Source organism: Carassius gibelio, chromosome A4, assembly GCF_023724105.1.
Source record: "Carassius gibelio isolate Cgi1373 ecotype wild population from Czech Republic chromosome A4, carGib1.2-hapl.c, whole genome shotgun sequence".
NCBI classification, from domain to species: Eukaryota; Metazoa; Chordata; class Actinopteri; order Cypriniformes; family Cyprinidae; genus Carassius; species Carassius gibelio.
Genome location: NC_068374.1, coordinates 29,307,277 through 29,451,455, shown reverse-complemented (window position 1 = coordinate 29,451,455; position 144,179 = coordinate 29,307,277). Strand labels below are relative to the sequence as shown.

Here is a 144,179-nt window from a genome sequence, read left to right as displayed (position 1 = left end):
GCAGGAGTAGTGGACACTGACACATCTGATAAGCCTGTCAAAACATAATAATATTCATGCAAATGACTGATTAAACACTCAACTATTATTAGCACTAAAATGTTCAAAAAATCTTGCTGTGACCTTCACAGTTGAGTGTAACAAGCTTCCTGCGCGAGCAGTCAGTGTTTTTATTCAGGGAGAGAGGACAGTCCCACAGGTGAATCTCATTCCCTCTGCACTCGACTTTGTTCATCCACACAACACCTTTACCAGCACCAAAGGTTGAATTCCCATCAGCCCTCAGTGCTGCTCCACAACCCAGCTGCCTGCAGACCACCTGAGCATCGCTGATGTCCCACTGATCATCACAGACTGAGCCCCACACAGCGTTATGATACACCTCCAGCCTCCCAGAGCACTGGCCGTCCCCTCAACTCAGTCTGAGAGGTACATGATCTAAAATACACACACACATCAACCACTGACCAGCTTCGTCACATTTACAACAAAACCACACTGAATCAAGATGGCTTTAAATGTATGATGTAACTTACTTGAACACGGTTTTTGGTGAGGAGATGGTGAGATTGAACATGTCAGAAGACTCCGAGGAGATTCCTGATTCTTATCCTCTGAGTTTAAAACAGGAAGAGAACTGAACATTACCACACAAGCGAAAGAACATAATTCAGTGAAACATATCAGTGTGAAAACATAAATTAAACCTCACAAATCAATGTATGCTCTTTTCATCAGCTAAGTTTAGCTTTTCTTAAACATTAGTTTATTCACAAAATATAAAAATTTTGTTTAAAGAAACATGACTACTGAGACCATTTACATCATTTAAATATCATCTCACTTGAGCAGGTGATTTTGGCCACTTCATCATTATCACAGTCATTCTGTCCCCAGGGTGAAGATGGACACTGCCACAGATATGAATCATGTGGTCGACATGTAACTTTATCCAGCCAGTTAGGAGCTGATTCCACTCTTGCTGTAGAAGCAGACAAAACACCAGATATTCCACATTTCAGCTCTTGACAGATCAGACTCGCTGTGTCTCCGTCCATCTGGTTCCAGCACACATTACCCCAGGATCCATTGTAGAAAACCTCCAAATTCCCTTCACAGCCCTCAGTTAACCTGATCTCCTTAAACTCTAGATGGAAATGTAAAGAAAATCTCATTTTAAAATATAAAATTTAGAAAAACCTGGGCATTATGAACATGTGAATGTTTTAAAATGTTATTTCTAAAACCTTTATATTATTTTTAAGTATAATTTAAAAAACACAGCTGTGTGTTTACCTGAGCACACGACTCCTACATCTTTCTTGTGTTGACAGTCATGTTTTACCCAGCCTGGAGAAGAGCAGCTCCACAGGGACGTCTCATTCCCCTCACACTCCACCTCATCCAGCCATATGGGTCCAGAACCAGGACCAAACCAGGCTGGTACCTGCTGGTTACTGAGGGCCACTCCACACTGCAGCTGTCTGCACACCACATGAGCATCTTTAATATCCCAGGAGTCATCACACACTGTCCCCCATGAGCCGCTGTGAAAAACCTCCAGCCTCCCTGCACAGTCTCCCCCAGAACCCACCAGCCTGATGGACCCCCGACCTGATATTCAGAGACAGAAAAACACATTATTGATCACAAACAACTGAAGAATCTGTCCAGATGTTGTTCTTCTCACTGATGCAGGTGATTGACAGCTGTTGTGTGGAGCTGCAGTTGAGAGTTTGTGGAGAGCTGCAGTTCCCCAGATGAGCTTCACTCCCAGAGCACTGGAAGCCTGTCACACACTCATGACTGTGTTCAGGACTGGATGAAGAGGAGCCGGAGAAGTTCAGCACAGAGCCACAGCCCAGCTGTCTGCAGACCACAGAGGATTCAGAGAGACTCCAGGAGTCCAGCAGAACTCTCCTCCAGACCTGATGGATGAAAACTTCCACCTCCCCCTCACACTGTCTCTCTCCAGACAACCGCACCAGACCATCATGAAGAGCCAGAGGGGAATCTGAGTGAAAGATCTGACATTTTACTAAAATACTGCAAATGTGTTAAAGACCACAGAGGAACAATTGGAAAATAAATATGCTTTACATCAATATTACATTTATATAAGTAAATTCAAAATTTAAATAACACAATCATTAATCTTCAGTCGGAAATGTATAGGGAATAAATATTGTATTTTGTATAAGATTAAGTCTTCCAGTAGCATAATGTTCACATCACAATCAAACACATCAGCCCAGATTTCATCACTTCCCTCTCCAAACCAGTCTGATCCCACAACAGACACAGCAATCCCACAATTCAGCTGTCTACAGAGGACACTGGCAGCTCTCATATTTATAATAAAACATTTAAAGCAATTATACCAACTGGCTTACCTACGCATTTGACTCCAGCATCTTCACCATGACCACAGTCACTAACACCCCATCCTTCTGATCTACAGTTCTTCAGTGTTGACTCTGATCCACTACAGGCCACTTCATCCATCCAGATCCGTCCTGATCCTTGTCCAAAACGAGCATTACGCAGAGCCTTTACAGCTGCTCCACAGTCCAACTCTCTACACACCACTGCAGCATCAGTCTCATCCCAGTTATCACCACACACTGTTCCCCACTGACCATTATGAAGAACCTCCACTCTTCCACTGCAGGGACTGTTACCACCAACCAACCTAACAGTCTCAAAATCTGTACATGAAAGAGAGAGAAAAAGATGTAACCACCTACAAGAAGAATATTGCAATGTTGAGAAACATAAGATATAAAAATTTTGTAAATACAAATATGTACTTCAAGATGGACGAGAGAATATTACAAATAATCCTCTCATTAAATTGTTAGCCTGTAAAAGCTCAAATGTAATCCACAGTTAATGAACTATTTATCTTAAGATAAAATTTGTAGATTGTACTTAGACATCTATTCAGTTTTAAGAGATATAAGGCCAACATAGATAAACTTCTCATTTAAACAAGTATAATTTCACCTCTTACTGTCTATTTTGTACTCACCAGATGTGGTTAGAGTGATTATAGTGAAGAGTAAAACGAGTGTCAGACATCCCTCCATCATCTTCTGCTCATCACACGTCTGTTTGACTGTCAGCACAAGTTTCTCCTGTGCTCCCTCAAACACACTGAAGAAACTGGCTCCTGTCAGCCCCCTAAAGAGAGAGAGAGACTCACAGCTGCCAATGACACTCACTGTTACCTTATTAGACACAACAGAGGAAATCATCAAACACAATCAGTGACAAATCAGAAAGCAGCATTTTTATTTTCTCCATATATATCAATAAAGTGTGAGCGCTGATGAGCGGGACTCCTCCTCCAGCGTGAGAGACACTTCACTGAGGACAGACTTGTGTCAGTCAGAAGTCAGTGTGGGGATAAAGTCACACTAAACTTAAAGCAGATTGATACAGAAACACTGCAGCTTATATTCAGCATCAAAACCTGAACCTGAACACAGCAGACACAAGCACTGATGACTGACTGCTCACTTACTGAAACTTTATTTTAAAATGATTTTTATATAAATGTATAAATTAGAATAAACTGCACATTTTAATGTTTTTTTTTTTAAAGAAATAAATGTGCACAATATTAGGTGGATTTTACGTCACTATTATGATGTTCTAATCTAAAGTACAATAAACAGTCTGTTAATACATTATAAAATGAACTGAACTGATTGTGTACAACAGCAGAAGGCTATTCAGACAAGATCTGTAAATAAACATTGTTTTCTGTTCTAAATACATAAATTTGGCATCAAATAAACTTAAGACATTTGTATGAGTGTTTAACCCTACAATGTGCAATACATCCAGCAGATGGCAGCATAACATTTCTTATTATAAAGAGCAGAGACAAGAGTCTTGTCCTTGTGTCACCACATGAGGGAGCTTCTCACTTTTTTCCAGACAGAATATGTTCATTTATTTATTCACAGCTACATTACTGTGGAGGGCCAGATTACTCAAAATTAAACAATTCAATAAATGTTGAAATATATAAATAAATTGTGGAATACATAATTAAATAATTAAATACATAAATGAATGCAGAGATGCAGAAATAAATATATACATATTTATTTATTCATTCATAAATAATCTTAATTTATTTATGTATATATTTATGTATTTATATTTAATTATATATTTATTTATTTATTTATTCATTCATTCATTCATTTATTTCCTACCTCCACATTTCTTTTTTATTTTTTATTTATTTTTTATTAATGCCAAGGTACCAAAGATACAAATACAGATAATATCAACATCACATGCAAAGAGGTGACATTACATGCAAAGCATCATTTAAACATCCTTAAAAAGCAGAGAGAAACCATGGCGCACACTGCGATTGACAACACTACAGAATTCAACCCAAAATTGCTGTGATGTACATCTGTTTCATTAGGGTCACCACAAAAACAACAGCTTGTATCGATGTCTGATTTAAATCTTATCAAAAACACTTTAGTTGGGTAAAATCTGTGTAATAATTTGAATGAGATCTCTCTAACCTTGTTTGTTATTATGTATTTCGAAGACAGATTCCATACTTTTTCCAATCAATATGATCGACTTCCTCCAATAAAACACAACATAAGGAGTTGTTACAAGCTCCTTTTGAAAAAGTGATCTAATCTTAAAGTTACCTGATGAAGAAGGTGACAGAAAGCATTTACCTACTGGGATTTCAAATGGGTCTAAAGAAATAGATAAAGTGCTGGATGATCTAACAGAGTCCCTTAAAAGCATAATAGCTCCTTCAGGAATAGCGTTCATGACAATGGAAAATTCTTTGGGAGTTACTGGAAAATGAAATTTACATAAAAATTATTCGCAACTTAAAAGAAGACCTTCTGAGTTAAATAACTGGGAAACAATCAGAATGTTTTTCTCAAACCAACTACTAAAAAACAAAGCTTTTCTCTTATATAAAATGTCTTGATTGTTCCAAATGAAGTACCGGTGAGGGGAGAAATTGTGCTTAAAGATTAATGAGCATGCAAGTAATGCCTGTTTGGGAAATTTAGATAAATTGTAAGGGATTCTAGCATTATTATAATTACAGATCAATAGGAAAGGGAGACCACCTAATTTGGAAAAATAGTAATTTGGGAAAAAATTCCAGATTGAGTTTGGGTTACACAAAAACTAATCTAATCCAATTAATTTTGAAAGTGTTGTTAATTAATTTTGAAAGATAAATCAAGGAAATTCAACCCACCATGCTCATACGTGTTCATTAATACAGACTTCTTAATATAATGGATTTTGTTTTTCCAAACAAAATTAAACAGGATTTTATCAACTGATTTACAAATTTTGTTGTCCACATATAGAGAGAGTGCAGAGTATGTAAGCCTGGAGATTCCCTCCACCTTAACAAGCAGTATTCTGCCTCTCAAGCTCAAGTCTCTCTGCAACCAGCAATCTTCTTTGGGCTTTTATTATAACCGGATCAAAATTCAATGTAAATCTTTTATCTTGATTTTTAGTTATCATAATGCCTAAATATCTAATCTCGGATTTAACTGGAATATTATAAATAGTGAGTGCTGTACAATCTTTAATAGACATTAATTAACATTTACTTATGTTTAGATTAAGACCTGAAGCTCCAGAGACCAGTTTTATATAATTAATGGCTATGGGGATTTGGGAAGCATCTCTCAAAAATAAGGTGGTGTCATCTGCTAATTGACTTATAAATATTTCTCGATCTGCTGCACGGAGACCCTGAATACCACTTTCACATACAAAAGTTGACAGTAGCTGCACACAAAGAAGAAATAAATAGGGAGAAAGGGGACAACCTTGTCCCACTCCTCTAGATAAACTAAACCTTGGTGAAGTGCCATTCTTTAATTTAATCAAAGCACTTCCATTATTGTAAAGGGTTTTAATTACTCTGCAAAACATGTCCCCAAAACCAAATTTACCTAATGAATTAATAATAAGTTGGTGCTCTAAAGAATCAAAAGCCTTATAGAAATCTAAGAAAAGAATGAAGCTGTCCTCCTGAATCAAGTCTGAATAATCTAATAAATCAAGAATCAACCTTATATTGTTAACAATGTGTCTTTTGTTCAAGAAACCAGATTGTGTCTTGGGAATTAAAGTAATTAAGCCTTGAGTGAGAGTCGGGGGGAGAGCCTCATTCTGTATGCTTTCTCAACCTGGTCTCACAGAATTCCGTGAAATGTCCACGGGTCCTTAACTCAAAATCCGTGAAGCCATCACGGAATTGCCCCAAATTCCGTGACCCGGCCACGGATATTTCTCCAACGCAAGTCAATGACACTGACCTCCCGTGGTCCACACACGGATACCCGTTTCAATGACGGAGGACAGAACTCGCTGAACGGACGTGCTTTCTCATTTGGAAACGCAACATTTGACGTATTTGTTTCTTTTCCAATATCAAATGCCATAATGACATTAACCAGACAGCTGTTGTAGTTATTGCATTGTCCTGTCATCATAAAAATTACGTTTGTTTCAGTTACAAAAGTCCCGTGATGGCACGGACCTCCACAACCTGACCTCACTCACTTGTTTAGGAACTTACAAGCTTTTCGTCGACACTGTTGCAATGGCATGTAATTAACTTGGCATTTTTTCTCGTCCTGTCATCATAAAATCCAGTTTGATGGCGTTTTACACACATTTTGGCTATAGTCAGAACTAAAATCTGTGATAGGAGCACGGAGTGAGTCTGTGCTGAGATCACGGATAACTCTAACGCAAGTCAATGGCACTCATCTTCCGTGGTCCGTACACGGAAACTCGTTTCAGTGATGGAGTACAGACCTCACTCAATGAACGTGCTATCTCATCTGGAAACGCAACAATTGAAGTATTTTTTTTTTTTCAACACCAAATACCATAACCAACCTGACTGTTATTGTAACTATTGCATTGTCCTGCCATCATACAAATTCACTTTGATTCTGTTAGCCTAACTAAAATCTGTGATACGAGCACGGAGTGAGTCTGTGCTGAGATCACGGATAACTCTAACGCAAGTCAATGACACTCATCTTCCGTGGTCCACACACGGAAACCCAGTCTCACGGCAGTTCGTGATTTTGTCACGTAATTTAATCTATTTATTCGCGGCAGGCACACGTTTATTTCCTTATTTTCATGATTGCAGCACTTTTTTTAAACTAATGCATTTCAACTGGAGGCATCTTTCGTGCATCAGCACAATATTTTCTGATTAATTATTATTATTATTATTATTTAATTTTTCACAGGACAACAGAAGAAACTCACTGAAACTTGAAAAAAAAAATCGGAGCTTAACTTACTGTACAAAACTGAGCAACATACTGTATTGCTGGTGACAAAAACACATTAAAACTTTTTTAGCTGTAAAATGCGCAATGGTTCTTTTTTTACTTTTCATTGATTTTTATTTTTTTCATAGGCCTAGATTTATTTATTTTTTATTACAGAATTCAATATCAAGTCCTTGACACATAACTGTAACACATTTTCACATTAAGAAACAATTTAGTTTAAATAAAAAGAACAATAAATATCTAAAAATAAATAAATTATTTATTAGCGATAGGCCTACAGATTTATTTTTTTTATTTATTTTTTATTTTTTTACTTTAGACTCTAAAGTTAAAAGTTTTTATTAAGGTTATTGTAAAGGCTTCTTAAAAATGCTGTCGCTGATGAGCCTCTGATCGCTGTCAGATTCTGTGATATGAATGTCCGCTAATGGGTTTAGAATGAGCCCCGCTCGGCCAGTGTTCTGGCTTACTGTAATATTTCACCTGTAATAAGACCGAAATAATATAATTAAAATAAAGAAATGAATGAATACATGATAACATCTAAATAAATGTTGATAGATTTAGCGTTATAGTTTTAAAAATATTAATAAACAGCAAATCAACACAGAAAGACCTAAATAATAATAATACATAATTAATAAACAGCGCCGCCCCTCCCACTACGCGCATCACGCGCTGTGCGTCAACCCCAAAGCGTCAAAAACTGAAGCGTGGTCAAGCGCCTCTAGCGTCACTGACATGAGATGTTTATCGCTTTGAAATGACGTTCAAGAAGTCTCATTCAGCACACATCGCGATACTTTCCATCAGTTTGCAAGAGCCGCAGGTTGGGTGAGTTATACAGTCTATGGTGAGTAGTAGTAAATATGCTCTTTTAATGCCTGTCCTAAAACGTATTCTGTCTTCTTTATTAATCAGATGAGCGCCTTATGTTTACTCTCTGTATTACATCGGTCATCCGAGGCTGTCTTTGAGTTTCATTGTGTTTAACTAAATGAACACAGCTGCTAACTGGTTAAACTCTATCGGTCACGTGACGTGACGTGACGTGCCACAGACCTGGGATCCGTTTTATATTCATTTCAGGTTCAAAGATGTAAGTTGTATTTGTAGTAAAATCATGGTAACCATGACACCTACAAAAGTAGGTAAAACCCAGTAAACAAGACATTTACCATGTTTTTTTTTTTGTTTTGTTTTTTTTTTACCACAGTAACTGTAGCTTTACTGTAGTATAGTAATAGCACATTAATCACCAAATTAACTATAGTTGTACCACTGTAATGGTAGTGTTTTAATGTGCTTTTATATGACTTATTTCACAGTAATCACATTTACTGTACCATGCTTGTAATACCTTTTTAATGTAAAAAAAAAAAAAAAAAAAAAAAAAAAAACATTTTTCCCATCTTGCAGTTCAATTCATATTTGTTTATATCTTAAATATTTTGCTCACAGATCACTATTAACATTCTGTATATAATTCTGTTTTATTTTCTTTCCCCTTGTATTAATTTTTTAGCTGAAAAGACGTAAAGTAAGCAGTCACCCCAGTGGTGTTTGTGGAGAGGTATTCCTTCAGAAATGGAGAAGACAGAAAGCTGCAGAGGCAGGTTGGTCTGTGATAGTTTGTCCCTTTTATCAAACATTCCTGTTGTTATCATTTGCACAGCATTTTGTTGTTTCTTAAACTGTTGTACGGTCCAAATACCCACACTTGCCATCTTTGCACATTTCCTTTATTTGGCCCAAGTGAGCATGAAGATCACAATGTGTGTCGATCTTAACATGACAAAGTTCATTTCAACTTTGCATTTTAAAAGAAACTTCTAAATGTCTTTTCAATAGTCCCTAATAATACATTTTAATGTGCTTTTCTAGAACCCAAAGCGCTAAAATTAGCGCCCTATTAACCCTATTAAAGATGACAATTTATTTTGTGGTGCTTCTAATTAAGTGATAAAAAGAAGTTACAAATGATGTACAAAATAAATATACTTTTCTGTGCACCAAGAAAACATGCAACACTTTGTTTTACTACTAAATTATTCTCAATTTCTAATTATTATTATAAATATTTCACAAACATTGGAAAGTTGCGTGACCTCTTGTTAAACCCCTGCAAAAAGTCTCACATTAATTCCAAAACATGATGCATGATGGGAAACACTAAGCGTTGTATAGCGCTCCGGAGCAGTATTGGAGAGGTTTAGTGTGTGTTAAGGACACCGTGCTTTGGCATTATTAAGACCGGGGACAGTCTCATAGTCACGTACACACACTCTCAAGTGAATAAGACCTCAAGTGTGGGTATCTGGAAAGGGGAAAAGTCTTTAAAATGATCCCTAAATACAGTCGCACGTCAAAGTCTTAATAATTCACTAATGCTTTCATGGTCTAAAAAATAATGTATAAGTAATGTATAAGTTAAAGTATATAGTAATGTATAAGTTGCATGTAATGAAATAATATTTCCTTTCTTTCTGTCTTACAGGATTGTTTGCAGATAATGCTGTTCTTCTTTTTCAGAAGTTTTTGGGGAGCCAACCCTCACAAACCTTCCTAAAAACTAAAAGAGCTATTACTGAGTCTCAGCGACTCTTGCCACAATCAGCTCTTCCCAGGTACATTTGTTTACTCATCAAATGCTCTGGTCTGAATCTTACTTTAAATTAACTTAATTATATGTTTAATGAGCAATATTGCTCATTGCACACAGAGTAAGATTATCTTGTTTCACAGAAGAGAAGGAAGACCAAGGAAATGATTTGCTCAGGATGAGGAATGAAGATGGTCATCTTGTGCTCAAGCAAACAGAAGTCCTCTGGTATGTGTGTGTTGAAGCAATGCTGTGTTACAGGACTTTATGATGATCTCTCACAGGACTGGTCATGTCAGCCGTTATTATTCTTTCCAATGTTTTTATATTTATTTTATTTTATTTGATACAGCTATAATAATTATAGCATGTTCGCAAATTTTGACTGGAACATTTTTAATCTAAAGTTTTAAAAAAACACCACCTGTTATTCTTAAAAGCATACAAGTGTCATAAAAGTGGTTTAATTGATATAAACACCAATTGACATTATCTCACTGTTTTGTGAATGTTGTGTTATAAATTGTGAATTGATAGTTGATTGGTTTGAGCAAAGCCTTACACTGCACAGACTAAAACACATTTGTGAGAGAAGTCATTAGCTCTGGAGAAAGATTCTAGAGGAAGAAAACACATTTACTGCAACAATAGATGAATTCTAGAGTCTCTGAGAACTACACATGCTAATGGAGTCTCATGAGCAAGTCCTTTGCCTCTGTAACTTTTTCTAAATTCTTGCATAATGAAATTGTTTATTGCAGTATTTTAACAATTTTACTTTGTACAGATGGTCTCATCAGCCAAATGAGGGGTTTTGACCAAGTGATGCTCTTGAAAGGAGTGAAAGAAGAGGATGTGGTAAATTGTGTTCAGAGAAAAAGCTTCTCAAAAGATCTTAAAACAGCTTGAAGAATGGTAAGTGTACAGTTCTACAAGGGTCATAGTTACTCATAAGATGAGCTCTATGTCCATTAAACAACTTCATCTGGATTGTTTGTTTCACTTTGACCAGGTCTGGGATCTTAGGACTGGAAGATCTCACTGGCACCCAGTTAACCTCCATAGAGAACATTTATCAGAAGCGCTGTCTGGGTAGGGCAAGAAACATCATCAAGGATGCCTCTCACCCTAACCATGGACCTTTCACCCTCCTTCCATCCGGCAGGCGTTACAGGAGCCTACGCTCTCTAACTAGTAGACTCAGGAAGAGCTTCTTCCCCGAGACTGTAACACTCCTGAACACCACACCACCTATCTAACCTGCACCTGCTCTTTTACTGCACTGGTCACAGTACTTTACATACATGTATTGCACTACTCATATTTTGCACAGACTGCACATGGTTAAATCCATTACACTATAAACTGTCTAAAGCTGTTACTGTACAAGCACAGTAAACTATTTCTACAATAAATATAATTGCACTACTATTATTTTGCATATAATAAATTGTTAAACTATACTTTTGCACACCCATTCAACTGTATTTATTACCACTGTTCTCAAGTTCCTGCTATTCATAATGTATATATAATTCTTCTTTGCTCTGTTCATAATGTACATACAATCCCTACATTAAATTCATATTTATATTCTGTATATACTCTGATCAATATTGTATATAGCAACTCCACTGTAAATTCTGTATATCATAGCTTTACTTACTCTGCACTTTTATGTATATAAAACACTATATTCTTGCACTTCTGGTTAGATGCTAACTGCATTTCATTAGCTCTGTACTTGTACTCTGCATAATGACAATAAAGTTGAATCTAATCTAATCTAATCTTCTGGCTGAGAACAAGCTACACCACATCAGTGCTGGATATCAACCAAAAGCTGTTTCCAGACACGAGAGAAGATCACGATGAAACCAGTTTAGATGTGTTGATAAGGAATCATTATTTTCTGAAACAGTATCCAATGTCTTATATGTATCACATGATCTGTATCACAGTTGACTGGATGGGACTATGACTTTTAAGGACATTTCATCACTCATCTGTGTGAACTGATTAATATATGAGGTTAATGTATTTTTGATTATGAATAATTATTTTCCTTGAATCTTATTTGTCTTGATGCTACTTTATCATCTTTATAGTCTATGCTTCAATAAAATGAATATGATGAATATTGTGTTCTGAAGATTCTTGGTAAATACATCATTTTACTAGGTAGGCTCATATGTGTTTATTTTAGACTTGGAAAAACTACATAATCATTATTGGGATTATTTTTTACTTAAGACATAAAAATATTTGATCAGATTAATGACATCTGGGACATCAGTACACCAGAAAGTTATTATTGTTTATATTTAGTAACAAATGGCAATTGTTTTGTGAAAGAAAGGGAGTTACGAGATTAATTATTTTGCATTACAAGATGGTGCCATGGGCTTTATTGTTACAAACACTTGAGGGATAACTGAGAATGTAGCAGGAATGATCAACGTGGATCTTGTACTGCATTAAAACCAAGAGCAGGCACATTACTGATGTCCAGCACCTGGGGAGCAAGATACAGGGGTGAGAGGACATTTTTACACTGATTTCTGCTAATTAGTTATTAGTAATATATATATATATATATATATATATATATATATATATATATATGAATGAATTTGTCCTTGTGTAATAGTGAAGTATCACAATGTGTATACATTGTCCTTGATTACTGCTTAACATTGGGGAATAGATAATGGCATGTTGTTGCAGGTTCATCCATTATATTTATTGATGTTTACTTCAAAAATCAAATAAATAATCTATTATTTTTATTATCAAAACATTTCTTTATAATTTTTCCATGTTTCATCAGATGGCCTCACAATGTCCTGTCAAAAGGTATAATAGCAATGATGTAAGAATTAGAAAACAGAGGACTGTGAAAACTGTCAGATATAAATGTGACTCAGCTCAGTTTGTTGTCCATGATGAGGAGAATACATATATGTAGGTTTTACTGCCCTTCTACCCCCAGGGGCCCAGTAGCACCCCCCGGAAGAGCCCAAAACTGTACATTTCAAAAGGCTGTAAATCAGAGTCCAATTAACATATCAAAGAGAAAATCAGCATGATTACTACTTATGCTATGCTGATAAAATAATGTTGGGCACAGTTTTCAGAAATGAATGGAAAGGTGGCATAAAGGCATTTTACATATTGCATACTCTAAAATACTAAATTTCACCATGCCTCTCAAATATATCATAGTGGTTTACACAGTGAACATATTTATATGTCTAGTTTACCATTCAATATATTATTTATTTCATTTCGTTAATAAAACTTTTTAAACTACATTACCCATAAGCCTCCATCGTTCTATCTATGGAAAGGGAATACTAGGCGCTGTTTTTTGTAGTTCATTGAAGTTATTCTTAGGGTTAGTGTTAGGATCTCGGTAAAAAGGTGATTTTTCTCAACATAGAAACACCCAATGTTGACTTAATATATTTACTAATGTGATAATAGCAGCAAAACATACTTTTGTAACATGATTCGCTGTTTAATATGGGTTAAAAGATAATCCAACCACAGACTGTCCTGCGATGACAAGGGACATTCACAGCCAATGACATCAAAGCTGAGCAGCGTCATCACACTTCCTTAACCATTTATTGTCATTCATGAACGCTGTTTTCCGTTTTTCAGCCAAAGGGATAGATTGGTTAACAATAAATTAAATTTGCCACCTATTAGATAGTGTTTTATTAACGTCTACACCTTCCAACAATAATGCAAATACAGAAATTATTGTTATTCAGCTTGACAACAATTTGGCAATATCGATGTGTACATGTGTGTGTACAACACGTGATGTGAACTGCACAGTCACAGTTGTATCTTATCTAACCAATAGATTCATTTCATTCAATTTAAAAGATAAATTTTTTCCTGACCAAAGACAAGAGCATTTACTAATAAAAAGTAAAGAGTGAAATTATTAAGTTATTAAATTATTTAAATTTGTTTCTGTGATTTGCCTTGCTTTACCAATTAATCTCTAGTAATAAAAACTGAAATAAAGCATAATGAACATACATAATTTTGTAAGAGTTTTCCAGTATTTATAGATATGTCAAACTCATTTAAAGACAAAATGCGCATATTACTGCACTGTCACCAAGCTCGTTTTTAAAGAATAAAACTATGAAGAAAAAAAAGGCAGTTATGTTGTAAACGTTAACATTTTTCAGTGTGCAAATTCTTTTTATTAAAAAACAAAACATTATAAATATGGTATATATCTTTCAGAGAACACCGTAAAAATATACATTTTCTTAAAAGATTCTATTGACCAAAAAGTGATACAACACTTAATGTTTCAAACTCACAAAAAAACATCATGAAGACATGCATGTCAAGTGTGCAATATCATCTATAAAACTCAATCAGCAGAGCATCACGTAAACACTGATTGTCCGAACAATGGAAAAAAGATCAAGTGTTCAGGAAAACAAACACCTGCTACATAAAAATGCAGAAATATAACTTTAACAATAACATCATTCACTTCATGACTGGAACTAGGGGATTGCTGTGCATGAATATGTCCTTTACTAAAACTCCTGATGAGAACTGAAGCTTTTTTATGATAAAAGCACCAGAAGTAAAGTTTACTGTATGAAGCTTGACAAAGAGAACACAATGCTTTATCAATATGATAAATGCTATTTTTTAACTATTGTTGTCATCACTGGTTCTGTATACAGTACAGTATATGGGTTGCTGGAAGGTCACAATGTATTCATTATAAGGTTAATTAAAACAAAGTTACATCTTCTGCAGAAATCAAACCACTGCAAAGTCTTGAGTCACTGATCCAGGAACCATTTCTCTGTGTGTGTGTGTGTGTGGGTGGGGGGGGGGGGGGGGAGTTAAAGAGGTGAATCCTTGTGCATGACGGAGAACTACAGTGTTATCTGGAAACAATCCTGTAAGACAGAAAGGATAGAAATATTATGTAATTAAATGCAACATTACTGTGTTTTTTTTAGATCATGAAAGCATAATCTGCAAAGATGCTGTATAATTAAATGTTAAATGCATCCATTATTAAAAGCAAGTCATTAATAGCAATATCTAGTCATGGAGATCACGTATAGTGGGAACATGAACTGATGGGGCTTATTTAAAGTAATTTAATGAGAAGCCAATGAACAATATAAACTTTCTGACTGTGTGGGGCAACTGATTTTCCAATATTGTGATAGTGTCAGATTAGATTGTCCAGGGGCTTGTACAATATCATACAAGTGTTAAATTGAATTAGTGAATTATTAAGACTTTGACGTGCGACTGTATTGAGGGATCATTTTAAAGACTTTTCCCCTTTCCAGATACCCACACTTGAGGTCTTATTCACTTGAGAGTGTGTGTACGTGACTATGAGACTGTCCCCGGTCTTAATAATGCCAAAGCACGGTGTCCTTAACACACACTAAACCTCTCCAATACTGCTCCGGAGCGCTATACAACGCTTAGTGTATCCCATCATGCATCATGTTTTGGAATTAATGTGAGACTTTTTGCAGAGATCTCACAGGAGGTCACGCAACTTTCCAATGTTTGTGAAATATTAATTATAATAATTAGAAATTGAGACTAATTTAGTAGTAAAACAAAGTGTTGCATGTTTTCTTGGTGCACAGAAAAGTATATTTATTTTGTACATCATTTGTAACTTCTTTTTATCACTTAATTAGAAGCACCACAAAATAAATTGTCATCTTTAATAGGGACTATTGAAAAGACATTTAGAAGTTTCTTTTAAAATGCAAAGTTGAAATGAACTTTGTCATGTTAAGATCGACACACATTGTGATCTTCATGCTCACTTGGGCCAAATAAAGGAAATGTGCAAAGATGGCAAGTGTGGGTATTTGGACCGTACAACAGTTTAAGAAACAACAAAATGCTGTGCAAATGATAACAACAGGAATGTTTGATAAAAGGGACAAACTATCACAGACCAACCTGCCTCTGCAGCTTTCTGTCTTCTCCATTTCTGAAGGAATACCTCTCCACAAACACCACTGGGGTGACTGCTTACTTTACGTCTTTTCAGCTAAAAAATTAATACAAGGGGAAAGAAAATAAAACAGAATTATATACAGAATGTTAATAGTGATCTGTGAGCAAAATATTTAAGATATAAACAAATATGAATTGAACTGCAAGATGGGAAAAATGTTTTTTTTTTTTTTTTTTTTTTTTTTTACATTAAAAAGGTATTACAAGCATGGTACAGTAAATGTGATTACTGTGAAATAAGTCATATAAAAGCACATTAAAACACTACCATTACAGTGGTACAACTATAGTTAATTTGGTGATTAATGTGCTATTACTATACTACAGTAAAGCTACAGTTACTGTGGTAAAAACAAAAAAAAACAAAAACATGGTAAATGTCTTGTTTACTGGGTTTTACCTACTTTTGTAGGTGTCATGGTTACCATGATTTTACTACAAATACAACTTACATCTTTGAACCTGAAATGAATATAAAACGGATCCCAGGTCTGTGGCACGTCACGTCACGTCACGTGACCGATAGAGTTTAACCAGTTAGCAGCTGTGTTCATTTAGTTAAACACAATGAAACTCAAAGACAGCCTCGGATGACCGATGTAATACAGAGAGTAAACATAAGGCGCTCATCTGATTAATAAAGAAGACAGAATACGTTTTAGGACAGGCATTAAAAGAGCATATTTACTACTACTCACCATAGACTGTATAACTCACCCAACCTGCGGCTCTTGCAAACTGATGGAAAGTATCGCGATGTGTGCTGAATGAGACTTCTTGAACGTCATTTCAAAGCGATAAACATCTCATGTCAGTGACGCTAGAGGCGCTTGACCACGCTTCAGTTTTTGACGCTTTGGGGTTGACGCACAGCGCGTGATGCGCGTAGTGGGAGGGGCGGCGCTGTTTATTAATTATGTATTATTATTATTTAGGTCTTTCTGTGTTGATTTGCTGTTTATTAATATTTTTAAAACTATAACGCTAAATCTATCAACATTTATTTAGATGTTATCATGTATTCATTCATTTCTTTATTTTAATTATATTATTTCGGTCTTATTACAGGTGAAATATTACAGTAAGCCAGAACACTGGCCGAGCGGGGCTCATTCTAAACCCATTAGCGGACATTCATATCACAGAATCTGACAGCGATCAGAGGCTCATCAGCGACAGCATTTTTAAGAAGCCTTTACAATAACCTTAATAAAAACTTTTAACTTTAGAGTCTAAAGTAAAAAAATAAAAAATAAATAAAAAAAATAAATCTGTAGGCCTATCGCTAATAAATAATTTATTTATTTTTAGATATTTTTTGTTCTTTTTATTTAAACTAAATTGTTTCTTAATGTGAAAATGTGTTACAGTTATGTGTCAAGGACTTGATATTGAATTCTGTAATAAAAAATAAATAAATCTAGGCCTATGAAAAAAATAAAAATCAATGAAAAGTAAAAAAAGAACCATTGCGCATTTTACAGCTAAAAAAGTTTTAATGTGTTTTTGTCACCAGCAATACAGTATGTTTCTCAGTTTTGTACAGTAAGTTAAGCTCCGATTTCTTTTTCAAGTTTCAGTGAGTTTCTTCTGTTGTCCTGTGAAAAATTAAATAATAATAATAATAATAATTAATCAGAAAATATTGTGCTGATGCACGAAAGATGCCTCCAGTTGAAATGCATTAGTTTAAAAAAACGTGCTGCAATCATGAAAATGAGGAAATAAACGTGTGCCTGCCACGAATAAATAGATTAAATTACGTGACAAAATCACGAACTGCCGTGAGACTGGGTTTCCGTGTGTGGACCACGGAAGAAGAGTGTCATTGACTTGCGTTAGAGTTATCCGTGATCTCAGCACAGACTCACTCCGTGCTCGTATCACAGATTTTAGTTAGGCTAACAGAATCAAAGTGAATTTGTATGATGGCAGGACAATGCAATAGTTACAATAACAGTCAGGTTGGTCATGGTATTTGGTGTTGAACAAAATAAATACTTCAAATGTTGCGTTTCCAGATGAGATAGCACGTCCATTGAGTGAGGTCTGTACTCCATCACTGAAACGATCCGTGTATGGACCACGGAAGATGAGTGTCATTGACTTGCGTTTGAGTTATCCGTGATCTCAGCACAGACTCACTCCGTGCTCCTATCACAGATTTTAGTTCTGACTATAGCCAAAATGTGTGTAAAACGCCATCAAACTGGATTTTATGATGACAGGACGAGAAAAAATGCCAAGTTAATTACATGCCATTGCAACAGTGTCGACGAAAAGCTTGTAAGTTCCTAAACAAGTGAGTGAGGTCAGGTTGTGGAGGTCCGTGCCATCACGGGACTTTTGTAACTGAAACAAACGTAATTTTTATGATGACAGGACAATGCAATAACTACAACAGCTGTCTGGTTAATGTCATTATGGCATTTGATATTGGAAAAGAAACAAATACGTCAAATGTTGCGTTTCCAAATGAGAAAGCACGTCCGTTCAGCGAGTTCTGTCCTCCGTCATTGAAACGGGTATCCGTGTGTGGACCACGGGAGGTCAGTGTCATTGACTTGCGTTGGAGAAATATCCGTGGCCGGGTCACGGAATTTGGGGCAATTCCGTGATGGCTTCACAGATTTTGAGTTAAGGGACCGTGGACATTTCACGGAATTCTGTGAGACCAGGTTGGCTTTCTTCAAAAACCTTAAGTAAAAAAGGAGACAATTCTTTAGAGAACTGTTTATAAAACTCTGCGGTAAGCCCATCCGTTCCGGGAGATTTATTGTTTTTAAGTTCTAGAATTGAGTTACTAACTTCAGATAAAGTAATTTCAGTATCACAGAGATTTCTGTCATCGCTTGAGATAGTCTTACAATCTTTAACAGACTCCAGAAAAGTATGGGCTGCCTCTTCCGAAAAGTTTTTTTTTAATACAGATTACAGTAAAATTTAGCACAGAAATGTGCAATTGACTGAGGATTATTAGTGACTGTTCCCTCAATATTGAGAGTTTCAATTAGTGAAGTACTTACGCGATTCTTTTCTAATATGAAAAAATATGCTGTGTTACACTCTCCCTCCTCCAGCCATTTTTGTCTAGGTCTGTGGTCTTGGGTGACGGGATGGGGGGGTTTATGATATTACAATGCGTAAATCAGACCTTTCTGTAACACTTAACGTTAATAAGCGTATTATAGCGTTAGAGTATTTTTTGTACACAGTGCCGCGAACTGTCAATCACTCCTGTACGCGTGCATCACTGTCCTCCTCGCAGCTGCAGAAACTTGCGCTCTCTTCATCAAGCTTTAAAACAAAAAGGGGACAAAAAGATCATATTGTCTCAAACACACTGAAGATATGTAATATCTACATTTGTGCCTAGCCGCCTACGGTATTTTTTTAGAACTTAGAAAAAAGTTCAACCTCCGCAGACAGTTTTTAATGTTTATCAGACAACCTACTCAATTGCTTTAGTATAATTTTCGGGACAATTAGGGCCAGATTCGGGAGTCGGGACAACAGTTTAGATTTCGGGGCTATCCCGAATTTTTCGGGGTGTCTGGTCACCCTACCTGAAAGAGCTGCATTACTTCTTCATTAGGTTGAGTCTGACCTGCAGTGTTATCATACACACTTGGTGAGGTGTCAGTCAGCGAGTCATCTGATTCTGAGCTTGTTCATTCAGTTTTTTGAGTCTGAAGCCAAGAGAACACTAAGTGTTGCTAACTGTATTTGATTTTTAACCGAAGTGAGTGTACACTCATAACGAGTTTCACACACCTTCTCCGGCCACGTTGAGTTGTTGACACTTAACAGTGGGAAAAGCGACACATGCGCTATTCTCTTGTATAACTTAAGAGTGAATAATGTACTTTCTGCTCTCGGTGGGATGAATTAGGAAGCTTGCATTAAATCGGCAGTGCAGGTAAAAGATTAAATCCTCTATTAAAACAGATGTCCAAATGAGCGTACCGGTACGCTAAAAGCACGTTCTGGGCGCACGGAGAGGTGGCGGTACGCTCAAGAGCTATATTTGGAAGTGGCGGTACTGAGTACCGGTGTGTACCGGCCCACTTAAAGCACTGACTGCAGGTCAGCATACTCAAGCTTATCAGATTCAGAAAACAACTCTGGGGGTTTAGAAGAAAGTATTGCAATTTTAGACACCACCTTATTTTCTTCTGCTCTCTTAAGTTTAGCTAGATTACTACCAAATTTTCTAAAGTATTTACTAATTTCAAACTTTAACAGCTCCCACTGGCAACAATATGAATCTAACACTAAAGCTTTTTTCCAGTACTGCTCAATCAATAATGTAATATTCTTCTTGACATCTTCAAAATGGAGTAGAGAATTGTTCAATTTCCAGTAAGAAGGAGATGAGTTGAAATCGAGGGATACAGAGAGACAAAGCCTAAGAGAAACTGCGCTGTGATCTGTAAGAGGTGTAGCATGAATGCTGACTGATTTACAACTATTCCTTAGGCTTTGAGAAATGAGCCAGTAATCTATTGGGGACTGCTTAGAACGGTCCTTGCTGCTCCACGTATAGAGTCTCTGCTGTGGATACATTTCTCTCCATATATCAACAACACAAAAACGCAACATGAAATTATACATAATGGTACTTATAGAAGCAGCTCTTGGGGGAAACCTATCTAAATCACTGTTAAAAACCATATTGAAATCCCCACCTAAAATAAGAACAGCATCGGGGTATTTCTTTAACCAGTGCTGTATATTTTCACTGATATTGTCCATTAAAGAAGTATTTTGTATAGAAGAATTGTATCCATAAACATTTAACAACACTGAGATGGTCTGACCAAGTGAAAGCACTAATAGAAGAAAATGACCCTTTGGATCACTGTCAAAGTGTAGAATCTTACCAGCAAACTTATTTTTTAAAATGGTGACACCTGCTGATCGCTCTGTGCCGTGTGACATACATATATCACTGCCCCACTGGGACTTCGAAAATTTAACAAAACACTGCATCAAGCCTCCTGTACTTCCCTCAGAAGAGCCTGTCTTCTGCTGCTGGGGTAAGAAACACACTCTTCCTCTTCTCTATCAGCTGTCCTGCACCTAACTCTGCCTCCTCAGCACTGTCTGAAAGAGTCTTCTCCACAGTCAGTAATCCAGTAGTCAGTAATTCTTCTGAGAAAGTCAGTACGCTCATTTTCTTAAAAACATTTGTTTTTTCGGGTGGGACAAATAATCCAGGAGAGATGCTAGAAATCTCTTTATTGTTCATTTTTCATATCTTTACGCTTTATGAATGTTTTTCTTCTGAGAAGCTCAAAAATTATGGTTCTTTGGTAATTGTTATATTGTTTAGTTTTATCTTCTGATAGTGAGCACAGAGCCCTGATCATGACATGCAAGAAAAAGAAAGAAATCATGTCCATGATTTACTAATTTGTTCCCTCGATGTACTAAAACGTGCACGATTACTTTTACATTTCATTGATTTGCTAAATCGTATGCACAATTTACTAATTCGTTCTCTTGATGTATAAATAGTGTACACGTTTTAGCAAATCGAGGGAATGAAATAGAAAATCGTGCACATGAATTAGCCTAAATTTTTTCCTGCATGTCGTGTAATTAAAGCACATCACCACCAGACATTTATACCAGGAGCCTCATATACGACGCTCACAGTTTTACTTTGTGCAGTATCTCTGTGCAGTATCTGCTGAATTGTTTCATATCTATTTATCATGTATTTTTTGTTGCACTAAATTATGTTGTATCAATAAGTTTACTGATAATTATTTTTAATTTTCACTAATAACGTCATTAACCATCTCCCCATCTTTAAGACAACAATGTTCTATTGTTTATATTGTGTAATCTATGAATTGATGTGTTTAGTTTTCTGTGCTCATAACTTAGTAACATTGTGCATGTTTAAAGAACAGGTGCGATGTTCAAAATGTTTTGGCTTAGTATTTGTACAAAGTAGTGCTGAATAAATATTGATTTGTGAATGAATGCAGTGTGTTTTTGTCTATTTTATATTAGAATGTAATGTTTTTGTATTTGTTTGCATTGCATGTATGTAATTAATGTATTAACTATGAATCCCCTATAATTAGATTACAATTAGATTTCATAAGGTTTATTTTTTGCACCAGAGATGGATTGAGTTTATTAGTTCTTTATGTATTTCAAGGTAATGGTGAGGTGAAAATATGAATTACCAATATGATCCTGTAATGTCACGTCCTCATAACGTGCCAGTTTGGTCGTCAGTACATACTCATCACGTTCCAGCGACGTTCCACTCTAACGTCGCCACGACGGATATGGGAATCACAAAGTTACGTCACTGGAACGTTATTTGGGATGTCGCTGCAACGAATATGGTCTGGTCCAGTTACATCGTCACAACGTAACTGTGTTAGCTGGGAAGGGACCAGTGGATGCAGTTTATTTTTACAGAGCATCAACGGAGTTGTGCAAGTGTTTTTGTTTGTTCCCTGCATTTCGAAGATGCTTGTTTTACAAACAAGGTCCAGTTTGATGACGGATTTGCACATCGTTTATTTCTTAAGGATAATGCAGTCCCAACGAAAAAGGGTCACGATCGTGTGTTGGAACCGCATGCGGTGAGTAAAACTGCTTAAAATATCTCTGTGTTGTTAACTTAGCTATCAGTCTGTAAGCACATCAAGTAAACAACATGCGATGTTGTCATCAAATTGCACTTTCCACATGTACAGCTTAAAAAAAAAAGACGACATAAAGTGGAACTTAGTCATTTTCCAAAACCGCTAAGCAAATATATACAGTTTCAGTACATACAACATAGAGACGCCTTTGCTGATGCTGCTCTTGTTAATTTTCAGCCTCTGGATCTGTGTCACAGCTTCCAAACGCTCTCAACGCAAAAGCCTACTGGCGCTCGTGATTCTTTAGCTCCGCCCACACGTCACGCCTCTAGGCCAGCCTTTCTCAGCCTGACTGTGTCAGGGGTGCCGCCAAAAAAATAGTAGGTTAAAAAAAAAAATCTGACATTTAATATATAAAATATATTTGAATTTACGTAAATACATTCTTCTTTTTAACCCTTTCGCACATAGACCACACATTCACACATGTGATTAGAACTGTCAGTGATCACGTGATCAACTGCTAAATTCAAATGTGCTTTCGCATTGGCTGGCACTGAGCAAGAGACATATATCACAACTTTTCAGTGTTTTCAGCCTAATGCGGCATATAAAATTTAAAACTAATCCAAAGCCGCAGCAGGCTAAGACATGTGGGTTTACACTGAAGACGCGTCACTTGAACCATTGCACATGATGGGACGTCTTTATTGTTCCATGTCACAAGCTTAACAAGAACCAACACTTACTTGAATTGATGCATTTCATAAGCCGTGCAAAGATACCTCAGACAGTGCAGAAACAGAAGATGATAACGGCGACGATCGACAGAAAGTTTCTCCACACGCTCACCCTGCAGCCATAATCCAAACACCAGCCCCACACAGGTGAGCACACATGCATTAATACAGACACCACACCCCCGGTGACACCCACGGTAACCAATGACGTCACTATGCACGTGCACATACACAACAGTATAGAAAGAAAAGTAGGCAATATCATGAAAGACTAATCAAACTCAGATGTATGGCTCCTACATTCCGGCCCCAAATTATTTCATAGTAATAATTGACCACCAGAAACACCTTGTGGGAGACAAACATCAATCAAAAGGCAAAGTGAACTTTTAGTCCTTTAAAGTCAAAGTTCATATCCGCTGTATCCACAGATCTTCACTGCCCCTCCGCTTCCTGCAGAAGGCAGACTTTAGTTATTGGTCTGTTCAGATAACTGGTTTTAGTTTTAATCCATACACTTCGCACCAGTCCATTTTTGTCCGGAACAGTATCCACAATTCTTCCTGTAATCCAAGTATTGCGAGGTGCCATATCATCCACTAACACGATGAGATCTCCTGGAACAAAGTTTCTTTTAGCAGCATTCCACTTCTGACGCTCCTGAAGTCCAGGAAGGTACTCCTTCACCCAGCGCTTCCAGAACAAATCCGACATATACTGCACTTGTTTCCAGCGACGACGAGCGTAAACATCCTCCTTCTCAAACAGTCCTGTTGGCAACAACGGCCGCGACTTAAGAAGTAGTAGATGGTTAGGAGTCAACGCCTCCAAGTCTTGAGGGTCTGTTGATGCTTTTGTAATTGGACGGCCATTAACAATCGCCTCAACCTCACAAAACACCGTCGCCAAGCCTTCTTCGTCCAGAGTCTGAGTCTTCAAAATGGAGTATAGCACTTTACGAACTGACCGGATCAATCTTTCCCAAACACCTCCATGGTGTGATGCCGTTGGGGGATTGAAAACCCATTTCACGCCCTTTTGTAACAGCACGTCATTTATGAGGTTATGGTTCAGATTCTCAATGGCCTCCCTTAATTCACGTTCAGCACCCACGATGTTAGTACCATTATCTGAGCGGATTTCAAGAACTTGACCCCGTCTAGCCACAAACCTTCTAAAACCATTGATAAAGGAGTCTGTATCCAAAGATGAAAGAACTTCAAGGTGTATGGCCCGCATCGCCAAGCATGTAAAAATGAGCCCATACCTCTTGACCACAGCTCTTCCACGTTTAACCTCAAACGGTCCAAAACAGTCCAAACCAACTCGACTGAAAGGAGGCTCATCAGGAGTTATCCTACTGTAAGGAAGGTCAGCCATTTTCTGATGTCCAGGCAAAGCAGACAATCTACGACAGATAACACACCTAGACAAAACCTTTCTAATGGCAGCACAGGCACCAGGAATCCAATATTTCTGACGCAGATGAGAAAGCATATGGTTTCGTCCACCATGACCTGTTTCTTGGTGTACATGACAGAGAATAAGATTGGAGATGTGTTGATCTTTAGCCAATATAACTGGATGTTTTGCTTCAACTGGCATAGCTGCTCTACTAAGCCGTCCTCCAACCCTAATGAGATCACCATCCAGGATCGGGTTAAGCTTGTAAAGGTGACTCGTCCTCCTTACACACTCTCCTTTCTTCAAGTTGGCCAGTTCTTCCGGAAACCTTATTTTTTGACAAAAACGGATAATATCTAATTCTGCTGCAACCATATCCTCCATGGACAGAACATCCTTTGGCACTTGAGCCTTAACACCTTCCATCTGGACCTGTAGCGCTTTCCCCAGCTGCTCGGCACCAAGGTCTGATCCTGAAAGAGTTTCTCTCAACAGCTTGCGATGTCTCACCCGGGACAAAAGCAAAGTCTTAAACCTGAGAAGCCAACCAACAGCCCTTTTAAGACGAAGCCAAGAGGAAAAGTAATCAATGAGCTTCTCCACTGGACTGACATGCTCCACTTGAGCAACGTTCACCACCACAGCCCTGACCTCCGGGTCTACAACAAAAGAGTCTCCCAGGGTCTCAGGGTTTTTGGGCCAACTGCTCTCAGGCTCATGAAGAAACTCAGGACCACTGAGCCATGCACTAGTCTTTAGCAATAACTGAACTTTAACACCTCTGGAGGCTAGATCCGCAGGGTTGGTTGATGTATTCACGTACCTCCACTGAGATACGTTAGACATTTTCAATATTTCAGACACTCTATTTTCTATGAAGATTTTAAATCTAGATGTCTCGTTTTTTATGTATTTCAGAACAGAAGTGCTGTCTGTCCAAAAAACCGACTCTTGGAGGTCCATTTGCAGTTCCTTCCTCCACAACTTATCCATCCTGCTAGCCACCACCGCAGCAGTCAGCTCCATACGGGGAATGGTGACAAGTTTTAGAGGAGCTACTCGTGCCTTTCCCATTATAAACGCGCTGTGAGTTCGCCCACAATCGTCATGGAGCAACAGGTAAGTCACAGTCCCAAACCCCTCCTCACTTGCATCTGCAAAGTGGTGGAGCTGAGCAGAAACAAGACGACCACAGTCCACAGGCTTTATACACCTACTGACCTTCCAATTATCAAGGTCATGAAGGTCTTCCAGCCAAGCCATCCATTCTCCAGCAACCGAAGAGGGCAAAGGATCATCCCATCCCAGACGTCTCCTGCAAAGATCTTGGAGGATTTTCTTGGCAGACAAAACAACAGGTGCCAAGAAACCAAGAGGATCATAAATCGAACTAGTCACGGACAAGATTCCTCTTCTTGTGAGTGGGTGAGGTTTAAGTGTGACTTTAAACTTAAATGAGTCAGATTGGACACACCACTGTACACCCAAAGCACGCTCTACAGGCAAGGCATCACTATCCAAATCCAGATCTTTCACCTCTTTGGCCCGCTCCTCCTGAGGGATAGTAGCGAGGACAGTACGTCGGTTACTAATCCATTTCGTGAGCTTAAAACCGCCTTTAGCACACAAAGCAACAAGCTCTTGCCATAAAGATACTGCTTCCTCTTCAGAGCCAATAGACACCAAACAATCATCAACGTAGAAATGGTGCAGGACAGTGTTAACTGCCATAGGACTGAAGCACTTCCGATTGTCTTCAACACACTTCCTCAGAGCGAAACAGGCACAGCTAGGGGAGGAAGTAGCACCGAATAGATGCACCATCATTCTGTACTCCACTAGCTCCTGACTGCAATCTCCATCAGGCCACCACAGGAATCTCAACAAGTCAGAGTCTTCAACCGGCACCCTGACCTGATAAAACATGGCCTCAATATCTGCCATGAGCACCACAGGTTCCTTACGGAATCTTGTGAGGACTCCCACTAACAAATTTGTGAGATCCGGTCCTTGAAGAAGCTGTGAGTTCAAAGAAGTCCCCTGAAATGTAGCCCCACAATCGAAAACTACACGCAGTTTTTTCTTTTTAGAATGATACACCCCATGATGGGGTATATACCACACCCTTCCATCACAACGAGCAAGCTGCTCAGTTGGAACTCTCTCTGCATAACCATTAGTCAGCATCCCGGACATGAATGTGATGTAATCGGACCGAAAAGACAGATCTTTATTCAAACGCCTTTTAAGACTCAATGCACGCTGTTCTACAACTATCTTATTATTTGGCATTTTGATGTATCTTTGTCTTACCGGCAGACCAATACTGTAATAACCATCAATGAGCTTGGCAGACTCTGAGACTGACTCCATGAAGCACTTGTCCTCCCTTGACAGACCAGGTTGTTCATCCTGCAGAGTTTCAGGGAAATCCACCTTCAGCTGTTTCTCCCAGAGCTCATCAAGCCTCGCCACTGAGATCCGATTGACTGTGATGTCGGGCTGCAAACACTGATCATTGATCCGACAATCTTCTCGGAGTGGGCCATTCACCGTCCAACCCAGAATGGTCTTAATTGCATAAGGGCCCCCGTTCACTGCACGAACCACCTCCCACGGCTCCAGAGCTTGAGGGACGTTAGTGCCGATCAGAAGGTCCACATCAGCATCAATCTGTGGTATTTGTATGTGTCTCAGGTGCAGCCATCTTTGAAGGTCTTTCGAGCATGGAATGTTTCCTCTATGAACAGGCATGCTCCTTTGAGTAAAAATCTCAGGAAGGTCACAAAAGCTGTCCGAATCCAACCCTGCAACTTCCAAGTCTGACAGCTTATAACTATCCACCACCTTCTCTTGTCCCATAGTTCTAAGGAGGATTCCCAGCTTCTTCCCTGTAAGATTGAGCCGGTTCATGAGTCGCTCTGTACAGAACGAGGCGGTACTCCCCGGATCCAAAAATGCATATGTGACCAAGGTCTCTTGTCCCCTTTTGGATTTCACCTGAACAGGCAAGATAGAAAGTGTACAGTCCTGTTTACCGGCCCCAGTCAAGCCACTAGACTGAACAGACACCACAGCACCTCCTCTGGCAAATTCCAAGTCACCATTGGCCTGAGTCAAACTCTTTTGTTTTGCCTTAGGGTGGAAATGCAACAATGTGGGGTGCCTATAATTGCATACTCTACATATTAGACGTTTTCTGCAATCTTTACTCATGTGCCCACCGCACAGACATCCAAAACACATACGGTTCTCCTTCAAAAAAGACAACTTTTCATCTTGTGTCCTTTTATCCAAAAGAAGGCAGACATCTAACGAATGCCCAGCTCCACAAAACAAACAACCCTTCACTAGAGAGTTCTTCTCCAATTTATTCCCAGACTCCACTTTCTTCTCAGCGGGTATTACAGCAGTGGCAAAACTACTGCCTCTAGCCTTTGAACTAGTTTGAGAGTGAGACTTAACCATTTTTAATCCCTTTCCTCCTGTCACAGGTGTATCTTGTATATTTCCAAAAAGAGGGTCACTTGCTACCTTGACTTGTCTCTCAACAAACTCCACAATATCCGAAAAAGTAGCTCTTCGATGAAACTTCTCCTGAATAACGCAGGCCGCACTTCTCCAATGATCCCGCAGCTTATAAGGCAGCTTTTTCACAATGGTTTGCATATTTGCAGGCACGTTCAGGTCACTTACAGCGGCTCCCATAGAGTTGCAGCATTCCTGCAACAATAAACTATAGGCTCTTAAAGCACTGACATCTTCAGCTTTAACCATCGGCCATAAAAGCACCTTATCCATATAGGCAGAGGCTACTTTGTATGGATCACCAAAATGCTCCTGAAGTAGTGACTTTGCCTTAGTGTATCCATGAGATGGAGGCAGATGTTGACAGCTTCGGATCAAATCCCTGGGCTGACCTCTTGTATACTGTTCGAGGTAATACAAACAGTCCTTATGACTTTGTGTTCTTCCTTCAATGTTATGTTCAAATCCTCTTATGAAGGTTTGATACTGCAATGGATCTCCGTCAAAAACTTGTAGGTCTCGCTTAGGTAAGAGAAAAAGTGACTGTTGTTCAACCAATAAAGATGTAATTTCATTTTGCCTTTCCAAAACTGTGAGAAAACACTGATCAGAATTATTCACTGTTACAGGTGCTGGTACGTATGGTAACTGGTAAGCACCTTCTGGCAGAGTGGACATCTCAGCTCCAGTCACAGCAGCGGGCAGAGTAACCAAAGTGGATGGACAGGCCCGGGTCACAACAGCGGACTGCTCAATGTTTTTATATGTCTTAGGCCGCACAGCAACATTACCTGAAAACAAAGCTTCCCCTTCAGCCTCTGCAGCCGATGGTTGAGTGTTGGACTCAGGCACAAATGTTGCAGCGTCGTAGCTTAACTGTGTTCTTTTCCCTCTTTTCAAATAGGAGTTCATCCCGTCTGATTTCACAGAAATGTTAGACGCACAAGATCCTTCTGAAGCCTTGAACACACTTACTTTAGCCATAGATGCTGCCAGCTCCATGTCCAGGTCCAGCTCCTCCTTCTTTCTCCTCAACTGTTCCTGCTGCTCCTCCAGGGCATGCTTCTGACTCAGCAGCCTTTGACGAGCCATAAGAGCCGCAGTCTCCGCCTCAGCCCTTAATCTAGCTGATGAAGTAATGGACATATATTTACTCGCCACTGAACTGCATTTCTTTGACCTCACTGACACATTAGAAACACTATCCCTTGGTCTAATATCATCTTCTACTGCCTTTTCCACTATTTTAGATATACGTGCCTCATCATTGGAAACAGATCCTAAACACGGTGAGACAACGCGTTCCTCTAACATGTCTGGTGCCTCCAGCAACCATTCATTTGTCTCCTCTACAAAGGCAATTTTATGTTCTTCCACACTGCCAAACCAAGCATTTTGTTTTTCTTGTTCTTCAGGTGGGAGCATAGGGACCACAACACCATGAAGATGACTTGCTTCTTTAAACAAGCTCGATATATTTTCAAGACATAACCGTATTTTCTCAGCATTATCAGCACTTTGCTTTAGGTCTTTAATTTCTCTTATTGCACCTTTAATCTTTCTTATTTTTACTTGGCGTTCTTCTTGGAGCTTTTCCAATTTATATTCAAAGGCCCTAGGTGTAAGTGTTATTTGTCTTTTATCAGTTGACCTGGTATCATTCAACTCCATTTTTCATTTACAAACAATCCAATAATCACAAATATATCCGCTAGTGACACTAAACACAGCGCCCCTTTTATAACTTGTGTTTCCACGTGAACAAGGTACAATGCGTTGTCTTGTCTTTGATTCCCCCTAACTTCCACTGAGGCTAAGCTAAACTCAACCCTAGTCTTCTGTGCATACTAGCGGTGGGTATTTATGTACCTCAATACCAATAGTCTAGAACCAGACAAACCGTCTTAGAACCAGAACTATGGCGGCACTCCCAAGCACAATGCTTCACCCGCTTGACGCACGAACCAAAACACTACCAAAAGCCCCAAAACAAACAAACCAGTACAATCACCTTATGCGAAAGTACCGCTGAGCCTAGCGGGGAATACAATCCGTCATTGACAAACAATGTGCCACGTTTATAAACGTGTACTTTTTAATAAAAGCGACTGTGATGACCAAATAAGCATCGTAACAGCAGATTTGTGAATGAATGGGCTTTACGCGAGTACAATGTGCATTCACGTCTATCATTTACCAGCTACAACTTTGAAAGCGATCTCAAACATCCAATGTTATCCCAACGTGACAGGCGCTTCAACAAACATTTCTGTCGACATATAATGCGGCATATAAAATTTAAAACTAATCCAAAGCCGCAGCAGGCTAAGACATGTGGGTTTACACTGAAGACGCGTCACTTGAACCATTGCACATGATGGGACGTCTTTATTGTTCCATGTCACAAGCTTAACAAGAACCAACACTTACTTGAATTGATGCATTTCATAAGCCGTGCAAAGATACCTCAGACAGTGCAGAAACAGAAGATGATAACGGCGACGATCGACAGAAAGTTTCTCCACACGCTCACCCTGCAGCCATAATCCAAACACCAGCCCCACACAGGTGAGCACACATGCATTAATACAGACACCACACCCCCGGTGACACCCACGGTAACCAATGACGTCACTATGCACGTGCACATACACAACAGTATAGAAAGAAAAGTAGGCAATATCATGAAAGACTAATCAAACTCAGATGTATGGCTCCTACACAGCCACATAATGTTTATTTTAGGTTTCAGACATATAAGTACTAATAAGCAATACAAATATCAGATATTTCATGCCATATCTAACAAATTTGTGAATATTTTGAATAAAAAAGGAAAAATGACAAAAGCAGATCATCATTCATTTAGCTCTGTTGTTGCTGCGGTGTGTCACGTGACAAGCAATGACGCGTCACCATGGAAACCATAAAGCGACATTAATAACGGTCGCTTTGAAAAACTCACGCTGGGGGGGTCAGCCAGAATGTTTTAAATTTATGTTGTTGAGTTCTTGTATTGAGTGGTCCACCTCTTACGATTTTATGGCATTTGTGTCTCTTATTAATTATTTTGTGAATTACTTTGCAAACCTGTGTTTTTAAAGGTGCTATTAAGTTGCTATAAAGTTAATATTGTTGCACTTTTGAAAGGTGCCCTGACTGAAAAAAGTTTGAGAAAGGCTGCTCTAGGCACTTGTGTTTTTCCGGGAAAAATCGGTACAGACTATCTTTCTCTTATAAATAAAAATAAAGACTTTTTGGAGTTATGACGGATGCAGTACTACTCTATAGGTACTCAAGATTAACAGGATATTGAGTGAAAACGAGCATTTCACCCCCCCCCCCCCCCTTTTCAGTTAATCATGTTTAAATGTGTGTTCGTGTGTTAGTTAAAGCCCACTATGCTATATCAGATGGATTTGTTAAAGCAGGAGGCATCAAATGAAAGGGCTTGAGAAGTCACACTGCCTGCATTTAAACCCTGGCACACACTGCACAGCAGATTGTCAAACACCATCAATTCACTTTCTGCAGAGTGTTGTGGGATGTGTCACTTTAATGTGTTTAGTTTAGTACAGCTCAGTGTGTTAAACCCGGAAAGGATAAATCAAATCCAAGTAATTATAGACTGATTGCTTTAACTTCTAACTTATGTAAACTGATGGAAAAAATGATGATACGAAGGCTAAATATTGGAAATAAAAGGTCTTATATCACCATATCAGAGTGGATTTAGGGCAGGTCGGAATACTATGGATGCTGTTTTAAGTTTAGAAGGCGATGTTAGGAAAGCTCAGGCAAATAAAGAAGTTTTGGTGGGGGTTTTATTTGATATTGAGAAAGCATATGATATGCTTTGAAAAGAGGGACTTTTAATTAAACTTAAATGCATGGGAATTGGAGGAAAATTATACAACTGGATTATGGATTTCCTTTTAGAAAGAACAATACAAGTTAGGATAGGAGTAGAGTATTCTGAGACGTACTCGATAGATAATGGAACTCCACAAGGAAGTGTATGTAGCCCAGTATTTTTTAATATTATGAACAATGATATTTTTAGTAATTTTAAGGGTGATATTGGAAGGGCATTATTTGCTGATGATGGGGCAATATGGAAAAGAGGACGTAATATTGCATGTGTGTCCCAAAGTTTACAAAAATCTGTTCATAAAGTGGAGGTATGGGCAAATGATTGGAGTTTTAGATTATCTGTGGATAAAACCCAAGTTATATGTTTTACAAAGGGGAAAAAAGTACCAGAGGTTAAGTTAAAGTTGTATAACCAGGAGCTGGAGCAAGTCTCTATAGTTAAATATCTTGGTGTATGGATGGAATCCAGATTGACATTTGCAACTCATGCTAAAAAACTGATCAATAAATGTAAAACAGGAGTAAATATTTTAAGATGTTTATCTGGGATAGAATGGGGAGCTTGTAGAATGTCTTTGAAAAGAATTTATTGTACATTAATCAGACCAAGTTTAGATTATGGAAGCATTATTTATGGATTTGCAGCTGAAACTACTCTGAAAAAGATTGAAACAATGCAGAGTCAAGCTTTAAGAATATGTTGCGGTGCGTTTAAAACATCTCCCATTGCAGCCATACAGGTAGAAGTTGGGGAAGCTCCTTTACACCTCCGTAGATATTCAATGAGAATGAATTATTGGATTAATTTAAAAGGACAAAGAATGTCATCCAGTAAAGGGGGTAATTGAAGAATGTTGGGAGCATGGAAATAAAAATATTAAAAGCTTTGGGTGGATTGCTGAAAGGGAAGCAGGAGTAGTTGGTATTGCTGATTGTGATGTTAGTCCAACTGTGGTAGTATCCAGAATTCCTCCATGTTTTTTTCCTATGCCTAATGTAGATTTTCAGATACAAATAAAAATGAAAAATGAGAAAGCTACCCCTAAGAACATTATTGTCCAGCAGTATTTGGAACAGAATTATTTATCATGGTTAAACTGATGGTTCAAAAGAACCTATCTCTGGTAGAACTGCTGCTGCAGTATACATTCAAATTAAAATTAAGAAAAGAATAACTGATCATGTATCTGTCTATGCCACTGAATTAATTGCTATGGTGGTAGCCCTTCAGTGGGTAGAGGAGGTCAAACCAAGCTTAGTTGTAATTTGTTCTGATTCTTATGCTGCATTATCTAGTCTTGCAAGTGGATTAAAATCATCAAGGCAAGACATTATATACGAGATTCTGGCAAGCTTGTTAAGAGTAAGTAAAGTAAGTTTGATAAAATTTATGTGGGTTCCTGCTCATGTGGGAGTGGAGGCTAATGAAGTGGTTGATAAGCTTGCTAAGCAAGCTCTTAAACATACAGAAATAGATATTCATGTGACTCTGAGCAAAAATGAAGTTAAAGGGAAAATAAAAGAATTCATGAATAACAAATGGCAAGAGGAATGGAACTGTGATAACAAGGGCAGGTTTATGTATAATATTCAACAGAAAGAAAATGGAAATGGAAGAAATGTTTTTAAGAACAGGAAAGAAGATACAATTATCTCACGCATTCGAATAGGACATACCAGATTAAATCATTCATTGTTTAAAATAGGAAAACAAGAATCAGGTAAATGTATTTATTGTAATCAGCCTGAAACTATAGAACATGTATTAATGAAATGTAAAAAATATGAAAAAGAAAGGTTAAAGCTCATTAATGAAGTTAAAAACATGGTTGTTGAATCATTCAATATGATAAGTCTTTTGAACGAGAAAGCAGGACAAAGAAGAATATATGGTGTTATTATAAAATACATTAAAGAAATAGGAATAATTAACAGAATTTAATATACATATATAATTTTTTTTTTTTTTTTTTTGTCATTTGCCTATCAGTGCTTCACACTCCAGTCCAGTCGGTGGCGGTAAATGCACCAAAAAGTTGGTTTGCCATCCGCCATAAAAAGTTAAAAGAAGAAGAAGAACAGCTGCTGGTCACGCTAAATATTCACACTTTTCTGGGCGATGAAAAATGACGTTTAACGACATACCAATCGACACTTGAAAAAGAAAAATAGATGAAGTTAAGAGCTTTCTCTCCGTATCGTTAAGTATCTCTAAAGCGCACACTGTGAACTTTTACACGAGGGATGTTTGGAGCAGGTTCATGTGTGTGATTCCGGAGGAAGTGTCGTGTGCTATCAGTTCCTCACAAGACCGCATGAAGGTAAGAGGTGCTCATCCTTTTAATTTACACACATATGGCGTGTATTTTGTGACAGATCGAAGGCTGAGAAGGAGAAGAAGAAGCAGTCTACCCTTCCTTCTCCGTCAGTCAGTGTCTGAAGCGGAAGAGAAGCGCGCACTCACGTGAAAATGGCGTCAGTAGAGCGCCGACATAAATTTTCAAAATAAAAGTCTCTAAACAGTGAACAGCAGCATTGACAAATATTGCTCAAATAAAACAAATCAATAATAAAAAAATGTGTTACATTCAAACTGTGTTCACTATATTTCGTTACACTATATTGGATCATATCTTTTGCTAACTGTTATGATTTATATTGCCACTGATTCAAAAAAGTTTGAAAGCTTTGATAGCTGAAGTCTGTGCATCATTATTGTGAATAGTGTTTCTTACTTTCTTAAAGGCTTTTCAGTTAATCATGTTTAAATGTGTGTTCGTGTGTTAGTTAAAGCCCACTATGCTATATCAGGTGGGTTTGTTAAAGCAGGAGGCATCACATGAAAGGGCTTGAGAAGTCACACTGCCTGCATTTAAACCCTGGCACACACTGAACAGCAGATTGTCAAACACCATCAATTCACTTTCTGCAGAGTTTATAGTTTCACCCCTGAACAGTACAATTTCATAAATAATCTGGACACTTAAAAAGTATGAATTTCATTGTATTATGTACAAACAAACCAAAAGGCATCTTCAAAAAACAAAACTGAAGCTTTTTAGCCATTAAGTTACTTTTAATCAATTCACTTGTATGTTCCACACAGAAATATTATACAACAGTTCCTCCTAGTGGCCATTATACCTTACTGCATTTTTTCTTTGCCGGTTTTGATTTTAATAAAGAACAATTTTTTAACAATATTTTATATATGTGCATATATACATATAAATGTATAATTTTGTATACATTAAACCAAACAAAAAAAAAAAAAAAAAAACATTTCAATTGTGCTTTGCAGTGCTTTGCATTGACTGTGTGCGGACTCTGAAATTGGGAGACAGTCATGTGGCTCTTCAGTTATGGGACACTGCAGGCCAAGAAAGGTAAGGCCCTGATACCTACATAGTACAAACAGGATTGAGTTTTGCATTAATACAATTATTATCGTCTTGTTTAGGACATTTACATTTAGCTTGAATTTGATTTCTTTATTTTTGTTCCACAGTCTGTACTCTTATCCTTTTAAGCATCTCTGAAAAGCTTGTTGTCTAGAATAATCTATGGCATAACCAAAACATAATCTCACTTGTTACTGATGATAAACATCCAGCTTTAATAAAAAGCAATGTCACTGTGCCCTGCAGGTATCGCTGCATTACCAAGCAGTTTTTCTGTAAGGCAGATGGTGTGGAGGTCATCTATGACATTATAATGGAGGACAGTTTCAGATCAGTCCGCCCCTGGCTGACCAGCATACAAGAGGCCGTAGGCGACCCTATACCTGTCATGATCCTTTGCAACAAATCAGGAGAATGAGAGAGAAGTGCAGACAAAGGAGGTTGAGCAGAGGTGTGGACATCTCTTATCAATCACACAGTATATCATAGTAAATTATTAATAATACCTAATATGCTCTGTCTTTATCTAACATCACCTCGTTCAACACAGTAAGCACAGATTAATAGTATTTGCTATATTTGATAAAAAGCAAACTTGATGTTCTACGAGTGCAGTGCTTGTAATGGAGCTAATGTGATACATCTGGCCAGGTAAGAATACAAAAACACACAACTGCAACATGTTGTTATACACTGACATATTTTGTTAAGCTGTGATGTTTGTAACACTTCAGCCATGGCTGCAACCCACAAAAAAATGATATAACTGAGACAGCTACAGTAACCGACATAATCTTCAAAGTGCAATCAAAAATGTGACTTTGCTGATTGTGTGAACCTTATGTAGTTTATTTACTTTGAAAGGCCCACTAAATGTGCCTGCTGGCTGCCAAGTTGAGATCACATGACCAGCCCAATGCTACTGAGTTTACCTCAGTATCTCCACTATAATCAGACACTTTCAGCTGTTGAATAAATTAGATATGAGATTATTGTACAAGCAAAACATATTTAGTTTTATATATATATATATTCACCTTTAATATGTATTTATTATTATTTATTATTATCTTTCTTCTTCTTATTATTATTATCATCATCATCATCATCATCTTATAAGTGTTTTAATGAACACTGGTATGTAAATACAACTTGTTTATTTTTTTTATATTATTGTTGTTGTTTTATTTATTTTAATTAATGCTTTAAGGGTCCTGAGGGAGCAGGAAGACAGAGTGTGGGTAAATACTAAAGATATTAATTTGCCGTCATATCAAATACATTTGTATTTGTGTCCAGAAGATGGCAGCAAAGCTCTTATTATAAAATGCAGCAGAGCAGACAAGAGTCTTGGTTTCTGTCTGTTTTGTTTGTGTAGATGAAATTGCTGTGACGTCACACAACAGTCAACTGTACTTTTTTTTTATATTGATGGAGAAAATATGAGCTGCATTGAGTTCTAATGATCTGTTAAGCATTAAGTCATAATATGTTGTACAAGTTATTATAAAGTGATTCATATGGATTATAGTGAACCTATTTTAAACGTCTTACAGGTTGTTGAAATACACAGAACTCAAGACTTATACAGTCTGATAAATGATGTATATAAAAGTAAAATGCCCAGCAGACAAGCAATATGCATATTTATTTAATGGTTAAAAACACGCTTTATAACATATTAACAATGTAAATAACAATAACTATTATTTTAATAATCATTTTATAAGTTAGACAATTTTTTTTGTTCAGCATTTATCCACTTTCAAATCTCTAGTGCTTGCTGCAGTGATGCTGAAGACTGAAATCACTCACGGTCATTTGGTCATATGTTTAGGATGTCTTCAACTATCACTGTGATTGTGCTTTATAAGGTAAGATCTCAAGTTTGATTTCATAGTTTGTGTAATGTCTTATTGAAATACACAAAAAAAGTCTGAAAAGTTTTCTTTTTATTGATATCAACAAGGCCAAAAAAAAAAAAAAAAAATACAAAACTCTCAAAGGCTTAAAAGTTTTAATACAAAAGTGTGTGGGGGGTATAAAAACCGGAGTTTTAACATCAATATCAATATCAATATCACTCAAACTTTGTTCAGATTTGTTGAACCGAGGCAGTGGATGATCACTGAGCCGAATGCCCCACTTCTTTGTTTGACTCCTCCTCCACATCATCATACTCTGTTATTAAATACAAAATATTAAATCAGGCCAAATGTTGTTATTGGATGCATATTTTAAAAGTCTTTACATAAAAGTTTGACTAAATTAAAATAAAGATCTATAATGAGAACAAAAGGGTTATAGTAACTTACCCAACGGTTTTCTCACATCTTCACTTACACTCATCACATCATCATACTCCTCCTGAACTCTCTCTGATCAAGATATACATTAATACATATCAGTTTATATATCACTTCATCTCATCTGAAGGATCATTTTTCCCTTGAGTGACTTTATTAAACAGCTGTGGTTTTGAAAATACCCATGTTCCTGTGGACAGGGCCTGATACTTGTTACGTCTCCTGTGTGTTTCTGTCCTTGTCTGTTTTGTGTCTTGTTTGTCTTTATTGTTAACCTCATTAGTTGCCATAGCCACTCATTTGACCACACCCATCTGCTTGTTGCTATAGTAACTCATTAGTCTCTTGCTCTCCAGTGTATCCTCCTTATTTTTTCTGTGTTCTTTTGTAAATTTTATGTGTCTGGCTTCCGGTCTCATCTGCTTCCAGCTATTATTAGCTGTACAAAACAGCTCTTTTTGCTGCTTGATATTACAAACTGGAGTGTCTAACCTTATCATTAATGTATTTAATGTATAATCTTAATTATTAACACACTGGTTTGTAGTGCATAAAATGTTACTGTTTACTGCACAATGTTATTTTTCTCATTATTTCCCTAAAACAGCTAATGAACCAGAAGTCTCACATTCACAGAAAATGACTTACTTCTGTGTTGAACAATAAGGTGGATAAATGTCCCTTGTGTTTCCCTTGGTGCTTGTTTTGCCTGTGTTTAGCATCTGTGTGTTTTTTGTTTCCCAGTTTCCCATTTTTTTTCTCTCGTTTACTTCTATTAAACTGCAGTTAGATCTGATCTCAGCCAGCTTTCTCCAGCACATCACAATACTCATGTAAATATGTGAAGGGTGATTAAAAATGTAGTTCTGTGCATCTCACCTGTTAAACCTTGAGAGCTTGGTCTTTTAATGATGACATCATCATAATTCTCTGGTGTGTTCACTACACATGAAAATATGAGTCAATTTAAAGTGTAAACCAAAAACCCATTAAGGCAGGAATTTTAAATATTATCTGTAATGATCTTGATTGTAGAGTGATATTAATTTAAAAAAAATGTATAGAGTAAAACACCTTTTTTGATATCAGAGTTGTGTTCGCTCGTCATGACATCATCATAACTCTCAGGTGTGTCTTCTACAAATTCACACATTTATTACATTCAGAACACATTTGAAATATCTATCTTACATTTATTATAATATTTTGATTTAAAAATATATTATGTACTATTGTAGAATAAGAGAGTGACACCTGTCTCACGATCTGGTTTCAGTCCATCAGTGATGACATCATCATAGTATCCTGGTGTGATTTCCTTCATCATCTCTTCTGCATCAACACACAATATGTTTGGATACAAAAGGCAAAATATGTCGTTGCTGCATATCATAAGCCTGAAAATGTATTATATGTCATCTGATAATGAATCATGTGATCAATTTAAAAGGTCACTTACCTTTTAGGCCACTGCCATTGATGACATCATCATAATATGCAGTATTGAACTCTTTTGCTATAAAAGGAGAGTAGTCTGTTAATATACAAGTAAACAGCAGCATTTGAATAGTATTGAGTCAATTATCAAATATAATATGGAATTACTAGTTACAGTTGTTCATTATGAAATTATTATTATTATTTTTTATTTTTTTTTGTAAAATGTGGAATGATTATGTGCTTCAGCTCTCTAACCTGAGAGAAGCTCATCAGCATCTTCATACCCAGAATGCAGTTCTTCAGAGATGAGACTCCCTGTTAAAGAAGAGCAGAACAGTCAGAAACATGTTCATCATTACAAACAGACTGAATCCTCATTTCCTTTCGATTCTAAAACATTGTGTTAGTGACAACACAACAAATTACTTTATTATTTAACACAATTACTTCATTATTTAAAGTATTCAAGAAATAAATACCATGGTGTTTAGGCCTATTAGCAAAAACATGACCCCATTTCTTACTGCCTTCCAGAAATATACACAGGAAGAGACAAACACACACACACACACACCTGCATCTACTGTACATGTACAAACATATAAGTCCCTGCTTATGACCCTCTAAAAATACACACAGAAAGAGACACTGACTGACACACACACACACACACACACACACTCCCTCTCTCTCTCTCTCTCTCTCTCTCTCTGTCTATCACGCACACACACAAACATGCACCTGCAGCTCTGTGGTTTTCTGTCAGGAATTCTGTGGTTTGAAGCAGGAGGTTTAACAGGACTAATAATAGATAAACATCAACTGTCTGACAGACTCTTATTAATGATATTAAATGAGATTGATGGCTCATGTCTCACCCCTCTGAGTGAAGTGATTGTGTCTGTGCTGAATCTCCTCATAAACTGCCTCAGACATCGTCCTGTGTCTCCTCTTAGAGAGAGCTGTGAGTGTAGACAGACAAACCTGCTGTCAGTTCACAACACATGTCTGATCACACACTGAATAAGACACAATATGACAGTCTCTGGATCTCTCCTACCTCTCCTCATCACTCTGTTCTGCTGAATCAGTATAAGCAGTGGCACTAAGAGCAGTAAGAGCACAACTCCCAGAACAATCACAAGCACTGGGAGAGACACTGGTGGAGGAGTTTGTGGAGGAGAGACTGATGTGGAGCGCACTGAAGGAGAAGATGATGATGTTGTGGCAGGAGAAGTGGACACTGACACATCTGGCAAAACAGACACAAATACATTCAAATTATGAATACATAAAATTATCTATATTTGAACATTATTCTTCAGTGTTTGTTGTGACCTGCACAAGTGAGTCCAGCGTGCTCTTTGCGGAAGCAGTCAGTGTTGTTTTTCAGGGAGAGAGGACAGTCCCACAGGTGAATCTCATTCCCTCTGCACTCGACTCTATTCAGCCACACAACGCCTTCAACAGCACCAAAGACTGAATACCTATCAGCCCTCAGTGCTGCTCCACAACCCAGCTGCCTGCAGACCACCTGAGCATCGCTGATGTCCCACTGATCATCACAGACTGAGCCCCACACAGCGTTATGATACACCTCCAGCCTCCCAGAGCACCGGCCGTCCCCTCCACTCAGTCTGAGAGGAACATGATCTAAAACACACACATCAGCACTGACCAGCTTCAGCACAACATTTACAACAAAGTTTAAAGTGGTTAAAATAATAATTCACTTATAATAAACTTACTTGAACACTGTCTCTTGTATGGAGATGGTAAGGTAGAACATGTCAGAAAACTTTGAGGTGACTCACTAATCTGATCCTCTAAGATTAAAACATTAAATTTTAATAAACCAATAAATAGAACAAAATAATTAAAAAAGACAAAAATAATCATATTTAAACAAACAAAACATGACAATTTAAAACCAACTTAAAGCAGTTAAATATCATCTCACTTGAGCAGGTAATGTTGGCCACTTCATCCTTACTATTACAGTCATTCTGTCCCCAGGGTGAAGATGGACACTGCCACAGATATGAATCATGTGGTCGACACTTCACTTTATCCAGCCAGTTAGGAGCTGACTTCACTCTTGCTGCAGATTCAGACAAAACACCAGATCTTCCACAGTTCAGCTCTTGACAGATCAGACTCACTGTGTCTCTGTCCATCTGGTTCCAGCACACATTACCCCAGGATCCATTGTAGAAAACCTCCACATTCCCTTCACAGCCCTCAGTTAACCTGATCTCTTTAAACTCTAGATGGAAAGGGATGTGCATTAAAATAAATGCAATTCAGGTAGTGCTTATTTTGAAATAAATAACCAAAATAACTGGTTAATTCAAGGTTTATTCATGCTGCCTGCACTGGCAGCATCTAAAATACTATGGTATCCTAATGTTAATGACATGGTATGCTATCAGCAATTGCAACATGCATTAGCCTTTTTGGTGGGAAAAACAAAAAATACATTAATGGAGAACATTTCCTCTTAGTTATCGTAATACTGTTACTGACATTTAACCTGGCAACATATGTTATCAGCATTTGCAACATGCATTAGCCTTTTGTTGAGGGAAAAATTACATTTCTGGAGAGCATTTCCTCTAGTATACTGTTTACCTGAGCACACGACTCCTACATCCTTCTTGTGTTGACAGTCATGTTTTACCCAGCCTGGAGAAGAGCAGCTCCACAGGGACGTCTCATTCCCCTCACACTCCACCTCATCCAGCCATATGTGTCCAGAACCAGGACCAAACCAGGCTGGTACCTGCTGGTTACTGAGGGCCACTCCACACTGCAGCTGTCTGCACACCACATGAGCATCTTTAATATCCCAGGAGTCATCACACACTGTCCCCCATGAGCCGTTGTGAAAAACCTCCAGCCTCCCTGCACAGTCTCCCCCAGAACCCACCAGCCTGATGGATCCCCGACCTGATATTCAGAGAAAGAAAAACACATTATTGGTCACGAACAACTGAAGAATCTCTCCAGATGTTGTTGTTCTCACCGATGCAGGTGATTGACAGCTGTTGTGTGGAGCTGCAGTTGAGAGTTTGTGGAGAGCTGCAGTTCCCCAGATGAGCTTCACTCCCAGAGCACTGGAAGCCCGTCACACACTCATGACTGTGTTCAGGACTGGATGAAGAGGAGCTGGAGAAGTTCAGCACAGAGCCACAGCCCAGCTGTCTGCAGACCACAGAGGATTCAGAGAGACTCCAGGAGTCCAGCAGAACTCTCCTCCAGACCTGATGGATGAAAACTTCCACCTCCCCCTCACACTGTCTCTCTCCAGACAACCGCACCAGACCGTCATGAAGAGCCAGAGAGGAATCTGAGTGAAAGATCTGACATTTTACTAAAATACTGCAAATGTGTTAAAGACCACAGAGGAACCATTGGAAAATAAATATGCTTTATATCAATATAACATTTATATAAGTAAATTCAAAATTTAAATAACACAATCATTAATCTTCAGTAGGAAATGTATAGGAAATAAATATTGTATTTTGAATAAGATTAAGTCTTCCAATATCATAATGTTAGTAAATGTTACAGTAATATAGACTCACTAGAGCAGATGACTCCAACATCTCGTCTGTGAGAACATTCAGCTCGACTCCATGAAGAGATGGAACATTCTGAGAGTTTTGTTTCATTCCCGTAACAATCAAAAACATCAGCCCAGATTTCATCATTTCCCTTTCCAAACCAGTCTGATCCCACAACAGACACAGCAATCCCACAATTCAGCTGTCTACAGAGGACACTGGCAGCTCTCATATCCCAGCATGCATCACACACTGTGCCCCATTCATTGAGGAACTGACGTTCAACTCGACCAGAACAGATGTCAGGACCATTGACCAGTCTGAGATCATTGTGACCTACAGGAAATTAAAACATATTTAAACAAGACATAACAGGATAGTTTAGAGGGAAGAACTAACTGTTTATTTTTATTGCTGCTGTTGTATTACCATTCATAATGCATAACATGCTCATTAGAAATGTTGAACAATTGGATTTTAGTATGTTTAGCGATTAAAATGTTGTATTAGATTTATTAACTGACAGGATAAACGGTGACATTTTACCAGAACATATCAGTCCCACGTTGTTGTCTTGAGAGCACTTTATGTCATTTGAAGTTGGACACAATCGAATGGTTGATTCATTTCCTCTGCACTGAATCTCTTGTGTCCACATCTGAGCGTCTCCTTTGTCAAAAGCAGCTGCTCCCAGCACCTGTACAGGAGCCCCACAGTCCAGCTCTCTACACACAACCTCTGCATCCTTCTGGTCAAAGGCAGCGTCACACACTGCGTACCATGTGTCCCCATAAAGCACCTCTAACCTCCCGGAGCACAGGTGAGGTCCATCAGCAAGTCTTGTAAATCGTCCATAGTTTATGGTTTCTACATATTTGCATAATACATAAAACCAATTAAATTAGAGTCATGGTGAGTGAAGCTGTCTTACTGTGAATGTTACAAACAAACAACAACTGTGAGTGATTAAGTCTATCCTTCAGTTGAATATTGTAAACAAAAACCTGGGTCATTTCAGCATCACAGCTTCACAATTAACCCTAACCCTAAATTCATTGTTTATAACTAGCTCAGAAACAAACTGTATAAAAGTATTATATATTGCATATGTTGTGTTAAGAGAAGAAAGGTTGAGAAGTGATTAAACAATGAGCTGCATGAAATCAATTACCTGAGCATTTGACTCCAGCGTCATACTTATGACTGTTACAGCTGCTATAATGTTTACCCCATCCTCTTGATCTACAGACCTTCAGTGTAGACTCTGATCCTTTACACTGCACTACATCCATCCAGATTTTTCCTGATCCAGGTCCAAAGGAAGAATATCCTGTTGCTTCTGAAGCCTCTCCACAGCTCATCTCTCTACACACCACTGCAGCATCAGTCAGATCCCAGTCATTACCACACACTGTTCCCCACTGACCTCTGTGAAGAACCTCCACTCGACCAGCACAGCGACTGTCACCATTCACCAGCCTCACATTCACACTGTCTGTCCGTTATGAATACATCATAAAATTAGCATACAACAATAAAATATTAACCATATAGAAGTTATAAGAATAACATGTAATTGCATAATCGCATGTAAATCAATACAATATAGAATGTTTAAAAATATATATTGAAATTAATCTGTCCCTGAGTATATTTACTAGCAGTGATAAGTGTAACCACACACACACACACAAAGACCACAAATATGCTTAAAAAATAATTAAAAGAATATAGAATAGAAATGTTGTATCTTATCTTTTCTTTTTTTCCTTTAGCTATCTCTTAATTCTGAGTGTATACTTACCGGCTGTAATGAGTGACACAAATGAAGATACAAAAATATATGCCAGATAGCTCTCCATTTCACTATACTCTCAGACAGTTCAGAACACAGCACAAGTTTCTCCTCTGCTCCCTCAAACACACTGAAGAAACTGGCTCCTGTCAGCCCCCTAAAGAGAGAGAGAGACTCACAGCTGCCAATGACACTCACTGTTACCTTATTAGACACAACAGAGGAAATCATCAAACACAATCAGGGACAAATCAGAAAGCAGCATTTTTATTTTCTCCATATATATCAATAAAGTGTGAGCGCTGATGAGCGGGACTCCTCCTCCAGCGTGAAGAGACACTTCACTGAGGACAGACTCGTGTCAGTCAGAAGTCAGTGTGGAGATAAAGTCACACTAAACTTAAAGCAGATTGATACAGAAACACTGCAGCTTATATTCAGCATCAAAACCTGAATCTGAACACAGCAGACACAAGCACTGATGACTGAATTCTGTAAGTCTGAATACTTCAAACACTTACACAAACTTACTAGAACCAATTTCTAATGGCTAATTTTAATGAATGTACCATTTTAATCATACCATTTTAATATCATTTTAAAAGTTTCTGGATAAATAATGCGTAATATTATTGTAAGTGGTTTTTACAATTTCTTTCTTTTATTATAAAATATGATTACACCATAGTGTAAACTATATTTTGCTAAAGATATTCTGAGGTGTTTTTAATAAATTAAATATCTACTTTCATTAAGTAGGCTATAACTGTGAGAATAATAAAATAAAAGCAGTAATCATGTGCATTTAATGCTGCAATGAAGTATTTTTTCCGGAAGATGGCAGCAAAACGTTTTTTATTGTAAAGAGGCGCAGACAAGATTCTTGTCACTCTCAACTTCTCACTATTTAAGTACTGTACAAGCAGCCTGTCTTATATGTAATGCCATTTTATAATTAAATTAAAAATATAAAAATATAAAATAAATATATACACAAAGAAAAAGAAAGAAAGAAAGAATTCAACATATTTCCTTATGTAAAATTGTATTTTCCCCACATTTATTTATTTTTCATTTATTTATTTCCGGATTTATAAATTATTCGTATATGTATTTATGTAAAATTTTAAAACAATGTGAAAATGTATAAATGTTGACATAAATACATATATAAATAAAAGTGGAAATTAATGTATAAATAAATGAAAAAAAATTTAAACATTGAATTATTCATACAAGGAAATATAGTACATTTTATATTTTGCTGTAGATTTTTTTTTCTTAAGTATTTTTTTTAATGTATTTCTTTGTAGATTTTTGCATTTGATCAGTTTTCAGATCACGAGAGAACAGGAGTGATGAAACGAGGAAGCATCAATATTGAAAAGCACCTTATATGAAGCAGTTATCTGATAACAACAATTTGTTCAGTCACTCAGATTTTGTTTTGGAATACCAGTTTATAGTATTCAGGCAGGGAATAATTGTATATTGTTTTTTAAGTCCATCTCTTTGGAAACAATAATAGCTCACTGTCTCAGTGATTTCAGTTTGTTCCTCAGCTCTGAATACACTATGGTTGGTTATATTTGTTGCAAAAGTGTAATTAACAAGATTCTATTTTTGGACATTGTTATATCTATTCCTTTTTCTATTTGCTATTAGAATAATATTCATGCTGATATTAATTGGCCACATGTGTGGTCGCTCCCTCAAATTTTTTTCCTAATGAATAAAGTTAAAGAAATATCTTACAAAATAATTCACAGATTTAACCGTTAAGCATTGCTTACAAAAATGTTAAAATACCATTGACACATCATGCTGTTTTTGTGAATATTTGACAGAAACTTGAAGTCATTTGTTTAGGGATTGTCCTTTACTCAGTCCTTTCGGAGCAATATTAATGGTTTAATTAATCAAAATGTATGTGATTTTTCTATTTTTATTCATTTAATTATTTTTGTAATTAACAATATGAATATGGTCAAAGTGAGTTTCTTTATAAATGTACTTATGTTTATTGTAGTTTTAGCAGGGATAGACACTCGACACTGGAGTGCTGATTTCCCGTAGAGTTCAACTCCAACTAAACACAGCTGAACCTGTGTTTCTGTGTTTCTAATCTAATATATTTTATAGAAAAAGATGATATAATAACAGAACAGCACAGTCATCATCTCACACTGTGAGCATCACAATGAACCTCCACTAAACAGAGAAACTACTGCTACTTAGCAACTTCACTTTTCCTGTACAAGTACAAATAGTGTTTTAAGTCAATATATTTATAGGTAAATTACGCTCTCCTCCTCTTGAAAATAATATTTCACGTTTTTAAAGTCTGAACACAGTCATTGTTATTTGTCTGAATAGGTTATAATGTGTGTATTGTATTTTCTAACTGAGCAACATCTGTGTAAGATTCTTCAAGACTGAGCTACAGTTTCCATCGAGTCCACTAACGTGTTAGTGTAAGTAATTATTAACCAACATTTAAATCATTAACTGCTTCAAAATGCATACTGTTAACAAAATCATTATTGAAAAATTTGCAGTTAACCTACTGTAATAATGAAAACAATATTACAACAACTACATAAGCATAAGTAGTAATGCCATTTTTTTATAAGCAGGGGAAATTCCCAACATTATACAAACATTTACAGGCTTAAGATGTTTGCATTGTAAGAATGTACAGTGAGACTTCAGATATAAAAATGTTAAAATGAAATGACTCGTTAGGTGACGTTTTCAAATTAAATGGATATGATTTCCTAATTACTCAGTATATAATATGTGGGAATTCTAGCAAAGCAATATGGCAGAGTTGTGGCTTCACTTTTTATGAAGTGTCAAAACAAAATTCTGTCAAAAATTTCAATTGTATATTTCAACACAAAATGTAACGAAACACTGTTGGTGTTTGAAATGAACTGCATCATTGACCTGTCATTTTTATTTTTGACCTGTAAATCTTTTAATTTTCTCCATAGTGATGGAAACATTATGGTATTTAGATGTGAGCCCTTCTGCAGATTTTGCTTTAATAAAAATATAAAAATGAATAAATAAATCAATGAATATCTAATTTGTGTGTTGAATAGTGAAATAGCTGCCAATGACACTCAGTGTGGAGATAAAGTCACACTAAAATTAAAGCAGATTGATACAGAAACACTGCAGCTTATATTCAGCATCAAAACCTGAACCTGAACACAGCAGACACAAGCACTGATGACTGACTTCTGTAAATCAGAATACTCCAGACACTTACACAAACTTACTAGAACCAATTTCTCATGAATAACTTTAATGAAAAGAACATTTTAATCTCACTGTTTCTGGATAAATTATGCATAATATTACAGTTAGTGGATTTTACTAATTTTGTTATTTCATTCTAATCAAAGAAATAAAAAAATAGTATTACACTGTAGTATAAACTATATTTTCGCTTTTAATACATTAAATATTATCTACTTTCATTAAGTATAACAATAAGAAAATGACAGCAATAATCATGTGCGTAAATATTGTAATGATGCATTTTTCCAGAAGATGGCAGCAAAACATTTTTTATTGTAAAGATGAGGAGTGCATACAATACAAATACTGTATTACAAGACAGCCTCTCTTATATGGAATGCAAAATTTGCCAAAATTATAAATCAATAAGTATACAAAGAAAAAGAAAGAAAAAAAAAAACAATTCAAATAGTATTTCCTTATTTATGCATAACTGTACTTTTCCACATTCATTTATTTATATTTTATTTATTTATTTATAAATTTATTTCCTAATGTATTTATTATTTTATATGTATTTGTGTCACATTTAAATAAATGTGAAAATGTATAAATGTTGAAATAAACGGAAATAAGTGTAAATAAATGGGGGGGGGGGGGGGGGTATATATTTTGGAATATATATATTTAATTTAATATAGCTTTTTTTATGTCCATCTCTTTAGAAACAATAATAGCTTACTGTTTCAATGATTTCAGTTTGTTCCCCCAGCTCTGAATACACTGCAGTGTAAAATCTAAAGGTGTCTCAGATATCCTTTTGAGTACTCTAAGAACTTAAAAAATCTATTTTAAGTGCCTCAAATCTATTTTTCTCATAATAGGTTTCCTGGAGGAACCATTATAGTTTTTGCAGTTCGTGCAGGAGCTCATGGGATCCTTGAAGCACCAGTTTCATTACACTAAGAACTCAAAGTGCTCTGGGGGTTCCTGGAGGAACTCACTTGTAAAAGCCGGCATCTGGAAGAACCCAGAGATTTGTGATAAAAAGAAATCAATAAAAATAAAATAACAAAAGTACATACAAGATCTTCGAATTGGCCACAGTATATCCAACTAAATATATAAATATAAAAAAATATATCTGAAAACACTGTTCTCGGCAAACAGGGGATATATAAATAAATGGTCATAGAGGCATCCAGTGGCTACACCATGTTATTACAAATTATTTAATTTATTTATTATCTTCAGATTGCACTTTTATCTGCCTCAATTTGTTGTATTTTAAATAAGTTTGTTGTATAACTACAATAACGAGTTTTATTAAACAGGCTAAATGTTAAATCATCATCTGCTGACTTATGTTATCAACTGTGGCTTTGTAGATGCACACTGTCAGTCAATACTCAATCAGTACGCAAGTACTCAAAATTACTTGCTTTGAAGTACTCAAGTGTTCAATTAAACATTAAATGTTCAAATTTTACATTTCTCACTCAAAGCTGAAGTAAGCGTGAATTTTAGAGAGCCATATCTGTCTGTGTATAAACAGGAAGTTGAACAGGAGGTTGATAGCCTAGTAGCCTACACTCGAACCCGGAACTGTGATGGGCATAGAGCCTATTGATCACCAGTCATGAGCTTAACTCTACTGGATGTCTTGAGGATGTGCTGGAGTCGACTTTACAGAGTTGCTGGACTTTCTCATGGTCAATACAAGATCCAGGCCAAAGAAAAAAAAAGAATAAATGTTGTGATGTTTCATAATGTTGTTTAAACAATGTCGACTCCAGCATATCGTAAAGACTTTCAATAGGGATTAGGTCAGGACTCTGTGGTGCACAATCTTTCACAGTTCGACCCTAATGAATCTTGACATTATTAACCTGGAATATAGACATTGATATGACCTCCAACTTGGTTGTTGAAATACAAGGCTACACACTGCATCAGTTAGGGCTTAAAGAGCTGTTGTCAAACGCAAAACATGCCAGAAACATATTAATCACTTCAAGTAATGAGTCAATCCTTAAATAGCATGTAATAGCAATCTTTTTTGGCCTGTCAGTGTAAAATAAGAATTAAATGTATAGCCAGTTATTCTGAACTATAATACCTGAAGAAGAGAATTGTGACAGAACTGGAAACAGCCAGTCTTAAAAACATGAGCACTCGTGTTGTTCCAGGACGGTGGCTTCAAGTGGCATGATATCACTTGCACTGCATTAAAAAAAAGAAGAGAAAAAATGATATTAAACACTGAGTACATTTTACAAGAAAACACCATTTCAGTATTTTACTTCAAAATGTCATATTTTCTTTACATTTATGAATCAATCTTTCTTTATAATTAATTGTACTTAAACTCTGTATTGTCATTTGTAACAGCTGTGAATGTGCTTTTATTTCTCAGATGAACTGTAGAGAACAAGCTTGTTAAGAATTTTTTTTTTAATTCAGTGTTCTTAAATCTTTAAGTTGACTGAACTTTTAAAACAGTAACCAATACTCAAGTTTTCATACTAACTTAGGTTTACTAAGAGATAGTGTGTTTTATCAGATCAAAAATGAGCTAATTTGCCACATACTACACATTCGTGGGCAAAGTGAGACTGTGATGCTAATAAGAGAATTAACATAACTATCAATGTAAATATATCCATAAGACATGTATAATGTAAAAACAGCAGGTTGACATACACTTACCATACCATATTCTTTAATGAATGTCTCCATGTCTTCACGAAGAAGACGAAGAAGACGAAGACGAAGACGAAGAAGAAGAAGAAGAAGAAGAAGAAGAAGAAGAAGAAGAAGAAGAAGAAGAAGAAGAAGAAGAAGAAGAAGAATACGAGGGAAAATAAGGAGGAAAAGTTAAACAAGGAGGAAAAGGAAGCGTGGAAAATTAACTTGACCAAGCTGAAAATGAATCACCTTGACCCCGAAGATGCCATATTCCTGGTTGATGCATTCCTGGATGAGTGCAAGGTAAATAACATTATCTCAGTTGTGGAAAAAGCATACGAATTACATACTAATTACAATGTCTAAGACCATAATAGGCTCTGAGGTATAGCAGGGAAGAAGTATCAAGGTGCAAAACTGCAACACTCCAAACAAAGTGCAACTATACAGTACCAGGTTCAATGTCTTTATTCAAATGCAAGCTATAGTGCTGAGCTGAGCTGAGTTCACACGTTAGAGGCAGTGAGAGTTTAATTCAATATTCTGTCAAAACGTTTAACTTTCTATTCTATTTTTCAATGTAGAACGGGTTTTCTAGACAGGGCCACAACCGTTAGACTGAATTTTTACAATGTAATATTATAACATTGGTTTTATAATGAGATGTTTATAGGTGGTGATAACCTTGGTGGGTGGTGGTTTATTTTGTGGCTTAATTGTTTATTTAGGTGGATCAGCATGGACAAACTAAAGGAGGGTCAAAACAATCCACAAAGTTGTGTGTTTGGCCTGATGAGGACAAAGATGGTCAACCTCTGCCAAAAAGATGTAGAGCTGGACAGAAACGAAAGCGAGATTCAGCTACTGGTTGGTTTTTTGTCTGTTTCTTCATCATTAGTTGCATTCATTATTTATTGAGCAAGTTCTAAATTGATATTTATATTTTTGCAGTTTCTTCAGCAAGCGTTAAAAGCGTGTCCTGTGCTCCGTCTACCAGCACAACTGAAGACACAGTGATCATCGAATTTTTTTTTTTTTTTTCTTAATACTTTTTTCCTCATTTGTTATGTGGTAATTGCCCAGATTTAACAATGCCTTCTTCCATTTTCATTTTCAGACTCCCTCATTCAAGATGTCCGAGACCTCTTGGGAAGTGGTGCTGAACAGCCTTTCCCCTCAGAGTGGAGGAACAGGCAAACTACCTCTCTGGAGAATTGGACAGTAATGAGGCCCTTCATGGTGAACAATATGTTGTCATCTGAGAAGCCCAAGGAGGGGGTTTGCCATCACTGTGGACACAAGGCTGCAGTAGTGATGTGTAGGGACTGTTTACCGCGATCACTCTACTGCACAGCCTGTGACCTTTCCACACATGAGGCCCTGGTGCTTCATAACAGAGCATCCATGGTGGAGGGGTTCTTCAGACAACTGCCGCCATCCACTTTTGTTCAGCAGCACGAGGGAGGGAAATTCTCCTATCATGAAAAAGGTGGTTTTTAAGTCTCAGGTTATATAGGCTGTTTTACATTTTACACAAATCCTGGTTTACTCCAACAAACATGCTGGATGAAGTTGTGTTTGATAGGAACAACACCCTCTCTGTTGAGTTTTGGGTTTCATTTACTCTAATATGTAAACTAATTCTGCTTTTTAGATTGCATGTTACCAATCGTTCCTCCCTGCTGCGACTGCTCCACTGGGCAAACAAGCTTTTCCAAGGGAAAGCCAGTTATTTTAATTGGAATGAATGGTAACATTTTTTTTATTATTATTTCTTCATATTGTGTTTTTTGTTTCTTGTGAACAAGAGATAATTGTTTTTATCTGAAATTTCAGGAAGATACAACCTCTTCCTTCCATCAGTAAACTGCTCCTGTGGAAAAACCTTGCCAGTGACCATAAGTGATCTGGTTGAAAGTGGTTACTGGCCAGTCACTGTCAATTTTGAGACCTTGTACTTGGTGGACTTGTTCACCACGTATGAGGATCTAAAAATCACTGCCCCAGGGATGTCGAGACAAGCTTTTGTCAGCATGCTCGAGTGTCGTACAAAACTCTTCGGGCGAGTGAGTGGACTCATCATTTAGTTATCCTCTTTGGATCACCTTTTAAATAACAGATTCATTGTTAGGACTTCTTGTTACAATCCCCAAAGTTTCAGCACATATTTCTTGACAGAGCCCTTTCTTCATCATGACCACAGTCTAAAGCCAACCTTCGAAACAGTTTTTGTTTTTTCACTTTTGCTCTAAGAGTGGTAAGATTTGTGGGGACACAATGCAGAGGGCCTTCCTCGAATGGGCCTATGCCAAATTTGAGGTTGACAAGCTGTCTCAGGTCCAGCATTTTCAGTGCCCTGTATGCACACCCTCCATGTTGGCAGCTGCAGTGGATGGGAACCGCAAATTATATTGTTTCAAAAGCCAACCAGGGTGTGTAACATTCATGTACAATGAAATGCTAGTGAGCCACAAATTACTTTTATACAGTAAATTTAACCCACATCTATATATTTCTTTCAAGACCTGATGGGTTTTTTGATGGAGTCTTTTTGGCCAATGATGCTGATGTGTCCTCCTTTGTTGATTACATCCATGAAACAACTGGACATGTAAGCTAAATTTATATTTCATGTGTAACACCACAATTTAAAATTTTTATGAATGCTTGCCAGTTTTTTCCCCAACATTTTAACATTATTTGCTTTGCATCAAATGCCATAATACCATGATTTACAGCTTTTTTTTTTTTAAATGTAACTGTGTAAATGTCTGTATTTGCCCTCATCTGTTTAAGAATCCAGGGAAAGGGAGATGTGGTGCGGGTCAGTGGACCGCAGCAAGAGAGCCAACAAGTCTGGAAGCAAACTAGACGAGGAAGGTGTTGAAGTTGCTGTCTGCCGTCATGGGGTTTTGCTCAAGGGACGGAATATGTTCCGTGGAGAAATATTTGCATACCCATTATATCTCCAGAAACAGCTAGCTTCACAGACCGTCCAGTTTTTTTGCTCTGATGTGGTCTGCAAATATTGGCCATATCTGCAGAAAGTTGTGGACCACTGTCCAGAGTTGGAGGACTTGCTGAACATGCGCCCATTTCTCTCCATCATGCATGCAAAGGCGCATTCATGGATGTGTGAGGTAATAATGACAATTAGATGTATTACTTACCATTTGCAACACACATTATGATTGTCTGTCCTCTGCCCCTACTTGTTGTTTTCCAAATTATAACATTCATTTAAATGTGTTACAGTTAAAATGGGGGGGACGCAATCAAGCAGGAGCTGGAACAACAATCGGGGAGGAGGTTGAACAGGTTAACAGCTTCCTCTCTCGAGCAGCCATATGTTCCAAGTACATGTCAAAAGCCGGTAAGCATTTTTCATGTAAAGTTGTGTTCAAATTGAGACCAAGTGGTTTTAACACTGATGCTCGGCCTTTGCATTTTAGAGTTCCATGCATAGGTGCTCCCTTAGAAAACAACTGTCTAGTCAGCACTTTTACACTGATCAGGATTCTCTTAATAATAATTTAACTTCTGACACGTTAATTAATTGTATGATTATTTCCAGGTTTATGGGACAATATTAGAGAATGATCAATGTAGTATCTGACCTGTGGTCCTCACTGTGAACCTAAATTACTGCACATACATTGTGTGTCAAGTTCGCACAGACATGCTAACAATCCAGGCAAGTGGCTGGAACAAGCGAAAGGCAGAAAACCTTGACCGGACACTGGCCAAAAGATACATCAAGGTACAACTAGGAAAATATGTATAATAACATTTTTGTTTTTAAATTCTCAGCATTTGTTAACAAGGATATTTCTTTTGGACAGACTGTACAAAGGATTGCAGAGGCAACAAAGGACCTGGAGAAACTCACAGCTGAGTTATCTCTACAGAAAGACACAGTCCAGCAGTGGGTGTCTGATGTGCAGCAGTGGACCTCAGGTACTTTGAAAAAATTATTTGATGGGATATTTTAAGAATCATAGGCTCTGCTCTGGTACAGGGCATCTGAAAAGAGGCTGATTGTAAACTGAAATTGGCATTAATCAATTTGTTTGTTGTCGTCCAAAGGAGCAACAATCCAAAATGACCTGCAGAGGACCATCGAGGGGCTATATTTGGGCATCAAACAGCGAAAATTTCAGCTGTATCGTCAGTCTGGTGAGAGCCGAAAAGGCCGCTAGTAATGCAGATTTGTGAAAAATGAATTCACTACTGATTTAAACATAGTAAAATTAGCAAAGGTTTTTATTTCAAAAAAAAAAAAAACATCTTTTGAAATAGGTTTACTACAAGTAAGGGCAGCATACTGAAAAACTGTCAAAATCATAATAAGGTTGAGTGCAATATCCACATATTTCCAATATTTCTGCATAGGGCAGAGATATCCTGACCTACCAATTTTGTACTCTATTTAAAATAAAAAAAGTAGATTCTGAAAAGAATGTTTTTTCACAATTTTTCAAATGATTATGAAACTTGTTATGCAAAAATGATCACACAACATCTGTCACAATAATCATAAAACATACACACATATTGTGAAGTCTTATTTTGTATGGTGCTTTTGTGTAGTGATCGTGTGAATGTACACTCATTTTGTGTTTCTCATTGTAGGTGGGAACAAGCGAAGGCATCAACTGAGAAGAAAGATTGCTGTTGAGAAGAAAGCCTTGGAAGTTGCCATCAATGACCACAATGCTACTGTGGGGGAAGTTGAAAAACTGCCTCCTCCCAATGAACTCCTGGCTGTGGACAACTACTCCTGGCCATGGGAATGTAAGTACTTCCCCTGAAATGCACTGAATAAAAATTGTTTGATTCACACATCTTGATGTAAATATGGAATCCGATGAAAAAAAAATGTTAAGACACTGGGCAATATGCAAAAAAAAAGAATGCAGTAATTTGTAAATGGATGTGATCAGACCCCTTCGCGAAGCGCTGATGTTCTATCTCATCCTGTCAGGGTTTATTTCTCTATTGTAGTAGTACAGCATGCAAAACATCTTCTGTCCCAATATTTTTATAGGAGGTTGTAAGATAACACTTTGATGTAATTTTTTGCAGGTCATGGTGATATGGAGCGAAAAAAAAATGTTTTTGACAAGGTAATGCTGCTGGCTAGACTAAAAGAAGAAGAATTTATTGTGGTACACAAAGTCAAGCAGCACATGGAGTACATGAGGAGTGTTGCTGGACTGATTGAAGAGTTTACCTTTCAGCTGACTGAAGACACCACTGGGAAATGTAAGGACAACACATAGGAAGTCTCTTTCTTCTATTTGCTTCTCTGGTAACCATTGGCTCATTTCTTTATATTTTAATGTCACATTCTCAGGCAGTACAGAGGGCTTAATGGAGAAAGGACGTGAAGGACTACTCTGTGTGCTGAAGAGAAGATTGAGTGAAGTTGAAGCACAACTGGCTAAAGCACGCACAACATACAGTTGTATTCTTGGACTGCAAACATTGCCCTTAGATGACTTTTCTGAAGAGGATGACTCAGAGAATGCTTCCTCAACTGATGAGGAACTGGGAGAGTAGTTATTAGAGAGATGATGTGTTTACATTGTGTTGAACCCAAATGTCAGTGCTGTAATAACTTGTATGTGAAACCTGAGGTTATTTTACTGCTGTTGTAATATTTCTTTGTGTTTAGAGCATGTACTGCAAATTCCTCTGAAACTGTAAAAACCCATTATGTTAGCCCATTAGTCCCCACCCTCTGTCCCAACCCAATCACTGGTGATTCACAACTGTCAAACATGACAAATTACCTTTGTTTTTTATAGCATTACTTTTTTGGTCGAAATGTATTGCGCATCCCTACATAGCTTCACTATAGTTTGTATATAGTGTACATACTGTAGTTTACATAGCCTATTGTATTCTTACTCTCTCCAACAGTGTGCTATTCCAGCTTATGTTTCCACGTTAGTATAGTATATTAATACTCACTCACTCTCACACACTCACTCGCTCACACACACACACACACTCACTCACACACACATACATACATACACTCACTCTCACACACACTCTCACTCTCTCGTTCACACATGCGCGCACACACACCCCTACCTTTCTAAATATATATAGTCTTTATTTTGTACAGGGCATAGTCTCTTAGCTCTAGAAAGCCTACTTTATTAATTTCACCCAGTAAAGTGAACTGTTGTTTCAACTATAGTCATGTCTCTTTTGTTTGATTCATGAATAGTTTTCATTTAAGTCAGTTTACTGTTTTATCCCATTGTGTGAGTTGTTCCTTTCAAGTAAGTCTGTAGTATTAGGAATATATTCTAAGGCAGGGGTCATCAACTACACTTGTCCGAGGGCCAAACCATTTCTCGGTAGACACTCTTGTAAAATTAAAATGAATATTGTATCCTATAAGTAATATATTATTAGACATATATTATTAGATATTATATTATTATATATTAATTAGCCTTTGCCAGTGTTAATTTACTCATATTACCTGTACGATAGCAAGCCACTAGGGCGAAAACGATATTTTAAGCTTCATATTCATAATGCTGTCAACTGCTCACGTGGGGAAGGTGACTGCCGCTGGATGAGGCGGCCAATCACAGCGAACTGATTGACATCCAGGCTAGGACTGCAGGCGCTTAAGGCAGACATAACAGCTGTCAAGCGGAAATGTCAGAGTGGAAATGTCAATTCTTTCGCAAACTGTGTGATTGTTAAACTTTCCAAAAAATGTGTTTTGTGTCTCAATCATGTGACTCTCGAGGTTCCTGTCGGGAAAACAAAAATGGCGGACATTAAGTGGAAAATTAAATATCTCCTGTCTTAATTATATTTGTGTTTTATAACGCAGCACTAACGTTACAGTAGATTGACATCAAATAATGGTTTCAATAATCACGCCTTCAGTTATGAAAAATAAATGTGTGTGTTCTTTTTTTAATAATTTTGATAACGGAAGTAGCAACATTGTCCATGGCCGTTACTATGGAGATTAGGACAGTCCGCTTTGCGTTACAGGAGCAGAGCAGTTGGCGCGCTGGTCTCATGTTTTAGTTAAACTATTGTCATTAAACAAACATTTTTGTCCTCTTTTAGCAAAGATCATATACATGCAGTACAATTATTTATTAGTCAGTTTGTGAGATTTGATATATTGGGTAGATATATGTTTTTACAACCCTAGCACAACCCTAAAACGGAAGAACTACAACTGGGGTGCTGATGTCAACACAAGTACTGAAGAGGGGTCTAGGGAGTTGTTGTTGTTTTTTAAACCCTGGGTTTTCCTTAAAATTGGACGTTGTAAAAAATAATTGGTGGCATTCCAGGGGTTTTAGGGGATATCAAACACATTTTTGTCATCAGACTTTAAATATTGTCTTGTTCAATTGGGGATTTTTATTTTTACGCCATAGCACACCACCACCCCCACCACATCCCTTTGTGACTATGCTGAATTTATAACCCATGTCAACATCTTTCTATTACAGTTTGTCTCATATATGTAACCCTTTTTGTCCCATAATTATAAGCCTTCAAATATGCCCTGTGGTTAAGGTTCAAAGGTCAATATCTCAAAGCAGAAATAATATAGAACCTTTAGATTGATACATGTTACTCTCCAGGTCAAGACCTTTCCATAGATGTATTTGGTTAAGCTCTATGACAAAGTAAAAAAAAAAAACACATTTTGGACATGTACCCTAACAGCCTCTGGTTCAGAGAGCACTTTGAGGGCTTCAAGTGTGTGTGTGTGTGTGTGTGTGTAGGGGCATCGGACTGGGGGTAAAAACCAGTACTGATTACAAGGGCCCCAAAGGAAGAGAGGGTCCTTGAAAAGTCTGGAATATATTTTATTTTACCTGGATATTTTTAGGGAGGCCCATCAGGACTGCATAGGGCCCGGGATCTTGTGCAACGCCCCTGTGTGTGTGTGTGTGTGTTGAAATTATGACCAAAATGAGGATTGTTTGAGATTTTTTTATCTTTATGATTATGGAGGGTTTTATGCCAGGATGAACACAGTCATTCAAATCATTTATACCTGCCACAGCAAATAGGCTACACAATGCATCTAATGATATAGTTAGATTTAAGTAGACAAGAAAAGTGTTTGCAGTGCTTTATTGGATGGCATGGTTAACTAGTATATAACTCTCTCTCACACACGCACGCGCACACACAAACACACACTTGGATATGTGGTTTACGGGGACTCTCCATTTTTTTACACCATTTAGTATGATTTTTTAAAGCGGTATGGTTTATGAGGACACAGATGTCCTCACAAACCATGTTTTCGTTGTAATACCCATGCCATTATGCAAATTTGTGTCCTCATAAACCATATACAAAAACACACACACACACACACACACTAACAGCAGGCCCTGACAGGAGGGGACAGAGTAAAGGTACACAGGACCTACAATTTCCACACTTTTATCAGCCCCCGGTCTTCTATTAGTCCAGTGGACCCGAACATCCTGTGTGTAATATAAATGTGGTGTTTAGTGTGTGGCCATTGAAAATGTGTTCAGATATATTTTCTATTGTAAATATTGTATTTATTTGTAAGTCGCTTTGGACAAAAGCGTCTGCTAAAGGATTAAATAAATATATATTCTTCACAGAAAATGAGCCAAGGCCAAAGTGTCTGAGTTTGAACAAATAATTAATCGTATCATTTTTATTTTGATAAAAAATGAAAACGGGTCCAACAGATCCGAACACCAATGTAACTGTCACAAAAGTGGCATCACGTTTTTACGTGTGGGCAACGTAGCTCCGAGAGGTCATTGATTGACACATGGGTTGCCCTATCACAGAGGCACAGAGGTCAGCAGATTGACAAGTGAGTGGGGGGGGGGGTGTCCGCTCTCTCCTATTGTTATGGTGCAAAAAGTCAAACTTCAGAGGCATGTCATCAATAACCTTTAATGGAATGTAAATGTACATCCAAGCTTAGCTGCAGGAATCTGCGAGGGCAGAGAGGACAAGAACATTAGTGCAGGCTTAGTAACAATTATTCTTATATGGTTGTCTATATACAATAAACATTATAGTGCTGTCAAAATGAATGATTAATCCAAGTGATTAATCAAAAACTAAAAATGAAAAATAACTCATCATCCTGATACCTTCTTGATTGATAGCTTCCTGTATTCTGTACATACGTCTGCTATGTCCAGTGTTCGGGGTTAACGAGTTACAAAGTTGGTAAAGCCTATCACAACATTGTCAATCACGTCATCAATCGCAAACGATAATTTATTAAAACGTCTCGCTACCGAACTTCCTACAGTAGCTTAATTTGTGAAGGAGGAAGAGAAAGCACCCATTTGGTAAATGAGCCAGAGAGAAATAATAACTTTTAAGAAGGGTCCAGTGCCTTTTCGATACTTTTAAAATGGTACCGGCTCCTGAACGGTGCCTGAACCAATACTTTAAAAAAAAGAACCTCAAAAAAAAAAACCTATGGATAACTTTAAAGAACTTTAAAGAACTTTAAAGATAAATGTATTTCACAGTTGGGTCATTATTTAATACAAAACCACACATAATTTTTCTACTGTATCTCTGTCACTCACTCTGATATTTAGTTGAGTGCTGTCAGTCACGGTCTTAAATCAGTTCTGTGAATTACTGTATGCTCATTCTTTATAAAATAGCAACAGTCGTTTTTTAAAATACAGTACTGTGCAAAAGTCTTATGGAAAAGAAAAATGAGTATTTTCACCCCAAAAAAGGGTTTTAAGCCAGTTATTTATATATTTTGCTGTAGTGTGTCAGTAGGAAATATCAGTTTGCCATTAATAATAACCTATAGTGTGATTTTGAATGCACAAGCAGTCTGACAACGGCAAAATGAATGTTTGGAAATGTAAACTGATATTTTCTACTGACACACTACAGCAAAATATATAAATAGCCGAACACCATTCTTTTAACCTTGTTTGTAATTTAATATTGATCAGGTATTAAACAAACCATTTTTCAAACAATATTGTCTGTTAGTTTATTCCAGTATTAATAAAGATAAGGCAAATGCACAATATCTTGTTGAAACAAAGCTCTTATGGAACTGTTGTGTGATTTAAGAGAAAAACAGATGTTATATAAGAACTTATTATATTAGGCAGAGACCACTGTTGGATGTTAATTCTTGTCTGATGTCTAAATATCATACAAACTTCAGGAGAATTGGCACCAAAAACTTTGGCATAGTCCCCTGGTGTAACAGGATTTTTCTAATGTGCTAAAAAAAATCCCATTTCAGGGAGGGGGGTCCCACAGGGGGCCCCAAACACTGGCATGGTTTGTGTACCGCTGCTGTTGGTCATCAGAGCAATCATGTAACTTTGTAAATATTTTGACCAACAGAGAGAGCTGCGAGCGTCCCTAAAAATGTCAAATCAATTCTGCTCCTAAGCAGTGTTCAAGTGTATCCCATCATGCATCATTTTCAGGAACTTGTTGTGCCCCGAAATCGAGGAAAACATTCCACTGTAAGTTAAAATAATTAGATATTATAATGCTGTTGTAAAACAAAGCTTTTTTTTTTTTTACGTTTTATTGAAACAAAGATGATTATGTACATCATTTACAACAGTTTTTATTGCTTAAGAAGCACCACAATTATTCAATTGTGTTGTCTGTTATAGGGACGACTGAACAGAAACTTAGAAATTTATTTTAAAATGCTAAATATTGAAAATAATAAAAAAAATTACATGTGTGTTCAATTGTTCTACACACCCTTTACTTTTGGATTACTTTAAGATATGTAAATCAAAAAAGCAATATCTAAGTACTTTTATTTAACTATGACTTTAAAATTAAATCTAATAAACTCTATAGTAAAAAGTATTTTAAACTATTAAAAATCGTTTCTTGTTTCACTAGCTATTACAGCCCGTATATTTATATAAAAGGCTATGCAGGCATCTAATGGCTATGCAGTTTAGTACTACAGGTTTTATTTTATTATTATTAATTGGTATTTATTTAACATTATTTTATTTCATTGAATGATCCGGGTGGGGACTCTCATGTTAATTTCTACATTCTCAGGCTCATTTTCCGTTACAACTTGTACAACTTACAACTGCAGTTTTGCACACCATGGAATTTTAAATTAAAAACAAACACTACATTTTAGCTAACTTTATTATTTCCATGCTAGTCGGACTCGTAACTGCAAATGTTCAAGTTGGTTGAGTATTCTTTGTTAAAGCAGAGTCTTCATTCATAGTTTAAACTGTACAACTGTGTTATTTCCTTTATCCTCTTTGAAAACATAATATCTGTGACAATAATTAATTTACTGTAGCAGCATCTTAGTCATCTCTCGTTTGAGAAGAATAATTGTAGACGGGTGTTATTTGCGGCTCACGTGAGTCAACATGTGTCAACAGAACCAGGAACTGTGCAGCGCGAAATACATAGCATTATGCAAAAATATATTTGTACTCTCCCATTCACTGCTATCGAAGTTTACCCAACTATAACAACCTACGCTGCTGAGAAACTGGTTTATTAAACTGAGCTATCTTGAGGCTTATCAATTTCTTAAAATTTCCTGTGTGAATTTTCCCAATCAGTTACCACTATTTAGAACAGGAAAGAAAATGTTACTATTAATTACATTGTGTCTAAAATTTAATTGAATTTATTAATTTAAATTGTATCATTTTTTTATGTACATGGAATGTTTTTTAAAGTTCTAAGATAATTGAGTCACATTTATTTTACCAAGGTGTAAAGGTTTTTTTATTTTATTTATTTTTTTATAGCAATATTAACACTGATGTTTCCATGAATGGGATTGTGGTGTGCAGTATTGACCATTTAAGGTGATTATGGATATTGTTGTTGTTTATCAATAAACTATGTTTTATACGCATTTGTTTTTTTTTTCAGTTTATTTTTTAAAGTCATTAAAAATGTCAATAGCAGGAAAATGGGGTTGGGGGGGGGTTGTGTGAATATAACTGAAATTAGGGAAATGATGCCTTGAAGCACCCTATAGGTGGTTCCTGGCCATCCTAATAAAAGGGTTCCTCCAGGAACCATTGAAGTTCTTCAGAGAAACACCCCAGTTAGAGCGGTGCCTAGAGGCTCTTCAGAGGGTTCCGCTGGTGTGGCGAAGTGAAGAACCCCAAAAGGAGCCTCCAGGTTTTTACAGTGCCTGTGGTTATGCTTTATAAGGTAAGATCTCAAGTTTGATTTCAGGGTTTGTGTAATGTCTTATTATAATACTCATAAGAAGTCTAAAAAGTTTTCTTTTTATTGATATCAACAAGGCCAAAAAAATACAAAACTCTCAAAGGCTTAAAAGTTTGAATACAAAAAGGGATGGGTGGGTGGGTAGGCGGGGGTGGTATAAAAACCTGAGTTTTAACATATCAATATCAATATCACTCAAACTTTGTTCAAATTTGTTGAACCGAGGCAGTGGATGATCACTGAGCCGAATGCCCCACTTCTTTGTTTGACTCCTCCTCCACATCATCATAATCTGTTATTAAATACAAAATATTAAATCAGGCTAAATATTTTAAGTCTTCACATGAAAACATTGACTAAATTAAAATAAAGATGTTAATATAATGAGAACAAAAGGGTTATAATAACTTACCCAACGGGTTTCTCACATCTTCACTGACACTCATCACATCATCATACTCCTCCTGAACTCTCTCTGATCAAGAATGACAAAAAAACATGTCATATCAGTTTATAAAACAATTTCTCATTTGAAGGATCATTTTTCCCTTGAGTGACTTTATTACACAGAACACACATCTGAGGCCTTGTCCACAATACACTGATATTTTTATAAACAGGATTTTTCCTCCATTTAAAAAAAAAAAAAAAAAAACGTGTCCATTTAGTTTATTTAAATTATGCATTTAGCTGACTTACATTGCATTTAGGCTAACAATTTCCCCCCTAACATTTGTTCCATGGGATTCAAACCCCCAGCTACAGAAGATGAGCTACAGAAACACATGCAAATACACACTATGAATGAAGTGCTGTCAAGAGCATGTGGAAGTTGCCAAACCATCAAGTGGCGATGTAAAAGACAATAAAGCCTTGTTGGCCAATCAGAAGCCTGAAAAAAAAGTGCACACTGCGACATCACAAGCTAAAAGTTGCTACACAGCAACACTGCAATCAGAGTTTCTGAAAATCTTCACCCTGGTAGGAGTTTTTAAAAAGGCTTGTGTTCAGTGACCTGATACTGTGTTTGTGTGTGTACGAACGACCAAACCACACAGAAACAGCTGCAGTTTTGAAAATACCCATGTTCTTGTGGACAGGGCCTGATACTTGTTACGTTTCCTGTGTGTTTTCTGTCCTTGTCTGTTGTGTGCCTTGTTTGTCTCCATTGTCAATCTTATTAGTTGCCATAGCCACTCATTTAACCACACCCATCTGCTTGTTGCTATAGTAACTCATTAGTCTCTTTTGTTCTCCAGTGTATCCTCCTTATTTTTTCTGTAAGAGTATGTAGGGCCTTTTGTAAATTTTACCTCAAGTCTCATCTGGTAGCTATTTTAAGTTGTACAAAACACCCATTTTTGCTGCTTGATATTGCAAACTGATGTGTCTTACCTTATTATTTAAATGTATAATCTTAATTATAAACACACTGGTTTGTAATGCAAAAAATGTTACGGTTTACTGCACATTGTTATTTTTCTCATTATTTCCCTACAGGAGCTAATGAACCAAAAGTCTCACATTCACCGAAAATGACTTCTGTGTTGAAAATAAGATAAAAATGTATAAATGGCCCTTGGGTTTCTCTTGTGTTTTGTCAGCTGTTGAATGTATTGCTGCTTGTTTTGGCTGTGTTTCTCTTCCGTGTGTTACTTAGATCTGATCTCAGCCAGCTTTCTCCAGCACATCACAATACTCATGTAAATATGTGAAGGGTGATTAAAAATGTAGTTCTGTGCATCTCACCTGTTAAACCTCGAGAGCTCGGTCTATTAATGATGACATCATCATAATTCTCTGGTGTGTTCACTACAAATGCAAATATGAGTCAATATAAGTGTAAACCAAAAACCCATTAAGGCAGTAATTTTAATTATCTGTAATTATCTTGATTGTACAGTGATATATATATTTTTAATGATCAAGTAAAACACCTTTTTTGATATCAGAGTTGTGTTCGCTTGTCATGACATCATCATAGCTCTCAGGTGTGTCTTCTACAAATTCACACATTCATTACATTCCGAACAAATTTGAAATTTCTGTTTTAAATATACTGTAATATTTTGATTTAAAAAAAATATATTATATGCTGTTGTAGAATAAGGGAGTGACACCTGTCTCACGATCTGGTTTCAGTCCATCAGTGATGACATCATCATAGTATCCCGGTGTGATTTCCTTCATCATCTCTTCTGCATCAACACACAATATGTTTGGATATAAAAGCCAAAATATATTATTGCTGCAGATCATAAGACTAAAAAATTATTAGGCCTATATGTCATCTGGTAATGAATCATGTGATCAATTTAAAAGGTCACTGACCTTTTAGGCCACTGCCATTCGTGACATCATCATAATATGCAGTATTGAACTCTTTTGCTAAAAAGAGGAGAGCAGACTGTTAATATACAAGTAAACAGCAGGATTTGAATAGTATTGAGTCATTTATCAAATATAATATGGAATTACTAGTTACAGTTTTTCATTATATATATATTTTTTAAAAAAATATGAAATTATTATGTGCTTCAGTTCTTTAACCTGAGAGAAGCTCATCAGCATCTTCATACCCAGAATGCAGTTCTTCAGAGATGAGACTCCCTGTTAAAGAAGAGCAGAACAGTCAGAAACATGTTCATCATTACAAACAGACTGAATCCTCTTTCCTTTCGATTATAAAACACTGTGTTAGTGACAACACAACAAATTACTTTATTACTTAACACAATTACTTTATTATTTAAAGCATTCAATAAATAAATCCCATGCTGTTGAGGCCTATTAGCAAACATATGACCCAATTTCTTACTGCCTTCCAGAAATATACACAGGAAGAGACAAACACAGACACACACCTGCATCTACTGTAGATGTACAAACATATAAGTCCCTGCTTATGACCCTCTAAAAATACACACAGGAAGAGACGCTGACTGACACACACACACATACACCCCCCCCTCTCTCTCACACACACTCACACACACAAACACACACACACACACACATGCACCTGCAGCTCTGTGGTTTTCTGTCAGGAATTCTGTGGTTTGAAGCAGGAGGTTTAACAGGACTAATAATAGATGAACATCAACTGTCTGACAGACTCTTATTAATGATATTAAATGAGATTGATGGCTCATGTCTCACCCCTCTGAGTGAAGTGATTGTGTCTGTGCTGAATCTCCTCATAAACGGCCTCAGACATCGTCCTGTGTCTCCTCTTAGAGAGAGCTGTGAGTGTAGACAGACAAACCTGCTGTCAGTTCACAACACATGACTGATCACACACTGAATAAGACACAATATGACAGTCTCTGGATCTCTCCTACCTCTCCTCATCACTCTGTTCTGCTGAATCAGTATAAGCAGTGGCACTAAGAGCAGTAAGAGCACAACTCCCAGAACAATCACAAGCACTGGGAGAGACTCTGGTGGAGGAGTTTGTGGAGGAGAGACTGATGTTGAGCGCACTGAAGGAGAAACTGACGATGTTGTGGCAGGAGTAGTGGAGACTGACATGTCTGACAAGCCTGTCAAAACATAATAAAATTCATGCAAATGACTTATTAATTACTCAACTATTATTAGCATTAAAAATATAAATCTTGCTGTGACCTTCACAGGTGAGTGTAACAAGCTTCTTGCGGGAGCAGTCAGTGTGTTTATTCAGGGAGAGAGGACAGTCCCACAGGTGAATCTCATTTCCTCGGCACTCAGATTTGTTCATCCACACAACACCTTCACCAGCACCAAAGACTGAATTCCCATCAGCCCTCAGTGCTGCTCCACAACCCAGCTGCCTGCAGACCACCTGAGCATCGCTGATGTCCCACTGATCATCACAGACTGAGCCCCACACAGCGTTATGATACACCTCCAGCCTCCCAGAGCACCGGCCGTCCCCTTCAATCAGTCTGAGAGGAACATGATCTAAAACAAACACATCAGCACCGACCAGTGACAATCACCGACAATCAAGATGGCTTTAAATGTATGATGTAACTTACCTGAACACTGTTTCTGGTGAGGAGATGGTGAAATTGAACATGTCAGACGACTCCGAGGAGATTCCTGATTCTCCTGATCCTCCTGATTCTCCTGATTCTCTTGATTCTCTTGATTCTCCTGATTCTCCTTATTCTCCTCTGAGTTTAAAACATGAAGAGAACTGAACATTAGCACTCAAGGGACAGAACATCTTTTAGTGAAACATATCAGTGTGAAAACATAAATTAAGCCTCATAAATCAATGTATGCTCTCTTCATCAGCTAACTTTAGCTTTTCTTAAACTTTAGTTTACTCACAAAATATAAACATTGTGTTTAAAGAAACATGACTACTGAGACCATTTACATCATTTAAATATCATCTCACTTGAGCAGGTGATTTTGGCCACTTCATCATTATCACAGTCATTCTGTCCCCAGGGTGAAGATGGACACTGCCACAGATATGAATCATGTGGTCGACATGTAACTTTATCCAGCCAGTTAGGAGCTGACTTCACTCTTGCTGGAGAATCAGACAAAACACCAGATCTTCCACAGTTCAGCTCTTGACAGATCAGACTCGCTGTGTCTCTGTTCATCTGGTTCCAGCACACATTACCCCAGGATCCATTGTAGAAAACCTCCAGATTCCCTTCACATCCCTCAGTTAACCTGATCTCTTTAAACTCTAGATGAAAATGAAAAGAAAATATAATTTTAAAATTCCAAAATTGAAAAACCTGTGCATTACGGATATGTGAAAGCGAAGTAACATGTGGCCATGTATGGTGACACATACTCCGGATTAGTGCTCTGCATTTATATCATCCAAAGGGCACACACAGCAGTGAACACACACACGGAGCAGTGGGCAGCCATTTTTTCGCTGCAGCAGTTGGGGTTCTCTGCCTTGCTCAAGGACACCTCAGTCCTGGTATTGAAGTTGGGAGAGAGCGCTGTACATTCACTCCACCCACCGACAATCCCTCTCGTTACGAGACTCGAACCCACAACCTTTGGGTCTGACTCTCTAACTTTTAGATTAGATTAGATTCAACTTTATTGTCATTGCACATGTAAGGTACAAGGCAACGAAATGCAGTTAGCATCTAACCAGAAGTGCAATAAGCAGTAAGTACAGAATATACAAGGTCTACAATATGCACAATAACTATACAGATAAGGATTATGGACATAATTTACAGATTTTTAAATACTATCAGCATGATATACAGATAGGTGTACTATAAACATACTATACAGATGGATTATTTAAAAGTGTATGAACACTATAGGTAGAAACTGAACTATGAACACTAGTGCAATGGACAGTAAAGTGCATAGAAAATATTTCAGTGTGCAAATGCATTACTCAGTGTTTCTGGATGAACAGACAGTAGTGCAAGTAAAAACAAGTTTACTGTTTTTGCTTGTTGTAAATAAATAAGTAAATCATTCAGATGTAGTGATGAGGAGGGGTGAGGAGTCTGTGTGTGGTTTGGGGGGGTGTTGAGGGGTGTCAGAGGGCAGAGTTCAGCAAGGAGACAGCTGTAGGGAAAAAGCTGTTCCTGAATCTGCTGGTCCTTGTCTGGAGGTGTCTGAAGCGCCTCCTGGAGGACAGGAGGTTAAAAAGTCTGTGGTCAGGGTGAGAGGACTCCTTGCGAATGCTGCAAGCTCAACGTAAACAGCGTTTCCTCTAGATGTCCTCAAGAACAGGAAGTGGTGTCTCTGTGATGCGTTGGGTAGTTTTCACCATCCTCTGCAGTGGGTGGCCACGACTTCCCCAATAAAAGTTTTTTTTCTAAAACCTTAATATTAATTTTAAATATGATGTAAAAAAAAAACCACCACTGTGTGTTTAAAGTGAAAGTTGTGACATTTGCCAAGCATGGTAACCCATACACAGAATTGGTGCTCTACATTTATCCCAACCAAGCACAAACACACACACAGCAGTGAGAAGTGAACACACTGTGAACACGCGGTGGGCAGCTATAGATCCAGCGCCCGGGGAGCAACTGAGGGTTCAGTTCCTTGCTCAAGTGCACTTCAGCCATGAGTATTGGGGTGGAAGAGAGCGCTGTTCATTCACTCCCTCCCACCTACAACTCCTGCCAGCACTGAGACTTGAACCAGTGACCTTCTGGTAACTAGTCCAGCTCTCTAACCATTAGGCCACAGCTGCTCCACGAACATTAAGTGGATGTGTTGACAGTTTACCTGAGCACACGACTCCTACATCCTTCTTGTGTTCACAGTCATGTTTTCCCCAGCCTGGAGAAGAGCAGCTCCACAGGGACGTCTCATTCCCCTCACACTCCACCTCATCCAGCCATATGCGTCCAGAACCAGGACCAAACCAGGCTGGTACCGGCTGGTTACTGAGGGCCACTCCACACTGCAGCTGTCTGCACACCACATGAGCATCTTTAATATCCCAGGAGTCATCACACACCGTCCCCCATGAGCCGCTGTGAAAAACCTCCAGCCTCCCTGCACAGTCTCCCCCAGAACCCACCAGCCTGATGGACCCCCGACCTGATATTCAGAGAAAGAAAAACACATTATTGATCACGAACAACTGAAGAATCTGTCCAGATGTTGTTCTTCTCACCAAGGCAGGTGATTGACAGCTGTTGTGTGGAGCTGCAGTTGAGAGTTCGTGGAGATCTGCAGTTCCAAAGATGAGCTTCACTCCCAGAGCACTGGAAGCCCGTCACACACTCATGACTGTGTTCAGGACTGGATGAAGAGGAGCTGGAGAAGTTCAGCACAGAGCCACAGCCCAGCTGTCTGCAGACCACAGAGGATTCAGAGAGACTCCAGGAGTCCAGCAGAACTCTTCTCCAGACCTGATGGATGAAAACTTCCACCTCCCCCTCACACTGTCTCTCTCCAGACAACCGCACCAGACCGTCATGAAGAGCCAGAGAGGAATCTGAGTGAAAGATCTGACATTTTACTAAAATACTGCAAATGTGTTCTACAGAGGAAGATTTATATAATAAATTTATTTTATATCAATATTACATTAATATAAGTAAATTCAAAATTTAAATGACACAAGCATTAATCTTCAATCTGAAATCTATAGGAAATATATACAACATTTTGTATAATATTGTATATATATATATATATATATATATATATATATATATATATATATATATATATATGTCTTCCAGTAGCATAATGTCAGTAAATGTTACAGTAATATAGACTCACTAGAGCAGATGACTCCAACATCTCGTCTATGAGAACATTCAGCTCGACTCCATGAAGAGATGGAACATTCTGAGAGTTTTGTTTCATTCCCGTCACAATCAAACACATCAGCCCAGATTTCATCATTTCCCTCTCCAAACCAGTCTGATCCCACAACAGACACAGCAATCCCACAATTCAGCTGTCTACAGAGGACACTGGCAGCTCTCATATCCCAGCATGCATCGCACACTGTGCCCCATTTACTGAAGTAATGACGTTCAACTCGACCAGAACAGATGTCAGGGCCATTTTTCAGTCTGAGATCGGTGTAACCTGGAGAAAGAACACAGAGTTTACTGAGATTTTAAGTAAGAGAACAGAGATAATCTGAGTAATTCTCATGTTCTTAATTCTGTTTAATACAGTCACTCAGGGCCTATAATGATAAAAAATAAATAATAATAAATAGGTTAAACAATTTACCAGAACATATCAGTCCGACATCATTTTCATGGGTGCAGTTTGTATTATTTAAGTTTGATGATGGACAGTGTTGAATGTGTGATTCATTTCCTCTGCACTGAATCTCTTGTTTCCACATCTGAGCGTCTCCTTTGTCAAAAGCAGCTGCTCCCAGCACCTGTACAGGAGCCCCACAGTCCAGCTCTCTACACACAACCTCTGCATCCTGCTGGTCAAAGACAGCATCACACACTGAACCCCATCGTCCTCCAATATACATCTCCACTCTCCCAGAGCAGAGATGAGACCCGTCCACAAGTCTTGACCTTCCATAGTTTAAAGTTTCTGATTTTATTTACAAGAAAGAGAAGATCATCTGTCACTATGATTATGATACAGACATAAAACAAGAAGCAAGTCCTTTAATTAAACTAAAAGGATGAAAGTGAGAAGATTAAACCATAAAATATGCTAATTATCAATTGTTTATTGTTTATTGTAAAATGGATCCCCATTAGCTGTCACCAAAGTGAACGAGCTAGTCTTCCTGGGGTCCACAACAAAAAAAAATCTATTAATTGTTTATGAATTGCTCTGAAAACAAATTACACACAATTATTTTAAACCGCATATCAGAAGTTAATGGATGAAATCTGATCAGCGATGCATTAACAGAGTGATGTATGGAGCAGCTCACCTGAGCATCTGACTCCAGCATCTTCATGATGACCACAGTTATTGGCACCCCATCCATTTGATCTACAGTCCTTCAGTGTGGTCTCTGATCCACTACAGGCCACATTATCCATCCAGATTGATCCTGATCCTTGTCCAAAATGAGCACCACCCAGAGCCTCTACAGCTTCTCCACATCCCAGCTCTCTACACACCACTTCAGCTTCAGTCATTTCCCAGTCATCATCACACACTGTTCCCCACTGACCATGATGAACCTCGACTCGACCACTACAGGGACTGTTACCACCAACCAACCTAACAATTTCAAAATCTGTACATGAAAGAAAGATATTTACCCACATTAGTAGTAGATCATCCTACATTCATAAGCAGGATATGGCAAAGTAAGTTCCAAAAAATAAAATACTAAGTTCCAACTGGACAACTAAATCTGGTTAAGAGAATATTACAAATAATCTTATCATCATTAAATTAGTTGACTGTAAAAGCTCTAATCATTCATAACATTTATTTCATAATTTAATTATCAGTGTCACTAGATCTTGTTTTCTAAATATTACACAGGCATCTATTCACTTTCTAACTGTATGAGCCATCATAGATAAACTGCTCATATAAACGTATAATTTCACCTTTTACATCTATTTTGTACTCACCAGATGTGGTTAGAGTGATTATATTGAAGAGTAAAACGAGTGTCAGACATCCCTCCATCATCTTCTGCTCGTCTCACGTCTGTTTGACTGTCAGCACAAGTTTCTCCTCTGCTCCTTCAAACACACTGAAGAAACTGGCTCCTGTCAGCCCCCTAAAGAGAGAGAGAGACTCACAGCTGCCAATGACACTCACTGTTACCTTATTAGACACAACATAGGAAATCATCAAACACAATCAGTGACAAATCAGAAAGCAGCATTTTTATTTTCTCCATATATATCAATAAAGTGTGAGCGCTGATGAGCGGGACTCCTCCTCCAGCGTGAAGAGACACTTCACTGAGGACAGACTCGTGTCAGTCAGAAGTCAGTGTGGAGATAAAGTCACACTAAACTTAAAGCAGATTGATACAGAAACACTGCAGCTTATATTCAGCATCAAAACCTGAACCTGAACACAGCAGATACAAGCACTGATGACTGACTGCTCACTTAATGAAACTTTATTTTAAAATGATTTTTGCTATAAATGTATAAATTTGAATACAATTAACATTTTAAAGTTATTTTTGGAAACAAAACTGCATAATATAAGGTGGAATTGAACTCACCATGATGTTCTAATCAAGAATAAAATAAACAGTATGTTAATACGCTATCAAATGAACTGGACTGATTGTGATCAACAGCAGAAGGCTATTCAAACAAGATCTATAAATAAACATTGTTTTCTGTTTTAAAGATATTAATTTGGCTTCATATGAAACTTAAGACTTTTGTATGTGCTTAACACTGTAATGTGTAATTCTTCCAGCAGATGGCAGCAAAACACTTCTTATTATAAAGTGAGGCAGACAAGAGTCTTGTCCTTGTGTCACCACATGAGGGAGTTTCTCACTTTTTTCAAGATAGAAAATGTTCACTTGTTTATTCACAGCTACATTACATATACACATCTAATTCATTTTATATAAATCCCATTTCACACTGATTTTACTTTTTGTCTGCTGCAAATATAATATCATATATTCTAACACTCAGAGTGATAGAATGATGTAAATACACTGTAGCCGTGAGAGCAATATTTCTCATATTTTCATTCGTTTTTTACAATCATCTCAAAAGTTGGTTCCTGAAGGGTGGGTTTACTATTTCTGGGGCCCTCTGAATTTTCATTTCAGGAAAGGGGGTCCCACACACTTGCATGGTTTGTGTACCTCTGCTGTTGGTCATCAGATCACTCATGTAGTCATTATTTTGACAAACAGAGAGAGCTGTGAGCACATCTAAAAATGTCAAAACAGTCTCTTTAACACACACTAAACCCAATGATTCTGCTCCAAAGTGGTATTCAGGGCTTAGCATATCACATCATGCATCATGTTCAGGAACTTACGTCCTGAACTCATGAAATGGAGGAAAACTGTAAGTTAAAATAATAAGATATTACATATAATTTGGTAGTATAACATAAAGTATTTAAAAAAATTTTGGAAAGAAAATATGTGTATTATGTACATCATTTACAACTATTGCTTAATTAGAAGCACCACAAAATATTGAAAATCAAAATAAAGCTCTGTAAACTTTTTTATACATTTTATAAAATCATACGTGTGTTCCATTGAGTAGTTTAATGACAAATTCTACAGATTCTTTTATTCTTAATTTCCACAGTGTTATTCGTGAATATTCTCTGCTTATAATTCTCTAGAATGCTGCTCGATTTGTGTCCAGTGACTGTAAGCTTACCAGGTTTTTACATGAGGGCAATCACCTTTTTATATTCAAGTCTTATGTAAATGCTGAAATTGGGGTGTAATATTATGTGAAAGCTTGTTTGTGCCATATCTATGCTTTTTGATTGCGTTAAGCTAAATTTATGTTTTAACATTGATCACCACTGTCTCATTGCACAGGAAAGCAGCCACACATGACACTGAAATTGCAATGCAGTTGAGGAAATGGAGCATCAAATCATTAAAGAAAAAGATTGAACAAAGGTAAAAGCTTAATTTATTTTTTTAACTGCTGTATGTGCTTTAACACTACTGTTGTGGAGTTTATGGTCCGTAAGAATGTGTATTTAAAAAAAAATTATACTTTTTTTGAGCAAGGACACATTAAATTGATCAAAATGACAGTAAAGATAATTATAATGTTACAACAAAAAAAAAAATCTTGTGCTGTTCTTCAGAACTTTGAACTTTCTATTCATCAAAGAATTCTGAAAAAGAATTCTGAAAAAGAATCACAGTTTACACAAAAACATTTCAACATATTTTCAATATTGATAATAATAAGAATAATACCATTTCTTCTGCAAGGTCATGAAACACTGAAGATTGGAAAAAATGTCTGCTGAGAATTCAGCTTTGCCATCAAATGAAAAAAAAAAAAAACATTAATTTTAAATATATTTAAATAGAAAATAGTTATTTTAAACTGTAATGATATTACATAATGTTACAGTTTATACTGTTTCTTATCAAAAAGAAAAAAGATAGTGATCATAAGAGATGTCTTTCAAAAACATTTCAAATAAAAAACATACCAACTTAGCACTGTGTGCAGTTCATACAGCTGATATATACTAGTCTACTTAGTTTCAAACTATAGTGTCTGTTTCAGTTTGTACATTTATCACTTTTTATAATGGTAATGGATAATGATAATGGTGCATTGCTAATATTAAGGCTGAACTGAAATTAACTATATGTTAACGCTTTCTTCCACTCTAAAAATCTATAGTCCCGCAGTGAAAGACCGACAGCAACGGCTCCGCTGTAAAGAACCGGAATTGGAGCAGCTTTTGCAAAAACAGAGGAGGGTTTAGTTTCACGATTAAACATTCATAATCTTACAAAATTGTATACTTTTGTGCACCTCACATCCTTCTAACTCACAGGTTTCAAGTCATTGTCTTTATGTCTTTATTTTTCAGTTGGAGGGACAATGTCGTGACCTTCATAGCGAACACTAGAGTTTATTAGAGAACGTTAAACTCAAAATGACAAACGAGGAGCTGTCTCGTGAACTTGAGCTCACCTTCCAGGGACTAGTGTTGGCTCAGGAGCAGCTGGGTCTAGACAAATATTACATACAGACAGAGATCCAATCAGTGTCTTTGAGTCTCTCATGAACACAAATACTTTTCCCCTCACAGGGAAATGTACAGAATCACTGAAGGCTTGCAGTGCATTTAAACCCTGGCACACATTGCACAGCAGATTGTGTCAAACATCATCAATTCACTTTCTGCAGAGTTTATTGCCTTTCACCCCTGAACTGTACGGGTTCCCTAAATAATCTGGACAATTTAAAAGTAGGAATTTCATAGTATTAGGTACAATCAAACCAAACAGCATCTTCAAACAAACAATACTGAAGCTTTTTAGCCATTTAGTTAATCATTTTTACTTTTAATATTACACAACAGTACCTCCTAGTGACCGTTTCACACACACACACACACACACACACACACACACACACACACACACACACACACACACACACACACACACACACACACACGCACACACACACACACACACACACACACACACAGAGAGAGAGAGAAACACACAAAGGGGTGTTTTCTTGTGAAATGTGGGGACATCCCATAATCGTAATGGTTTTTATAATGTATAAACTGTATATTCTATCGCCCTACACCAACCCTACACCTAACCCTAAATCTCAAGGAAACTTTGTGCATTTTTACTCATAAAAACTTTATTCTGTATGGTTTATAAATGTTTTGAAAAATTGGGACATGGGTTATGTTCTCATAAGTCACCCTCTCCTTGTAATCCCTGTGTCATACACATGTCATTACACAAAGTTGTGTCCTTATATGTTACAAAAACATGCCCCCCCTCCCCCCAAACACACACACACAAACACATTTATAATTTAGCATTCATTGATTGTTGTGTTGTGCAGGCATTGACTGTGTGCAGACTCTGAATCTGGGAGACAGTCATGTGGCTCTTCAGTTATGGGACACTGCAGATGAAGAAAGGTGAGGCCCTGATACCTACATAGTACAAACAGGATCGAGTTTTGCATTCATTTAATTATTATTGTCTTGTTTAGGACATTTACATTCAGTGTCAGTCTGTGTTTTTAATTTCTGATCCACAGTCTGTACACTTATCCTATTAAGAATCTCTGAAAAGCTTGTTGTCTAGAGTAATCTATGGCATAACCAAAACATAGTCTCACTTGTCACTGATGATAAACATCCAGCATTAATAAAAAGCAATGTCACTGTGCCCTGCAGGTATCGCAGCATTACCAAGCAGTTTTTTCTGTAAGGCGGATGGTGTGGTGGTCATCTACGACATCATAATGGAGGACAGTTTCAGATCAGTCCAACCCTGGCTGACCTGCATACAGTCAAAAGTGTGACTTTGCAGATTGTGTGAACCTTATGTTGTTTATTTACTTTGAAAAACCCATTAAATGTGCCTGGTGGCAGCCTTGTTGACATCACATGAACAGCTGTGCTAAGTATATTTCAGTCAGAGAACGTCTCACATGCTCCCGTCTAAGTGAGACCATGGGTCTAGACAACGCTCTTGGTCGGGGGCCCCTAAACCTAAGTCGGATCTGCGGACCGTACTTAAGGCTGAGAGGTCCTCGGCCAAAAAGCCCTGACACCACTGGCCCAGGGCTTATGAGGGCAGTCTCCTCTGGGGTGCAGCGGGTCACACCGCATTACACAGTGTCCATTTCACCTCAGTGCCCTCAGGAGATCGTTCTGCCAACCCTGCCGGAGTGCACAGTGCACAGTGGTCTCCCATGAACACCACCCTCAGTTACCGCCCAAAAACGTAGCGGTGCTGAGAGGCTCGCCACCTCTGTGGAGGTCTCTAGAACGGCTAGTTCTCCTGCCGGTCAACTGTTACAGGGCACCAATCTAGCTGTTATGATTACACAAACTCACTTGAAACTACTGCCAAATGTGTCTCAATGGGTCCTGCACACTGTAGAAAGAAGCTACAGAATCCAGTTTGGTTCTCCGCTGCCTCGGTTCAACGGAGTTACTCCCATGCTGGTGGGTCCCGAGCAGGCTCTGGTAATGGAACAGGAAGTGCACACTCTCCTGAGGAAGGAGGCCATCTAGGTGGTCTTTCCTCACGACAGAAAGTCCGGGATCTATAGCAGGTACTTCATTGTTCCAAAGAAGGATGGAGGGTTGCATCTAATTTTAGATTCGTGTCTATTGAAACGCTCAGTCAAGCGACTGAAGTTCAGAATGCTCACTCTCAAACAGGTCGTGTCTAAGATCATGTCCAAGGACTGGTTTGTCACGATAGATCTAAAAGACGCATACATCCATGTCTCTATCCTTCTCCAACACAGGAAGTATCTGAGGTTTGCTTTCGGGGGCGCAGACTAAGCCAGAACGTGCACACGTCACACACCAGGAAGCACGTACGCCCTCAGATCAGTTGGACATGGTTGTGTACAAGATGTGAAAACTATATAAATACTGTTCGTTTTCTCACACAAACCACTCGTTTCATGTCTTAGGTCATCAATGTGTACTTATGATGGGGAATTGTTTAATTTGGACTTCTCTGTGCATGCTCTTTGAGGTGGTGACCATAGACCTGGATTATATGAGTCACAGACAAAAACAGTTTGACGTAAAAATATCAAAATGGAAACTACTGCGGAAACAAAGACATCTACATCTTGGATGCCCTTGAGGTAAGCTAAAACATACCAAAATTTAATTTGAAAGTGAACTATCCCTTCAATTGTTTGTTATTTCCCATTTATTTAGCATTACAATAGCCTCATTCAATCCCCCTGAAGTCTTGCTAGCATCATGATCCTGGTTTTCAAACTGGCAAGTAAAACCTTACTCCTTGAACAAGAAGCTGTCAGGAGAAAATGGGCAGGATTCAGATGCGGGTTTACGCAAGGCTTTATTTAAAGCAGAGGAGGCAGATCAGATGAGTCACGTTCACAGGATTACTCGTAGTGACTGGAAGAATAGTCGAAGCAGATGAATCAAACCGATGAGTAACGTTCCACAGTTATTTGTACGACCACTGAGACCGGAGGGATGACACTGAAGCTTCCAAGAGCTCTGCGCTGGGGAACAGGGGGCAGAGAAAACAGCTAAACACACTGGAGCCTGAGGACAAGACACGACAAAGGTGAGTGCCAAGAATAGCTAGAAGATCGGAGCTATTGATACGAGTAACAACAGTCTGACAATAGACAGAGAAACACGGGGACTGATAAGGGGAAAAAAATTAGAAGAACATAGAAAACAGGTGGTGAGTAATTAGGGTTCACAACACTGAAACAAGGAGGGCGGGGAAAACTCAAACAGGTAGACGCGGTGAGCTGACAAGAGACCCAAACACACACAAAAGGCAGGTGATTAGCCCCGAGACCCGACAGAAGCAATTCAGTTGCTGTATGCAGAGACAGCTCAGTTGACAACAACAACATGAAGCACTTAAATCTTCGGATGTCATGCCTCGTTTGTTGTCTTCATCTGAACTGCTCTGCTTGTCTTGTTTTACACAAAGGAGCAAACATCGGTGGCTCCAACAATGACTTGACAATTGAATAAGGACATGAAACCAAAAAACTTCTAAAGTTAAAACTGTCACATAATGATATTTTAAAATAACAAAGTTTGTTATAAGAATGATAAGAATGGTTTAAAGTCTCTTATAGCTCTTTTGGCTGCTCTTAGAGGTTCTTTAGAAAAATCTTGAAGTGAAGAGTTGAGTGAATCCTGAATAAATTAAAATAAAGCAAAGGTAGAAAACACGGCAGTGCTCACTATATAAAACAACTCAACACTAACCCAATACATATAACACAATAAAAGCACTTAAAAATAATCCAAACTGAAGCCTTGTTCGATGAGGCACTATTGTACAATTTCACATTGGCATATGCCATTCAGTAATACTTTCCTATCTTATGAGGTTAAATAAACACAAACTTTGACATTCTCAGAGTCATTAACAGTTACATTCAGTGTGATGTTTTCACAGTCTATCCTCTATGTGCATTCAAGATCTTGACACGTGATGACACTATTGCTTTTAGTGCTGGACTCTCTCTGATGACATCACTGAGGGGTCCTGGAGTTCAGTAGTCTCTCTGATCCAGACAGAGGCAGAGGCACACTCCGTCTCTCTGCCAAATCTTCCTGGGAAACAATGGCCTGACTCAGGATGCTGCTTGAGTTTTACCGCATCTTGTAGTCATGGGAGATGGCTGCGTCACAGAGCTGTCCTTTGAAATCAAGCTCAAAGGTGAAGTCCAAGTCACACTGGAAGACATCAAAATTGACTAGTTCAGTACTTTTTTTGCCATTTTGTTTCTTGTTTTTTCCACCAGAGGGCCTCAGCACACTTTCAACAGGATGGCTTAAAATGCTAAAAATAGGCATGAACTGATAAAATGATGTTTTTTCTCAGAAATTAATAAATCTTGGAAGTCATGGAAAATGTTTAAATATTTATGAATTTTTCTAGTTATGTTAAGGAAGAACTGCTAGTTGCTTAAAATTATTTAAAGGGTTCATATGATGCAGTTTACATTTTTCCTTTCTCTTTGGAGTGTTACAAGCTCTTGGTGCATAAAGAAGTTCTGTAAAGTTACAAAGACTAAAGTCTCAAATCCAGAGATATTCTTTATCAAAGTTAAGACTCTGCCACGACACCCTAAAATGCCTCATTCAAACACGCCCCCACATCTCTACGTCACTATGTGGAAATATTTGCGTAATGCCACCAAAATGTGCACACAAATTAGGAATGTGTCCTTTCAGTAACCGCGGTTACTGTTGAAAAATAAAAATAAGTTATAATGGCCAAGTGCAGAAGTATTTCTTATTTTAATTTATTATACTGTATGAGAAAATGAAAAAGAAGGATCTGAACTTTTCCCAGTTATGTCAAGTTCTAAAATATTTTATTGGGAAGATATTTGGAAGGTGGCAAAAAATGGTTCAAAATAAAAAAACAGCTAAAATTATGTTTCTTATTTGAATTGCTTTTTTTCTTTTCTTTTTTTAAAGTGATTTCTAGACCTGAAAAATTAATGGAAATTAGTAAAATCATAAAAGGTCAAGGTATATATAGTATACACTGTACATGTGTGTGTTATAGTTATTAAACTGTGATTCCTGAAGAATATAAAGTTCAGAAAATTCTGGAATTTAATTATTAATAATGATTTAATTTAACTATTTTAATATATTGACATGTTTCTGTAAATTTAAAAAGTTTGAAAATAAACAGCTTTGACTTTGACCAGAAGCACCAGAAATGTCTTGGGGGACCTTCAAAGGGCGGCCTTGGGTCAAATAGGTTAAGAACCACTGTTTTAAACATTGAATTTCTCTCCATCTCCATTCACAGCCTCACCTCGTTATTCTCGTTGGGCTTCACGGTGATGCTGCCCAGGATTTCCTCTCCTCTCCGCACCGTTAAGTAATCGTCCAGATAAAACACTGTCTGCTTCCAGTGAGTGCTGGGAGCATCAGGGGCTTGAAGGGAATGTACAGCTCGATTAGTACCAGATTTATTTGTAAGAGATAATAAGGTACAGAATAAGTGAAGGTTGAACCTGTAGAAAAGCCCGTCTTCTTGTGACACTTGGTGAACTCAATGTTGAAGTACATGACAAGAGCATGAACATAGTCATTCCTCTGGATCTGCAGACAGAAGGCTGAGGTGAACTTTAGATCCTCTGGCTTCACCGTGTAGATATCCACCTCCTGAAAGCAATAAGTCACGTTTCACACTATTTGGCATATAGATTGTTTATGTAGAGATTATGATTGACCCACATATAACAGTCCTTTGATGATCAGCAATGAGATGCTTGAGATGTGATCTACTTAAAGTTTAACGTGGTTTATGTCACATAGCATTAACCCACATATCTCAACAGATCCTGTTTCAAAGACTTTATTGTTTGGATGTGGCCATATTGAGTTGGCACAAGCATCAGGCTTGGTGAACAAAGATCCTATTACTCTGTGTTTGTTTGAACAATATATCAGTAGCAGCATTGAACCTTTCATTTGTTCAATTCAACTTTTCATTTAGTTCATCTCACACAGAGGTCAAAATCATTCGCCTCTTCAAAGAGTTTGATCCCTCAGCTGATTCAGAGCCCCTTGAAAGCATAGCCTTCTCTTCTCTTCTGTTCTTCTTTCTTTCTCTTTGGTTCTTTCTCAGGCATTTGCTGGCGGCCATCCAGCTTTCTCTCTGCCCCCTACATAGTCTCTTTTTCTTTTGACATATTTGACATGCAATGTATTCAGTGTCACAGATCATAAACAAAATCTGCTCATGCAAAATAAGCATATTATTGCTCATAGTTTGCTCTTTTAAAGCCCAGGATTCTTAAATGAGACAATCTTACAAATATTAACTTAATTTCAGATTTTTCTCTGAGACAAAATGAGATATTGTTGAAATACAGTAAGATTACAAAGTTGCGGATATAGAAAATATAGATAGCTTATCTTGGGTACTTTGAGAATTAATATTAGGATCTCTAATTATATTTAAACTTTGCTTTCTAGATTAAGATCGATCTCAATTAGAGATACTGAGATCTGTGTTTACTGTGGTCTTTATTTAACAGAATTAGGCTAAGATTTAAGCAGTGTCTTGTGATTTGACATGCAATAAATTAAACAAAAATTATTAAAACATCTAATTTACTATTAAAATTATATATATATATATATATATATATATATATATATATATATATATATATATAAATATATATATATATATATAATTATATTATATATATAATTATATTATATTATATTATATTATATTATATTAAACATGTAATCTAATGTCTGTTTAGGAGAAATCATTGAGATCTTAAATAAATCTCATTTGCGATTTTTTTTCCTTTAGGATGAAGCACTTTATTACAACAAAATATAAAGCTTCGTCTTACCTTTATTATGGTATTATTAGCATTATATCCCATGAAGTGTCATTTGTGTTAGCTAATTTAAATGAATGATTTGTGTTTGTGCATGTGTTGAGATCAACACGTTACCGCACTGTCATCAGGGTCTCTTTACTGTGAATTATTCTGTTATGTAACGCCCACACTACATGTGTTTCAAAGTAGCCTATCAGTACTGTGATTCAGTTCGGGTTTTTGCTCCTGCATGCACACATATAGAGCACATACAGGTACCTTAATGAGACAGGAGTTAGTCACAACTTGTTTAGGATCTACTATGTCCACCAGGGGCTCCATCATAGCAATGTTCCGAATGCACGTCATATCAAAACCATAGACATTCTCCCACCCTGCAAGCATAGACAAAATATATATTTAAAACATTTTAAACTCATATGTGCCTGATAAAATTAGAAAATCTGTCTGGCTGTGTCTGGTCGTCTTCATTTGGACCTAAAATAGACTCCTGCCTCCTCTGTGTCTGGCAGCAGTTGATTACATCCCCTCACGAGCGTTAGGCCGAGGCGAATCTCACTCTTCCAGAGAAGGAGGGAGTGAAAGGGATTGAGAAAAAACAAACCTCTTGCTACGGGGGAGTAATGGAATCCAACTGTATTTTTTTTCTAGTGTTTTTCAATTCTTTTTGAAGCTCAATTAAAGTAAGGTACCTAAAGAGACACTGAACACGCTACACTGCAGAACGAGTCCGTGTATGTGTGTGTGTTTGTGTGTGTGTATACTCACAGTGGATTTTGAAGTCTTTGTATTGCCGATCTTCAATGGCAACCACATATAAGGTCGCTCTGTCTGGAAACATGAAACCTCCAGGTTTCTGAAACATGACAGGAAAGAGAATCTACAGATCAACACTGAAATAGATTAATGGATAGTTGATGTATGTCCAACATATTTTTTATGTTATTAATTCTGTTATTTATATTTAATCTTTAAATTATTTTAGAGTAATTATAGCAAGTCACATCACAGGACACTGGTGAAACTGCCCTCATAGTACATTTTAATATACAAAAAAAAATACAAAAAATAAATCCTGGGATATGCGTGATTATATTCCTATTATTCCAGTGACTTCACATCATTCTTTCTTTTCCTTCCTGTTCAATGCACCATTAAAAATAACCGTAGGATGAAACAATGCCCTGGCACTAACACAATGGTTCCATAAAAATGTTTAACAAGCCTCTTGCCCTCTGGCCCAAATTGTCATTCAGTGGTAGACATTCATCAGCAGCCCAATGGCTAGCCACTCATTCCCATTATAAATGACAATTTCAGCATGGACACATGCTTCACATTCTAATTAGTCACATAACCATGGCCTTGAGACAGCCAACACACACACACACACACACAAACTAACCAGCCATTTGTCTCTGGCGTAGATGACAGTATTGAGCATAGACTCGTAGAAAAGACAGTAGCCCATCCACTCTGAAATGATGATGTCCACCTGATCCACCGGCAATTCAGTCTCCTCCACTTTCCCTTTAATGATGGTAATAACTGCAAAATACACAGAAAATAGATAAACATAAATTAGTTTATTATTATTTGTATTAGTATAAATTATAGTATATTACAGTTTTTTTCAATCGCTAACAAGCGCTTAACCATACTTCAGATACTTTTTCTAAACTCTTAACACAGACTAACACCTACAAAACACAATTGGCCAAATGGATAATTTTCTTCTCAAAAACACATTTTGTTAAATATATACTACATCTTCATTTCAAAATAGAACACACCTTTCTCTGCACACACCAACTTTACCAAAACACTGGAAATCTGACTCAAAATTAAATTGTTCTGTCAAAGAATAACACTTGTTTTCACCTCACAAGGTACATGCAGTCAATCAAAGTACACCAGGTTTCAAAATACTGGATATTGTTGACATTACAAAAACTGCATAGACTTTTCAGTCTCAGTTTTACAGGTATTTGCATGCAAAACATGCAATTCACTGTTTTACACTAAATTTCTTGGTTAGGAACTGTATGTCCAAATGTACAGTAATGCTCACATTCAAAAGCATTCCAGTAAAAAGCGTATTTTTTTTCCTTTACTGTTTACTGCAGGAGGTACAGTAGAAACACGGTATGATAGAACAGAAAAGGTTTGACAGTATTGCTTACAGTGAACAAAATATCCATGAAACACATAAGAGCATTCTGAACAAAAAACAACAACAGCAAAAAGCCCAGATAAAAAAAGGGGGGGTAAAATAAAAACAATCTCTCACTGCTCCTGCATCTCTCACTGCATCTCTCACTGCTCCTGCTCCTCTCACTGCTTCTGTTTCTCTCACTTCATCTCTCACTGCTCCTGCTCCTCTCACTGCATCTCTCACTGCTCCTCTCACTGCATCTCTCACTGCTCCTGCTCCTTTCACTGCTCCTGCTCCTCTCACTGCATCTCTCACTGCTCCTGCTCCTCTCACTGCTCCTCTCACTGCTCCTCTCACTGCTCCTGCTCCTCTCACTGCATCTCTCACTGCTCCTCTCACTGCATCTCTCACTGCTCCTGCTCCTTTCACTGCTCCTGCTCCTCTCACTGCATCTCTCACTGCTCCTGCTCCTCTCACTGCTCCTCTCACTGCTCCTCTCACTGCTCCTGCTCCTCTCACTGCTCCTCTCACTGCATCTCTCACTGCTCCTCTCACTGCATCTCTCACTGCTCCTGCTCCTTTCACTGCTCCTCTCACTGCTCCTGCATCTCTCACTTCATCTCTCACTGCTCCTGCTCCTCTCACTGCTCCTCTCACTGCATCTCTCACTGCTCCTGCATCTCTCACTGCTCCTGCTCCTTTCACTGCTCCTCTCACTGCTCCTGCATCTCTCACTGCATCTCTCACTGCATCTCTCACTGCTCCTGCTCCTCTCACTGCTCCTGCTCCTCTCACTGCTCCTCTCACTGCTCCTGCTCCTCTCACTGCTCCTCTCACTGCATCTCTCACTGCTCCTGCTCCTCTCACTGCTCCTGCTCCTCTCACTGCATCTCTCACTGCTCCTGATCCTCTCACCGCATCTCTCACTGCTCCTGCTCCTCTCACTGCTCCTGCTCCTCTCACTGCTCCTGCTCCTCTCACTGCTTCTCTCACTGCTCCTGCTCCTCTCTCTGCTCCTGCTCCTCTCACTGCTCCTGCATCTCTCACTGCTCCTGCTCCTCTCACTGCTCCTGCTCCTCTCACTGCTCCTGCTCCTCTCACTGCTCCTCTCACTGCTCCTGCTCCTCTCACTGGGCCCCTTGCTCTTACTCTTCCTCATCCATACATTACAGTGTTTGTCTTTTTCTGTTTCTGTTTCCAAAAATATCCCTCTTCAAAATCCTTCTTTTATTGTATACGTGTCAATGTAATAGAAAAAAAATAAGCCCTGCCATTGAGTCTAAGCCAGATTGGAATCAGTTGTGGTTGGCCCAATTTACACAACATAAATCAGCTAAGATATATTGTTTTTGAACTGATATCATTGCAGAAGCAGAGGTTTTTATACTGTATCTAAGGTTTGGAACATTTTTTTTGCTATTGTGGGATGTTGTGTGTTAACATTTGTAAATACTACAAAAACGATCCATAATTTTGTTGGGAGGTATAGCTTGTCTGTTCAGAAAATGTAAGCATTGTGGAAATGTGTTCAATGACTCCATATTGTGTGAAAACGACATGAAATGTGTGAATGGTATGGCCACAATAGACAGATGCTGTGCTAATTGTGTTTAGAGTTTTGAAAATGTGACAACTGCTTGGACAAATGCTTGTTAGCGACTGAAAAAAACTGTATTATAAATAATACATGGTCATAAAACAACACATATTTTAATAATTATAATTATGATCTAAATAAGATGATAATTTATAATTATTATCAAAAATATAAATGGATGAACTGATTTTATATTATTTAATTTACAATAAAAAATAATATTTTTTGATTTTATGCTAAATAAATAAATGTATAATAATAAAATTACTCCAGTTTTAAATTATTATCCGTTTATTAAATTATTATCGAACCCAGTATATTTATGCCCACACACACATATACACACAAAGGCAATATAAAGCTACATAGATCAATGGTTTCTTCATGATTTTCTCTCTCTTTTCTTTCCTTTCTCCCATCCTCACCATTTTTCCCATTGGCAGGTTGCCAATGTCAAATTACCATGCCTGTGTGTATGCGTTTGTGGGTGTGTGTATGTGGAGTGTGTGAGAGTGCAGCAGTGACTCCTCTCTCACGCTGACTCAGGGTTATATTCTCACCCGCTGCTCTCCAGTGTTAATGACTAAATAACTTCTACCATCACACCACAAGAGGAGGTTGTCAGCCACAGGAAGTGACTATGCTGCTTCCTGTGTCATGGAACTGCTCTTGTCAACAGGAAAATGTATGAATCTTCTATTCCACACATGAACACAGATCTTAACAATTTGCTGGTCCTAACAGGAAAGAACTGCAGATTGTAAATCTTACCATTGTCCAGGTGATTTGATTTGATGATTTTCTCTGAATACTCTGATATACTGGAACATTCAATCTATATAAAAAAAATAAAAAAAATTAGCTTAGTTATGATATTTATTAGCATAAATATCAAGATGATTATATTATTCTTAATTGATAGGTCTAACTAATGTGAATGAACCATATTAGAGGTCTCAAGCCAGTTTTTCATGCATAACTTGAGATTTTATATAAAGAATTATTATAAATATTTTGTGGAATATATTGTTTGTATCAATCTGCTTGTCTTTGTTTGCATGCTCCAGGCTGATTGAAATACAATGTTTTCGTAGCAATGATGTTTCATGCAAATTACATTGTTATGGCAGTAGGTAGCAGAAAGTCTTTATGAGTGAGTCAATGATTCATTCATGCAATCAGTTTATTCATAAACTCTTATTCATTCTGGAATTAAATAAGTGACTACTGTCTTTATGCGTGGGTTATTGAATCTTTCATTCAACCGATTTGTTCAAAACCACTGATTCATTCTGGAACAAAACAAGTGACTACTGTCTTTATTACATGAGTTACTGAATCTTTCATTCTACTGATTTGTTCAAAACCACTGATTCATTTAGGAAAAAAATAAGTGGCTACTCTCTTTATGCTTGAGTCACTGAACTTTTACTCAACTGGTTTGCTCAAAACCAATGTTTCATTCAGGAACAAAACAAATGACTGCTGTCTTTATGCGTTAGTCAGTGAATCATTTACTAAACCGGTTCGCTCAAAGCCACCAATATATTCAAGGAAAATCATTTTGTGTGTTGCTGGGAGATTCTTATAGCTGACTATTCTTGCTAATTGCTGATTCTTCTTTGGCTTTGTTTGGAATTGTGTTCGTTGGCAGTGCAAAAATAGACAGAGCAACTGGCAATATTGTTTCTAAACCAAAATAATGTTGTTGGTTTGAATATTAGCACAGCCATCTATTCTGGTTTCCTGCTATTATTATGTGTATTGCATTTGCATTTTAGCATAATAAAGTCATTATGTTCTGCTAGAACAGTCTCATTCTTGCTTAAGCCTGAGTGTGCTTTAACAGACAATAATAAACAAATAAAGATGTTATCACTATCTACCAAATGCATACATTTTTACATTTGAAACATCTATGAACATCTGAACACATTCTGCTGATGTGTATTTGTGTTCTGGACAGAATCAGATATCTCTTTTGCATATTGTGGCATAGAAAAGATAAAAAAGCAACTAAAATTTGACCTAGTGGGATGATCAGTGGAGTGTTATCTAACTACAGACCAGAAGCACAGTGAGGGCATTATTATCAGAACACTCTCCCACTTTATCTCTCCTGATATATATAGATAAAGTTTGCGAGTATAAAAAGAATCAGATCCGCAGTAATGCCTACATGTGAGTGTGACCCTCTAACTCAAAATTATTGTATAGAAAAGTTACTTGCAATGAGTAATTTGAGTCCTCACCCCATATACATGCTTGGCTCCTGCCTTGGCAGCAAACATAGAGAGGATTCCGGTTCCGCTACCCACATCTAGAACTATCTTATCCTTAAATATGTGTTTATTGTGGTACATGGAGTTCCTATAGGTCAGTGTCCTCACCTCATCCTTTAGCATTTCCTGTTGAGAGGGGGAACATTTTTTTTTTAATCAGACTGATGAAATTAGTTTTAAATTTGATTACAACTTATTGAGCATCAATGTTTTTACATTTTAACTACCTTACTGACCCCAATATATTTGATCAGTAAAGTATGGCTGTACATATTTTACGTGTGCATGTTTAAGAATATTAGTCCATGACATGTATTCCTAATTTCCACACATGTTCCTTGGACTGTGCTATGGAGGACAACATATAGGACATGAAGCATATGTCTCCAGGATTCTTTTTATAGAGACATGTCTCCATTTAGCCTGCTGGGATTAACTGATACACATCTTTGCAAACTCCCCAATGCCCACCCTCCGCCCCGCTCCTATTCTCTCTCCTTTTCTTTCTCCCTTTCTCCATCTCACTATATTACTCCCATTCTTCTTTTTTTCTGCTTTCATTAACTTTTCTTTTATCTTCAGACAGATCCAGTTCAGACACTCATGCTCTAAATAAGCTGTTATCACAGGTGTTCTCTCAGTTGTTCTTTAATGAGGTGAGAAGGTGTTTTTTTAAGTTCTTACAATCGGCTGCATGTGATAAAAGTTCTATAACACAAATAAAATTCTGATATTTTTCTATCTTAATACAAAAGAGAGATTAACCATATAAAAACACACTTTCATCTTAGGTTAGACTAGCATACTTCACTATGTTTGATGGTAAAACTGGACTCCAGTTACCTCATGAATACCAAAGTGGGCATAGGAGTCAAAGTAGTAGTCCCGTGATGTCATCTCTTCCTGGTTGAGTAGCTTGGCCATCTTGCCTCGGCCCGGACAGGCAGAAAGAGCGGAGATGTGCGGCGTGTGTGGAGGGTGAGGAACATGATGAATGGATGTGACTGGCTTTGGTAGTAGAGATGGTTGTAAGGACTGGGATGAGGGAGCACTGGAAAAATGTTGCTGCTGCTGCTGCTGGCGCTGCTGGTCAAAACAGTAGTATACTTATTCGCTTGTTAAGTCTGACGTCACGTAGCAGCGCTTCCGTGTCCAAACGCTCTATCAGTTACCACGAGAAAACAACAAACGGTGCTAATATAAACTCACAATGTGATAGAATACTAGCGAAAAAGTTATAATCTTAACCTTTAATTCCATACCGAAGTCCCAGATAGGCAGACAATGAAAATATAAATATAAAAAAAAATATATATAAATATTATTTGTGTTTGGGACACTGTGAGCATGGAGACTATAGAGTATACAGTAAGTTTGAAAGCATTTAGCTTAAATGATTAATATGAATAAACAGTGCTCATAAACGGCTGCTGAGGTCGTATTCTCAAGTGAAGTGAGTTGAGGCTTGGACCCGGAAACAGCGCTTCTTACGTCATCACTTAACAACCGAATAGGCTCACTGTCATACATCACCCACCACTTACTAGACTTAATAGACATATTCACACATTTTCCAGACAGTTCTTACTCCAACTTTAATTAATCAAACCCATGTCCTTGGTGTTGATGAAAATTTTCTGCAAATGTTTTTTAAGTTAGATTTTTTTCAAGGTATTGTTCCATGTGATAGATGGACAGTTCGATAGATTCAGATTTTTACATATATTTTTTTATGAAATAAATAAATAAACATGCCAAAAAAAATCATTAAACAGTTTCCTAGATAAAGTTGTGTGTTATTTAGTGACCTATTAACAAACGTCAGCATTAAAATCAGGTATGCAAAGGTGAATATGGGGGGAGGTGGCGTACTGCAGCACCAAGGACAGCGATCTGCCGTCTCGCGATGACCCAATTGACTACATAAAAGCTAAAAAATTCAACAAGCACACGACTATTTTCATCGTCTCACTTTATCGTTAAGGTACAAAATTATAGGATAATGTGTTGCCTTCGAGGTTTCATCTGATGTCTGGCTGCTGTATCTTTACGCAACCTAGACTCGCAACATAAATATTAATGTAAACCTCTCTTAGCGTTCGGTGTGGTCTGTGTGATCGCTTTCAGGACGTTATTCCGTGAATTGGACGTGTGCTGCTCTGCTCGGATCGCGGTGGTTTTTAGGCTGCATAGTCTACACATCAACGGACACTGATTTGTTTGACCTCCAAACCAGATCGTCATTTGATGCAATCATGCACTTAAACACATACAAGCGACTAGAATGAATCTCAGGCGATTTAGAAGTAGATATATGAATGCTCGGACGAGCATTGATGTATTTTAGATGACTTAAGGAATCTTTGACTTACCTCCGAGCTCTCCGCCTCCGCCATCTTTCTCCGCAGGAGCAGGCACCGCGATGAGTGCTTCAGTCCCATACGAGCCAACAGGATCCGGAGTGACTCGATAAGGGCAAGTGTTGTCACTAAATGTCCTAGAAAAGTTTTAGAACGTAATTCAATAAGCAATACTAGGTTTGCGCTTTAAACCGCCCCATTTGTTAATTCTTACATCCGTGTTTAATAAATAGGAAATGCCTAAATAGAAACTAATACTGAAATTATCATAATGACTTCTTGGATAGTCCCTAAACTCCATGTTTCTGACTCCTACTGAAAGCAAATCGTGCAAAAGTTCTTCCACAGTTTCTAAGCGCCACTTGTAGACCAGTTGAGCCCCGACGCGTCAGCATCCACATCACCTGCCGCTGCGCGTCGCCGCGCTACACGGAGTCTGAATACTAGAAAGTATCTTTCATTTCAGTTTAACATGTTAATCCATTATTTCTCAGTTCATAACATATCGTCGGATCCTAGTGGTCTACTTCGTCGCGTAGCGGTCAGTCAAGTGCGTCTGGATCACGCTGAAAGTTGGAGTTAATAAAGACGGTGCTGACTGAACTCGAGCGCAGCGAGTGCAGAACTGGAGTGATGAATTAGTGCCTCCCACACAAGTATCGCACCTCCACTTTCTCAAAATAAAGGACACAAGGCCGATTACGTTTTAGTCCATTTCAAGGCTGAACCTTTTCAGACAAATACGTACATTTTCATTTACAGACGCTTTTATTCAAGGCGACTGCGCTGCATTCAATTAGCTACATCTCATTCGTTCATTCGGCGAATCGAATTCATGGCCCCGGTCTCGGAGTTTCTAATACGTCCTGTCTCGACCTTTAGGCTAAATATTTCACAAAAATTATTAGTAGTGAAATAGCATGTTGAAAGTTATCAGATTTTAAGTAATTCCTTGCCTGAACTTCCTTTCAACAAAATTTCTACTTAATAAATGAATAAAATGTTCATGATATATATACATTAGTATCTTGGGTATCCCAGAGACCCCATATAAAACACAACTAACTGCAATTAACTTTTAAGACTTTAGAATGCTAATCTTGAGACTCGATCAACAAAATGTTATCATTTTATCTTTAATGCTCTTTTTGAATTTGCTCTGTGAAAAAATGCTAAAAAAGGACTGCAACACAAGACCACCCCATATATATATATATATATATATATATATATATATATATATATATATATATATATATATATATATATATATATATATTTATTATTTATTTTTTTTACTAAATCTTTTTCTTTGCATTTTATATGGTTAGCACAGAAGAAACTACCAGCAGCTGTTGTCTGTGCCAATCCAAGCCCACAGTGGAGCGAGTTCACACGTGTCTGTACACAAAGAGAGGTGAGGAAATCTGGATTTGGAGTCGAACGGCGGGCCCCTCGATGTTTTTACATGCCACCCACTCTAATGTGGGAGGCTGTCCTGGCCAGAACATATACTCTTTCTCTTCCTGTCACACACACAAACAAACACTTTTACATACTTAATGTGTTTAAAGATCAATATCCTCAACCAAATATATATATATATATATATATATATATATATATATATATATATATATATATATATATATATATATATATATATATATATAAAAGAAATGTTCTCAGTACTGAAAATGTCAACAGAGTAAACAAACTCGATCAGTGCTGATTTCAGAAAACTCACAGTAATAGACCTCACGGTGTGATCTACTAGACCGAAATAAAGATACACTCTATTGTATCCTGCTGAGAGGACTTCCAATACATGGGCTGATAACACTGAAGGACGGATGCCCACGCATGCTGAGTAATACCACACACTTGCACACAGCACCACAACACTGTCAATCACACACACACACACACACACCCATGCACACTTAAAACATATATAAGAACACTAATTATTTTTTTATTTCCAAAAACCCGTCGCTCTGTTTCTGGCATTGAGACTGTTTGCATAAAGTAAGTATCCTTTAATTGCACTTTTTACATTTTTTCTTTCAGTTGTGTTATCTTGCTCTTAAAGGAATAGTTCACCCAACAAAAAACAATTGCTGAAAATGTATCCCCCCTCAGGGCATCCAAGATGTAGATGAGTTTGTTTCTTAATCTGAACAGACTTGGATCAATTCAGCACTACATCACTTCCTCACCAATGGATTCTCTGCAGTGAATGGGTACTGTCAATAAACTGATAGAAACACTACAATAATCAACTGCTTGTTTGTACTAAATAAGTCCATAATTTGCCCTCTGCATGATACGTCTTTCTCTATTGAAACAGTCATCTCTTATGAATCAGGAGAGAAATATGCACAGATCAAGCATCATTTACAAGCCAAAATGGTCCAAAACAGTTGTAAACATATATGTTGATGGATTTCAATATGAGAGGACAACAGAGGATGACTTTTTCACTGGTGGAAGCATTATAATGGATTACTGACTGGTATTTTGGCCAAAAGTGAAGTTAAAATGACTAATTGATGGAGGTACTTTTTACAATATAGGTACATATTTTATTACGACTTTGGAGTCATATGGATTACTTGTAGATTATTGTGATGTGTTTATCAACTGTTTGTACTCTCATTTTGACGGCACCCATTCACTGCATAGGATCCACTGGTGAGCAAGTGGTCTAATGTTAATTTCCCAAATCTGTTCTGATGCAGAAATAATCTGCATACTGTATTGGATGGCATGAGTGTGTGCGCATTTTCAGCAAATGTTTATTTTCGGTGAACTATTCCTTTAAGAAGCGACCAAACAGAATCAGTTTGTTTTTTTGGTTGAATGTCTTTATCTGTGTGTTGAAGTGGTCCTGAAACAGCAGGATCGTCCTTGGCCTTGTTGTCGGTCTGCTAAATGAAAGCCTTTTCTCAGACTTCATGGAGGAAGTGTGTGCGTGCACATTTCTGCTCTCTGAGTCAGTAGGTTTCTTTTGTCCTTTTCTTGGTCCTTTTCACGATCCCGAAGGCCGTTTCCATGTGTCCGTTTACACATATAAACACAAACCATGAAGGTGCCATTTAATAGCTTAGAACTGAGGACAGCATGAGGACACAACAATGAAATAACAGGGGAACGGCAGAGAAAACCAGACAAAACCAGACAGAACCAAGCAGGAATTGCAACGAGACAAATTCAAAAGGATAAACATCAGTTCAATAGGCTGAGCTCCTTTTCAAAGTTTTCTGTCATCTGCTGCATTGTTAATGTCATCCTTTCTTGCCATCTTCCCCATGTTTGTATGTTTGTTGTCCCTCATGTCACCGCTTGTACCGTGATTTCCAGCTGATCTGACTCAGATTTGATTGCCAGAATGAAAACTTTGCAGTCTATTGTCAATCAACAGACGTTTTATCCGGAAAAACAGATAGAAGATGCAGACCTCTAATCTCAAATTCAGTGCGCTTTTGTTTGTGTTCATTTCCATTAGGAGCCCTCACAGAGCCAGAATACAGATTAGCAATGACATTTCTCACTTTAAGTGGTTTCTTCGCTCTCTTAGTAGACTCTATCCATTAATTCAGACATGATGGATAACATTTTCCTCTCTAATGCTGTTTCAGCTGGAAAACTGTGTCATGGACAGGTGACTGAGGGACAGAGAGGACAGAGAGTACAACTTTAGATGTAGTCTTTAGATGAAATGGAGACTCAACAGAAACTGTCAGGATTATTTCGATAATGTGAGAGATTCTGTGAATGTGAATTATCAAAGTCCTTTGGGTATCATTATTAACTTTGTCCATGAATTGTCCTTCTTTTCGTCTTGGGGACACTGAGAGATGTAGGTACTTTAAATAAGTACCTTTATGACAAATCTGTACTTTCTCAAAACTAGCATGAAGAAAATAACGTCATAAACATAAAAAAATAAATAATATGCAACATAATAAATAACTCTACTTGGATGTAAATGAGTACTAAAATAAGAAATATGTATTTGTTTGCATAGGGAATGTCATATATTTTATTTTATATAACATTGGTTAAAATATAATATGAATAAAATATAATAATAAATATAAGATATAAAATATAATATACACTTTCTCAATGTTATATGCTATTCAGTACTTTTATAATTTGCTAATTCATACTACAATTTATTTGGCTTGTTTCACAATTAGCCATATTTTAGCCATGTTCAAATTTTTCACAGTGAAAATGTATCTATATATTTATGTTGATTTTAAGCTATTTGAATAAATAATATGAATTTATTATTTAAATAAATACATAGAATAGATACTAATAGTTAATAATAAAAAAAAAAATTCATGTTCATGAAAATGTTTAACTGAAAAATATTAATCACATTAAGTTTATGTTATAATTGTGCAATCCAATTTGATGGAATTTTATGGACATAAATAATATAATTTTTATAAAATAAAATAAAATAATTTTATTCACACTTAAGTCAAACCTAAAGTATGAGGGTTTTTTCCTGTTGTACACAATATAAGATATTTTGAAGAATCAAACAGTAGGCATATATATAACAACTGTTTGGTTACCATCAAATCTTCTAGGAGAGTATGATAACAGAGTTTTCATTTTCAGATGATCCCTTTAAATTCAGGCCTAAATATGTTACAGTTTAAGAATCAACAGGTTTTTAGGGTTTTACAGTATTCACCAGCCCTTTGCAGATCACATGAGTCCTGCAGTTCAGCGTAAAGAACAGATTATTTATTTTATTTTTTCAGAAAATGGGACAAAACAACTTACTTAAAAGCATTACTAACAGTTGTCCACGAGCAGCCTCTGAAGATGAGCAGCTCTCTGTATTTAATCTGATCTAATGAAGGGGCGGGCTGTAGCTGCACTCACTCCTCACATCCTGCGCTGACCCTCCGATACCCCGCAGACTGGACACACGCAAGCCTCGCTGGGAAACGAGCTTTAGCTGCTGTTAAGGTAAGTGTAAACACGCTATGTTTTCTTTTTGTGCAATGGAAAGGGACACAGATGTTTGTCCCAAACGCATCTTTAGAGCAGGTGGTTCTAGAAAAATAAGTGTGCATCACACCACGCAGTTTTATTTTGTTTACGTTCATAAGCGTGGAAAGTCGTGCATGATCAACGCAACTGAGAAACCTTGATGTGCTTTGCGGTGAAGTATAAGGCCAAAGTCCCTTGGTGGTAAAGAAAGACAAACGGCTGGATTGTAACACGTGTTCTTTTCTTTCTTTTTCTACCTCTGGATAACCACCATTGCGTTCATTGTAGCCTAAAGTCTAGTAAGAAGGAAGGAGGAAGATAATGTGAACTGAAAAGAAATTTTCAGAAGAGTAAGTTCTCATGCTATTTACATCCCTCAGAAATGAAAATTATTCCCCCTTTTTTAATCTGTTTGAGTCAACGTGTCACTCGCTGGCGAGGAAATCACTGCAAACTCCAAATAAAGCTTTTCAGCTTCCTTTAACCTTAGAAATGTTATCTGTAAGAAACGCTACAGTAAAAATTAAAATATGTTAACAGTAGAAAAAAAAGTTTAATGGAATAATATAACTTTATGGTAAAAAAAAAAAACAGTTTCAATTCTTTATTGCCAAAGCTACAGTGAAAGTCCATATTATATTATATTAGACAGTAGCCTACTCTGCTGGGGAAAAAATCAAACACAAACAAACAAAACGCATCTAAACAAACCCAAGTCTTGTGTTGAAACCTCTTTTAAAACCAGCCAGAGACCAGCAAACCACCTTTTTTCCCCAAACAGTGAGATATTGTTACCAGTACTTGTATGACACATTATTTTGATGATATATGTAATGGTGTTCCTTTAAAAATGTTCCTTTAATAGCACTGTATTATTGTGCTAACAGTATATTTTATAGTATATATTATACTGTATCTAAATTTACAGCTTTTTCTAAAAAAAAAAAAAAAAAAAAAAAACACCTGTTGGTTTGGTTTAAAGTTTAATATTTTATTAAATGTTTTAATAATGCAACATTTCTTTTAAAGTATCAGTATGTGGTTTAATATTACAGCATTTCTGGAAGTAAATCAGTATTATGAGGTAAATAAGATCAGCCTTCGGTAAAATTCTTGAAACATTTCTTTGAATACTTGTGGTAACCCATAATGACACAAGGCCTGCATGTGTCCCAAATCCCATCCAACAGAATGGTCTGTCAACAGAATGGACAAGAGGATAGTTTGTCTTTATCAGGCAGACAGTGAGGTGAATAATAAATGCAAATGCAATGAATAAAACATTATCCTGTACTAAATCCTTATTCCAAATTTAAAGTTCTGCATTTGGAGTCTATCACCATGATAACTAATATGTATTCACTGCTCAATACAAGTATATTGAAAAAGCACTCTGTGTGATTACTACTGACACACAGCCTACGTTACAACATGTGATCAGCAAATCAATATGACCCCATAGTCATTCTGAACAACTTCTTTATGCCTCAGTATCCAAAACAAATCGATAGGTCTTACAGTGAAAACCCAGACTATTAAATCTATCATAGCAGGGATTTATATAAACGGAAGTCTGCAGTCTAATTTTGTGTTTCAGAGCAGAATGTGGCAACTTTCTAATCTGGAGCCACATTTGTTGTCCACAAGGTTTTTAAAACCAGCATTGTGGGTTAGAGTGTGTGCAGTTTTGTTGTGTTTTCAACCATTTCAAGCCAAACACCCTCATTTTATCAGCCATACATGGCTGCTGTTTTGACACGCACCGCCTCCACACTAGGCCCTGAGACATGAGCGTGTCGTCGGTCTGTGGCAGAAACCCATGGGCCACAGCTGTTAATTAACATGTCATAGAAAAGAACAGTGTTTGACTGCCATCTCTCCAAAAGCCTGTTTATGCTCCTGCCCACCTCCTCTTCTTTGTCCTTTTCCCATTTTGTCTCATAAATACGCAAAGTGTGAACAACCACCGCTTCATGAGAACATCTTTTCTTTAGCACTTCTTTTTTTCTCTCTTCTCACTAACAGGAGAGATGGGCAGCTTGTATAAGGATGAGCAGGACAACTGGATCACAGTGTGTCTCAAGTACCTCCTCTTCGTTTTTAACTTCCTGTTCTGGGTGAGTCTTGCTGAATATTTACTCCACCTCAGCTTTACATTTAGCCTTACATCACTTGCTCACCAGTGGATCCTCTGCAGTGAATGGGTGCCGTCAGAATGCGAGTCCAAACAGTTGATCAAAACATCACAATAATCAACAAGTAATCCACACGACTCCAGTCTATCAATTAACTTATTATGAAGTGAAAATACATTTTTAAAGTGTTTTAACTTCAAACTATTCTTTTATTCATAAAAGTTGTTTTGTCTGAATAAAGAGAGAAATATGCACAGATCAAGCACCATTTACAAGTGAAAACAGTCCAAAACAGGTCTGAACTAATATTTTTATGTGAGAGGACAACATGGGATTGACTTCTTCACTTTTTCATTAATACGGATTATGGAAAGCTGTTTTGAAGCAACAGTTTAAAGTTAAAAGTTTTAAGTTTTAAGCAGTTATTTCACTTTGTCGTGCATGAAATGATGTTTGGAGAACATTTTACATCTTCTGTTTTATGCTGCATTCTTATGAAATATCAGAGGCAGTGAGAGACACAAGACAAAGTGTAGGAAGAAAAAGTGTGTATGTGAATGTAAAAGCGTGAAATTCATAACTTCAATTTGAGTTTTGTCCCATCATCTCCTTTTTCTCGTTCTCTTCCCACCCACCTGTGTATTAGCTCAACAAGTACAGTTCCCTCTGGAGTTGAATGTGTTTTCTTGTTGATCCGACTGGAGAAAGAAAAACCTGCTGTGTGAGCAAAAGCATTTCTTAATATGAAGCAATATTTAATTAAATGCATCTTTATAATTATATCGGTAGCACTTTATTTTACAGTCCTGTTCCTCATGTACATACTATGTACTTATTATAGTAATCACAATAACTATGTAATAACTAGGTACTAACACTGAACCTACCCCTAAACCTAACTCTACCCCATGTAGTTACGTTGTATTACCAGAACTTTCTTAGATAAATACACTGTAAGTACACTATAAGTACATGTTAGTACACGTACTGTAAAATAAAGTGCAACCATTATATCTCTACTACAGTTTCAGACAGATGGATTTCCATAAATCCTAGACAAAAAAAAAAAAAAATAGAGGGAGAGACAGAGAGAAATCCAGGAAATGATTCAGAAACCAAACTTTCAACCAGAATGCATAACCCCGTGCATTAATCGACTTAAACAGATAGTCCACCCAAGTCTGTATGACTGACTTTCTTCTTCTGTGGAACACAAACAGATAAATTCTGAATATTGTACTGTATTGTACTTTTTTAATGCTGTTAAAATGCTTCAAAGTTAAAAAAGGACAAAGAAGCATAATAAAAGTATCATAAAAGTGGTCCATATGAATTTCAGTCTATATTTCACACTCAGTCCTCATTATATTCACCTTTTGTGCTGCATGGGAAAAAGATTAATGCAAGTTTGAATTGTCATGGGTGAGTAGTAATGACTCATTTTTATTTTTGAGTTATTCTATAAAGTTTAACCTTTATAGAATAACTTAATATATATTCAGTATATACTCGAGTGATTCATTCAATACAGAGTTTTTATAAAGGAATTTTCTCCTCAAATGCTAAGTCCTCACTGTGTCAGGTATGCAAGCAGCTCAGGGAGCATTAAAGAGTCTCTGGGATAGCTAGTGTTTAAGTTTGGCACTGGAGATTATCATGGAAAGTGTTGAAGGGAGGAGCCTTGTTGGATTTTCCTCAGTTTCCGACTTGGATAGATCTGAGAAAGAGATAAATGAGTGTGTTTGTATATAGATTATTGAAGTCTTTACTCTGCTGCAGCACCACACAGGTGGATCATTACCTTGTGCTGAAATCTCAGGGTGAGGGAATGATTATTTGAGTTGGTTAAATAATGACAACCCTGTCAAACTATGAAATAACTGTTGATCATTTGAAACTTTTTTGTGTATTAGAAGAAGCATTCGGATATGCTGAGATGTATTTTTGTCTTTCAGATGGGTGGTGGGGTGGTGATGGGTGTCGGGATCTGGACGCTGGTCGATAAAGGAGAGTACCTGAGCCTGCTGGCCTCCAGTACATTCGCCGTGTCCGCCTACATCCTGATCCTGGCAGGGGGGCTGGTGATGGTCACGGGGTTCTTGGGCTGCTGCGCTGTCATACGTGAGCAGAGGAGCTGTCTGTCCACGGTGAGGGGATGGAGATGAATGAGAGGACATCATGTTATCAGTTGCACCGATTTATCCATTGTCCAACCGCTAATTGCTTTAGATCCCGGCCTCTTTTCATTCACCTCTGTTATTGTCACTTGTTAGTCGAGGTGGGTGGCTCTTAGTGTCCATAGACAAAGCTGGCTCCATGGCAGCTGTGACAAATGAGCTGACAGGCATCTGCTTTCTCTCCATTTTCTTAAATTTTTTTAAAGATAGTACCTTGTGTTTGTTCGAAAGAGAGAAAGAGACAACAAGGTTGTGACTGCCACTGCAGCAGTGCTATTTATAGCCCACTCTCACTCAGATGTATGAATCTACTGAGGAGCGCCACCTCGCTACAATTTAGTCATGAGGACACTGCTTTGCTGGTCTGATCTGAGTGCATTGCATTCTGGGAAAAACATATGCATGCATGAATGTCCACACGAGACCGCTGCTGTTGAGGTTAACAGCAGTTTAGTGCACTGTTTTGTTTGAATAACCTTGAGTCGGTTTATTTAATTTGCTTCACTGCTCGTGTTGGTGTTTATATAAATTACATTGGGCTTCCTGTCCTTTCTTTTGACATTTAAATGAGAATTGCAGCATGTATGGATTTGTTTGTTTGCTCTCATTTATTCTTCTCTCACACATACACTTTGTCTTTTCAGTTTAACTTCACTACTCCCTTTGCAATTCAAATAAAATGTGGAGTGTTCTTAGAAAGACATGGAGAGTTTGAGTTATGTATATTCTTGAAATGGTGTTTCTTGGATGGTTTGTTTTCAGTTATGCCACAAGAAATATTTCCCTGAAAACGTTTTCAAAGGCAGATTCGGGGTTGTTATCACCCACTCTCTCTCCCCCACAATAAACTATGACGGCTTATTCAGTTTAGTCATTTATTGTTTCATTTTCCTCTGAGGAAAATGTCACTGTGTCTTTTATTTTCATTTGTCAGGCATCTCCACCTCTGCCTGCTCTGAGCAATACATTTCTTAGAAACCAGTTGTATTTATTTTATCCCTATGACAGGGATTATAAAGCTTTTTGAATGTTGATTGTTGATGCGTGAATAAACAACCTTGTTGTAATCTAGTTTCTTATAGAGGAAAGCCATTTAAAATTATGCTTCATAATGACAAAGGCATATGAAACTAATTAAGTACAAATTGAACATTTTCTGAACAAAAGATTTTTTAGTTACTGTGGTTGTGACTAGTTCAATAGTTAATTAATTAAATTAAATCTAAAATAGCTTAAATGTAATTATATTGTTTTGTATTGCATTGTTTTGATACTTTAATAGATTTCTGTTTGTTTGTTTGCATGTTTTTTTTGTTGTTGTTTATTTGACCTTTTTTAGCAGTTCAGTTTTTACATCAGATCATTTTTTCATTTATTACATTTTTAGTTTTATGGAACATCCCCTTGACATTCATGACTTTATATATAATCATCAGTATAACAGGAAACAGTATTTAAAAATTTGTATAGCGTATCTAGAGTGGCACTCTTTATTATTTCAATAAATTCTAATTCAATGACTGGATTTCTTGTTTCCTGACAAGGATGTTGTATCATTTGTCTACAGTACTTCTCCTGTCTGCTTCTGATCTTTCTAATTGAGCTGGTGGCTGGTGTTCTGGCCTACGTTTATTATCAGTCGGTGAGTGAACTTCTAGACACACTCTATATTACTACAAAAGAAAGATCTAAAGAACCAACTCCAATTTGCTTTTATCATGGATGTAGTTGTAGAACCATACACAACTGGCATTTGACAGATGACACTGCATACTGCACACTCTCTATCTTTTTCATAATTTCTCTCTGTCTTTCTCATCTCCTATCTCTCCCAGCTAAGTGAAGAGCTGAAGCAGCACTTGAGCAAGACAATGACCGAGAACTATGCCCAACCTGGAAAAGAGAGCATCACACATTATGTGGACAGACTACAGCAGGATGTAAGAAATGCCAAATCCCAGAATGCTACTGAGCCTTTTCAACTCACCTTTTTTCTGTACACACAAATATAAGAATCAGTGTATTGAACATTTTATTTAATTAGATTAGAGAGAAAAACAAGAGTATGTGGGTAGGGCAAATTATTTTTAAATTGGATTAGAGTTTTTGTGAGATAATAATGGAACATGAGTGTTTCTAATCACACAAGCTACTACCTATAAACATCATGTAAAATCACTACTGTGAAAGAAAATAATGCAGAAATATAAGCACCCCATACCAGACCACTTTGCAGGCTGATCCTAATTAATCCCATAACTCCATAACATCTTTTAGTTCAAGTGCTGCGGGAGCAACAACTCCTTTGACTGGACACACAGCGTGTACATCATGTCCCTGGAAGGGGAGAAAAGATTGGTCCCTGACAGCTGCTGTAAGACCATCACCCATCAGTGTGGAAAGAGAGACCACCCCTCAAACATCTACAAGGTGGAGGTGGGTCAGATACTGTAAACCTCAAATCAACCCCCACACCCAACATTTATGCAACATGTGTCTATTCATCTTTACTTAACTTGCTTTACAAAACACAGAAATCCAAGTACACTAAAGGGACTTTGTTAATGTACTGTTGTAGTATGGGTTCAGACAAAGCCACCACAGGCTCTGATGCTTCCTCGTTGTCTGTGGGAACTACAGTACGCCTGTAAACCATATCATCATGTTTGATATGCCCTTTGGAAGTCATTTAGACTAAGAAAGCACAGCAGTGAGCAAAGCAGGCGTGACTGGTAACATATACGAGCTGGTAAAGTGTGAGGTAACACTACAGTTAATGGCTGCCAAGCTCTCTGTATTCTGTATTTTTTGGGAACCATCCGCTGGTGTGATAAATAATACAATATGACACTGGTTTTACTGGCCTCTAGTGGGCCATTAGTTTTCTTCTTTACGTGGTCTGTTGAGGCTGTACCCACGATACTGTTGCGTGTATCATGCAATACAAAAATCACCCATATAGCTGCAACTCTTCATCAGTCTGCAAAATAAATCAGTTTACTCATTCACAAATGGGCATTGACACTGAAAAGAAAAAAAAACATGAGCTGTACATTATTCAGAAGTAGTTATAGGTGCTGTGGTCTCTTACAGGGCGGCTGTATCACTAAACTGGAGCAGTTTCTGGCAGATCACTTGCTCATTATTGGTGCTGTGGGAATGGGTGTGGCCTGTCTACAGGTAAGCCCCGCCCTCCTCAGGTGTACTGTGCAATTAAAGGGATAGTTCACACAAGCTGAATCTGCAGTAGTCATTACGCCAGTCTTCAGTGTGACATTATCTTTCAGAAATCATTCCAATATGCTTATTTGCTGCTCAAGAAACATTTATAATTATCAGCTGCATAATAATAATTAGAAATTTGAAAAAGAAGATTGTCATTGCCTTAACTGTCACTTTTGGGTCAATTTAATTTGTCTTTGCTGGATAAAATTATTTAGTTCTTTTAAAAAATAAATAGTGGCCTCAAATATGCATATGTATATACAGTATATAGCATTTATTTATTGTATACTTTGAGTTTAACTCAACTTGTACTGTACAACCTACATAATTTACAATATATTTTTTTATGTTTATGTCCAATTACTATGAAATACATCTCAGAGAAACAGTAGGAACAAAGGATCATTAAGTTCTTCTGATGTGGTTCAATAAAATGGAAGCCCTCACTAAAATAGCTGATGCAATGACCTGCGGGCAACCGTTTAATGGACTCTGTTTTTGCCCCCGACCGTTAATGCGCATGGTAGTCTCGCAGAGCACTGCCCGCTGGGTAAAACTAGGTGGAGACCGCATGCAGTTTTGAGAAAATGAATGAAAGAGAGATAAAGAGCTCTTAGCTTTAAGTGCAGATCTCACAGTGTGAGTGCTGAGTTCACTGCAGGGTGCAGAGGCCCATTGATCTGTTTCCTTTGAATAAACTCTGTATATAAACACCACTGAAATGTGACTCTAGCTCTGACCTCATATTCATTCTCTGAGCCGGGAGGGATATATAATGAGCAGAGATTTATCTTTTAAGAACTTTATCCCATTTCTTGTCGTTTTAGTGGATAGTGGTGGTTTTTATGTGCTGTACAGAAGTCTTTTTTTTCTCACTATTCAACATGTTTTTTTCTCAAAATTACTATGTAGTACTGTATATTTGATGTTAGTCCCATATATTTAATAAATTCCCCAAAGTCAGTTGAATTAACAGTCAACTGAACTTCTTTTTTTCTGCGAAGATTTAAGATGCATAAAACTGTAACTATAAATATGTCAGGTTTTCAACATATGCAGTATTAATGCAACGTTTCCAGGATCGGGGTCTCAGCTGATGGTCATGTGATCATTTCGTCCAGGAAATGTGAAGCTCTGGAGTGATTAGGTGACTAAAAATAAATCCTGTGTTGACTTTAATGTAATGATTTTACTGTAAAAAGCCACAATGTAGCTTGAAGTGGCTGTCTAGAGGGAGCGCTAATTGAATTGATCGTTTATTATGGCTGTAAATACAGTGTTGCTCTGCAGGGGTCTAGAGCATTGGTTCACATTAAACATAATATTGCTTGGTTTTATCTGTTCTGTGTAATCGCAGGAGTGTATCTATGGATAAACGAGTTAAAAACTGTAATTCTCGCTTTAAGTTAATATCACATAAATCAATATCTATAAATGCATAAATTAATTCTGCAATTAGATTTTTTTCTTACGAAAACATCTTAATTAGGGTGATTAGCATTTAATTTACATTAAATACAACTAATACAAAAATTGAAAACACACTGAATTATGATAGAGTTAAAGAATAAAACAGCTTTTAATGTAATATTTCACTTCAGAAAAAGACATGCCATTTTTAAAATTAATGAGTGAATGGTTTATTTACATGAACTGTGCAAACAAACTGATTTTCAATTTCCCTGCTGTAAAAATGTGATAATGTATCAACACTTTGTCTTTCCTTGAACATATTTTTCTCAGATTGTCTTATTGTCATAATGTTTGTCTTAAATTATCTGTGTCTATGTTTTGTCTTTGTTTTGTTTGTCTCTCTCTCTCTCTCTCTCTCTCATTATTTTTGGTTTTTATCTTTCTTATCTGTTTTTGGTGTGTGTGTGTCTGTGTGTCATGTAGCTGGTAGGAGCAGTGTTGACTGCCTGCTTTATTTTTCTCCTTTATAAAGAAGAGGAAGAAGACTTTTCTGATGTTTGACTGGCTAGTGCCAGTGTTTGATTCCTGGAGCTCTATGTGTTGAGAAGGTCGGCCATTTGAGTTTGTGCTTGTGTCTGTGCATGTGTGCATATCCATGTGCCTTGTTCCTGTCACTTCATGTCCACCTTATGCTTTCGGTATGACTTATGTGTATGTGTATGTGCTGGCATGAAACAAGCAGTTTTACACTACACATGCTGAATGCTGCATGGCAAAAAAAAAGAACAAAAAATCACAACTAATTGAACCAAGTCATTTTATCATGTTAAACTTTTGTATTTTGAGACAAAAATTGTTTCATAACAGAATAAGGAAATTAATGGAATATGTTCAGATAGAAATCGTAATTTTTTGAGAATAAGTATCGACCGTTTACCTGATATAACCTTTTAGCTGCAGCCTGCTGTGGGACTCCCAATGTGTCTGATCTATTTCAGGCCTCTCTCTTCCTGCCTATTGTATCGCTCTGTCTGGACCTAGACCGCTGGAAAGAAGAGCTCAGAAAAAAAGACTGTTTGTGAAAGTCTGCTGATTGCGTATAAGTCTCATCTCTCGGTTTGTTGTTGTTGTGCAGTTAATCCCACTTTCATTTAGTTTTATTGTCCTCTGGAGTAGCATTTGAAGTGCTGGAAGATAGCAGTATTACTGCTTTTCACTCAGTGCTTTATGACATGGAGGACAATTCCGTGAAAAGAACAAGCTTTTTAAAGGTGAAAATGAAAAACGGACACAAAGGAAGGTATTCTGTAAATTTTCTAAGATGCTCTTTTCCTTGCACGGAAATGAATGAGGTTTTGAAATGAATGAAGTTCCAAAAATGACAAAAAAAGAGGCATAAAGCACTAGAAAACTGTCTTTTGGTGCACTATATTCTACATTTGCTAATGAGAGATGACAGATGTGTTTTAAGATAATTCTTTACGACAAATTTACGCGAAGTTTGGGGTCAGAAGGTTTTTGAAAATTATTTTAAATTAACATTATATTTTAGAATATTACTGTTTTACTGTGTTTTGATCAAATAAATGCAGTCTTGGTGAGCATAAGAGACTGCAAAACCGACCCAAACTTTTCAGCTGAAGTAATTATTTGCTGAAATTCATTCTTTTTGCTCTAATTTTAAATCTCTTGTACAGTACATATTTATGTTATTAAACATTCAAAATGTGATTTTCAAGATATATTTGCACCAGGTTTGATCCAGCTGACATTAGATATCACTGGTTCTTGTAATTTCCTGATTGCAAAAATGTTTATTTTTATTGGCCCTCAGGCGCAAATAAGATTATTCCTGTTTGTTTTCATTGTATTGAAAAGAGCAGCTTTAACATCTGTAAAATATCTTCAAAAGAAAGAATATCATATGGGTTAAGAATGTTTGAGACTGTAAATTAGAAAAGATGAAAAATCTACACTTTGTAATATATTTAGGTTTTGTTCACATTCTGATTTAAGCTAAATAATGCCGCTCAGTTGCCCTGTACAATTTAAGCAAGCTTTATGAACTAACATATGAATGTACCCCATTTTTAGTCCATAAACGACCACACAGTGACACATATTATAATTCCCATTCATTTGAAACCTCTAAAAACACTCATAAACTAGAGATCTTTATTGGTATGTGCCATGAATACTCATTTGCCCAGTAGTTAACTACAGATTAACCAATTTAAAGTTGATGGTTTTCCCATAATTGTAAAACATTATTAAGGCAGGGAAATACTTGAGTTGAGCTGTGCTTCCAGCTCTGGTTTATTTGTGTGTTTGTGGGTAGGTTGAGGCTCCTTCATTCTTGTAGAAATGATCGCCCACCAAGAGCCCTCCTAGGACCTAGCTTCCGATTTGTCTTCAGCATTTTCCAGAGGGAGAGGGGAAAAATAAAGCATGGCTGCATGCTGAAACACTCTGTATTTTTAGATTATGTTCTGTAACATGTAGACTAAGTTTGTAAAGGTTTGGGAAGATTCTTATATTTTTATCTCCTATTTATTTTTAAGTTGTTTTTCCCAGGATTACAGCTTGAAGAATATCTCAGGATTTTTTTTTTTTTTTTTTATGCTATCAAAAAAATATGTACCACTCTCATAAGAACTCACCAATGTGAATCTCAAAATTGTTGCTGTGAATTATTCATCATGGCAATATTTAAAAGTGACTTGCCATTCAGAAATATAGAAATGTGTAAATTAATGTTAATGCTCTTTTCATTATGGTAGTTACCACTGCTCTGAATCTCCCTAAACGTTATAGCCTTTATACAAACACGTGCATACACACACACACTACCGGCTGCCTTAAACCTTGGTTTCCATAGTAGCTCAACACCGCTTCCCTCTTCCTGCGAGCCTTTTATGAAGAGTGTTTCAACATTTGCCACAAGCCTTTTAAAATATCAGTGCTTTTAAAGGAATGGCTCACCCAGAATGAAAAATTGCTAAAAATTTACACACCCTCAGGTCATTCAAGAAGTATAAGAGTTTGTATCTTCATCGGAACAGATTTGGAAAATTTTTGCTCACCAGTGGATCCTCTGCAGTGAATGGGTGCCACCAAAATGAGTGCAAACAGCTGAATAAAGCATCACAATAATCCTCAAGTATTCCACACGACTCAGGTCCATAAATTAACATCTTGTGAATTTAAAAGCTGTGTGTTTGTGAAAAACAAATCCATCAAGTTGTTTTTAACTTCAAACGTTTCCAACTAAAAATTGAGTCCTCTATCTAATATTGTTTTTCAAGTGAAAATAATATTTTCTGAATTAGGAGAGAAATTTGCCAGATCAAGCATAAAAACAGTCCAAAACTTTAATTGATTTACTGGAGACGTGGAATATTGTGATGTTTTTATCAGCTGTTTGGACTCTTATTATGACGGCACCCATTCACTGCAGAGGAGCCATTGGTGAGCAAGAAATGCAATGCTAAATTTCTTAAAATCTGTTGAGATAAAGAATAAAACTCGTTTACATCTCGGATGGCCTGAGGGTGAGAACATTTTCAGCAAATAAAATTTTTGGCATGAACTATTCCTTGGATGTCTTAATTGAAAAAACAAACAAACAAATAAAAAATTACATTTCAAGACTTTTTCATTATCCATCCTGACATTGTTGGAGCACTTTTTATGGAATGTTCTGCTGCCTGATGCCTGCCAGTATCATAAGTTATTATAAGTATTTGACCAGACAGATGTCCACCAGACATGAAAATGTGGCTGATGGCCATCTTATCTAGTCAAATGCAATATAAAATGTTACTTTGGTAATTTTTTATCATATGTGTATGTTTCAGATTTGTGGAATGGTGTTCACCTGTTGCCTGCACAGGCGAATTAAACTGGACCCTTACTGACGGCTCAGAAATGTTATATGCCTTTCCTGACACTCAAACACAGCCTTACAACCGTTTCCATCTTAAACTGCATGATCAAACCATTTATAAGGGCTTTATTATCTTTGATTGGCTACATTTTTAGACAAATGTTGCTATTGTTAATAAATCCTTATGATCCTAATAGTCTTTAAGGATATGGGATATTGTTGTCATTTAGATGTCCAGGAATCGGTCAGAAAATCCCCCCTCTAATTTTCACTTTTAAGTAAATTTCAATATATCCGAGTATTTTTTACTAAACACATATTTGCTTTGATTCACTCATATTAAATGTATGTAATGTGCTGCTCAATCTTAAACAGGTGTGCCTATAAACAACTATTTATTGGCACAAAATACACTGGACCAATGTCAAGACTAGGGTTGTACGAAATACCGTGATATAAACATGTACGATTATCATACCGTGTACATTTGCTTATCTACGGTATTGAGAGAAAATAACAGACATAGAATCTCACCTGCGCCTAGGCAACAACTTCCACCTAAGGGGCCGTTCACATATCGCGCCTAAAAACACTTGGAAAACGCCTTCGGGAACTTGAAACCCTGAGGCGTCTGCCGTTGCTAAGCAACAATGACCTGCTCTTTCCATGAAGACGCTGAGATTTCAGCAATGGATGAATGGATTTGCAGCACTAAAATTGTTTGCAGCAGCTCTGCTACTAAATTAATTTTAAAATGGTAATCCATATACAGCTATGATCAGCTGTTCCTTCATCTTGGCTGAGCTTTCAATGTTGTCACGGAAAAGGGGAGGAAGCTACATGTTTGTTTCTAAAGTGTAGTTGCTTATTTTGGGCTTGATCCCAGCTCCATAAAAAGTTGTCAAGCAGATATTTTCTATATGTTATTTAAACATAGGACATTGTCTAGAGTGTTCTCTCTGTCCCTCCCTTTTCCCCATACACAGGGGACATCAGTTTTGGGGAGCTTCCCGGACCTAGGGGTAGAGGTCTTCACGGGTCCAAAAATTCGTGCCCGAACCCGACAGAGACCCGTAATGTACTACACCGAACCGACCCGGACCCGTCTAATATTTCAAAAGCTAGACCCGGACCCGTGTAGATCCGAGAAATGTCTACCCGGACCCGACCCGGACCCGTATATTATTTGAAATCTGGACCCGAACCCGCCGGGAAGACACAGACCCGACTGGACCCGACGTTCACATATTCCACCTTAAATTGCTATTACAAGTCAATAAACCTGTTGCGAAGAAGACAGCTTTTTGTCTTACCTGATTTAAAGAGCCGTAGTCTCTCTTCCTTGTACCTGACTGCCTGTGATGCATTACAATCCTCCGACAATCGTTATTTGAACTATAATAACGATCGCTCGTGCAATGCCATGGCCGCTGACGTTATTTATTTACTATCATCTGATCTCTGTCTGTGCTCTCTGCTCTGCATCGAGTCTGAATCTGAACCACTAAAACTTTAAGATTAAACGGTTCATTTATAATATTATAAAAATGGGAGAAAATGTAAAACGCGGTTTGGCAGTCGAAGTGTCCCTCACTGGTTGCCATAGAAACATGAAATGCGCTTGAGACTGCACATGGTCGGGTCCGGGGTCGACGGGTCTCGGGTGCACTGTGAAGACCTCTACCTAGGGGGGCTCCGTAGAAAAAGTTGCTTGTTTTGGGCTTGTTTTCACAGGCCTGGTTGCTTATTTGTCTTGCGAGATCTGGCAACACTGAAATGAAACATTTCAAGCGCCAAACCACGCGCCTACATTTGAAACGAACTTGAGTGCGCAACAGACGCGATATGTGAACGGCCCCTAACTGTTCTCTTGCTCCACCAACACGTACAGCAAAGACAACATCAGAGACAGAGGCCATTATCTCAAATCTCTATCCCACGTCAAAATAAGAGTTCAAATTGGCACTAGTATGCGAATACTTTTTGAATAGAAAAGACGAATGCTTATTTGTCCTTTAGGGTAAACACAGTAGCAGTTTTTCTGTAAGCCAGATGACGTGGTAGTCATCTATGACATCACAATGGAGGACAGTTTCAGATCAGTCCGCCCCTGGCTGACCAGCATACAGGAGGCCGTAGGCGACCCTATACCTGTCATGATCCTCAGCAACAAATCAGACAAGAAGAATGAGAGAGAATTGCAGACAAAGGAGGCTGATATGATAGCAGAGGTGTGGACGTCTCTTATGATCAGTGTTGTGGGTAACGCGTTACAAAGTGACGCGTTAGAGTACTCTAATTACTTTTTTCCTGAAATGTGTAACTTAACGCGTTAGTTTCGTGCGTAAGTAATCAGTAACTTCGTTATTTTTTTAAAAAAGTAATCCGTTATTTTAAGGAAAGGAAAATCCCGACTGCAGCCTGCTTTTTGTCAGCCTAGGTCTACTGTGCCACCTGCGGATGTATCAGCGGAGCCGAAGCTCTGTGATCGTAAAGTCAATGGCTGTGATGCGTCTGTGCCCTGCGCCTGATCCTGTGTGTGTGGGGTTTTTTTTTTTTTTTTTCGAACTCCCGGAAAGATAGCAGAGAGGACAGCGTTTGGTTTATGGAAGTACGCACATTATTTTCAATTTGTCAACGAAAAATAAAAGAACATAACGGTAAAATGCACACTCTGCGTTGGTGAAAAGCTTCTGTCGACCGCCAAATATTCTACCTCAAATTTAACGCTACGTTTTAATCACTACTTTGAAGAGTAAATGTAAGGACTGTGTTAAAGCGAATTTAGGCTTGTAACTGTGAGTGACACTTTAATAATAATTAGTTCGGCTATTAAGCGATTTGTCATTTGCCTGTGTAGCAGTGAAGGATTCAATTTGGTTTGTTATAATTTTTGTTTGACAGGCAGCTGTTAATTTCTGTTAGATCGTTGGCTGGCTGGTTGTTCATCATTTCTAAATGGATTTAAATCTGCAAGCCTGTTTAAGGTTGTGTTTACAAGTAAGCATAATTGTACTTTGATAACTGCATTATTTAAAGTTAAAGAAAAATCAGGAGTTATCTTGTGGTGCTCATAATATACAGTAGCCTAGGCTACCCGGGCTGGGTAACGTGAGGTGCGAATTTTGATTAATAATATGTTCTGTGATAATAAATAAATAAAACGCCATGTGGAATAGCCGATTGCTGACTGTCTTTCCTGTTATTGTTATCCTGCAGTGTTAATTTAGTCGGATGACTGACGTTATTCATTGTCGGGAGTCACGACTTCTAGGTGCATTTAAAGGGGCCGGGGGCTGTGTCTGTCATGTGTGAGCCGCTGAAAACGGCTTTTAATCTTTGGTAACGCATGAGTACTCTAACGCGTTACTTTTATGAATAGGTAACGCTGTATCATAACTGATTACTTTTAATTGATGGTAACGTTGTAACCTAACTAACTACTTTCCAAAGTAACTATACCCAACACTGCTTATGATATCAGTCACACAGTATATCATAGTAAAATATTAATAATACCTAAAATGCTCTCTTTTTACCAAACATCACCTTATTCAACACAGTAAGCACAGATTAATAGTATTTGCTATATGTGACCAGGTTGGATAGTAAGTAAACTTGATGTTTAATGAGTTCAGTGCTTATACTGGAGCTAAAGTGCTGGAGGCCATAATACATCTGGCCAGGTAAGCACTCAAAAACACACAAATGCAACATGTTGTTAAAGACTGACATATTTTGTTATTATTATATATTATGTATTATATATATGTATGTATGTATGTATGTATGTATGTATATATATATATATATATATGTATGTATGTATGTATGTATGGTGTTCCTGTAGCTCAAATCTAATTTAAATTAAATTTAAAATGTATATATATATATATATATATATATATATATATATATATATATATATATAAAGAGAAAATTAAGAAAAAAAGAGCTCTCGATGAAGAGGATACTTACCTACAATCAACCGAAACGAACCTGCAGCTCCACACTATCTCTGTCAGCAGTGAGAAGATGTAATGTTGTGAGCAGCTTTGAATGACTCGGTACTGCAGGGAAGGACAATCTCCGACCAAACGAATATTAGAAGAATCATAAATTAGCAGGACATAACCATGTTTTCATGAATGACTGAAGCATTTGTGTAGATGAAATCACTGTGACGTCACACAACAGTCAACTACTTGTTTTATATTGATTAATAAAACATGATCTGCACTGAGTTATAATATTCTGTTAAGCATGGTTAAGTCATAATATGTTGTGCAAGTAATTTGTTGTGCAAGTGATTCATATGGATTATATTGAAGATGTATTTTAAACGTCTTACAGGTTGTTGAACTACACAGAACTCAACACCTATACAGTCTGATAAATGATGCATATAAAAGTAAAATGCCCAGCATACAAGCAATATGCATATTAACTGGTTAAAAACACACTTTATAACATATTAATAATGTTAATAATATTAATAACTTTTTTTAAATTATTATTTCATAAGTTAGACTATTTATTTATTTATTCAGCATTTATCCACTTACAAATCTCTAGTGCTTGCTGCAGCGATGCTGAAGACTGCTAAATCACTCACGGTCATTTGGTCATATGTTTAGGATGTTTGAAAGTTTGAAAGTTTATTTGCACATATAACATTCGAAATACAACTTTACAATTCCATTAAAAAGGATGTCTTCAACTATCACTGTGGTTGTGCTTTATAAGGTAAGAGCTTAAGTTTGATTTCAGAGTTTGTGTAATGTCCTATTATAATACACATTATAAGTATAAAAAGTTATTATTGATATTGACAAGGCCAAAAAAAATAAAAAAAAATACAAAGCTCTCAAAGGCTTAAAAATGTTAATACAAACGGGCGGGGGCGGGGTAAAAAAATCTGAGTTTTAACATACATATCAATATCAATATCACTCAATCGTTGTTCAGATTTGTTGAACCGAGGCAATGGATGATCACTGAGCTGAATGCCCCACGTCTTTGTTTGACTCCTCCTCCACATCATCATAATCTGTTATTAAATATTAAATCTGGTCAAATGTTGTTATTGGATGAATATTTTAAGTCTAAACTAGAAAATATTGACTAAATTAAAATAAAGATGTTAATATAATGAGAACAAAAGGGTTATAATAACTTACCCAACGGGTTTCTCACATCTTCACTGACACTCATCACATCATCATACTCCTCCTGAACTCTCTCTGATCAAGAATGACAGAAAAACATGTCACATCAGTTTATAAAACACTTCATCTCATTTTAAGGATCATTTTTCCCTTGAGTGACTTTATTACACAGAACACACGTCTGAGGCCTAGTCCACACATACACTGATATTTTTATAAACAGGAGTTTTTCCTCTGTAAAAAAAATAAATAAAAATAAATAAATAAATAAAAACACTATGAAGTGCTGTCAAGAGATTAGAAAAAGTTGCTGAACCATTAGGTGGCGATATAACCCGGACAATAAAGCTTTGTTGGCTAATCAGAAGCCTCAAAGAAGTGTGCACTGACAAAGTTTTTGGGGCGATGTCTCCTGAAGTTTGCATGTTATTTAGACATCAGACAAGAATCAACATCCAACAGTGGTCTCTGCCTAATGTAATGAGTTCTTATATAGGTAACATTTGTTTTTCTTTTAAATCACACCACAGTTCCATAAGAGCTTTATTTCAACAAGATATTGTGTCTTTGCCTTACGTTAATTCATATTGGAATCGCCTGACAGACAATATTGTTTGGAAAAAGGTTTGGTTAATACCTAATAAATATTTGATTACAAACAAGGTTAAGGAAGTATCATTCAAAATTATACACAGGATTTACCCAGCCAAACATTATTTGGTAAAATTCAATTCAAATCTGATATCGATATTAGTTGCTCTTTTTTTGTTAGTTGCCCTGAAACTGTGGTACATTTGTTTTGGCATTGCCCTTTTGTAAAACTATTTTGGCAAAATCTATGGGATTTTATTGTGCAGAATATTGATCATCATTTTGTTTTGTTATGGAAATATGTATTATCTGGTATGTTGGAAAACAGCAAAGAAAACGTTTACATGATCAATCTTATTGTTTTACATGCAAAATTTCATATTCACAAATGTAAGTTCTCATGCAAAAAACCTTGTTTTATTTCTTTTAGGAAGGAAATGGAGCATTATATTGATACTATATGATTTTCATTGAAACAAAAAGCAATTAAAACAGTGAAAGTTTGTAAACGCTTTAATATTTTTACATAAATTAGTATGTGGATACAGCTCCCTAGTGTGAATTTTTTTATTTCATGTCATCATGTGTAATGTTTGTCTATATCATGTATGATTTTTGTTTTATACATGTAATTTTGATATTGTTAATTAATAAAAGTTTACATTAAAACAAATTTAAAAAAAGAAGTGTGCACTGCAACATCACAAGCTAAAATCTCTGTTACTACACGACAACATTGAAATCAGAGTTTCTGGTCAGTTCAAGTCTCGGGCCGGACAAAATTGTGGGTGGGGTTAGTGCATGTACAGTTCTTTCTCCACCTTCAATACCACAACTTAGGTGCCCTTGAGCAAGGCATCGAACCCCCAACTGCTCCCCGGGCGCTGCAGCATAAAATGGCTGCCCACTGCTCCGGGTGTGTGCTCACAGTGTGTGTGTGTGTGTTCACTGCTCTGTGTGTTTGCATTTCGGATGGGTTAAATGCAGAGCACAAATTCTGAGTATGGGTCACCATACTTGGCTGAATGTCACTTCACTTTCACTTTCACTTTCACTAAAAATCTTCATCCTGGCAGGAGTTTTTAAAAAGGTTCACTTTCAGTGACCTGATACTGTGTGTGTGTGTGTGTAAACCACACAGAAACAGCTGCAGTTTTGAAAATACCCATGTTCCTGTGGACAGGGCCTGATACTTGTTACATGTTTCCTGTGTGTTTTCTGCCCTATGCTGTGTCTGAAATTGCTCACTCATTCACTCATTCACTAATCCCTATATAGTGTATGGCAGCTGAGTTCACTATATCAGGAAGGAGTGAACAAATAAATAAGTGAACCGATTTGGACAGTGACATATAGCCTACACTGAGTGTGAGACTTGGAGCTGTTGCAAAAACATTGCCATATGTACTTTTATATTAAATGTACCTAATTAAAAAAAAAAATACTAATTGCAATAATACTCAAAATTACTTTATATTGCAGTTATACATACCTCCGCATCAGCTTTGTGGTTTTATTTATGGTATATAATTTTTTTTTTTTTTTTGTAATGCTTTTATGTTCATAATCATTAAATGCTATTAAAATAACGTACTGAGAACAAAAATAAACACACATAAACACGTTCATAATTATATATTTATTATTTTTAGTATCTTGACACTCGCTCAAGCAGCGTTTTGAGCACAGATATTGTAGAGCGTCAGGCAACCGTTAATTTTACATCAGAATACACTACCTGTTATTAACGAAAAAAAAATTATTATCCACCAAATTATCATCATTTTTGTAAGTTAACAACGATGCCACCTCAGTAAATTAGTCAAATATTAAACTGAGTTATTGCCTTTATAACATATTTTAATATAAATAATGTAGGAAAAACGTTAAAACAGAAATAACAAAGACGTAAACTTCATATCTCATTCAAACTCGCTCGTTCACGCTCTCGCTTCCAGCTCGACGCTACTCCGCATTGGATTGTGGGAAATAGTGCTTCAGCGAGTGTACATCGGTTGTACACTCGAAATCAGAATGAATTGTGGGTAAAAAGTAGTGGACAAATGTAGGGAATGAAGTAGTTCACTCAGAATTCGGACAGCACTACAAAATGGCTGACACCCCATATAGTGCACTATATAGTGGATAGGGAGCAGTTTCAGTCACAGCACTTGTCTGTTGTGTGCCTTGTTTGTCTTTGTTAACCTCATTAGTTGCCATAGCCACTCATTTGACCATGCCCATCTGCTTGCTAGGACCCATAGTAATGTTTCCGGTTACTTAACTGTAAACTTGTTCCCTGAGAAAGCGAAATGAGATAATGCGCTGCTCAGCGCATTGGGAAACATCTTAATTGTGACCAGCTGTAAATAATGTGTGTAACACATCGATAGAATTGACCCGGAGGTAATATAGCCTTGGTTGATGATGTCATCGGAGCGCGCCCACAACACGGGGCTATAAATAGATAAGCCACAGGTACATCAACAGGATATTTTGTCTGAAGAGCAGTCCTGGGACATCTTCAGCACGGTAACTCAGCGCTCAGTGCATTGGTAACGAGAATACCCATGCCGCCATGCTTGAAAATGTCTTGACCCCTAAGGTTGTGCAGATGTGCTACAAAACCACAAGAAGGCCTCAGACATTAGCTTGTGATGTTGACTCAAGGACATGAGAGCCCGGAGTAGCATGAACATCCAAACTATAAAATCTTATGAATGTGTGCAAAGAGGACCAACCTGCCGCATCACAAACCTATTATAAGGGGGCACCCCTTGCTAAAGCACTAAAGGAGGCGACCCCCCTGGTGGAGTGAGCTCTAGGACCTATAGGTGAAGCTTGACTGCGTGCCTCATAAGCAAGAGCAATAGCATCCCTGACCTAATGAGACATGGTCTGCTTGGTGGCAGCTGCTCCTCTGTTACCCCCACCTTAATAGGTTAATAGTTGCTCTAACTTACGCCACTGGCTAGTGCGGTGGATGTAAGTCTGAGGAGCACGGACTGGACAAGGTCCAAGATTTCTCCTGCTCTGGCTTTGTGAACGGCAGAGGGCAGAAGGCCTCTAGAATGACTGGATGTACAGCTGAAAACAGAACCTTAGGCAGGTAATCAGGATGAGGATGCAAAATCACTTTCACCATTCCTGGGGCAAAGTCTAAACATGATGCCGAGATATCCTGCATATACCCAATTTTCTTTAAAGAAGTTATTGCCATGATAAAATCATTTTTAGAGTCAGAGGTTTATCAGATGCTGATTATAAACGCTCAAATGGGGGTTTCAACCAGACCCTCGAGAACTATAGCTAAGTCCCAAGAAGTTTTTGCTGTAGGCCTCAGTCACCTGGCCCCACGAAGGAAGTGAGAGAGCAGAGTATGTCTCCCGAGTGGCACCCCGTCAACCAAGGCGTGGCAAGCCGAAAGAGCGGCCACATAAACCTTAAGAGTGGCAGGGCATGTGCCTATTGATAACTTCTCTTGCATGAAGTCCAGAACTGAAGCAATCTGGCAGTTGACTGGATCTACATTGTGTACAACACATCTAGTGGAGGAAGCCCTAGTACTTAGAATGGTCTCAATAACTTCCCGCGAAAGCCCTGTGTTTCTCAATTGGTACCCATCAGGGGCCAAGCATGAAGATTCCACAGGTCGGGCCTGGGATGGAATATTGTGCCCTCTGCCTGAGACAGAAGAATTGCCCATGGCGAGCCGTCGAGGAGAGATATTATCTCCTAGAACCACACTCTGTTCGGCCAACGTGGTGCTATCAGCAAGAGGCAAGACCCTTGTTGGCAAACTCTGGCTAGAACTCCCGGGAGCAGAGAAACTGGAGGAATCTCATACAGGCGCATTTTGGGCCTTGTGTGCGCCATCGCATCCAGAACCAGAGGGGCTGGGTGACCCAGAGAGAAGTAGAGGGGACATTGCACTGTCTGTTGGGAGGCGAAGAGGTCCACCACCGTTTTGTAAAATTTTTCAAAATCTGTTAAACTACTTACGGGTAGAGTCTCCATTCCCCCGTTGGTAGTGTCTGTCTGGACAGTAAATCTGCTCCTACATAGAAAGTAAACAGCTCTGATTGACAGGAACTTGTCCTGAACCCAAAGAAAAATCTGCCTCGCTATTCAGATTGCGTGAGCGCAGACCTCTCTGGTGATTTATATAAGAGACTGCCGCTGTGTTGTCTACCCGTACTAGGACATGACAGCCCCTCAATTGATGGAGAAAATATTTCAGAGCCAGAAATACTTCCATCAGCTCGCGGCATTGTGATCGAATCACAAATGATCCCGACATAAGTTGTTCTCTGGGCCGGATAAAGAACATTTTCCTGGTGTTGAGTCTCAACCCTAAAGAAACTAGATGAGCTAACACGATGTCTCTGTGTTGTAGCGCCATCTCTTGCGATTGTGCTAGTACCAAACAATCTTTGTTGTAATTAAAAATGCGAAAGCTCTGGAGTCATAATGGAGCCAGCACTGCATCCATGCATTTTGTGTCAAGCGGGGTTATAAGGCTAGTTCTATGTGAAAATATGCGTCCTTCAGATCAATCATGATGAACCAATCGTGATGTCGGATTCGCGACACGACCGTCTTAATGGTTAACATCTTAAACTTGAGTGCTTTGACTGTATGGTTTAAGCCTCGAAGATCTAAGATTGGATGCACTCCCCCACCCTTTTTTTGGGAACCAGGAAGTATATAATAGCCCGACTCACTCTGGACCACTGAAACATTGGAACATTTTGCTGGAAACCACTGCCCCCCAGAGCACGAGAGATGGTGGGGATGGAGGGGTTTTGTGAGGGTAACGGGAAGGGACGAATACTTCTTCGTGCACCTAGAGCCACTAGCTCGGTGCCCTGAAGTGGTGTACCGGCAGGGGACGACCGTACTAGCTGCTCTAGAGGCCTCCGTAGAGGTAGCGAGCCTCTTAGCACTGCTACGTTTCCGGCGAGAGAAGCGCTCGTCATAGATCGCTGCACCCTGAATCACCGGCAGGGTATGTGGTGCCGATGGCCCCTCCCCTTGAGTGCGGCGAGAAAGGAACTGATGAATGCTTCTTCAATGCCCATCAAATTAAGCCACAGATGCCTCTCCGTGTTGACCCAATCTGACATAGAACAGCCGATGGCATGGGCCGTTTGCTTGGTCACATGGGGAGACAGTTCTGTGGTGCGCGAAGCTCAGCGAACGCTTCCTCGTGTGCCTAGAGCCACTAGCTCAGCGCCCTGGAGCAGCGGACTGGCAGGGGATGACCGTACTAGCTGTTCTAGAGAACTCTGTAGAGGTAGCGAGACTCTTAGCACCGCTACGTTTCAGGTCGGTAATTGAGAGAAACGCTCACTGGAGATCACTACGCTGCGCCTAGAGCCACTAGCTCGGTGCCCTGAAGCGGCGGACCGGCAGGGGATGACCGCACTAGCTGCTCTAGAGACCTCCATAGAGGTAACAAGCCTCTTAGCACCACTAAGTTTCTGGGCAGTAACTGAGAGAAGCGCTTGCCAGAGATCGCTGCACCCTGGAACACCGGCAGGGTTGGCTGAACGATCTCCTGAGGGCACAGAGAAGAGACGGGCATTGTGTAATGCGGTGTACAACATTTTTCCCCAGAGATTGTTTCTACTGCCCACACTCAAGTCCCTCAACAGGTCAGCCTGGTATGCCTGTAATACTACCAGCCTGAACTGCAGCTTGGTAAGCCCAAGAGGTATATCATCCCCCTCGTGAACTGAAGAAGCACCGGAGCGCGCTTCAAGATCACGAGAAGAGATGCGTGGATCAGGTGATGCAACAAGCCAAAGGGACGGACCTGTCGGTCGCTCGTCACGCAGATCCATAAGCTAGAGGAACACTTACCGTTTCGTTGTTTCATCCTAACGAAAATCTGTAGCAGACGAAAGAATTTTCCTGACGCACACATGCACAGAATGATCTGAAGACAAAAGACCTGTTGATGGCCCTGTTGCTTATCTACTTATAGCCCCATGTTGTGGGGATGCTCCGATGACGTCATCAACCAAGGCTATATTACCTCCGGGTCAATTCATTCGACGTGTTATACACATTATTCACAGCTGGTCACGATTAAGACATTTCTCAATTCGCAGAGCAGCGCAGCATCGACTGTAGCTTTCAAAAGGGAATTCATTGGTCCCTTTTGTTCTCCAGTGTATCCACCTTTTATTTTTCCTGTAAGAGTTTGTCCTTTTGTAAATTTTATAGCTATTTTTAGCTATACAAAACAGCTAGTTTTGCTGCTTGATATTGCAAACTGGTGTGTCTTACCTTTTATTAATGTATTTAATGTATAATATTAATTATGAACACACTGGTTTGTAGTGCATAAAATTTTACAGTTTACTGCACATTGTTATTTTTCTCATTATTGATCTAGCAGCTAATGAACCAGAAGTCTCACACATTCACAGAAAACGACTTCTGTGTTGAAAAATAAGCTGGTTAAATGTGCCTGGTGGCAGCCAAGTTGAGATCACATGACCAGCAATGCTACTAAGTATAGCTCAGTATATCCACTATAATCAGACACTTTCAGCTGATGAATAAATTACATATGAGAGAATATTTGTACAATTAAAAAAAATTATATATATATATATATATATATATATATATATATATATATATATATATATATATAATTATATTATTGTTGTTGTTTTATTTATTTTAATTAATGCTTTAAGGGTCCTGAGGGAGTAGGAAAACAGCATATGGGTAAATACTAAAGATATTAATTTGCCATCATATCAAAGACATTTGTACATGTGTCCAGCAGATGGCAGCAAAGCTCTTATTATAAAGAGTAGCATACGAGTCTTGTCCTTGTGTCGCCTGTCGCCACGAGGAAGCTCCTCCTCACTTTATTCCAGACAAAAATTGTATTTGTTTATTCACAGCTACATTTCAGCTAAAAAACTAATTTCTTTCATGTAGAGATCATTTCACAGCACATTCATTTGACTTTTTGTCTGCTGCTATAATATATTCTAACACTCAGAATGAAGTAAATACACTATAGCAGTGAGAGTGATATTTCTCATATTTTCCTTTGTTTTTTTTTAACTGTAATCTCAAAAGTTGATATCTGTTGATTTTCTGAACGCCACATGTTCATGTCCTCAAAATAATATTTACATTGGCTTCCCTTTACATTTAGGATTGATTATATTGTTTATAAATTATAAAGGAAACTACACAGCTCCAAAATTCAGTAAGAACACACAGCCTTTTGGTACGCAACTTATAAAATGTCATGTTTTAATTAAGTTGTTATTATTATTATTATTTTATTATTATTATTTTATTTTTTTACTGTATGTCTACGTTAAAAGTATTCCTTTCCTGAATGAAGAACTATTTTGAACTAAATTAATTGACAATTAATTCATTGTCTTGGGCTTGGCATATAATGTGAACCAATCAGATAAGAGTAAATTAAGAGTCAGCAAAAGGCTCATTTGATTGGCTACTAGCAGAAGGTAGACCCTCCCTCCCCCTCAGACTTGCTCGTACCAAAATTGTAAGCGCAGAGCTTTACATATCGGATTATCTCGGTAACTTTTTGCTTCACATGCACAACAGGTAATTTAGACATTTGCAACAGTTTTTTTTACACATATAGATTGGTTCTATGCAGTCAATCCGTTTTGCAGTTCTTTAAACTGTTGTTTTCGTTTGCAAAGCATAGGATTGCAGTGCTTTCGACCGTCTTTTGGAGAAAAAAATCATGCCAAAAGTTTAAGCGCAGAAAAATGGAAGTCATTATATCCTCACACCGACTAATGTAGTAGCTTTCTCCAGCACATCACAAAACTTATGCAAATACGTGAAAAAAAATACAGTTCTGTGCATCTCACCTGTAACAGCTTGAGAGCTCGGTCTATTAATGATGACATCATCATAATTCTCTGGTGTGTTCACTACACATGCAAATATGAGTCAATTTAAGTGTAAACCAAAAATCCATTAAGGCAGTAATTTAAAATATTATCTATAAAGATCTTGATTGTAGAGTGATATTAATAAATAAATAAAAAACTGATAAAGTAAAAAACCTTTTTTGATATCAGAGTTGTGTCCGCCTGTCATGACATCATCATAGCTCTCAGGTTTGTCTTCTACAAAATCACAAATTCATCACAGACACAAATTCATTACATTCAGAAACCAATTTGAAATATCTATCTTAAATATACTGTAATATTTTGATTTAAAGGTCCCGTTCTTCGTAATCCCATGTTTTAAACTTTAGTTAGTGTGAAATGTTGTTATTAGAGTATAAATAATATCTGTAAAATTCTAAAGCTCAAAGTTCAATGCCAAGCGAGATATTTTATTTAACAGAATTCGCCTACAAAAAATTACCCGTTTGGACTACATCCCTCTACATCCTGCAGGAATGACATCACTAAAACTGTTTTTTGACTAATCTCCGCCCACATGAATACACAAAAAAGGGGGCGCTCCGACGGAGAAGAGGAAGAGTTGCGTTTTTGTTTGTCGCCATGTCGTCGAAACGCTGTTATTTTCGTCTCTGAGTCCAATCACCTTTGTTTGGGCTTCCCAGGGACGCTGTGCTTAGAGATCAATGGTTACAATTTATGTTTAACTCGGTTCCCGAAAATTATAATCCACATGTAAAACTATGTGCAGCACATTTTGCTGAGGACAGCTTCCTCAATCTCAATCAGTTAAATGTCGGATTCACACAAAGATTAATCTTGAAAGATGGAGTAGTTCCCTCTTTGTCTGGAGAAGGCGTTGTTTATTGACCACAACTGGTAAGTATATTTTATTATTTAAGTTGGTGCGTTTAACAGTTTCTGTAACTTATTACACAAAGGGCAACGCTGTTTAACTTTGTTAACTAGATGTTAGGGCTGTGCAAAAAAATAGAATGCATCTCGTTAGTAAAAACGCTCCTGTGATTATAAGTACATCTCCAGCACGTGCGTTCAGATCAGGATTGCCAGATTTTCAAAACAAATCCTGCCCACTTGCTTATCAAAACTAGCCCAATCGCGCTTCCAGGAGGGTAACGTGCGCTAAGTTGGTGTCGAATCACAACACAGGAACTGCTGGCACAATCAGAACTCGTAACGTATTTCTAAAGGAGGGACTTCATAGAACAAGGAAGTCATCAGCCCTTTTTTATGACAGTGAAATCAGCGGTATACAGATAGGTGAATTGTGTGAAAAATACTGTTTTTTTTACACGCAAAACATGAACACATGTTATTTTGCACACTGTAAACACAATCAAAGCTTCAAAAAAGCAAGAAAAACGGGACCTTTAAAAGTATATTATATGCTGCTGTAGAATAAGGGAGTGACACCTGTCTCACGATCTGGCTTCAGTCCATCAGTGATGACATCATCATAGTATCCCGGTGTGATTTCCTTCACCATCTCTTCTGCATCAACACACAACATGTTTGGATACAAAAGTCAAAAATGTTCTTGCTGCAGATCATAAGAAAATTTATTATACATCATCTGTAATGAATCGTGATCAATTTAAAAGGTCACTGACCTTTTAGGCCACTGCCATTGGTGACATCATCATAATATATAGTATTGAACTCCTTTGCTAAAAATGAAAGCAGACTGTCAATATACAAGTAAACAGCAGGATTTGAATAGTATTGAGTCATTTATCAAATATAATATGGAATTACTAGTTACATTTACTCATTATAAAGCTTTTTAGTGAAATGCGGAATGATTATGTGCTTCAGCTCTCTAACCTGAGAGAAGCTCATCAGCATCTTCATACCCAGAATGCAGTTCTTCAGAGATGAGACTCTCTGTCAAAGAAAAGCAGAACAGTCATAAACATGTTCATCATTACAAACAGACTGAATCAGTTTCCTTTCGATTATAAAATATTGTGTTAGTGACAACATAACAAATTACTTTATTACTTAACACAATAACTTTATTATTTAAAGCATTCAATAAATAAATCCCATGTTTTTTAGGCCTATTAGCAAACATATGAACCAATTTCTTACTGCCTTCCAGAAATATACACAGGAAGAGGAAAACACACACACACACACACACACACACACCTGCATCTACTGTACATGTACAAACATATCCCTGCTTATGACCCTCTAAAAATATACACAGGAAGAGACGCTGAGTGGCACACACACACACACTCACTCCCTCTCTCTCTCTCTCTCTCTCTCTCTCTCTCTGTCTCTCTCACATACAGTCTCTCTATATCTCTCTCTCTCTCACACACACACACACACACATAAACATGCACCTGCAGCTCTGTGGTTTTCTGTCAGGAATTCTGTGGTTTGAAGCAGGAGGTTTAACAGGACTAATAATAGATGAACCTCAACTGTCTGACAGACTCTTATTAATGGTATTAAATGAGATTGATGGCTCATGTCTCACCCCTCTGAGTGAAGTGATTGTGTCTGTGCTGAATCTCCTCATAAACGGTCTCAGACATCGTCCTGTGTCTCCTCTTAGAGAGAGCTGTGAGTGTAGACAAACAAACCTGCTGTCAGTTCACAACACATGACTGATCACACACTGAATAAGACACAATATGACAGTCTCTGGATCTCTCCTACCTCTCCTCATCACTCTGTTCTGCTGAATCAGTATAAGCAGTGGCACTAAGAGCAGTAAGAGCACAACTCCCAGAACAATCACAAGCACCGGGGGAGACACTGGTGGAGGAGTTTGTGAAGGAGCGACTGATGTTGAGCGCACCGGAGGAGAAACTGGAGGAGAAGCTGATGATGTTGGGGCAAGAGTAGTGGACACTGGCACATCTGGCAAGTCTGTCAAAACAAACACATTAAATCATGCTAATGACAGAATAAATACTCAACTATTATTAGTACTAAAATTATAATTTTTTTATTTATTTACATAAAATGATCAAAAATTAACATAATTCCTCAGTGTTTGTTGTGACCTGCACAGTTGAGTGTAACAAGCTTCTTGCGGGAGCAGTCAGTGTGGTTATTCAGGGAGAGAGGACAGTCCCACAGGTGAATCTCATTCCCTCTGCACTCGATTTTGTTCATCCACACAACACCTTTACCAGCACCAAAGGTTGAATTCCCATCAGCCCTCAGTGCTGCTCCACAACCCAGCTGCCTGCAGACCACCTGAGCATCGCTGATGTCCCAGTGATCATCACAGACTGAGCCCCACACAGCGTTATGATACACCTCCAGCCTCCCAGAGCACCGGCCGTCCCCTCCAAGCAGTCTGAGAGGAAGATGATCTAAAACACACACATCAGCACTGACCAGCTTCAGCACAACATTTACAACAAAGTGATAATAATAATAAAATCATAATAAACTTACTTGAACACTGTCTCTTGTATGGAGATGGTGAGGTAGAACATGTAAGAAAACTCTGAGGTGACTCAAGAATCTGATCCTCTGAGATTATAACATGTTCAAATTTAATTTAACATTGAATAGAACAAAAAATAATAATGATATTTAAACAAACAAGGCTTAACAATTTCAATCCATCTTAAGTCAGGTAAATATCTTACCTGAGCAGCTGATTTTGGCCACTTCATCTTCACCACAGTCACTCTGTCCCCAGGCCGAAGATGGACAATGCCACAGATATGAATCATGTGGACGACACTTAAGTTTATCAAGCCAGTTACGAGACTTGAGTCCCTCTGAATTACTGGGTTCACTGCCAGATCTTCCACAGTTCAGCTCTTGACAGATCAGACTCGCTGTGTCTCTGTCCATCTGGTTGTAACACACATTACCCCAGGATCCATTGTAGAAAACCTCCACATTTCCTTCACAGCCCTCAGTTAACCTGATCTCTTTAAACTCTAGATGGAAAGGGGTGTGCATTAAAACAACTTCAATTCAGGTAGTACTTTAAATTATCACCAAAATAACTGGTTAATTCAAGGCTGATTTGTGCTGCCAGCATCTAAAATATTAGTTACTGAACTACTTTGTTACTGACATAATATGTTATCAGCATTTGCAAAATGCATTAGCCTTTTTTAGGGAAAAAAATAACATTTATGGAGAGCATTTCCTCTAGTGTACTGTTTACCTGAGCACACGACTCCTACATCCTCCTTGTGTTGACAGTCATGTTTTCCCCAGCCTGGAGAAGAGCAGCTCCACAGGGATGTCTCATTCCCCTCACACTCCACCTCATCCAGCCATATGTGTCCAGAACCAGGACCAAACCAGGCTGGTACCTGCTGGTTACTGAGGGCCACTCCACACTGCAGCTGTCTGCACACCACATGAGCATCTTTAATATCCCAGGAGTCATCACACACTGTCCCCCATGAGCCATTGTGAAAAACCTCCAGCCTCCCTGCACAGTCTCCCCCAGAACCCACCAGCCTGATGGACCCCCGACCTGATATTCAGAGACAGAAAAACACATTATTGATCACGAACAACTGAAGAATCTGTCCAGATGTTGTTCTTCTCACCGATGCAGGTGATTGACAGCTGTTGTGTGGAGCTGCAGTTGAGAGTTTGTGGAGAGCTGCAGTTCCCCAGATGAGCTTCACTCCCAGAGCACTGGAAGCCCGTCACACACTCATGACTGTGTTCAGGACTGGATGAAGAGGAGCCAGAGAAGCTCAGCACAGAGCCACAGCCCAGCTGTCTGCAGACCACAGAGGATTCAGAGAGACTCCAGGAGTCCAGCAGAACTCTCCTCCAGACCTGATGGATGAAAACTTCCACCTCCCCCTCACACTGTCTCTCTCCAGACAACCGCACCAGACCGTCATGAAGAACCAGAGAGGAATCTGAGTGAAAGATCTGACATTTTACAAAAATACTGCAAATGTGTTAAAGACCACAGAGGAACATTTGGATAATAAGCATGTGCTTTATATAATTATTACATTTTACATAATTAATTTCAAAACCTAAATCTCACAAGCATTAATCTAAAGTCTGAAAAGTACATGTATAGGGAACAAGTACTGTATATTGTACAAGGTTAAGTCTCTCAGAAGCATAATATTAGTAAATCTCACAGTAATATAGACTCACTAGAGCAGATGACTCCAACATCTCGTCTATGAGAACATTCAGCTCGACTCCATGAAGAGATGGAACATTCTGAGAGTTTTGTTTCATTCCCGTCACAATCAAACACATCAGCCCAGATTTCAATACTTCCCTCTCCAAACCAGTCTGATCCCACAACAGACACAGCAATCCCACAATTCAGCTGTCTACAGAGGACACTGGCAGCTCTCATATCCCAGCATGCATCACACACTGTGCCCCATTTACTGAAGTACTGATGTTCGACTCGACCAGAACAAGAGTCTGAACCGTTTACCAGCCTGAGATCAGTGTAACCTGGACAAAGAAGACAGAGCTTACTGAAAACTAATAAAATAGATTCTATGTAAGAGAACAGAGATAATCTGACTAATTTTCCAGGTCTTAGCACTGCTTAATATGGTCATTTAATTTTAGTATATTTAACAATTCGATTTTTTAAAAACATTTTACCAGAACATATCAGTCCGACATCATTTTCATGGGTGCAGTTTGTATTATTTAAGTTTGATGATGGACAGTGTCGAATGTGTGATTCATTTCCTCTGCACTGAATCTCTTGTGTCCACATCTGAGCGTTTCCTTTGCCAAAAGCAGCTGCTCCCAGCACCTGTACAGGAGCCCCACAGTCCAGCTCTCTACACACAACCTCTGCATCCTGCTGGTCAAAGACAGTGTCACACACTGAACCCCATCCACCTACAAGAAGAATCTCCACTCTTCCGGAGCACAGGTGAGACCCGTCCACAAGTCTTGACCTTCTGTAGGTTAAGGTTTCTAATTATACACAGAAGACCATCTGTCACTATAATTATCATACAAAAAAAAAAAAAAAACCAGCAAGTCACAATCTTTAAATTTATGTTTTTTTTTAAATTGATCCAATTGAGTTGTTCAGACAATAAAACATGCTATTTAGCATTGCTTTATTAAATCAATAATTAATAATAATGTTTAATCTTTTTTAATCAATATTTATTTTCATATTTTTAATAAAATAAGTTTATGAACGAACAACTGATCAATGATAGACTACATTAGCAGCTTACCTGAGCATCTGACTCCAGCATCTTCATGATGACCACAGTTATGAGAACCCCATTCTCTTGATCTACAGTTCTTCAGTGTAGTCTCTGATCCACTACAGGCCACATCATCCATCCAGATTGGTCCTGATCCTGGTCCAAAACGAGCACCACCCAGAGCTTCTAAAGCCTCTCCACAGTCCAGCTCTCTACACACCACTGCAGCATCAGTCATATCCCAGTCATCACCACACACTGTTCCCCACTGACCATCATAATAAACCTCCACTCTACCAGCACAGAGACTGTTATCACTGACCAACCTCACATTCTCGAAATCTGTTTGGAAAATTTGGACATAGTAGTAGAACAGTCTAGAAATCATCTGCAGAAAGTTGCAAAGTGGGAATCACACAGTACGCACAAATATTTACAAATATTCAAAGCTGGAAAAATAAAGCTGGACAAGAACATATGTATAAAAAAATACAATATTTTGGCTGCCTGTAAAAGGTCAAACAAATCATAAAATTTTATTCATATTAGATAATGTGTGGTCTGTTCACAATCTCTATTTGTAGATATTACACAGGGATCTGTTTAGTTTCTAGTGGTATAAGGCCATTATAGATAAACTGCTAATTTAAACGTATAATTTCACCTCATAAACTGTCTATTTTGTACTCACCAGCTGTGGCTAGAGTGATTATAGTGAAGAGTAAAACGAGTGTCAGACACCTCTCCATCATTTTCTCCTCGTCTCACCGTCTGTTTGACTGTCAGCACAAGTTTCTCCTCTGCTCCCTCAAACACACTGAAGAAACTGGCTCCTGTCAGCCCCCTAAAGAGAGAGAGAGAGAGACTCACAGCTGCCAATGACACTCACTGTTACCTTATTAGACACCACAGAGGAAATCATCAAACACAATCAGGGACAAATCAGAAAGCAGCATTTTTATTTTCTCCATTTATATCAATAAAATGTGAGCGCTGATGAGCGGGACTCCTCCTCCAGAGTGAGAGACACTTCACTGAAGACAGAGTCGTGACAGTCAGAAGTCAGTGTGGAGATAAATCACACTAAACTTAAAGCAGATTGATACAGAAACACTGCAGCTTATATTCAGCATCAAAACCTGAACCTGAACACAGCAGACACAATCACTGATGACTACTCACTTACTGAAACTTTGTTTTACAGCAAGATGCTATAAATATATAAATGGTAGTCAAAGATCAGTGTAATCCATGTTAGAACTACGCTGTATCCATAATATTAAGTTGATTTTACTACAGTGTTTTGATGTTCTAACCAAATACACAATAAATAGTATGCTGAGGTATTATAAAATGAACTATGCGTACAACAAATAGAGGACTATTCAGACAAAATTTGTAAATAAACATTGCTTTCTGTTCCAAAGATATTCTTTTGGCATCATATCAAAGCTTTGGTGGGTGTGCATCATTCTTCATTGCGTGATTCATCCAGCAGATGGGAGCAAAGCACTTATAGTAAAAACGAACAAACATGAGTCTTTTATCACCACTTGAAAGTGAAAGTTGTGACATTTGCCAAGTATGGTGACCCGTACTCGGAATAGGTGCTCTGCATTTACAGTTACTCATCAAGTGCACACACACAGCAGTGAGAAGGGAGGGAGGGAGCTTCTCACTGGTGAACATTTTATTTGGACATAAATTGTTAATTTCTCTATTCATAAAAATGATAAAACTTATTGGATTTTATACATGAAAAAAAAGAACATGATTGTGTGTGTGTGTGTGTATGTTAAAATGTTTTGTTTTAAAATCTTTCCATAGAACAACAAACTTAAAAAGGGGGCTGCAGCATGACTTAAAACAATTTTAATATATTAATATAATTAATAATAATAATAATAATAATAATAATAATAATATGAAAAATTATAATTTATTACCAAATGTATTTTTTAATTATATATGTATTTATGTAACATTTATATAAATATGAAAATGTATAGCTGTTGACATAAATACAATACATAAAAGTGAAAATTAGTGTAGAAATAAATGACAAAATGAAAAAATAATAAATGCGGGAAAATTTAATTATTCATACACAAGGAAATTCTTATCTGTTGTTGTTTTGTACGGTGCCCATATGGTGACATGTTCGGCTTACTTAGTTTTGTCGTGGCCACGATCATAATAACTCGTGGGAACGTCATATTAACTCGTGGGAACGTGATATCATGTCGTGGCCACAAGATTATTTTGTCGAGCTAAGGACATCTTTATGTAGTGGACTCGAGATGCTATGTTCTCGTGGCCACGACAATTATTCGTAAACAAACCTGCGTGACCAAAGCAACAGGGATTATCGGAGATGGATTCATTAATATTTTATTTTGAATTAAAAAAATATTATATTAATAATATGCTTTGGCTACTGGGCTGTACATGCGATTGTCAGCGTTCAAATTAAGTTTATAAAAAATAAATATTACATAAAGTGCATAATACAATATCAAAACTTTTTTTATCCATCATACAGTCTTGTAAGTCCATTAACTGATAGTCTTTCCCTGTAATATGTGTACATTATTATTATTATTATTAGCCAATTATTATTGGTTATCTTTGTAATCTTGTTTATATTAATATTTTTGCTTAATATAAAAAAAATAAAAATAAAAAAACACTGAGCCAAGCCAAGCCAAGCCAGATAACGAACAAAAGACTGACTCGTTCGCGAGTCAAGAGCCAGTTGCATCAGTTTTCGGATCACCAGTAGTTCTTTCAGACAGTTCGATTCAATAAACCGGTTGAAGAAAACGGTTCACCAGTTATTTTGGGCTCGACATTATGGCGTCATTGGCCTTGATTGCGCTTGATTCAAGCCTTCGGTTTACCCGCGCTCATAACATTGTGCAGAATTAGTTCAGAATCAATTATCAAAAGAATCAGTTCGGTTCAGATGCTCTGTGTGTCGGTCCTCGTTTCTCGAACCGGACGCGTCTGACAGAAACGGTTCTTGACTCAAGAACGAGTCAATCTTTTGATTGTTATCTGGCTCGGCTCTGTGTTCATCTTCAGTTCTATCTTCACAGCAGGTTCAGTCAGTGTACTGTTTGAGTACATTAATTACTCCGGGATATTGGTTTGTTTGAACTCAGAGGGAGTGTCAGCCATATTAAAATAGTTAATGGAGACGCGAACCGTTTTAAACGATTCAGAACTGAAGATCTGGTTACATCGAATGATTCGTTCGCGAACCGGATCTCACAGCAGAGTTTTGAACTCTCTCACAACAGACAGGGAAGAGAAGACAATGATGAATAAAGTTGTAGTTTTTGCTATTTTTGGACCAAAATGTATTTTTGATGCTTCAAAAAATTCTAACTGACCCTCTGATGTCACATGGACTACTTTGATGATGTTTTTCTTACCTTTCTGGACATGGACAGTATCCTGTGCACACACTTTCAATAGAGGGACTGAGAGCTCTTGGACTAAATCTAAAATATCTTAAACTGTGTTCTGAAGATGAATGGAGGTCTTACGGGTTTGGAACAACATGAGGGTGAGTCATTAATGACATAATTTTGATTATTGGGTGAACTAACCCTTTAATGATTTCTCTAAATGATGGATTGGCTGAATGTTATGCTTATCTTATAAGATATTTTATTGAATCGATAAACTCTCATTTATGGTCATGTTATGAAATGTTCAGCTGATTGAAGGAGAAGAATGAGCACCATTTCATTGCAACACACCAGTCACAGCTGCTAAATCTTAATATAGTTGCCACAGCAACGTCAGCCTTATTGAAATTCAATGTAATTTGGGGAATAAATGGTTAGGAGAAATACATTCTTGTTTTTTATTGTGTTGATTACTGTCCAACTGAAATCCAACTGCTTTATGCTAATGTTAGTAAAACCATTGTGCAACTAAACAGTCTCCCATCAGAGCTGCACCTAAGTGTTTAAAATATGAATATAACGATCTTGTTATAGTTGATATAATAGATGCAATCTTCCATTTGAATTATGTGTTTGTAGATGGAATGTGCATGTATTTTCATAAAGAATTCACTTCATAAATTCTGTGCCTAAGACTGTTGCATATTTTTGTAGGTAGTAGAGTTACTAGAGTTATATGCTTATTGTCTGTTTTTTTTTAATTGATTTGTTCAAATAAACTTATTTTGTTGACATATTCTGGTTGGCTGCTTGTACTGACATACTTTAGCCAGTAGATGGAGACAAACACAAATGAATAAGCTTGCTTCAAGGACAAGAACTCACTTTAAATTGAAAAGCCAAACGACTCTCATGTGCTTTATTTTGGAAAAAGACCCACTGAGATGCAGCCACTAATATCCGGATAATAACTTTCATATCCGGATAATATCCAGATCCAGAATGTCTTTACATTTGACCACATAAATTTGTCTCTGTTTTCTGTCTCTTGTCAGATAAAATCTGATCTGAAATGCTTTTCCCTTGTCCCAAAAAAATATGGGGAAGCTAATTTCCTGGTTGCTTTTTGTGATGATGCCATAAAATGTCATTGTTATATGGTTTTGTGTGCATAAGAACAAGACTTTGAGTTTTTTTTTTTTTGTTTGTTTTTTTTTTTTGCAGAGTCTTGTGGTTTTTTAGTTTTAAGCTTGAGCTGGCATTGCAGCCTCACACATTTCTAACTGTTCTGCCATCAATTATAACTAAGTTACTGACAAATTCAATTAGGGTGGTGTAATCATGACTTATGCAACTTGAATAAGCAGATGTTTTCAGCTCACTCACATGCACAATGCGTTTTAAAGCACATCTCAGTGTTCTTTGCGCAATATAATTGCAATGCAAAGATGCCGTTACACTGCAGGGCATCCATCTGATCAGGCCCATAAAGTGGATTGATGTGGCCAAAATCCGACTCTGCTCCTGTCATTTCCTCAGGAAACTGTGAAAAACTGAGTAAAGCATATGAGCGAGTCCAACGCACCCCACACCCCACCCTACCCCTGTTTAACATTACCAACAAGTGAGAGTGAATGAAAGACAGCTGGTGATACATAACGCTCTGCACACACACCCTGATCTCAAATCTCTGAGTTATGCTACACCTATCTGCTTCATTTCAGCTGACTGTCTGTCTGACAGTCCGTCCATCTTTGTTGCCCAAAATAGAATGGAAACTAACCTGACATGAATATTTAAACTGCATTATACTCTGCAGTAAACATGCTTGAATGTTTCAGTGCCATGATCAAAGCTTGGGAAGGATGGATGCTTAGACAACAAAAGCTGCGAGTGTCAGCGGGACCAGGACCGGAGGCCCGTCACACAAACTAAAACCGTAGGGTGTGTTCCTGTCAGCATGCGGACATGTGTCAGAACCAAAGCAATCGCAGCAAGCGATGAATAGTGCCAGATGTTGTTTCTTGGATCGGCGCCTGGAAAGATGGCCTCCAGACGTCCAGGGACAAGATCTTTCAATCAAACTTAAGTCGGATGAGTGAATGTTTTACATCTGTCAGTTGTTCAGTGTTCTAAATGAATGAAATTAAATGATGTTTGTCATTGTGATTGAAAAGCATTGATGCTTCATTAGGCAACTGAGTAGATTGTTGTACTTGATTGTTTATACATTTTACACATTGTGACCTTTGGCCTTTACATAATGCAATTTTTGTGTCATGGCCTTAAACATATTATATTTTTAATGCAAATTTACACAGATCCATCAGTAAAACACTTTGTTTAGTTAGCTATTTGGCCTTTCCAGCATTGGAATGAAATGAGAAAGAAAGACGCTGCAGTCTGATGTACTGCCTTACCATAATATATTAATCTCTTCTCCAATTATTTACATGACTTGTTATAACTTTCAGAACAAGCCCTCAAAAACAGTCAGCCAAAACCCAAACAAGATATATTATGAAGAAAAATCTAAACATAATAGACAGCTAACTAAACATAATATTATTTATTTACAAAACACAGACACACACGCGCACACACACACACACACACACACACACACACACACATCATGATGCTCATTCAATATTTTAAAATGTTCAATAACTATCGTAAGATCACTCAAAAAGGAGGAGAGAGTTAAACAATTTTAGCTGCAGGCTGACATATTTCACTTTGTTTTAATGTCTTTTTACAACCCGCGTAATTTAAACCTGGAACATGAGCAACAACTTCCAGCCAATCATAAACAGTTTCAGCGCTGCCCTCATTAAATATTAATGTGCTGTATAATCGGATGAACTTAACTTCCTCGCGCTGTTTAACCGCATTAACACCAAGCGCGTTAATTGTCGTTATAATTAATATTATCATTTCACTATATATGTCAGAAGACAACCAGAGCGAATTTACATGGCGCCATTTGTGTTTCAGTGTTACTAACCTCATAAATATGCAAAATACGAACGCTAAATCCGTGTTTACAAGCGTAAGGTAGGCCTCATGAAATTCGGAGAATTAATTACTAAGACAGGGTAAAGTATAATGAACAGTGTGATAAATTAACTAGACAACCAAGGACTTCAATAATCCAGAGTTATTTAAAAAAAATAATATATATAACACCTCAGATACTATTCAAGTGTGCACAAAAGCAACGGATGTACAAGGATATACACTGACACATTTACATTTAGACGTTTGCATTGTTTCAGGTAAAGAAGCTTATTCATTTGGATAAAGGAATTTCTCATCTGATTTGGTAAGTCACTTAACTGTTGAATTATGTGTAGGCTATGAGAAAGCAAAAGACGCAATACACAAAAAGCTTTGGTTTTGTTTTTATATTGTTTTTATATTATATTGTTTTGCTTTGTTAACCCTTTTTTTCTTTTGAACTGATGGGTGTTGTTTGTTCTTTATATTAACATCTGCTAGGGCATTTGTATCAACATTCATGTCCTATTCTTTTAGTATCACAGTATCAGTCCTTAAAGGGTTAGTTCGCCCAAAAATGAAAATTATGTCATTAATAACTCACCCTTTTGCTGTTCCAAACATGTAAGGCCTCCTTTTATCTTCGGAACACAGTTTAAGATATTTTAGATTTAGTCCGAGAGCTTTCAGTCCCTCCATTGAAGCTGTGTGTACGGTCTACTGTCCATGTCCAGAAAGGTAAGAAAAACATCATCAGAGTAGTCCATGTGACATCAGAGGGTCCTTTGGAATTTTTTGAAGCATCAAAAATACATTTTGGTCCAAAAATAGCAAAAACGACGACTTTATTCAGCATTGTCTTCTCTTCTGTGTCTGTGTGAGAGAGAGTTCAAATCAAAGCAGCTGGATATCCGGTTCGCGAACGAATCATTCAGTTCACCAAATCGAACTGAATCGTTTTAAACGGTTCGCATCTCTAATACGCATTAATCCACAAATGACTTAAGCTGTTAACTTTTTTAATGTAGGCTGACACTCCCTCTGAGTTCAAACAAACCAATATCCCGGAGTAATTCATTTACTCAAACAGTACATTGACTGAACTGCTGTGATGAACACCGAGCCGAGCCAGATAACGAACAATAGACTGACTCGTTCACGAGTGAAGAACTGTTTCTGTCAGACTCGTCCGATTCGTGAACCGAGGAGCTGATGATACTGCGCATGTGTGATTCAGCGTGAAGCAGACCGACACACAGAGCATCTGAACTGAACTGATTCTTTTGGTGATTGATTCTGAACTGATTCTGTGCTAGTGTTATGAGCGCGGGTAAACCGAAGGCTTGAATAAAGGGCAATCATCGCCAATGATGCCATTACGTCGAGCGCAAAAGAACTGGTGAACCGTTTTCTTCAACCGGTTTATTGAATCGAACTGTCCGAAAGAACTACTGGTGATCCGAACACCTATCCAACCGGTTCTCCACTCGTGAACGAGTGAGTCTATTGTTCGTTATCTGGCTCAGCTCGGTGTTCATCACAGCAGTTCAGTCAATGTACTGTTTGGGTACATGAATTACTCAGGGAAATTGGTTTGTTTGAACTCAGAGGGAGTGTCAGCCACATTAAAAAAGTTAACAGCTTAAGTCATTTGTGGATTAATGCGTATTAGAGATGCGAACCGTTTAAAACTATTCAGTTCGATTTGGTGAACTGAATGATTCATTCGCGAACCGGATATCCAGCTGCTTTGATTTGAACTCTCTCTCACACAGACACAGAAGAGAAGACAATGCTGAATAAAGTCGTAGTTTTTGCTATTTTTGGACCAAAATGTATTTTCAATGCTTCAAAAAATTCCAACGGACCCTCTGATGTCACATGGACTACTCTGATGATGTTTTTCTTACCTTTCTGGAAATGGACAGTATACCGTACACACAGCTTCAATGGAGGGACCGAGAGCTCTCGGACTAAATCTAAAATATCTTAAACTGTGTTCCGAAGATAAAAGGAGGCCTTACATGTTTGGAACAGCATAAGGGTGAGTTATTAATGACATAATTTTCATTTTTGGGCGAACTAACCCTTTAACACACTCTGCAAATTAGGGTTATCAAAATAATCAAACAAACAACGGAAATTGCACTTGTCTCGATAAAGATAGCAAAGCACCCCATAAACTTTTGAATATTCAAGGGAGCAATCGTTTCAAATTAAAAATTTTAACTTTAAAAGCTTATTATTTTTTTAATAACCCTTCCTAACCCTGTTTCAGTTCTCTTCTGTGAAAAATTCACTTCTACTCAATCATGTGTGTGTGTATATATATATATATATATATATATATATATATATATATATATATATATATATATATATATATAAAGAGAGAGAGAGATCCTTGATCTTGAATGACCTGCAAAAGCATTTTTTCTCTCTCCATTTTTCCAATTGGAATATAGCCTACACATTACAATCAGTTTTGATTGTCTCCTGGTTTGTATCCTGACTTAAACATAAATGTGAAATACAGTGTATATGGGCAAGTTATCGATTGGCAAAAAAAAAAAAAAAGCAGGACAGAGGCAATGAAAATGTGTCAAAGAGCATATGAGGAAATTCAGCTTAGCTGGTCTTTGAGGTAAATCGAACATTTTAATGAGATGATTCAAACATCTCAAAGCTGTATGAGCACACGTCAAACAGTGCACAGAAAGACAGCAGAAAAACTATTGACATGAACACCTGGAACATATTTTCTGTGAGCTAAACAGTCCGGCGTGCAAAGGAAACCTGAGCCTTTTTGTGAGAGTAACACTTCTGGTGCTGGAACGACTTTTGAATTTATTCATATTCAAATATTGGAATAAGTTTAGGATGCCATGCACCTGAGGATATATGACATCATATCATATCTAGGTTATTCGTAAATCGCTTCGGATGAAAGCATCTTTACAGAGTAAATATTATTTTCAGCACCAGAAGTGTTACATAACAATTCTGTGCCTGTTTAAGAAGAATTTCTTCAGTTCAATGGAAAGTATGTAAATACAGAAAAGGTGGGACAGTTATATTTACTAGAGGCCTTTCAGGTTGAAACCGAGTCCATCATTTAAAGTCTGATGTTTTGAGATTTTTTTTATAGCATACTGTCTTTGTGAAACATGTTTTTATTATTATTATTATTATTATATTCATGTAATATATATTGAGTATTGTTGTGGAGTGCTTGTTTTAAAATAATATTCAAGTTAAACTTAATCAACAGCATTTGATTACCACCAACATTAATTTGGCTTAGTACTCCCTTTCTTTTTAAAAAAAAAAAAAAAGGGAAAATGTGGTTTGAGGTGCCACTGTTTGATAAAAAAATTAATTGAAATGGCACTATTTTTCACTATTTTTTCCTGAGAGGGTAAAATATTTTTCCACACAGATTAAAAATCAGATTTAGCTGTTCATGCACCATTTCTGTGGACCTTCAGTTGGATTTTTTTCACAAATATGATGCACCTTTACAGTGTATCTTTATAACTGTATTTTCTGTGTAAAGTTTTACAACTTTGCCTTCATATTATAATCCTTATATTACAAAACAACTGTAAACATGACAAGAAAAATTTTACAGCTCAAATAATGCAGTTTTAACAGAACAAGTGATGAAATTGCAAATTATAATCTTCACAATTCTACTTTTCTTACAAAATTGTCCTCCAACAAATGGCGCTGTTGCTTTATCCCTTTAAGTTGTCTTTCCTGTCCTAGGTACAGTTGATAAATGTAGCCATCATGATTTGAAACGCATCTTTCACCATTAATCAGTCTTTTCCTAGCAGTTGTGTGAGCATTTGCTACAGAAAGGCCTGCAGACAGAGGTGAACCTCTTCCTATCCTTGTACTTGATCCGCCATATGTCTTTTCACCTCTTACTGAGAACTGTGGTGGAGTTTTGCTGGCATATCTTTCTCTTTCTCTCAAGGGAACAGTAGACGTGTGGATGTGTGTGTTAGTTTGTAAGCGAGTGTGCGCGTGTGTCTGTGGATTGGCTGACTCACAGATCTGCATACTGTAACACACACAGATCCTTTTCCCACTGCACCGCAGTCAGGCAGAGTATTGCGAGACCCTCGCACACACATTCCTCAAATTAAAACTGTTGAGTGTCTGTATGGGATACGCCGGTGGTCGTACAGGGGTCGGAATAATCCACTTCTTGGAAAGCCTGCTTAACATCAGTGTGAGTTTTAGTGGTTGTGGCCACATATTAAACTACAAAATGGCTGATTTTTGTGTGGTGGTCTAATTGTAATTCTCCTAACATCCAGAAGAGGGCACTGTTAGTTCAAAATCATTAGGAGTGCATTCAAGAACCATTATTTCGAAATTAGCTTTTTTTTCTACGTTGAGGGGCAGTACAGTTTTATTTAATCTTTCTTATTTTGTGCTTGTAAAGTGAGACAGCCCTGATTCTATTGGGACCCCTTAAATTCTTCAGGTTGCTAAATATGTTGCTAAATGCTTCAATAAGCCACTTCTGAATTGTAAATGGTTAATTGTAAATAATTAAGCAGATTATTAGAGAAGGAAGAGAAAGGAAAACAGATGCAGGGGTCTGGGTCGCATGGGCATTAAGACAAATCACCATGACGACAAGCCTTTAAGTGCGTGGATCCAAACGGCGCTTGCCAAGTTCCGCTCCGAAACATCTAAGCCATGAGCGTGCCTTCCTTTTGGACAACAGCATGCATCATCAGGGATCTGGGGACGGAGGCGGACGGAAACCGCAAGGACATTCTTGCAATTATTCATATCTCTTGTGTCATTAAATAGATTTCGTGTTGGTGTTCGTTTCAAAGGCCAGATCGCATGCCTTCCATGTGGCGTGTTGTTGTTCAGTAAGTTATGTATGGCCATATGTACAGCGTGTTAGGGGTGCTGGTGCAGCGGACCTCAACGGACGTCTATAACTGGATCACGTTCAGCGTTAACCCACTTGTTCTCGCACAGTCCAGAACCGCTCATTTATATCTTGTGACCAGTAATCCCATATGGCCCAACGTGGACCACGCCGTCCTGCTTCCACGGCCTCGCTGATCGAATTTTAAGAGAGTTCTGTGACTTGAATTTGCTTGGCACCAATCATGTGACATATTCACGCCTCGCGACCATATTTTCCGCCCCAGAGGAAATACAACAGGCCTGCAATAAATCTTGCAATTACACAATAGAAAATGCAGAATATGTAAACACAAGAGTTTTAATTGGAAACACATTTGCTGCTTTGCAGCCGAGGGAAGGCAGCTTTCAGTAACATCTATACAAGACTGTAAATGAGTAATTGCCTCAGCCTCTCTCAGCCTGTCTCCATTTTTTAAATTCTTGACAGGCCGCTAAGGAGAGAGAGACTGGATTTTTGCACGAGCAGGGTCTGCTCTGACCCCTCTCGCAAGCGCAACCCTCAGGGACGCAGAAGGAAGTCTTATTATTTTTTTCTGTGAGGCTACAGAGATGCGGGGGGAAGGACAGGTGAAGAAAAATCGAATGAGAATGAGATGGGGGTCCCAGGTTGAAAGGGGACCTGGCGAGGCTTGCTACAGGCTGAGAGGGGCTTTTTGGCCTGCTGCCCCATAAATATGCGATTGCATACTCTTACCGATTTACTTCAGGAAATGTGTTTCTGATAAGTCAGCACAGAGATTACATCCACTGAGCTGCTCTGCTCTCTTGTTTCAGACCTCAGCACTCCTCCCAACCGCATATCGCCAGCAGTCCTGGCTGTATCTCTCAAAAACATGTCCGCGTTGCATTTCAGTGCAAAATTCAAAACTATTTCTTTAAATGATCCTTATTAGATTTGTATTAATTAAATGAAAATGTAATATATAAGAATTTTAACATCTAAATAAAAAAATAATAAATCTAAATTACAATGTATATATACATTGTATGTATGTATGTGTGTGTGTATATATATATATATATATATATATATATATATATATATATATATATATATTTATTATTATTATTATTATTATTATTAATTTAAATATTTGTAATATCTAAATGACTTATATTTATATATATTTGCAATTATTTAAATATTTTACACAATTTTAATCATATAAAATAAATATAATTATATTATATAACAACATTTATATACAATATAATTCTATGCTTATATTATACACTACATTTAATAAGGTTCAGTGCAATGATTTAGAAAGAAATTAATGCTTTTATTTAGCACGGATACATTAAATTGATCACAATCGGAAAAAAAAAAAAGTAAAATGTTGCCAAAAACAAAAAATCTAAAGGTTTTAAAATTAGACCTTAACTTAAATTAATCAGGAGTCCTGAAATCCTCATGTTTTCCACAAAAATCTGAAGTAACACAACTGTTTACAACATTGATAAAATAAGTCTTTCTTTACCAGCATATCAGCATAAAATGATTTCAGAAGGTTTATGTGACAGTAATGGCTGCTGAAAATTCAGCTTTGCCATCACAGGAAAACATATATATTAAAATAGAAAATGCCTTTTTTAAATTATGATAATATTTTACAATATTTGATCAAATAAACAGCCTCGCAGAGCATAATTCTTCATAATACTTTCAAAAGCATTAAAAAAAATCATACTGACCCCTGACAGATGTTTTATTCATTCATTTTGAGAAATCGTTGTGCATAATTGTCATAGAAATAATGCCTTAATTTGAATGGCGTTGAGAATACGCTTATTTTTTTTCCTCCTTCTCCATTGGGCTAAAATATGACATGGACAAGGTTTTTGTAAGATTCATCTTCTTACTGTATTTTCCCGCATTCACTGCCTCTGGTGACAGAAAATGAAAATATGGGGTCAATGTTTTGTTTAGAAGGCTAGATGATTCTGCCGTTGCTATGGACACAGTGCTGCTGAACGATTTGCCCATTGTATTTGCCGTCCTTAAAAGTGATGGGGATTTTAAGAGCTTTATTGATGTGCTAGATCTACAGATTCATCATACTGTCAACTGAATTATCATTATGAATAGATCTGTGCATATAACTTGAATACAAGGTGAGGTGGCAGTGTCACATTGAGAGAACCCTCTTTAGGGTTTTACTGTGTCTAAGCATACATTTTAGGCTTTCCATAATTTTTTTTTTTTTTTTTTTTTATGCCATCACAAACCATTGACCAGCACAGTTGCCTTTAGTTCCTTCAGCTGTGTGCTCAAAATAAAGACCTGTAAACCAGTTCAGCATCAACTTAGCCGCAATGGAAATGACTTTTTCTGTCACACTTATTCCTATGGTGCTTATAGCCAATCACATTGACACAAGCAAAGTCATTGGTCCTCAGCCTTATCACTCAAACCTCGAACTCAAGGAATGAACCAGGCAATTTTTGCATAGTTCGCCAGCTTCAAGATATGGAAAATACAAGAACCAATTAGGATGTAACCGAATTCATCTCGACCACAGATCAACTTTTTCATACAGTTCCAAGCGTTCTTCAATGCTGCATCCGAGCCCAGTTGTCAATGGGCTGCTTGTGGACTGATGTCAGATCTCGTTCCTCGAGTGTGAAGGACAGTCTCATTTGTTCTTGTTTATTAGATATCAAATGTAGGAGCACAAATGGCCCAGTAGGTTGCCATTTATATCACACTGGTGTGCTACCTTGCAAGAGCGCGCTCTCTCTGAGACTGGATTTGCTTGATTGGGCAATGCGGATCTGCTCTTTGTGTCCATGTGACCAAGTTTCCTCTATCTGTGTCTTTGATTCCAGTGGCAGCTATGGATCATTTCAGAAAACCCTTTCCTGTTTTCCCACTCGTACGTACCCCTGCTGCTGCTGTGGTCTGGTCAAATGAAAACGGGCATAAACACACTACCTCATACCCTGCCAACCCCTGGTCCGGTGGGGAATAAGCCAGCAAACCCCACTAAATGAAGTCACTGAGTGAGGCCTCATGGAGATTAATGACTAGAATGGGTGAGATGACATTTATGAGAAACAACACAATCCATCCATATTTGAAGAGGAACATAAAAATTGCTTAACTTTGGAATTCACTTCACTTTTATTTTCTGCCATTTAGTCTGATCAATACCATTGATGTGGAACTTGAGGACCAACCAGATGTTAACACAACTTAATTGAGTAATTTATCTTTCAGATACAGACACCTGACTGCTATCTCATGTGTTGTTGGAAAGAAGCAATTGTTATTGTCTTTTTCACCTAACCGGATAGTTCATTCAAAAATTTAAATTCATCATTTACTCATCCTCATGTACTCATGAGGTTCCAAACCTGTATGATTTTGTATGACTTTGTTGAATACAAAAAGATTATTTTGAAGAACACTGGAGTCTAAACAACATTGGACCCTACTGACCTTTATTGAATGGACATTTCTCAATATATAATACTAATTCGTGTTTCAGAGATGAAAGTAAGTCATACAGGAGTAAATGATAGCAAAGTTTGAATTTTTGGGGAGAACTATCCCTTTAATAAAGACAATGGTCAATTATAAGACTCATTTTCTGGAAGAAGGATGTTGGCATACAGTGTAAAGGGCCAATTGTTTTTACAAAGCGCCCAGTATTGGAAGTTATCAGGAGATAGGGCCAAATTAGAAAGGATTAGTCACAGATTTAAGCATGTGAACAGCTTTCTCCCAGACCGCAGACCTCCGTGCTTAATGTTCATGATCAGTGTCCCTTGACAGAGCTGAGAGATGCTGTTCATCGTCATTACTGATGCAGCTGTTTATGCAAGCACGTGTTCGTGTCTAAATGGAGACTGGAATTACAAGTTGTAGTTGAATAATTTTAACACACAGCTTTCAGTGTAATTTTACCAAACTGTTTCTTTTAGTGTTCCAAAGCCACTATAGCAAAAAAAGGAACTGTTCTAAACAAGTTTTCTTTTTTATTTTAGTAACTATAGTGAAGTTTTTGTCTTTGATGCTATCAAGAGATCCATTTTTACATGCTATAATTTAATTAGGGACTATGACTGATTCTTTTCCATAGAAACTCTTAGACTCCTAGACCTCTGTCAGCCATCCATGGTATCAAATGTTAGATATTTCTAATGGTTCAAAGATGAGATTCGGTTTTGGCTCAGCAGTTTTTGTGGATCTATTTTTTATGAGCAAAGGGCTTCAATTCACTAGACTTCAATCCTAATGTCCTCACAAATGTACAATTCATGTATTATTCTGTTTAGTAGAGCCATCTTTAAAACAGTATTATTATGAACCAAATGAACTTAACTCTGCTGGTAATCAGGTCTGCGTAAAAAAAGTAGTGTAAAAAAATCTTGAAAGGCATTATAATTTTACTGTGGTACCATTTATAATCATTGCACTTGTTCTTTCTTTTTTTCCCCATGATCTTTTTGTGTTTTTAATAAATCCTTGAGTTTTGAAGTCATGGATAAATGATTAGTGGTAAGACACCTTGAAATCTTTTAAGAGGCTGAGGAACATCTCGTCATCTCCGCTTCCTCTCTACAGTTGTATGGCATAAATATTATGAAAAATCTTCAACGAAAAGGATTTATGGATCAGATTGACATTATGTCTGGAAGCCAAAAGTGATGCTGAAACCGAAAGCTGATACTGATTTGAGAAATGCCAAGTATTCTGCTGAGGTGCAGCGATTTTTGCCATAGCGTAGCGGATCGGGTCTCTGGATTTATTTGCGCTCACTGGGGACAGGTGATCGTTTAATCCCATCTTGACATTGCCAGTGAGGAAGTGTGATGTGCTCT

At 37.5% G+C, this 144,179-nt stretch overlaps 4 protein-coding genes and 5 long non-coding RNA genes across 12 annotated transcripts; 4 read left to right on the top strand and 5 right to left on the bottom strand.

The window, feature by feature from the left end:
* Positions 1–7,685: 7,685 nt before the first annotated feature.
* Positions 7,686–9,970, top strand: LOC127976436 (uncharacterized). The gene is made up of 3 exons (XR_008157789.1): positions 7,686–8,448; positions 8,875–8,965; positions 9,847–9,970. It is a non-coding gene; the product is annotated as an uncharacterized LOC127976436 (long non-coding RNA).
* A 13,246-nt stretch (positions 9,971–23,216) lies between these two features.
* Positions 23,217–29,956, bottom strand: LOC127976277 (uncharacterized). Its single transcript, XM_052580592.1, has 2 exons — positions 23,879–29,956; positions 23,217–23,806 (listed from the first exon to the last, which is right to left on the bottom strand). Exons 1-2 carry the CDS (start codon positions 29,954–29,956, stop codon positions 23,789–23,791), a joined length of 6,096 nt encoding a protein of 2,031 aa, XP_052436552.1. The 3' UTR covers positions 23,217–23,788.
* A 3,464-nt stretch (positions 29,957–33,420) lies between these two features.
* LOC127976413 (uncharacterized) lies at positions 33,421–36,064 on the top strand. Its single transcript, XR_008157779.1, has 3 exons — positions 33,421–34,479; positions 35,460–35,544; positions 35,806–36,064. It is a non-coding gene; the product is annotated as an uncharacterized LOC127976413 (long non-coding RNA).
* A 1,497-nt stretch (positions 36,065–37,561) lies between these two features.
* LOC127971088 (scavenger receptor cysteine-rich type 1 protein M130-like) lies at positions 37,562–128,726 on the bottom strand. The gene is made up of 19 exons (XM_052573868.1): positions 128,666–128,726; positions 128,002–128,316; positions 127,406–127,729; positions 126,935–127,249; positions 126,361–126,684; positions 125,967–126,284; positions 67,237–67,539; positions 66,869–67,006; positions 66,600–66,791; positions 40,644–40,766; positions 40,366–40,557; positions 40,184–40,267; positions 39,561–39,620; positions 39,325–39,381; positions 39,120–39,197; positions 38,940–39,002; positions 38,745–38,807; positions 37,875–37,937; positions 37,562–37,740 (listed from the first exon to the last, which is right to left on the bottom strand). Exons 1-19 carry the CDS (start codon positions 128,724–128,726, stop codon positions 37,685–37,687), a joined length of 3,129 nt encoding a protein of 1,042 aa, XP_052429828.1. The 3' UTR covers positions 37,562–37,684.
* On the top strand, positions 50,750–51,637 carry LOC127976451 (uncharacterized). Its single transcript, XR_008157801.1, has 3 exons — positions 50,750–50,909; positions 51,335–51,473; positions 51,558–51,637. It is a non-coding gene; the product is annotated as an uncharacterized LOC127976451 (long non-coding RNA).
* Positions 77,805–90,902, bottom strand: LOC127976308 (protein arginine N-methyltransferase 8-B). Of its 4 annotated transcripts, none has more exons than XM_052580659.1 (10): positions 90,257–90,902; positions 88,728–88,967; positions 87,855–88,010; positions 86,374–86,437; positions 83,256–83,398; positions 82,619–82,706; positions 82,109–82,224; positions 80,498–80,648; positions 80,296–80,417; positions 77,805–79,196 (listed from the first exon to the last, which is right to left on the bottom strand). In XM_052580659.1, the coding sequence occupies exons 1-10, from the start codon at positions 90,323–90,325 to the stop codon at positions 79,113–79,115; spliced, it is 1,233 nt and encodes a 410-aa protein (XP_052436619.1). In that variant the 5' UTR covers positions 90,326–90,902; the 3' UTR covers positions 77,805–79,112. The 4 variants fall into 4 exon arrangements, with proteins under 4 accessions (XP_052436619.1, XP_052436636.1, XP_052436627.1 ...); XM_052580676.1 differs by having other exon boundaries at positions 80,498–80,585; XM_052580667.1 differs by having other exon boundaries at positions 88,728–88,961.
* Positions 95,119–108,349, top strand: LOC127976361 (tetraspanin-11). The gene is made up of 8 exons (XM_052580729.1): positions 95,119–95,242; positions 97,292–97,383; positions 99,357–99,548; positions 101,146–101,220; positions 101,414–101,518; positions 101,856–102,014; positions 102,672–102,758; positions 108,074–108,349. Exons 2-8 carry the CDS (start codon positions 97,297–97,299, stop codon positions 108,131–108,133), a joined length of 765 nt encoding a protein of 254 aa, XP_052436689.1. The 5' UTR covers positions 95,119–95,242; positions 97,292–97,296; the 3' UTR covers positions 108,134–108,349.
* LOC127976488 (uncharacterized) lies at positions 121,788–123,291 on the bottom strand. Its single transcript, XR_008157819.1, has 3 exons — positions 123,227–123,291; positions 121,946–122,008; positions 121,788–121,810 (listed from the first exon to the last, which is right to left on the bottom strand). It is a non-coding gene; the product is annotated as an uncharacterized LOC127976488 (long non-coding RNA).
* On the bottom strand, positions 123,638–124,619 carry LOC127976477 (uncharacterized). The gene is made up of 3 exons (XR_008157812.1): positions 124,487–124,619; positions 124,305–124,388; positions 123,638–123,697 (listed from the first exon to the last, which is right to left on the bottom strand). It is a non-coding gene; the product is annotated as an uncharacterized LOC127976477 (long non-coding RNA).
* Positions 128,727–144,179: the final 15,453 nt, after the last annotated feature.

Bases quoted from the DNA above. Each gene is read 5' to 3' on its own strand.
- LOC127976277 (XM_052580592.1), bottom strand. From the start codon at position 29,956: ATGGAGTTGAATGATACCAGGTCAACTGATAAAAGACAAATAACACTT.
- LOC127976308 (XM_052580659.1), bottom strand. From the start codon at position 90,325: ATGGGACTGAAGCACTCATCGCGGTGCCTGCTCCTGCGGAGAAAGATG. The intron at 82,225-82,618 runs GTGAGTATACAC...CTATGCTTGCAG, and splicing joins CAAAGACTTCAAAATCCACT to GGTGGGAGAATGTCTATGGT. The intron at 79,197-80,295 runs GTGAGGCTGTGA...GATGTCTTCCAG, and splicing joins AGCCCAACGAGAATAACGAG to TGTGACTTGGACTTCACCTT.
- LOC127976361 (XM_052580729.1), top strand. From the start codon at position 97,297: ATGGGCAGCTTGTATAAGGATGAGCAGGACAACTGGATCACAGTGTGT. The intron at 99,549-101,145 runs GTGAGGGGATGG...ATTTGTCTACAG, and splicing joins AGAGGAGCTGTCTGTCCACG to TACTTCTCCTGTCTGCTTCT. The intron at 101,221-101,413 runs GTGAGTGAACTT...TATCTCTCCCAG, and splicing joins CCTACGTTTATTATCAGTCG to CTAAGTGAAGAGCTGAAGCA.
- LOC127971088 (XM_052573868.1), bottom strand. From the start codon at position 128,726: ATGATGGAGAGGTGTCTGACACTCGTTTTACTCTTCACTATAATCACT. The intron at 126,285-126,360 runs GTGAGAAGAACA...TCTGAATATCAG, and splicing joins GCTGTCAATCACCTGCATCG to GTCGGGGGTCCATCAGGCTG. The intron at 37,938-38,744 runs GTGAGATGCACA...TATCTTGATCAG, and splicing joins AAGCTCTCAAGGTTTAACAG to AGAGAGTTCAGGAGGAGTAT.